General features: G+C 33.1%; 5 protein-coding genes and 2 pseudogenes across 6 annotated transcripts; 3 read left to right on the forward strand and 4 right to left on the reverse strand.

Moving 5' to 3' along the window:
- Positions 1-14,679: 14,679 nt before the first annotated feature.
- On the reverse strand, positions 14,680-25,975 carry LOC117906097 (annotated as a pseudogene).
- Positions 25,976-40,238: 14,263 nt separating this feature from the next.
- LOC117905759 lies at positions 40,239-40,977 on the forward strand (annotated as a pseudogene).
- A 3,710-nt stretch (positions 40,978-44,687) lies between these two features.
- On the forward strand, positions 44,688-46,143 carry LOC117905760 (TMV resistance protein N-like). Its single transcript, XM_034818634.1, has 2 exons — positions 44,688-45,166; positions 45,906-46,143. Exons 1-2 carry the CDS (start codon positions 44,688-44,690, stop codon positions 46,141-46,143), a joined length of 717 nt encoding a protein of 238 aa, XP_034674525.1.
- Positions 46,144-55,086: 8,943 nt separating this feature from the next.
- On the reverse strand, positions 55,087-66,398 carry LOC117906098 (abscisic-aldehyde oxidase-like). Its single transcript, XM_034819046.1, has 10 exons — positions 66,206-66,398; positions 63,473-65,149; positions 61,052-61,305; positions 60,650-60,859; positions 60,327-60,545; positions 59,143-60,108; positions 57,521-57,616; positions 57,272-57,370; positions 56,847-57,036; positions 55,087-55,464 (listed from the first exon to the last, which is right to left on the reverse strand). The coding sequence occupies exons 1-10, from the start codon at positions 66,357-66,359 to the stop codon at positions 55,253-55,255; spliced, it is 4,077 nt and encodes a 1,358-aa protein (XP_034674937.1). The 5' UTR covers positions 66,360-66,398; the 3' UTR covers positions 55,087-55,252.
- An 18,683-nt stretch (positions 66,399-85,081) lies between these two features.
- On the reverse strand, positions 85,082-92,472 carry LOC117907837 (disease resistance protein RPV1-like). The gene is made up of 5 exons (XM_034821496.1): positions 91,910-92,472; positions 89,422-90,490; positions 88,962-89,255; positions 88,003-88,854; positions 85,082-86,138 (listed from the first exon to the last, which is right to left on the reverse strand). Exons 1-5 carry the CDS (start codon positions 92,422-92,424, stop codon positions 85,611-85,613), a joined length of 3,258 nt encoding a protein of 1,085 aa, XP_034677387.1. The 5' UTR covers positions 92,425-92,472; the 3' UTR covers positions 85,082-85,610.
- A 5,214-nt stretch (positions 92,473-97,686) lies between these two features.
- LOC117907599 (probable disease resistance protein At1g52660) lies at positions 97,687-101,489 on the forward strand. Of its 2 annotated transcripts, none has more exons than XM_034821194.1 (3): positions 97,687-99,089; positions 99,247-99,727; positions 101,039-101,489. In XM_034821194.1, the coding sequence occupies exons 1-3, from the start codon at positions 97,970-97,972 to the stop codon at positions 101,355-101,357; spliced, it is 1,920 nt and encodes a 639-aa protein (XP_034677085.1). In that variant the 5' UTR covers positions 97,687-97,969; the 3' UTR covers positions 101,358-101,489. The 2 variants fall into 2 exon arrangements, with proteins under 2 accessions (XP_034677085.1, XP_034677086.1); XM_034821195.1 differs by having other exon boundaries at positions 97,689-99,089; positions 101,072-101,489.
- Positions 101,490-112,242: 10,753 nt separating this feature from the next.
- LOC117905761 lies at positions 112,243-113,586 on the reverse strand. Its single transcript, XM_034818636.1, has one exon. The coding sequence runs from the start codon at positions 113,584-113,586 to the stop codon at positions 112,243-112,245; it is 1,344 nt and encodes a 447-aa protein (XP_034674527.1).
- Between the last annotated feature and the right edge of the window lie 6,452 nt (positions 113,587-120,038).

Raw genomic sequence — 120,038 nt, forward strand, 5'->3', positions numbered from 1 at the left:
TGTTTGACTCCTCCAAAATTAATGTCTCAATAACTTAAAAACCCAACATTATCCCAAACAACCAAGAGCCAAGAAACGTCACTAAATATTGCCAATTATGTGGCTCACCCAAATGCCCAACCTTCACATGACCTATTGTCATTCATGTTGTAACTCTCATGTGCCAACACTTTCAAATAAAGGGCATTCATTATGTCAAATGTATTTTATGTTATATAAAAGGAACATTAATGCACGTTTCTTGTCACTTATCTTAAAGCTTGTTTTACCTTGATTTGTGATGTAGATTGGGCTAAATATTGTTCAATCACTAGAAAAAGCGCAATAGGATTTTGCATTTTTCTTAGGTCACATTGCTTGTCTCGGGCTTTTGTGAAGTAACCTCCAATTTCATGATCTAGCACTAAAGTTGAATATTAGTCTTGGCTACTACTACCACTAAAATCATGTGGCTTCAATGTCTCTCATAATCTCGGCATCAAATTGGAACATTGTAGCCTCATTCTTTGTGGCAAAAAAAGTGTCATTCACTTAGCTCACAATCTAGTTTTTCATGCATGCACAAAGCATATCAAGATGGAAAAATCACTACATTCAGGAAAAAAGTCACAACCAAGTCTTCACATATGCTATCCCTACCAAAAATCCAATTGCTCATATATTAACAAATGATTTACCTAAAGAATCTTTTCAAATTTGGCTTTTCAAAAATTTTTTAAATTGATTTTACAAGCTTAGCCTTATTATCACTACTTGCCGACCTTAAAGCGGTGAAAAGATTCCTCATAATGTATTCACAAATCAAGCCAAACAATTTGGAAAGAATCAACAATATCTCAAGAACTCAAAATTTCATAAAGAATTCAAACACTTCATAGTTGAACTCTATTATTTTTCCTACTATTTAGAATTAATTTTTATCTTCTATAAACCAATTTAATTGTTTCCTAAAATAGTCCTTTGTTACATTGAGCTCTCTTGTTACATAAATTTTTGTATTTCTCTTAAAAAAAAACATAATACATAGCTCCATTATTATTTTTTAAATAGCTCTATTTCTTTTCTATTATTCAAAACTTTATTCTATTCAAAGGAATTTTATTTGGAAAAAAAATGCAATTTTAACGTAGTAAATCAAATATTTTTAGAAACTTGTTCATGTGAGAGGTTTATTTATTTAAATGTTTTATCATGAAATTAAAGTATTTGTACATTAAACTGTACAAAGTAGGATAACTGCTCAGTTCAGATCACTCATCCACTAATTCCTTGTCTATCTCCAAGCGACTCATCAAGGTCCACAGTGAACCTAATACAAAGCTTTTTTGGTAATGCTTCTGCGATTGGTTTTTCACCGCCAACCATGTAAAGTTTGGATTCTCTTACGAAAAAGCACATTCCAAAGGAAACCCCTCCCCCACCAAATTGAACTTTTCGAATACAGGTAGTGGCGGTATCTCAAATGTGGGAGACTCGTAGTGATTGATTTTCAATTTGGTCACGTCGATGGCCAGAAGACGTTGGAGAGTGGCTGCCAACAAGACGCCTGCACCTTCCATCTTCTTCTTTCTACTTTGCACAAAAATTTTAATTTCTAGGTTTGATTTGAGGGCTCGAAAGAATTAAGAAAGAGCATGGGGTTTATATTGGGATCTCTAGCCTCGAGCCTCTGCCTCGGGCCTTTTAACACTAGTGGGCTTTCCAATATCTGAAATGCCTCGTAAAAATTTAGGAGTTTGTATATCCCATGTGTTTTAAAAATAAAAATAAAATATCATTTTTAGAGCTGCAAGGCTTCCAAAATTGAGTGCATTAATGGTAACAGAGATAAAATTTGTTGAACACTATATAAGTGTGAATAATATCTCCATAGTAAAATGAAGTGAGCAATAACTCATACAATAGTGTGAACAGTTCAAATAGAAAATTAAAATATTTCCACGCTTCAAATGGAATATATAAAACATAACATGCAAAACAAAACAACTAATCTATACTAATAAAAATACCATTTGTTTTTCACTTTTTCATTTTTAGAAATACCCTTATCAATACTAATAATCAATTTAAATGATGTAATGAAGGTCATTCCTAAAATTATCATCACAAACTTAAAAGGTAATTTAAAATTTAAAATTTAATATTTTCAATACTAATAATCAACTTAAATATAAATTTAATCTTTTCATTTAGTTAGGGTTTTAATTACTTAGGCGTAATTGAAATTATTCCTTAAATTATTATCACAAACTTAAAAGGTACTTCAAAATTTAATACTTTCTATACTTATAATCAACTTAATTGGGAATTTAATCTTTTTTATTTATATGACTTCTAAATTGTGATAACAAACTAAAAAGTAATGAAAATTTTAATATTTTCTTTTACCTTCAATTTCTATTACATCAATTATTGGAATAGGGATTTAATTTAAGGTTTTAATTACTTGACTTAATGAAAATTTTTATGTTAATAACTTCATTTTGATTTTATATTTAAATTCAATACTTCATTTTAATTTTATATTCAAATTCAATACTGAAAGTGTTCTCAAGAAACTATAAAAGAAAATGTTAATATTTGTGAGAAACCTTTCAAACTAGGCCGTCATCTTCAACACAACGGTCCGACATTGCATATGACATAGTCACTCCATCCTTCATTCTATTTGACAAAATGCCCCATCATCCATCGATATAATATTTATTAGTCTCAACCATTGATTTTGGTTTATTTATAATATGTATGGAGAGAAGACTGATTATGGTAGGAGATCATCACAAGTGTTCTTCCAATTTTAGAATTGAGATGAAGATCAGTTAGGATTTGTTTGGAATTCTCTTAAAAATCAAGTTTTTTTTTTCTCCTTAATAACAAATTTGAAATATTTTAAATCATATTTGAATGTGTTTTGAGAAAATAAATAAAATGTATATAATACTTATATTTATTATTAATTTTTTCTTTCTTATCTTATCCTATCTTTCATTTCTTCAATGAAATAAACTATTTTATTTAAAAAAAATTACATGAAACTTTTTACCTTTCATCAGTGTGTGGACCCCGCATTTCGGCTCAATGCGTTTCCCACTCAAATGGCGAGTTCGATTTTTATTTTGAAAAATTGATTTTATTGTTTGATTAAGAAAATTGACTTGGAGTCGCCACTTATTTTTGTTTTATTTTTTTTAAAGGGTAAACAAAATAAGAAAGAAAAACCCTAAGTGTGACTTCATGTTTTGGAAAAGGTGATCTGTGAAAAACTGGATCGGGCTCGGGGGTCAGGTTACTTATAGGGAAGGTACGGTACGGACTATAGCACCTCTCTAAGTCCCTAAAGTCGGGTCTCTACTAATATAATGAAGCTGACGTGGCAATCGAATAAGCAAATCAATGAATACTCACATCAAGCATGCACATATAAGAATCAAAATTGGAATAATGAATTATCAAAATACGAGTGGATGCGTACTTGGATCTCCAGTCACAAATGCGCTATCGTGAAACAGAATTAGTAAACGATGACTAGATGAAATTAGGCGCATATAAAAGAACAGAATAGATCAAACACGCATGATAAGTAAATCAATCAATCATGAAATAACATATGTGGGGCCCCCACCAAAACCCAATTCATTTTTGCATGAATTAATTCCATAAATTTCCTTACTTGGAATTATGGAATTTTATTCTTACTTATTTTAAAACATTTTAAAATCAGGGAAGTCTTGAAAGTTGCATGCTGAAGAGAGGTGGCAACAAAAATTTATTTGAAAATGAGACTTTGAAATCTGAAGAGTACCTAAAGATGAAGAGGAAAAGAGTTGAAATTTATTTGAAAATTGAAATGTGAAAAGTTATTTATAAAATGGGATTTGAAAAAATTATTTGGAGGAATGAGAGTGCGAGAAATTATGTTTAGAATAGATGAAATGAAGACACATAGGAAAAGCTCGTGGCCAAAGTAGCATGTCCAAAAGGTGGCCATGCAATACCTGCCCTAGAGGTGTGATTGGAAGCTGTATAGGTCACCAAATTAGACCATGATGTTGTGGGCCCTACTAGCCTTTGGGATCCCATATTTTGTAGCCATGCCCTTTTGTCTCCTTGTAGGAACCTCCATAGCGACCCACGTCTTCACCCACCACGCATACTCGAAAATCCCTGTCCATTTACTCGTCCAGGTCCACTTGAAGGACTTCAAATATTAGCTCATGCTCAGGTTTAGATGCAGTTGAGGTCACGGAAGCATATGCCTCTGCTGCAACTGCACTAGTAATCCAGTGTTGAGCGTCGCGGCTCCACAGAGAAGAACCAAGCGACGACCTCTCATCCTTGTGACAATCCAGTGGAGTGCTCCGAACACATCCATTTGACCAACCCACCATGTTCCATTCCTTGAGGAGCTTTGGCACAAATCCTTTCATACATGTACATTTCCGAGGATGGTTAATGTTGCAGCTGCCATATGCACCACACAAAGCATAACTGTTATAGTCGTCCTTCTATGCAGATGAATAAAGGATCCACCCACGTGTTCGATCAATCCATGTGAAACGCTACACATATCCATGTGGATTTAACACCAGCCTCAAAGTAACAGAGCTATTAACAAGCTCGTAAGTATAATACATCTCCTCTTCATTCACAACAAGAGCATATTTATAAACTGGATTTGACCTCTCCACATCGTAGAACTCGTCCTCGGTGTATATTATACGGTAAAGAGGATCTGGGCTGCAATAATGTGAGGTACGGCTACAAGCATTCTCAGGTGCATGCTCTGGCTAGATGTCATAGACGTGGGCCTCGCACTTCGTTGACGAACAAACTACTTAACTCTAAACTGTAATTCTCCATGCAAAAGCGCTTATACAAAATGCCAACATTTCTGAGTTTGACAGAGAACGCATGACCAAGAAACCTCACTAATCCTTTCATTATGCTTAACATGGCCCCTTCAACAACGCCACTTAATGCGCGTTGATGGGTGCAAAATAGAATACACGTACTCCATCAATTCCATGCTTCGTTTGAGGATTTCTCGAACCGTGACCTGTCTCCTTCAACATATGGGTCTCTGCCATGCATTCAAACTTGAGCATAACGAACCAACTCGGCCATTCCATCAACGAGTTTAGATTCATAAGGATAACATTATCAGTGGACACCATGACACCCGCGACAAACAATGCAACTGATCCATATCTCTCACGTAGTCTTTGAAAGCTTCACCAGAGGGTAGCCAGGTGCAGTGGGTATCTTCAATGGGTGTGAACATCCAGGGATGGCGAGCTCGATGTGACGCCCCAAGCATGGAGGGATGCTACTCGGGGCTTGAATATAACGACGAATGAAAAGCTTGGGAGAGGGTTTAGGGCAGCCATGCATACTTAGATCACATGAACTTGGTTGAGAGAAAAAAATGGATGAGAAATAGGTGATGGAGTATTGAATATGGGCATGAAGGGCACGTGAAGGTGAAGGTGAGCATACACATGGGAGAGTATGAGACATATGTATGAAGAATATGAGTGGTTTTGGAGGAGCATGAAAGGTATTGACACGGAGCATGGTGGAAAGGTGATGAAATGAGGGTATAATGGGCATACCTATGGTGTAGTGAGAGAGGATACGATAGATGAGAAATGGGTGTGTGCATGGGGACATGAGACATGAAGATATAGGAATATGAAGGATGATAGTGGGCATGAAAGATATAAACGCAATGGATGAAGTGGGTAATGTGGGGAAGTGAAGGAATGACAACGGATATGAAGAAAGAAGAGTGATTGCAGTGTACACATTATTGAGATATTAGGAATGTTTTCTTTGTATCATTCTTTCCTTATATCATTCCTTTCCTTATATCATTCCTTCATTGTATCATTCTTTCCCATTCTTAGAATGGTGATTACTCTTTATATATACTCTGTACATGAATGAATAAAAGTATGAATGAGAAAAAAAAAATCATTCATCAATTTGAAGATGGTATCAGAGCCATGGAACTGAAATCTTGGATATTTTGTTAGTAAGGCCAGCCACCGCCCAAGATCTAGTTCGACACCTTAGCTATGGTAGTCCGACAACAATCAACCCAGAATTGGCAGGACCAATCCAAGACCAACCATCCTAAGACATGCCCTAATATTGATAAGTCAACCTTCAAATGCACTCACTGCAATAAGACTGGTCATACCAAGAGTCGTTGCTTTGAAATTGTGGGATATCCAAACTGGTGGGATCATAATCGTGATCAACGGAAAAAATATTCCAAGAAAACCTCGACTGCAGCTGTTGCCGAAATAAAAACAGAGACTGATGTTACTGAGAATGTCTTTGCATTGGTAGCTACTATAGATTATCATGGTAAGTTTTTAAATACTTCTACACCTGTTATTAATAGTGCATGGATAATTGATTCTGGTGCTACAGATCATATGACTTTTGATTCTAGACAGGTCTCACCCCTTAGACCTTCCTCACAAAAAATTGTTTCCACAGCCAATGGTAACACAACACCAGTCATTGGGGAAGGATCCTTAACTATTATTGATACTTTGAAATTGGATTCTGTTTTAGTTGTTCCATCTTTAGATTACAATCTTTTGTCAGTTTCTCAAATCACTACAGCCTTATCTTGTATTGTCATTTTTTGGCCTGAATTTTGTGTTTTTAAGGACATCCAAACAAGACAGATGATTGGTTATGGTATTAAGTGGGGAAAACTCTATTACTTGGACTTGCAGTCAAAGGATTCCAATAAGTTGCGACAAGCCTTGATGGCAAATGGATATGAGGGGGAAAAGAAAAAGTCTGAAATTTGGTTGTGGCATCGACGTTTGGGACATGCTTCCTTTGGTTATTTAAAAAAATTGTTTCCTAGTTTGTTTGCAAGGTGTGATATTTCTGGTGTTCGTTGTGATATTTGTGAAATGGCTAAAAGCCATCGTGCTTCGTTTTCGTTAATTTTGAATAAAAGTCCACTTTCTTTTATGGTTATACATTCTGATGTTTGGGGCCCATCCAAAGTCCCAACTTTGAGTGGCTCGCGTTGGTTTGTTACCTTTATTGATAATTGTACCAGAATGACCTGGTTATACTTGATGAAGACCAAAGATGAAGTGAACTTGTTGTTTCAAAAATTTCACAAAATGATTGAAATTTAGTACAATGCAAAGGTTCGGGTTCTGCGTAGCGATAATGGTGGAGAATATCAGAATTCTGATCTTCAAAAGTATTTGGAAGGACATGGAATCATTCATCAGATTACTTGTTCCAATACACCCCAGCAAAATGGAGTCGCTGAATGAAAAAATCGGCACTTGTTAGAGGTTGTTCGTGCTTCCTTGATAGCAGCAAAAATGCTGATATCTTATTGGGGAGAAGCAATCACATCTGCCGTATACTTGATCAATCGGGCACCTTCCAGCTCAATTGACTTCAAAACACCTCTCCAAGCTCTTACTAATGCCGTAGTTGCCCCAATCGTCCCAAATTTACCTCCTCGTGTTTTTGGTTGTATGGCATTTGTGCATCTACACAAACACCAACGCACCAAGTTAACTTGTCGTGCATTGCAATGTGTGTTTATTGGATATTTATTGCACAAAAAGGGATATTGATGTTACCATCCTCCAACTCGACGAATGTTTATTACAATGGATGTGGTGTTTCATGAAGATTCGATGTATTTTTCATTTGAGTCTGAACTTCAGGGGGAGTACGATAAAGAAATTCAGACTTTCGATTATGATTATCATATCTTTGAGGAAGATGAATTTGGATAATCTGAACTAGTGAACCAGGAAGTGGGTGAACCAAGTAGTAATGACCACCTAGAAGTTGAAGAAGTGATAAAAGAGGGGAAAAACAGTACAATTGAACTATCTGAACAATTTGGGTCCGAAGATGCCTTCACTGAAATACCAAACCAATCGTCGTCTGCTGAGGGTGTTCTTAATTTGGAACCTGATCCATTCATGAAACGGTTACCACACCGTCATAATAGAGGTATTCCTAAACCCACATATGAACTTGAATTGTCTACCAAAGTCAAATATCCCATGAGCAACTATATGTCTAACCATCGTTTGTCTGAATCAAATAAGTCATTTGTAAATCAATTATCTACTGTAGCTATTCCTAATAGTGTGCAGGAAGCCTTAGCTGATCCAAGGTGGAAAGCAGCCATGAATGAAGAGATGAAATCATTGCAGAAGGATGAAACATGGGAACTCGTAGAATGTCTACCAGAAAAGAAGCCAATTGGGTGTCGTTGGATCTATACATTGAAGTACAAGGCAGATGGAAGTATTGAACGTTTTAAAGCAAGACTGGTAGCAAAAGGGTACACTCAAACTTATGGAATTGACTACATAGAAACATTTGCGCCTGTAGCTAATATCAACACAGTTCGAGTATTACTGTCTTTAGCTGCAAACCTGGATTGGCCATTACAACAGTTCGATGTAAAAAATGCCTTTTTGCATGGCGAGTTATCTGAAGAAGTATATATGGATCTTCCACCAGGATGCATGGGGTCAGAAAACCAATGTCAAAAGGTGTGCAAATTGAAGAAGTCATTGTATGGGTTGAAGCAATCCCCGAAAGCATGGTTTGGAAGGTTCACAAAGTCAATGAGAGCTTTTGGCTATCGTCAAAGTAATTCAGATCACACTTTGTTCCTGAAAAAGTAACATGGTAAGATTACGACACTCATCGTATATGTGGATGACATGGTAGTTACAGGAAATGTTCCTGAAGAAAGAAAAGCTCTATAGAATTGTCTATCTAGAGAATTCGAAATGAAAGATTTAGGTCCTCTGAAATACTTTCTTGGGATTGAAGTTTCTCGATCGAGTGAAGGAATTTTTTTGTCTCAAAGAAAGTATGCCTTAGATCTTTTACAGGAGACTGGAATGTCGAGATGTCAACCTGTTGATACACCAATAGAAGAAGGTCTAAAATTATGTGTTGAACCTAATCAAGTATCAACTGATAAAGGAAGATACCAGAGACTTGTGGGGAGATTAATGTACTTAGCTCATACAAGACCAGATCTTGCTTATGCATTGAGTGTAGTGAGTCAATACATGCATAATCCTGGAGAACAACATATGAATGCAGTCATGCATATTTTGAGGTATTTGAAGAATGCTCCTGGGAAGGGAATTTTGTTCGCTAAAAATGTTGATCATCAGAGTATAGAAATATATACTGATGCTAATTGGGCTGGTGCAATGGATGATAGGCGGTCTACATCTAGTTACTATACCTTTGTAGGTGGTAATCTTGTGACATGGAAAAGTAAGAAGCAAAATGTTGTCGCTCGTTCAAGTGCAGAAGCGGAATTTAGGGGTATGGATTTAGGACTTTGTGAGGCATTATGGCTAAGACTCCTCTTACAAGATTTAGGTTACCTATCTAGGCAACCAATTCGATTGTTTTGTGACAATAAAGCTGCATGTGACATTGCACATAATCCAGTACAACATGATCGTACAAAGCATGTCGAGGTGGACAGATTCTTCATTAAGGAGAAGTTGGATGATAAAATTGTGGAATTGCCTAAAATTCGATCAGAAGATCAATTGGCTGATATCCTTACCAAAGTTGTCTCAAGACAAGTGTTCTCAAAATTTTTAGACAAGTTGGGCATGTGTGACATCTATGCACCAACTTGAGGGGGAGTGTTGAGATATTAGGAATACTTTCCTTGTATCATTCTTTCCTTGAGGGGGAGTATTGAGATATTAGGAATGTTTTCCTTGTATCATTCTTTCCTTATATCATTCCTTTCCTTGTATCATTATTTCCTTATATCATTCCTTCATTGTATCATTCTTTCCCATTCTTAGAATGGTGATTACTCTTTATATATACTCTGTACATGAATGAATAAAAGTATGAATGAGAAAAAAAAAATCATTCATCAATTTGAAGACACATGATGGGTATGAATGGTTTAATAGGTATGCAACGAATGGGTCGGGTGAAGCTAAGATGGGTGAGGTGGTGAGCATTTATTCAGAAATTCAGTAGCCTTTCTCCTTCAATGCATATTTCCTTCAGAATTCACAGAGAAGCTCGCGGAATTAACTGATTTCCACTTTCTTAATCTGGTTGTACAAACTACCTCCCCAACGAGTAATAAATCTCCCAGTAATTGTCAACATTCTTTGCTCAATTGGTCTTTTTAGATGGCTGAGATGATCTTTACATGAACAATATATATCCTTGTGAGGCTACTAAAGCAGATTAATAGCAAGCCTTGAACCTTACCATTGCTTTCAACATCCAGAATAACCCATGTGAGCTTCACAAACCACAAGGATCATACGCACTACACAGATTGTTGCATGCTTGCCATCTTATTCACAAAAATTTCTCTGAATTTCTGGTGTATGCTTAGGCATTTACCCATGAAGGAGATGTCAGATAGCCTTATGAACTCATCTTTCAAAGGACCTCATGTCCATAAGCACCCAGAAAATATTCATGTCTTGCGTTCACAATGTACAACTCTCCACAGGTAAGCATAAAAAACAAGGGAAAGAAGAAAAAAAAACAAACCAAGAAAACAAAGGATAGGTGAGGAAAAACATAACAGAGCAACTATAGCCTCACGTTTCAAGTAATAGCTATAAACTAATACAGGTGGGGATCATCTGGAAATCTTCAATATAACAAATCAAAACCAAACCAAGTTCAAAGAGGATCCAATCACTTTCAGAAGAAAAGAAAATCAAGCGTAGGAGAGAGACGAAGCAGAGCATCATATGTGAATAAGCATATTCAATCGAAACAACCCCGTGGCTCTTGACGTCCACGACAAACAATCAAAGCTAATGCTCATAAATCAGTAAAGAATGAGACAGCATATTGAGAAACAAGAATGTACCTAGCTTGAGGGCTGTCTGGGAATTCCACGGGCAACCTTCTTCAACCTCTTCTTCAGGCAATGGAGTACCACCCTAACTATCAGAAAGAAAACTCTCCCCCACCTCTCAGAAAATATCTCCCTTCAACCATGGATACCCCCTCCTCTCAATATCCTCTCAAAAAGTCCCTCCTTAACAGAAAGATCCCTCCTTCTCTCCTTGCAGCCCAAGCTCTTTCTCTCACCTCTGAAAACTCTCTCTCTCACCCTCAAAAAATATCTTCCTCACGGCAACTAAACCCCCGCCCCCCCCCCCCCCCCCCCTCCCCCCCCCACACTTACTCTGCCATCCTCCACTCTGCCATCCTCCCTAAAAAAGCATGGGAGAATTCCTGTTAAGGGTGGGCTGGGAAAACATATGACCGAGAAGGGTGGGTATATTTAATAATTCTTATGAAGGGTAGGGTGGAATTATGATAATTCTTTCAAAGGCTTTATTTTGTTTAAATGCCAAGACTACCCTTAACAAGTGAAAAGTCAGCAAACAAAAAAAAAATCTTCTTTTAACCCGGCTGTAGCTTATCGGTGTTGAAGAAGAAAAGAGAAAGAAGAAAAAATTCCAGCACTTCAGGTTATGATTTGAACTGTCTCCACAAAGCTTGTATTTTTGTGTGAATCTAGCAAGAAATCCATTAAAGGTAAGATTTAAAAAAAAAAATGCACAAAAAAAAAAAAAATCTTCTTTTAACCCAACTATAGCTTATCGGTATTGAAGAAGAAAATGGAAAGAGGAAAAAACTCCAGCACTTCAGGTTATGATCTGAACCGTCTCCACAAAGCTTGTATTTTTGTGTGAATCTAGCAAGAAATCCATTAAAGGTAAGATTTTTTTTTAAAAAAAAATGCCAAAAAAACAAAAATACGTTAGTTTATGCAAATAAATAAATAATTTAAAATTTGGATTGAAGGAAATAACTATTAATAATTTTAACAATGTAAATCTGAAATATTGAAGGAGGTTTTGAGAAAGAAATTACATTTTTTTTTGTGTAAAATGTTATTAAATTTTTTTTTTTGAATTTTTTTATATTATTTTGGTCATATTGAAGATGTGTTTTTATTTTTAATTTATTTTCCGGGTGGGTTGTTTGATATGATTATTATTGATTTCCATTGAAAAGGTTTGCACTTTAATTTTGTTGTTGAGACTTATTTGGCATGGCAGAATAAAAAATTTTCTCAGTTGTTTCATGCTTATTTGGGTATTTATTAACATATTTGGATTTTCATTGAAAACTAAAAATTATAATCAATTGAAATATATTTTATATAATAAAGAACAATATTTGTTGTATATTAGACATGTATATTAGACAACTGGCCAGTTTCATAAGAAATTTGAAATTTTCAAAATTTTACCTTATCGTAATGTATCGTAATGTTATTGTATTTATATTATAATGGTAGTGTATTTTTATTGTACATTTATATTTTTATATAAAAAATTAATTTTATAGATTTTTTTTATATATCATTGGATTACCATGAATAACTTTATGTATTAAAATTATAATAGTGTATTTTTATTGTCTTTTTATAATTTTGGTTTGCAATGATGCTTTATGATAGGAATATAACATGATAGCCTAGAAATACTAGTTCAGTAAAAAAAACGAATTCAATAATTTGTCATTTTGGTATATTGTAATGTATTGTAATGTTAATATTTTTTCATTGTAACTATATTGCATTTGTATTGTACTTATACTTTATGATTGTTAAGAAAAAAGGTGTACTTTTCAATAGGTAAATGGACTTGAGAAATCAGAGTAAATTGGTCTAATAAAAATATAAGGCCTTCATAAGAGTTATCAAATCTACCCACCCTTTTCAGTAATTTTTTTCCCCAGCCTACCCTTAAGGGTAATTCTCCCAAAAAGCATTACCTACCTGTCCAAAAAGAATATCCCAAACGGTTTTGCAGCTTTCCTTCATTCCCTCCTGACATGTGTCACCTTTCTATCGGCCTTTCAACCCACTTCTTTGATTCTATAGTGACCATCCAAACGTTGACATGTGTCCAGCCAAGGTGGCAACACCTGTCAAAATTGGGCTGCAGAGAGGTGAAAAAAAAAACTGATATTCACATTTGGGGGTCTACACAGTGATTTTCATTCATATTTAAATCTTTTAAACTTTTATATTTAATTAAATAATAATGGATTAATAATATCACTTATTATATTATAGATAATTATTGAATAAAAAGTTTTATCACTCATTTACATTATTTATTTAAACAAATTTAAATTTTACTAAGAAAATTATAACATTATTTTTAAAATATTAATATTTTAATATAAAATTTACCAAATGATAAAAAAAAAAATTCTATTGAGATTTTCATTCTTTTTAAAACAAAACTTATATTTTCTTTATATTTTTTCTAGTAACATAAAAAATTGTATTGACAGGGTTTGAAATATTGATAAATACAAATATATTAATACTTGAATTTTATAGATATATCGAAAATATCAATAAAATATCGGCTATATTCTGACAAAAATATTGTGGATATTTTGACAAAAATATGGTAACATGAAAATTATTAAAAATTTATGAAAATACTTAAAAAAAAAACTTTAAAAAATGATCAAATAAGCAAGAATAATTATTTTGTAACTGTAATTAACATAGGTGTGATCAAATATAATGTGTATCAAACTTTTTAAGAAAATATTAACTTAAATTCCTTTAATATATTTATATTTATTTATTTTAAAAATTAAAAATTAATTTTATTAAAACATGTTTTATTACATTTTAAATAAAAAATTTAATCAATTTATATAAAAAAATTTATTTGAAATTTTATTTCTAAAATTTTGTTACAAAGTTGTGGTGATAATTTTTTGCTATTAACATTAATTTATTTAAATAATTAAAAGTATCAAAAGTTATACTAATAATTTATTTTATGAAATTAATTTTAATTTCTAAAATATTAGAACTCATTATTTTTTTTTATCAAATTTTGAATAAATTTATATTTTTAATATTTAAAATAAAAACATTTAAAATTAAATAAAATTAGAAGGATAAATATAAAAATTTAAAACTGAAGTGATGGTAATTTTTAAAAATAGGATTAATGAGATAAATATGAAAAATAATTAAATATAAAATGATAATTTAAATAAAAGGTAGTATAAATTTAAAATAAAAGATAAATTGGAAAAAACACAGGTAATTTTTCTTTTTAAATTGGGTTTTGCGAATAACTTGCCAAAAATTCATGATTTTTTTTGAAAAATTTGCTGAAAATTTGGCGCTGATAAATTAGCGATTTTTTTGGAAAAGTGCGTGGGAGACATTTCATAGCGATTTATTTTGGCGAAATTTTGGGATTTTCCTGAAATATTGGCTATATTTGGCCGATTTTTTGGACTCTTTGTGGAATAAAAGACGACAAAATCATAATTTTGGGAACAAAGGACCAGGTGGATCAGTTGCACAATTGATCGATTCAATAGGGATAGTGGAACGTGTTGGTTAGTAAGTAACAGTAGCACTATCAATTGAGGGGAACTTTAACTGGTTTAGGCACTAGTAGATTGGTTGCTCAAGTGGTTGATGTTCTACCTCCGACAGCGACCTTTAATTCTCTAACATGTAGTTAAGTGGTCAATTATGTAGTTGAAAGTTCTTGAACTTCATTTAAAATGTTTACAACTGTCGAAAATCATTCATCTCTTTTGAGAAACGGGCTTTTACTTTGTTCTTTGAGTGCATTTCCTTCAAAGGGTTTAATTTATTTATATGATCATCAGTGCCTGTGAGCTAGGAGCATTCATTAGACCAATGCATATATACAACCACAACTTACCATCATATACATACAATAATAAACTAGAAACATATGGATTCAATCAAAAGCAGGAAATGGTTTCCAGCATTAAGACAGCAAGCTTTGCAAGTAACTCTCCACATTCTCCAGTCCACAGAGCTCCTTCACAACAGGCATTGTTGCCGGGACCTCCAACTGGAATGTTGAATCACACTTGGTTAGCCCAGTCCAGGAAAGAAGCTGTTGCCGGGCTTCTCTAATAGCTGCCCTTGTAGCACAATGAACTGAAACAGCTAGGAGTAACGGTGGTTCACCAGAAGCTGCGCAAAACATATTTACCTTGCTGATTATGATTCATTGATCTACATAAAGTAGTGTGTTGGAAACTTGGAATTATTACAGAGGAGGTTTACTAGTGAATTTTATTCAAAATGAATTGCATAGTGAATTGCACTAGTAGCAAATAAAGCAAGTTTTTGCAGATAGTTAGCCGGTACTAAGCTGTTACTACTACTGGTATGTCTCATGCTATTGTAACGAGTTACTAACCATTCACCTTTTTGGTTTAAAACCATATCAACAACACTTCTTATCTAGTTGGCTGCCGACCTTCCGCAGGGTATAAACCCCTAAATTTACCTAACCTTGACATGGTATCTTATGTTGAAACAGCTTGGAATATTTGCTGTGGGGATCCAATACCGGTCTTAATCCCCTTAATTGTAGAGCTTGCCCTCATAATATCAGGTAAATTGAAGTGGGTTAAAGATCTTGGTTTAATGGTTAAGAGTTAGATAGAGGTTCACCACTATGGGCATTAACATGAATGAAACACTAACCATAATGAAAAGGAAAGGTGTCTAGCCTTGCCTCACATGCTATGAATATCATTCCATTGATCTCAACAAGAGTTACTTCTAATGAATACTGCAAATTACTCCATTTCTATAGAAAACCCAAGAAAAAGAAAAAGCCAACTCTTCTAGATTCTCAAAGATTCAAAGACAATTTGGCATTTCCCAACAGGTGTGCTTTTGATCTGAATTATTCTCTCCAACACCCTCTTACCTCTAACTCCTCACCCACACCTTTGCTCTACCCTTTCTTGTTTTCCAACAAGAGAGCTTCTCAAATTAATAATGAAACATCTATTTTGGTCACAAATTCATAAATTCGTAACATCTCATAGAAACAAGTGTTAATTATGCATTATTGCAAGCAGGTCTATTGCTTTATGTATTCGATACAAATTTTGTAACATTTTCTTAGCAACCATGTAAAATTAGAAAACAAATTATCCAGTTTCTTCTCTATAACTAGGATGCATTTTCAATGAAGAGTTGAAGAGAAATACCTTTAGAAGAAAGAACACGATTTTTATGATGTCCGCTGTTCAGTACCTCAACATTGAACTGCTTGGGTATTGTGTCGATTGTTGGGATCTTGTAAGTCCATGTGCCTTCGGTGACCACCAGTCCATCTGAATTAGTTGTGTACTCCTCGAGCATAAAAAACCCAATTCCTTGAACAAAAGCTCCTTCTATCTGTAAAGCAACTCAGAAAGAATATTACAGGCATATGGATCTAATAAGCACAAGCTTTAAGGATAAGGAAACATTGAACAGTTATAAACATCCTTTAGTATTATCAATGAAAAAGTTCCATTGCATTAATATGTGGATGTGGAGAATAAAATCAGGGAAGAGGTTGAATGCCAAAGCTTAGGGATAGAAAAGTGGAGAAGGAGATGAAATAGTTTAACATTGTAGTTGGGCTAACCTGTCCTAAATCCACAGCAGGGTTGAGACTCTGACCACAGTCATATATAATATCAGATTGCAAAATTGTGGTTTGTCCAGTGAGAAGATTTACCTCCACCTGTGACACCCAATGTTTCATTATTATAGTAAAAATTGAAGCATGGTTAAGCATGAAAGCCTAGTCTCCTCCAAGTTTACCTGAAGAATACTAACTTAATTTCAATAAAAACTCTATGGAGAGGAATTAAAGGGATCTTGAAAAACTTGCCTCACTCACTGCTGCACCATAGTTTAGGTATTGAAAGGAAGAAAAGTCAGGGACATAGTAAGAACTTGCTGATAAGTTCACAGCTTGACTTTGTGCCTGCAGTTTGATGAAGTAAATTGCTAAATGGTAAGAGATATTCAACATCTAACTTTGAGCAAGTCTGAAGAAAGTAAAATGAAAAAAAAAAAAAAATTCTTTGGAAAAGATGGCAAATGTCTTTAATATTTAATTTGGATTTAAACATATGAAGTTCTGTTACATATTGCTTTCCCATAAATCTAGTTTAAGAACTCTTTTAGTGGGAAAAATATCAAAAAGAATACCATAAGGTCTATGCCTTAAGTGCCACTCAGAATTTATATAATCATGGATGGAATCAACTCAACCCCAGTTTAGTATGATCAATGTTGTCATATTCTTCGATCACTACTTTTAACTATAGGAGTCATAGTTTTGAGTAGTTATTGTTTCTGAAGTAATGTTTTTTTTTTTCTTTGGAGATACTAATACTGATGGTTTGATTTTGATTGTTTCTGAATTCCTACATAATGCTCTTTCAATACCCAAAAAATGATGACCAACATGAATACAAGAAGAATTAATTGTAAAAGAATAAATATCATATGAATTGGTGGTTTACATCTAGAAAAAGGTTTCTCCCAATAGTATCATAGGAGGCCTTTTATGGAATTAGACCATTATTATTTTGGTGACTCATCCTTAATCTTCTAATTTGTAGAGAAAACAAAAGAGGGTTAGATCACTTTGATTTTCTATTCCCGTACATGAACCTAAAAGTTTTGAAAGAGCAATTCAAAACAAATTAATGATACAAAGATGTTATGGATGAGGAAATAAAAGTAAGAAGGATGTGAAAGGAGAAATAGAGATATACAAAGCAAGGTTCATGACTAAGGGTTACATGCAACAATAAGGTATACACCATGTGAATACGAAATCAACAATTGCATCATAAAAAAAATCTTGTTTTTCATGATTGAAGCAAGTACATTGATATAAGAAATCATTTTATTACAAAGTGCGTTATGAAGAAGGAAGTGCAATTACAATTTGCAAAATCTCAAGATCAAATTGCTGATATTTTTACCAAGCTCTTAAGTTTGAAGATTTTAGACAGTTAAGGATGCTACTTGGAGTTACAAATCAAATTTATAAGGGGGTATGTTAGAAAGTTAAACTTTATTTAAAAAGTTTCTAAAGATTAGAATTAGATTTAGTCAAGTTAAAGAAAAAAAAAATTATTTTGAGTGCTGCTTTATTTTCTATATTTGAGTAGTTAAGTCCTAGAAAGTTTTTATATTTTATGATTGAAAGTTTTTGATTTTATTATCTATAAATAAGAGACGTGATATTTTAATAAGAGTGATAGGAGATAGTAAATTTTTAATTCTACCCAATTGTATGTTCATTTATTTAATTATTTATACTTCTCTTTCAACCCTATAATTCCAACAAAGGCAGCAAAAGAAAAAAAATGTAAAATATACCAAATGTGCACATAATTACCTGAAGAATCAATGTGCCCCATTCAACAGAACCCATTTGCTCCTGCAATCTCTCCTTGATAGGAGTCAGTCTTTTAACCAACATATTGCAGCAGAGTCTAATAGCTTCACAGCTGCACTCTGATGTAGTGCTTGCAGTAGTCAACCCCCCCTGTATTAAACTTAGGGTATCTGATTGTATGACCCTTACTTTCTCCAAGAAGTCTCCCATTCCATCACATCCAATTGAACTGAGGGCAAATGCAGTCATCTGTTTCACCTTTGTCCACAGTCCCTGTCCCAACTCAATCCCCCCAACTTCCACAGCAACAGATCCATCGCTAAGAATGCTTACTTTCCCTGGAGTTGCTTTTAATGAAATTTCATGCACAATTGGTACTCGAGAAATACCCCTTTTCTGCCATTTATTGCACATATTAAACTGCTTTACCATATCAGTCCTTTCTTTAAAACTTGAAGAAGTAGCCAACTTATCCCAGATTAAAGGTAAAGTGTACTCCACAGGTTCACCAGCACAGCCCTCAAAAAAAAAATTGAGGCTGTTGAAAGTGTGGAGGTTTCCGCTTCTCACAGAGTCCACATCCATGGAAAGAGTAGATGCGACATGTTCAATTACAGCTTCAGATATAAATGTAGCTTGTACCTCCCCAGGAGCACGCATTGCTGATTTAGACAAATGGTTTGTTTTGCAAACCTTTATATCAAAAGAAAAAGCACCCCAATCATATTTTTTAAGGGCACCAACCATGAGCATAGGCATAGCTGGGCTTATATCGACACCCATTCCTGCGTTGATTAATATATCAACGTGTAAGGCAGTAATCTTTCCATTCGATTTGAACCCTACACTGTAGGTTACTTTCATTGGATGTCTTCCTCCTGCTATTTTCATGTCAGTTTTGCGATTCATATATATCCGGACAGGGCGTTGTAATTTGTATGCTGCAAGTGCACATGCTGTAGCTACCTGAGGCACCATAGATTGAGTGATTTCACTTAGAAGCCATTGTTAAGGGAAAGGAACAGTACAAAAGATAGGCCATCAGAGGAAACAGAGTCAGATAAAGGAAGAACTATGTGTGCATTTGTGTGTGTGTGTGTTTTCCTCGTATTCTCCTTCAAATGGCCGTACTCTTTTGGCCATATGGACACAAACACACAATGTAACCATCAATTATATACTCACAGCAATTGCTTTCATGGCCTTTCCACCAAAACCACCTCCAACCCTTCTTGTGATCACACGGACATTGTGTTCAGGAATACCAAGACATCTCGAAATCGTAGTATGTGCATTTTCAGGGCATTGTATTGAACTGTAAACCACAATGCAGTTGTCTTCATCGGGAACTGCAAGGGCAGTTTGTGTCTCCATATAGAAATAATACTGTGACCCAAGTCTGATCTGGATGTGACAATTCAGAAAGCATTTATCATAAAACCAAAACAAGAAAGAAAAACATTAATAGGAATAGAAAAAAATTGTATAACAAGTAAATGAGAAGTACCTCAGCAGAGAGAATCTTGTGATCTGCTTCAGCCATTCCTCTAGAGAAATCACCAACCTGTTTTGGGCTAATGATGGAAGGAACCTCAAAAAAGCTAGATCTCCTAACAGCCTCTTCTACCGATAAAATGGGTGGTTCCAGATTTTCCATGTCATAATCGATCACTGCAAGGTTTGCAGCCATATTTGCATGTTTCTGTGTGTCTGCAACCTATACACATATACGACCAGTGACTGAACTGGGCTTCTCAGTTCATAAACTAATCAAATGTGTTTGTATGCTACGCCCATTAAAAGAAAATTTATAATAAACCCAACAGAAAGCAAAATATGCATATATATATTGGTGGACGAGAAAGACAGAATCATCGAATTACCACAAAAGCAATATACTCTCCAGCACATCGGGTAAAATCATCTGCAAATAAAGGTTCAGTACCAAACATAGTTTTACAGCCTATGTTCTCCCCTGGGATATCTTTAAAAGAAATAAGTGCACTGACTCCAGCTGCCACTGATTTGGGGTTAAGTTTGATACCCTTTACTCGAGCCAAAGGCTTTGTACCATAAATGAAAGCCCCATGTAGGCAATTTGTTGGAGAGGGAATGTCATCCACATAAATAGCCTCCCCTACGAAATCGTTTAACTCATGTCAGTTGTCTAGAAAAAGGAAATATCAGGAGCCTATGGTAATGGATAAGCATGTCTAAAAGGACATGTGGGGAGAAAAACAAACATAAAAAGTAGGAAAAATTAAGGCTCCTTCTGAAACTTGAAAAGTTTGGGAGTAGGTAGGAAGAAAAGAAAATATATATAAGGAAAGAAAAATGAAGAAAAAAAAAAACGGATGGGTTTAAATTGGATAGATTTTTCATTAATGTTTATCCACATTTTTTTTTCTTCTTCTCTTTTATATGAAGAGTGAAGAATTTGAAAATGTAAAAATTTTAATTATACTTGATATTTATTCATACTTTTCCGCAATAAACCAAACAAGAAAATTTAGATATCTTCCTATTTCTTTCCTTTCCCTAGAACTTTATATACTCCAAATGGTGCTAAAGATATATGTGACCAAGGTAGTCATTATCATGGATTATATAGTAACACATGGCCTTATTGAGCTACAAATGCCCTGCCAGAGTGGTAATTGGTGAATAAAATAGAGTAAGTGAGATAAATTGAATCTAGCGTGGTTGTAACATGACAAAAAGCACAAACAAAAAGTCAAAGAAAGATCATTCACAAGGCTGAAAAGAAAGTATTGATTTTTTGAATATAAAGTTTTGATGACAATAAATTCCCTTAAAAAAGAAACATCACACACCATAATATAACCAATATAAACTTCATCATAGAAATGAACAGAAAATTAAATTTAAGAATGTAGCCAAATATTTTACTATTTGAAAAATAAATTGCTCTAAAGTTCTAGGCCATCAATAAAATCAATTATCTTTAACTAGTTTCATGTCTCCTATTGTTAGCCCCTTGACTCAAGTGACACAGTGCCAAGGGTCTCATGGGTAGGCACCTTGCACCCATAAAGACCCTAGGAGAGTGAGGCAAATTGAAACCAAGGTTCAATGCATCATATGTGCGAGCTTGGTGGTACAATACATGAGCTGGCACGATGAGGTGGCAAGTAGCACGTGACACAACAGGTATCGTAAGCTAGATAGTAGGTACTGACACAATAGGTATCACACTTGACATAGCAAGTGCCACACACAACATAACAGGTGCCACAAGCAACATAGCAAGTACCACACGCTACTTAGGCCACTACCACATGCAATGTAGTGGGGTGTTGCATGCGATGTAGCAGTTGTAGCCCATGGCTTAGCACACATGCACTAGGTGGCATGACCTAACTCGGGTAAATTCAAGTGTTGAATTTTGACATGCTTATATTTTTCCTTTGAAGAGGAACCTTCAAAAGGGAGTCTCCAAGTGGAATTGTGGCTTTTTAGATTTTCATGAATTAATGAAAAATCATTATGCCTCCTTAAGACCCTTGGTGTCTTATATTGGCACTTTGGGAATGGCCTAAAATGATTGTTAAGGAGGGTGGATGCATGATTTAAGGAAACGTGGCTTAATCTTGGCCACACAAAGGGGGTATGATGCAAAGCCTCGGACATGGGCAAGACACTTAGGTGGGCCTTGCTAGAACCGACACATGGACTCAATAACATGTGGTGGTGTGCAACCTATGACCACAATTCCTTCTGCTACATATTTTTTTCCAAAATTTCAGGGGGATGTTTGCCCCTCCTAGGCACAAGGTGGCTCCACCCCTGCATTGTTGCATTGAAGTGAGAATTGGGCATGGCAGGGTGCTTGTGCAACAACAAAAGGCTGCCTCAGACATGGTGGTGCATGGTTGATGGGAGGCAAGAGTAAGGGTATGGCATGCTGACTCGTGGCCTGTAAGGCAAGACCTTGCAGGGGGCTGTCCCATGGGCGCCTAAGACATGGGCAACAACTCCAATGTTCCAAGGGCATAAGTAGACAACCTGATGCATGGACATCACATGGTGGGCTAAGGCACACAGATGCACAGATGGGCTGAACATGCATTGACGAGCTAGCATGCATGGGTGGGCAGACTTGCACACATGGACCACATTGATGTGGGCTGACATGCAACTTGGGAAATAACTCCAATGCTCCAAAGGCATAAGGAGACAAACCTGATGCATGGACATCACATGGTGGGCTAAGGCACACAGATGCAATCAGATGGGCTGAACATGCATTGACGAGCTAGCATGCATGGGTGGGCAGACTTGCGCACATGGACCACATTGATGTGGCTAACATGCAACTTAGTGGGCTGGACATGGCATAAGGGCTGATTCCATCAGAGGGTAGGTTTGATTGGTTTCATGGGTGGTTACTTGGCACCTTTTAGGAAGAGAAGGCATCAGAAGGCTTGTGAGTGATTGTGTGGCATAAAGAGGCACCTCAAGGGAAGACGGTCTGGTCAGTTGGGTGGTTTTGTAACTACCCCCTACCAACTTGAATTCAAATGAATTGGAATTCAAATTAAATATGAGAGTGTAGCCTCTGGGTATAAATGGTGGTAGGGGGTTGTGGGCTCTTCTATTGCCTAAACAGAGACACACGGTGAGGTGTATGAGATTGGGGGGTGGGGGTTGGGGGTGGTGCCGCTCATTTCAGAAAACAGGAAAAAAAAGAGCCTTGTTGCAAATTTGTGCATGTGACACCTACCATATCCATGAAACCAACAACAAATGGTACTTGTAAGAGTAAAATAAAAATTAAATAGAAAATCAACTCTTGTTTTTCATAATATAAAACCAAGTTAGTGTAACGAACCAGAAGCTTGGATGGCAGCCCCAGACTTTGGCAATTGGCTCACCAACTGGACGATACTGTCTGTTCAATTCCACTTCCTGCTTTGCAGAAGATAGCAAGGTTGAGATTTTACCATGATCTAACTGCTTTTGCAGGAGACAGCAAAGTACTATATCCATCCACAGAGCCATCAGGTGATTCAGCATTAGACTCAACCAAATGGCTAAAGAACTCAAAAAGAAAACTGACAGCCAAGCTTGACCTATAAGCTGGACTTGAAGTGCCATCATCAGGTACCACAATGCCTCTAAGTAATTTAACAGCCTCACATAGAACACCAACACTTAGCACTTTTCCAGTTAAAAATTCTTCAACTTTTGTCGCTCTTATGGGATGTTTTGTCCCATAAGCACCAAAAGCAAACTGACAGTTACTTACAATAATGCCAATAGAAGTTGTACAGCGAGAAACTTTAGCCATTAAAGCAGCATTTAAATAGGGCAATGCATTTCCTAACGGCCGTGGTGCAGCTCGATAAGTTTCAAACAGTAACTTCATCTCGGTCCCTGAAGAAATGCCCATAATCCGATCCCAATCTGGGATTTTGACGCCTACAAGTATACTTTTCGAATCTAACTCTGGCCTTCTTAAGAACTCCTCCAATGTAAGCTCTTCGCTTTTGAGACTATTCATTATATTTACAGTTGAACCTACTGCAAGAAGTACTGTAGCAATGTCGGAGGGGAAATGATTCCTTTGTGCCATCACCAGATTTCCACCTAAACTAGCTGAGTTCCGGATGAACCCTGAAGCAACTTTTTCCATATGGTCGGCAATTTTTTTATAGACCATGTCTCCTTCTGAGTAAAATCCACTTTGGTTGTATTCCCTTAGAGCTTCAATAGCTTTAGAGATTGTTATAGTTGCTCCAATGCTTATCCCGGTATTATCCCTTCTAATCATTGAGAATTCAGGGATATGTCTTAGATCAATATATTTGTCGTAGCTTTCCACTTCCTTGTAATAACCCATACCAGTGTTACCAACAACTAATTTAACCCGAGTCCCATTTCCATCCTCAACAAAACCCAACAAGCTTTGAAGTTCCTCAATGGTAACAGGATTATACCAGGAATATCTACTAGAGTCTAAAAGCAATGTAGACCTAGTTTCATTTTTCAAGAACTGAGGAAATGTACAGATCTCATCATTATGGTTATACAGGGTAAGCTGCTTAGTTTCACTTCTTTACTATCTCCCTTTCTCCAAAAGGAATTAAACCCCAAATCCTCCATATCAACATCTGCTGCAAAACTTTTACAGGCATCAGCAATGGGCCGGTATCCAGTACAGCGGCAGAGATTTCCTGCAATAGCCCTTTTCCGCTTCAGAAACTTTCAGCTTGGAGAATCCCCGAGGGGGCTCTGGCCGGGGGGTTTTCTCAGCATTGACAAGAGCCGAGAAGAGTGACATGCACATTCCAGGAGTACAAAAGCCACACTGAGAAGCATGGAATCCAGAGAACCTTTCATGAATTGGATGGAACCCATCTTTCGTGTTCCCAAGGCCTTCAGTTGTTGTAATTGAACATCCATTTACACTACAAAGCAGGGTAAGACATGAACTCACCGTACAATCATCCACCTGGTCATGCACAGGGTTATACTTGGACAGTAGAACAACACAAGCACCACAACCACCTGAAACAATGAAGTTAGCAAACATATCAATGTATCAGCTGCCTGATTTTTGAGATTTTGATAGGCTATACAAAATCATAATCTTCAATGGCTAAACTATATTAGGAACTAATTGAATAATGGGACAATTATTTAATAATTGAACGGCATAATCATCAGCATAGGCATTAGTCAAATAGTTAAATTTTCAATCTTATGTTTCTTGCCGTTCATCCTCCCAAAAAACAAAGGGAAAGCCTACACCACTACAAGAGCAATGGACCCCATTACCCCCATCGATTTAAATATAGGTAGGAACCAAAAAATAAAATCCGACAACAAAATACAGAAAAATGGAATCACAGGACAATACAATTGACAACAAGCAATAAAGAGAACCAGGAAACAAAAATTAGACACGCTGAAGAAGAAAATACATCTATCATTGAAGAAAAGGAAACCTGGATTGGGAATCCAAGAACCAGAGTGATATGACAGGATGATATAGAAAATAAAGAAAATTTAAAAGGAGCATTAAAGGGAACATGACGGAGAAAAACCCAACATGAAGGAAAAAGGAATATCCAACTTTATCCGTCAAAGAAAAAAGTAGCTCAGATTGGGCATCCAAGAGTGCAGAGAAACAGAGGTTCGTACGATTACAGGTATGTGTGTACAAATATATACAAAAACATGGACAACAAAATTAAAAGCAGAAGATGATAAAGGAAAGTCAACACACAGAGAAGAAAAACCCGTATACCCATCAAAGAAAAAGAAAACCCAAATTGGGAAACCAACAAGCAGAGAGACAGAGAGAAGCATATGACCAAAGCAAACATATATATGTACACTGAATAAAGTACAAAAAAAGGCGAGTACAGAGGAGAAGAAAGATAGATACCTTCACCGCAGCTGAGCTTGGGACCTTTGAAAGGAGTGTGAGAACGCAAGAACTCAAGCACAGTAGTGGAAGGGTGGATGGTGGAGACCTCAAACCTCTTTCCATTAACAGCAAAAACCAGACAGTTGTTTACAGTTGATTCAGACTGCTCCATTTCTCCACTGCAAGTCTGCAACTCAAATCAGAGTCAAGATTATGTACAGATATTATTCTATCCTGTATTTGGGGACGGGGGAAACTAGGAAACTCACTCACAACTATACGATTTCCGACGTGTCCATTTTTGACTTAACCAGACAAACAGAAGAAAGAAATCAATCTCTTCACGCCATTGACCGACTTTGGTGCGTCTTTGCTAATACGTAAAAACGTTGTCTTTAAATATTTTGTCCTGTAAAATTAAGAATTAATTAGTTAAAAGGGATGTATTCCTTGTAATTGTGAATCTAACACTTTCGATATTTTTATTCGAAGAGTAGTTCACATTACTTGGAATCCGAGCAATATAAGAATCATACAGGGATTTGATGTAAATGTTTTTTTTTAATATTTTAAGTATATACATATATATTTTTAAAAATAAATTATTTTTATAAGAAAGAAATAAAATATTTTTATCAAAATAAAATAAAAAATAATAAAAATTTTAAATTTTAAAATAGAGTTTTTAATGATCCTTTTAATCGGAAAAACCTTAAAATTAATGTACTCTTCGAGTACAAACTATTAAGTTAAAATAAATTTTTAATGCAGGTTTAGATGCATTTTTTATTTTTTTTAAAAATAAAAAAATTTATATATAATCTTTTATGACATTTCCTTTTTTTTTTTTTATACAATATCAAATTTCTTAGATAAAAATGGGTAGATACCTTGTGTATTTAAAATTGATTTTTAAAATTTAAAAAAGTAAAATATTGTAAGTTGCTCAAATTTTGTAATTTTGAAAAGAATTTTTAAGAAGGTTAGGATACTTTTTTTTTAAGAAGAGCTAGTTTTTATTAAGATAATTTTTTTAGCTACTTTTTATACAAAGTGTTTCTATTTTTTGAAATTAAAAAAAAATTAAATGTCCATCCAAAAACACCTTATTTCTTAAATTATGATAGTTATAATAATGTTTTTTTCCTTATTATTTTGAATTCAATGTGCATGACAGCAAAAGAAAAAGTGATTGTGTTTGATTTTTATTCACAGTTAAGTGATGCAGCTGACTTTTAACCTTGGGAAAAAAAATTCCCAAATCAAAAGTAGTTAGAAAATTCGAATCCAATGCTACAACTATTGAAAAAGTAAGGAAAATGACTCTTTAAGTAATGACAAACTTGTAGCATCCTTTCAAACATATTAAATGTCCCACTTGATTCTCAAAAGCCATAGGGACCTGCCTTTAAAGATTCTAAGAAACTTAAATATACCAATTTTATACTAATACAACGAGATAGGGTGTTAGGTAAATCAGCTTAATAACTTAATATGACTTAATAATTTAATTTAAGATATCAAATAGAATAAATATATTTGATGAAATAATTTAATATCACAACTTAGCGGGTATTTGATAAAACTTAATATTTATTACTTAATGATTTAAGTTGACTTTAAATTGAATTATTCTTAAGTCATTGGCTAAAAACTTATTACTTAGTTTTTACTTTAAATATTAAGATTGTTCGGTAAAGTGAATATAAAATTTATTTTAAATAATCAAATTGGTACATTTACCTTCGTTAATTTTAAGAAATATTTTATCCTTATGTATTTTAATTCATATTTATTTTTCTAAAGTGGAAAAGATGAAACTAAAAAATTTTATTTCATCTATGAATCAATAAAAAATGAAATGTAGTTATTCTGAAGAAATTTGAGATCTAGCAACTCTAAATTATTGGAATATAATTATTGAAAATTATCCTTTAACTAAGGTCATCCCACTAAACAAGCAAACCAGAATATAAATGTAAAAGACAAAATTTGAACAATGAAGAAATGAAAATTAAAATATGAAAAATAAAACTTATCATGATTGGTTGAGGTTTATAATCACTTTCCTTGGAGCAGATGTTGTGATGTCCCACATTGGATAAGGAAGAAAGTTTCTAACGCTATATAAGTATGAACTTCTCGTAATCATGTAGAAGTGTTTTAAAGTTGTGAGAGTCCCTTTAGATGTAGAGCAGACAATATTTTTACAATTGGGTGCGGGTCATTACAAATGGTATTAAAGTTGATCCTTGACCTTGGTGTGGACGGACATATTTGACCTCGTAAGATGTCCCACATCGAATAGAGGAGAAAGTTTCTGATGTTATATAAGTATGAAATTCTCTTATGTAAACACATTTTAAAGTCGTGAGAGTCCCCTTTTAGGTGTAGAGTAGACAATATTTTTATAATTGGGTGCTGGTCGTTACAAATGGTATTAAAGTTGATCCTTAACCTTGGTGTGGACGGGTTTATTTGACCTCGTAAGATGTCCCACATCGAATAGAGGAGAAAGTTTCTGGTGTTATATAAGTATGAAATTCTCTTATGTAAACACATTTTAAAGTCATGAGAACTTCTTTAGATCCAAAATAGACAATATTTATACGGTTGGGTGTTGATCATTATAAATGGTATCAGACCCAATTCTCGACATTAGTGTGGGGATTTCTTTAGGCCCATGAGGGATGTTTGTTTATTTGGCCTCATAATCTCATGAGACATACTGTCTTTGTTATGTTTGCATTGGGGGGGGTGTTTGTGATGTAGTAGAAAAAGTTCTTAGCACTATATAAGTATAAGCTCTTTTTAATCATATAGACATGTTTTAAAGTCATGAGGGCTCCTTTGGGTTCAAAACAAACAATATCTACACAACTAGGTGCGAGTTGTTACAAATGTAATCCTTTTTGAGATAATATCTTAGTAAAGTCAACAATGGTGATCCAAGTATCCAACCATGAATAGTAACACAACTACTCAAGAGTGTTCTTTTTAAAGCAATTGATTTTAGACTTGGTATTTTGGACACTATACTCAATATATATGAATTTTTTGTCAGTTTACTTGTTTTATTCATGTTGATTATAACCTATTGTGTTTCTACATGTTTAGAATTTATCATTTTTATGAAGTCTTGTTGGGTTCCCTGGGTTTTAACTCCTAGAGGATAAAACACTCTATCTTATTTGTATTTGAGAAGTAAACCGATGATGCAAACATCCCAAATATATATATATATATATATAATTAAATGAATGTTAAGTTATCTTAGCGTACAACATGATCTAATGAAATAAGTAAATCTATAAATTGAATCATTTAAATTAGATCACAAATATATATATATATATATATATATATATATATATATATATTCTAAACATGTAGAAACACAATAGGTTATAATCAACATGAATAAAACAAGTAAACTGACAAAAAGTGACATAGGTTTCATGATCATATGCCCTTAGGATTACCTAAGGAAACATGTTACCTCAAACCAATGAGATATCACGATGCCTATCTTAAGAATACTTGTTGTCATTTACCATAATCAAAAGTGACATAATCCTAAGGGAATATATGATTGCCTTAGAGTCTCACCCATAGGCTAAAGACATTGAAGACCTTAACACTACCTCAATACTCTCAAGATTGAGATCTCGTATGGCATAGTAGCTTGGTTAATATGACTACTCAATAGCCAATGTCATGATTCACTATAGGTCTTATCTAATGTGTAACCATATATAGTTGTACACTCACCATAAGAAACCTATCATGATGACCAAGATAATCACTAGCGATGTGTCATAACCTACCACAGTTGTAAAGTATTCAACTTTTTTTTACCACTTATAAAATATTTATATTTAAAGTATTATAGATATATAAAATAACAATAAAATATTTATTATAAAAAAAATGAGTCATGGGTGTGGAATTTAATTTTAAAATATACTTTTACTAATATGGGAAAATGAATCAAAAAAGATTTGAGATTAAGAATAAACTAATCATTTTAACTTAATACTTAAAGTTAAAAATAACTTTAAGTTATAATATTAAATTATTTTATCAAACAAGGTTAATCTATTTAATAATTTAAATGAAGTTCTTAAGCCATTAAGTTGATTTATCAGTACTCTCTTAAAATCAAAAATAATTTTAAGTATAAAATCAAAATAGTGAATTTATTTTTAATCTCAAATCTCATTTTCCTTATTTGTTTATGTCCAATGAAAATATATTTTATAATGATTACTCCATATTCAACCGCTACTTTTAATAGTAAATATTTTGTAGTTAATTATCTTATGTATTTATAATACTTTAAATATAGATATGTAACAAATAAGTTTATTCCTTAAGATTAGTGAAAATATAAATATTAATAAAAATTAACAAGGGAAAATATGTTAATTTTGATTATTTAGAATATATTTTGAGTTCACTTTATCAAACAACCTTAATAATTAAAGTAAAAATTAAGTAATTAAGTAATAAATATTAAGTTTTACCTTAAAACTTATTATTTGAATTTTACTTTAAAGTTATTTAATAAAGTTAAGTTATAATTTTTTTAAATCATCAAATTGACATATTTACCCTCATTAATTTTAACTAATATTTATACTTCTTAAACAATGAATTTATTTATTAAACATCCATATTTAAAGGATTATATATGTATAAGTGTTGTAAATACAAGGACGAATGACCACATTGATGGTAATTTATGAACTCCATTTACTCATCTTTAAGATGAGTAATGGGTGTTCATATTGTAAAGCCTATAAAAGGCTTCTTACACCCCATGTCAGAAGCATCCCAAGCAAAAAAAAGATATTCTCTTATTCTCATTCTCTCTCTCTCTCTTTCATTCTCTCAACATTTCTCTTCTTTGATTTCTTTCTCCCCTCTATATATATATTATTAAAGTAATACATAGTCATCTCTACTTTTATTTGAGTCACATTTATTCTCATTTTACAACACGTTACCAGCATGAATTACTCTAAAGGTAATTCTTATATCTTAAACTTAAAGTTATTTATATAGAATAAAATTTTACATATTTATATCATTGTTGATTTGTTTTGTTACAAATTGTTAAAAGTTATAAACAAATTATTTGATTTTGTTTATAATCAAAGTTATACCAATTCTATCAAGTTATTATAACTGATTCTAATAATATTGTTTTGTCACATATATGAAGTTATTTGACAATGTCGAATATCACAAAACTCAAATTTGTGGCACTTGACATTTCAGGAAAAAACGATCTATCTTGGATCCTTGATACTGAAATACATCTTGATGCAATGAACCTTGAAGCTACGATCAAAGAAGGAAATCAAGCATCCTTGTAGGATCGCGCAAAAGCATCGATTTTCCTCCTCCATCACCTCCATGAAGGTTTAAAAAATGAGTATTTTATGGTAAAAGACCCTTTTACTCTATGGAGTAATTTGAAGGAAAGATATGACCATCAGAAAACTATAATTCTCCTAAAAGCTCAATATGATTGGATGTACTTTAGGTTTCACAAGATTTTAAATCTGTTAGTGAATACAACTCCGCACTTTTCAAAATCAACTCTCAATTAAAGTTATGTGGAGAAAAAAATCACAGAAGAAGACATGTTAGAGAAAAATTTTACTACGTTTCATGCCTCAAATGTGCTTCTACAGCAGCAATATCGAGAGCGTAGATTTACAAAATATTCTGAATTAATATCATGTCTTCATGTTGCTAAACAAAATAATGAACTTTTGATGAGAAATCACCAGTCTGGTCCAACTGCATCTGAACCATTCCCTGAAGTGAATGCAATATCGTTCTAAACTCGTGGATGAGGACGAGGACGTGGTCGTGGTCGTGGAAGAAATTTCGATACTATGATTCTTATAGTAATAATTCTAAGAAGATGAAAGCCTCATTGCACCACTAGAAGTAGAACAATACTAAGACAAAACAAGAAAATGGGAAGCGTTTACAAGATAAACCTCCTAAGAACCATGAAAATAATTGTTATAGATGTGGTATGAAGGGGCATTGGTCGCATACCTGTCGTATGCCCAAACATTTGGTCGACTTTTACCAAGCATCAATAAAAACCAATGTTTTAAAAACTGGACCAGACCGGCCGGTCCGATCGGTCACCATTCCGGTCCGGTCCGACCATTTGGCCCGCAAAGAGGTTGAGCTGGAATCGAACTGGCTGAATTGGCGATCGGACCGCCGAATCGGACGAACCGTCCGACTCAATTTTTTTTTTTCTTTTTTTTCCTCCCAGCATCCGTGTGGCTGTTCCCATGTTCGTCGGTCACTGGAGCGTCGTCCCTCTGGCAACAACCCCCACGCGTTGGAAAGCCCTTCCCCGAAACGCTGCAAAGCCCCGTCGCCGGCCACTCAACCCCCTCTCCCCGCGGCTGTTCCCATTGTCGCCGGCAGTGTTTGAAATATCGAAAAATTTTGGCGATATTTCTAAAAAATCGTGGAGTTAGGGTTTGTGAAATTTAAATCCATTGGCATAAAAGCAAAGAGACCCCTAGAACAGATCCGGAAAACACAATGAGCAAAAAAAATAGCAATTTTGTTGGTTTTCCTTGGGGGTTTTAAACGGATTTTCTCGAAAATCAAATGAGGATGAATTTTCCTGGAAATCAAATAGGGGATGGATTTTCTTGGGAATCAAACAGGGGTTGCAAAGAAAAAAATAAAAAACATGATTAGATTAGTAACTACGAGGATTGAGAGTGGCAGAGGAAAGTAGGGCTTTTTACCTTTTACTTTTAGGGATTGTGTCGTCTAGAGGGCACCTTCAGAGAAAACTGAAAAGGGCTTCTTTGCCTCGAGTGAGAGAATTCCTCCGTATAAATAATTATTAATTATTAATAATTCATCTTAATTTTTATTAAATCAAAACCGTGCTTGAGTTTAATGCATGCTACCATTGGACTAGTCTTTGATAATATATATTTAATTTAAATTTGTTAAGGTTCATCATTAAAAAAAAAATTTAATTTTAATTATTTTATTTTAAATTATTTTTAATCTATTAATAAAAATATAAAAAATAATATTATAAATTTTATTTTAAAATTTTTTTAATAATATATAAAAATATATATTTATGACGTCACCGGTTCAACTGCGGTTCGACCACTGGTCCGACCAGTGAACCGTGAACCGGTAACTTTCCGGTTTAATGACCAGTCCGGTTATGAAAACATTGATAAAAACAAAAGGAAAAGAGATAGAAATGAACTTTACCGATGGTGATAGATTGAACCTAACCTACTATGACATTGATTTTTTTGGAGGTCCCAATGAAAAAACAAACCATTTGATAAATGATGAGAAAATTAACATTAATTGATGTTACTTTATATATGAAATAATATATTATTATGTCTTATATTTACATATGATTTTTTTTTGTTATTTACATTATGCCTTGCTTTTTTTTTTTTTTTAGTTATATCTGAAATCCATGTGTTATTTGATCTTAAGATGAATGAGCATGATGTATGTCTCATAGATTATGCGACTACGCACACAATTCTTTGAGATAAAAGATATTTCATCGAATTGACATTAAAAAAGCTAATGTAAGTACCATATCTGGTACTACAAACTTAGTTGAAGGCTTTGGAAGAGCAAACATAATGTTGTCAAATGGAACTAGATTCCATATAAATGACACTTTATATTCTAGCAAATCCAAAAGAAATTTGCTCAACTTAAAAATATTCGCAGAAATGGATATCATATTGAAACTATGAATGAAGATAATATAGAATATATTTACATTACTTCCATTATATTTGGCCAGAAGCTTATAACGGAAAAACTCTCGGCTTTCTCCTCTAGGTTGTATCATGCAACTATAAAGCCTATTGAATCATATGTTGTTGTGAACCAGAAGTTCAACGACCCAAAAGTTTTGTCATTTGGCATGACAAGCTAGGTCACCTAAGGTCTTCAATGATGCATCGAATAATTGAACACTCACATGGGCATCCACTAAAGAACCAGAAGATTCTTTCGCCCAATAAATACTCATGTACTTCCTGCTCACAAGGTAAATTGATAATCAGATCATCTTTTACCAAAGTCATATCTGAGTCACCAGTATTTTTGGAAAGATTACATGGCGACATATGTGGGCCTATCCATCCACCATATGGACTATTTCGTTATTTAATGATCTTAATAGATGTTTTTACTAGGTGGTCACATGTTTGTCTTCTTTCTACACGTAACGTTGCCTTTGCTAGACTCTTTGCACAAATAATCAAATTATGAGCACAATTTCCAGATTATCCAATTAAGACAATACGTCTTGATAATGTTGACAAATTTACTTCTCAAACATTCATTGATTATTTCATGTCAGTAGGGATAAATATTGAGCATTTTATTGCTCATACTCATACCTAAAATGGTTTATCAGAATCCTTCATCAAACGTCTCTAATTAATAGCTCGACCATTACTAATGAAAACCAAATTACATACTTCCGCATGAGGACATGCTATTATGCATGCTGCAACTTTAGTCCTTATTTGACCTACAACTTACCATGAATACTCTCCTTCACAACTTATGCTTGGAAAACAACCAAATATCTCTCACTTACGAATCTTTGGTTGTGCAGTATATGTACCAATTGCACCTACACAACACACTAAAATGGGTCCCTAACGAAGACTTGGGATTTATGTAAGTTTTGATTCTCCATCTATCATAAGATATCTTGAACCTTTGACAAGCGATGTTTTTACAGCCTGTTTTGCGGATTGTCATTTTAATGAGAGTGTTTTCTCGTCATTAGGGGGAGAAAAGTTGATTCCTAAAGAACGACGAGAAATTAGTTGGAAGACATCTACTATGACCCATCTTAATCCTCGTACAAATCAATGTGAACTAGAGTTCAAATGATCATTCATTTGCAAAATCTTGCAAATCAATTACCAGATGCATTCATTGATACAAAGAAAGTGACAAAATCACATATCCCGACTGCAAATACTCCAGCACGGATTGATGTCCCTGTAGGACAGTTAACAAATGAATCTAAGATATGTTTGAAATGTGGTAGACTTGTTGGCTCAAAGAATGTAACTCCCCAGAAAAGGAGAACTCGAGAAAAACTTGGCACTCTAAAAGAGGCCATCAAAATGACTGATCAATTTAAAATTGATAAATCTATAGCCTTAGAAGAGGCACAAATAATGCAGAAAGCCCTTGAAGAGCCACATATTGAACAAAAATCCCCTCAAGAGATACATATTAAACAAGAAGCCCCTGAAGAGCCACATATTGAATGAGAAGTTCCTGATAAGGCACAGGTACCTGAAAATTGTGAGATCTCAATAAGTTATGTACACACGGGAGAAAAATGGGATCAAAATAATATTATTATTAACAATATTTTTCCTTTCCAAGTGGCCTTTGATATCATAAGAAATGATGAAGATCCCAAACCACGAAATGTGGAAGAATGTTGACATAGAAATGATTGGCCAAAATGAAAAGAAGCTATACAACAGAGTTAAACCCATTAATAAAACGAGAAGTTTTTGGACCTGTAGTCTAAACACCTGAAGATGTAAAGTTTGTTGGGTACAAATGGGTATTTGTACGAAAGTGCAATGAGAATAATGAGATCATAAGATATAAAATGCAATTAGTAGCACAAGGTTTCTCGTAGAGACCTGGTATTGATTATGAGGAAACATATTTTCCCATCATGGATGCAATCACATTTTGTTTCTTAATTAGTTTGGCAATCTCAAAAGGATTGGATATGCATTTCATGGATGTTATTACAAAATATTTATACAGATCCATGGAAAATGATATATACATGAAAATCCCTGAAGGATTTAAATTACTTGGAACAAATAGTACAAAGCCTCGTAGCATGTACTTAATCAAGTTACAACGATCCTTGTATGTATTAAAGTAATCTGGACGGATATGGTACAATCTCCTTAGCGAATTCTTGCAAAAAGAAGGGTATGTGAATAACCCTATATGCCCATGCATCTATATTAAGAAATCAAAAACCGAATTTGCAATTATTGCAGTGTATGTTGATGACTTAAATCTTGTTGGAACTCTTGAAGAGCTCATAAGAACAACAAATTACTTGAAAAAGGAATTTAAGATGAAAGGTTTTGGAAAAGCAAAATTTTGTCTCAATCTACATATCGAACATTTTCCAAATGGAGTTTTAATACATCAATCAACATACATTAAGAAAGTTTTGAAGCGTTTTTATATGGATAAAACGCATCCTTTAAGTTCTCCAATGGTTGTTCGATCACTTGATGTGAAAATGACCCATTTCGTCATTATGAAAAAAATGAACAGTTACTTGGTCCTGAAGTACCATATCTTAATGCAATTGGTGCACTTATATATCTTGCCAATTGTACACGTCCAGACATTGCTTTTTATGTCAATTTATTAGCAAGATACAACTTTGCTCCAACTCGAAGACATTGGAATGGTATCAAACATATATTGCGTTATCTTTGCGGAACTACTGATATGAGTTTATTTTACTCAAGGGAATCAAACAATTGCTTGAACATACAGATGCAGGATATCTTTCAGATCCACATAAAGGTAGGTCACAAATACGGTATGTGTTTAATTGCAATGGTATTGCTATTTCATGGAGATCTGTCAAACAAACAATGGTGGTCACATCATCAAATCATTTAGAAATACTGACAATTCATGAAGCAAGTTATGAATGTATATGGCTAAGATCTATGATCCAGCATATTCGGGAATCATGTGGACTTTTCTCTATCAAATGTGACCCGACAATATTATTTGAAGATAATGTTGCATTCATTACACAAATAACAGGGGGTTATATTAAAGGAGATAAAACTAATCGCATTTCACCAAAATTCTTTTATGCACATGAACTCCAGAAGAGTGGTGAAATTGATGTGCAACAAATATGCTCAAGTGATAATCTATGAGATTTATTCACAAAATCATTGTCAATCTCAACATTCAAGAAGTTAATACACATGATTAAAATGCATCAACTCAATGATATCGACATGAGGGGGAGTATGCTTGTAAAAAGGTGTTAGTGTACTGTACTTTTTTTTTCTTTTATCCAGGTTTTGTCCTACTAGGTTTTATTGGCGAGGTTTTTAACGAGGTAGTCCTAACATACCAAGAAAAGAATATTGTACTATTTTCTTTCGCTAGGTTTTTCTAATAGGGTTTTTTACTAGCAAGGTTTTAATGAGACATATTCTTTTAATATGGTGATCATCCAAGGGGGAGTGTTGTAAATACAGTGGTGAATGACTACATTGATGGTTATTTATGAACTCCATTTACTCATCTTTAAGATGAGTAATGGGAGCTTATATTGTTAAGCCTATAAAAGGCTTTTTACACCCCATGTAATAAGCATCCTGAGCAAAAGAAAGATATTCTCTTCTTCTCATTCTCTCTCTCTTTCTTTCATTCTCTCAACATCTCTCTTCTTTGATTTCTTTCTTCTCTATATATATATTATTAAGGTAATACATAGTCATCTCTACTTTTATTTGAGTCACATTTATTCTCATTTTACAACAATAAGATAACTATCAAAGTATTTACTACAAACAATGAATTGTAAATGTAAAGTCAAGGTCATAAAATATGCTCTCATTAAACATGAACAAATGAGGGAAAAAAGATTTAAAATTAATAATAAGTTAATTATTTTGACTTAATATTAGAGGTTATTTTTATTTTAAGATATCGTATTAAATTATTTAGGGGTTCTTTGATTAAAAGAGTAATTGAAAACCTAGATTTTGAAATTTAATTGATACCATTTTTTGTTCATAAAAATATCCTTACTTTTCTTTTTTTTTTTGGTAAAAATAATCATTTTTTAACTACATGTAAATACTTGAAATTGTAAAAAATATTTCTATTAAAAATATGTTACTTTTCAAATAAAAATATAAAAAGGGTTACATTTATAAATATAAGAATTATTTCATATTTTAATCAATTAATTCTTATTTTAGCATGCTTATTAATAAGGGGAGTAAGTTGACCCACCAAATCTCCTCTTAAAAATAATTTAATTAACTTATGTTCGCTCTACCGCATCACTTTTATTTGGTTTTTATTTTCTTTCCTTTTATCCCATCCACTTCAACTTCGGCAATTCTAGAATTCCTATCATTTAAAGTTAAATGTATCATCTTTTCATTTCCTTAATAATTCAAAGAATTAATTTTGGTTTTTTATATTTTATAAATTTTATTTATTATTTTTTTCCATTTTTTTTCATGAATTCTTCCTAATATTCATAATTATGTACCTTCCTTTTTCATCTCTCCATTGCTTCCATCGCTTAAAATTACAGTATTGATCATTGACTCGAAGAAGTTCCAAGCCATATTGGAATCTTGATTTGATAACAATTGATATACAAAATAAAATAATTATAAATTTGAAAAAATTATAAAAATATTATATAAATTATAAAAACATAGATATAATTAAATAAACTTAAAATATTAATAAGACAATTTTTTTTTGGATTTAATTCTCAATATGCCATATAAATACATTTAATTTATCATTAAATCTCGTCCCAAACCGTCCATATCATTTTGGTACTCAACCATTTAATTTAATTTAATTTAATATGCTACCATCAATGTAAATTTTTTCACTTTACCAGTTTGAGCTCCCAATCTCCCACATTCGCACGCCGCAGTTGCCGTCAAGACCCACAACAGACGATACCACCTGCAATTGCAATTTGCAACTATGCAAGACCCAACACTGGAAGGGAGCAATCTGACTGTGAGGGGTTGCCTGGCCAACGTCGACGTTGTAAGATTCAATCTACTGGACGAGTTACCACCGCCGACACTAAAGCTCCACCCTACGGTAATACTCAATTTTTAGGAAAATCAGGTAAGTAAATCCTAAATCATGCCCTTAGTGGTTTCTCATCTTATTTTCGAATAGGTCAGGGGTTTTGGGTTTTTTCTTCTTCGTCTTCTTTGATCTTCTGGGTTAAAAGCTCCAATTTCAGAATCATGGGTGTCTGCTTTTGAATGGGGAATCTCTAATTTTTATTTTATTTTTGAAAATGTTATGATATTTTATTGTGATGGCAAAGAAAAAGAGAATGTCTGAAAATTTTTCTGTAATCTAACCGAGTCGAACCGAGTTAACTCGGAAACTCAGACGAGTCAATCGAGTCTTAACAATTCCGTGCCGAGTTTGTGCATTATATCGTATCTGGTGTTGGTCTCGTCGCGTCAGGTGTCTAGGCGGATACAACTCGACCGATTTGAACCGGACTCTGCTGATACTTTGAACCATGACTGCTTCAAAATGGATGCTTCTTCTTCTTCTCAACATTGGAGGTATGATGCCTTCCTTAGCTTTAGAGGAGAAGACACCCACAAAAGCTTCACTGCCCATCTCTATAAGGAGTTGTGTACCAAAGGAATCAACACTTTTATCGACGATGACAAACTTAGGCGAGGCGAAGTCATATCTCCAGCACTTCTTACTGTTATTGAAAACTCAATGTTTTCTATCATTGTTTTGTCGAAAAATTATGCATCTTCTAGCTGGTGCTTAGAGGAGTTGGTGAAGATACTAGAGTGTACGAAAACCAGGGGATAGAGAGTTGTCCCCATTTTCTATAATGTGGATCCATCTGATATGCGGAAACAAAGGGGAAATTTTGGAAAAGCCTTGACTGAACATGAAGAAAATTTGAAGGAAAATAAGAAAAGGGTACAGATCTGGAAGGATGCTCTTGTTGAAGTTGCAAATTTATTTGGCTGGGATTCGAGAAATAAGTACTTTTCTAAATCATTATTGTTATGTTAACATTAACAATGTTGCCCACTTTAATGCTCTTTTCCAAATTCTCCCATTAATTATTAAGAAAAAAAGGTTATACAGATACCATGTTAATATTGTGTTATGAGAGGAGTAGGTTTGTAGAATACTGCTTTTTCAGTTTCTTATTAAGATGTCATAAACTTGAATATAGGCATCCTTTCTAAGGAATTTAATTTCTGTTTACATACAAGACCTCCATACATGGAATTCCCCATTCTCTTTTTCAATGCATATAGTTGATCATTTGAAAGAAGTTTATGTCATATTGGAACTATATTTATTAGAGAAATTGGATTAATTATACTACGATGATCACTATGTTAATTTATACTTATTTCCTCGTCTACCTATTTTTTTGAAATGCACAAACCTAGGTATCATATCTTATTCACTTTATTTTAGTTTCCTTTTATGTTGCCATGGACTTATTATATGTTTTTCAAATGTGGCAGGTATGAGCCTATGCTCATCCAGGAAATTGTCACAGATATTTTGAATATATTATTTCATATATCCTCAAGTGATGCCAAGAACCTGGTTAGAATAAATTCTAGCTTACCAGCAATGGAATTGCTATTATGTATTGAGTCTAGAGAAGTTCGAATGGTAGGAATTGGGGTATGGCAGGCATAGGTAAAACAACTCTTGCCAAAGCTATTTATCAGCATATCTCTGGTCATTTTGAAGCTTGCTCCTTTCTTGAAAATGTAGGAGATGATTTGGAGAAACGAGGGTTCCTTGGATTAGAGGAAAATTTTCTTTCTCAACTATTGGAGGATAGAAATCTGAACATTAAAGGACTCAGTTCTATAAAAGTGAGGCTACATTTCAAAAAGGTTCTCATTGTCATTGATGATGTGAACAGTTCAAAAATATTGGAAGTATTAGTCGGAAAGCATGATTGGTTTGGTCAAGGAAGCCGAATCATTGTAACAACAAGAAATAAGAACTTGCTAGTTATGCATAGAGTAGATGAGGTATATGAGGTTAGGAAATTAAATAATGATGATGCTCTTGAGCTCTTCAGTCATTATGCCTTTAAATAAGTCCATCCCCAAGAAGATTATGTGGAGCTGTCCAAGCGTGTAATGGTTTATGCTCAAGGGCTTCCATTGGCTCTTAAAGTTTTAGGTTCATTTTTATTTAGCAAGAGCAAGCATGAATGGGAAAGTGAACTGGCTAAACTAAGAAGAATTCCTAATATGGAAATTCAAGATGTGCTACAAGTGAGTTTTTATGGGTTGGATGACAAAGAGAGGGATATATTTCTAAAAATTGCATGTTTTTTTAAAGGAGAGGACAAAGATTTTGTTATGAAAATCCTAAATGGTTGTGGTTTCTTCCTAGATATTGGAATAAGAGTTCTCATTGAGAAGTCCCTCATTACTATTTCAGAAAATTTTTCCTTTTTTTATTTTTTAATTTTAAAGAATTATGTTTGGCTGTCCTATTTTTTAGTTTCAAGAAGAAAAAAATCATTGCTCTTATTGATATTTTTTATCTTGCAAACACCAAATCATACGGGGAGCATAAAGTAGTTTCATTGGTTTGTGAAAAAGAGTTCGACTAAAATAAAATTTTAAAATTATGAATATATAATTACAGACTAAAATAAATTAAAATCCAAAAGTTAGACCTACCTAAGGGTCTCCAAAAAGCCCGCGGCCCACGGCCCAAGCCTTGGCCCGGCTTAGCGAGCTAAAGCCTGGCCCGAGCCCGGTCCGAGCCCATTACTGGATGGGCCGAGCTATGGGCCCCAATTTAGGCCTAGTCTGGCCCGGCGGGCTGGCCTGCCCATAGGCCCATAGGGCCACCACTTAAAAATATATATATATATATATATATATATATATATATATAATATTCAAGAAATAGAAAATACTACATTAATAAAAATATTCATTGCTAACTATTTTATTCATTGAATGTATACATTACATTTGAAAATGTGGGAAAAATTTACATCACTACAAAATAAATACATCCCAACTAGGTTGACACCTACTTATTTGTCAATCATTTGTACTTTTCAACCACAAAAATAAAAATAAAAATATGACATACATTTAGTAAAATATTTTAATCATTATCTCTTGGCAGTGATGGCGAACTATCGCAAATCCATGAAGATCTTGATGATTTTAGTTTTTCCATATCGACAAGCATATTTTCTTCTTGAATAGAATCAAATATCCTTTTATCTGCTATTGCCCAGTCTTTCACACATATATTTGCTTCAATAGAATCCGGCGCTAAGCTGCATCGTTTATCACTAACTACTCTTCCACCTACACTAAAAGTAGCTTCTGATGCAACTGTACTCACAGGAACTGTTAGTACATCACGAGCAATGATAAAAAGTACATGATATTTGTGTTGGTGTGATTTCCACCATATTAAAATATCAAAATCTTCATCATCTTCAAATGAAATTAAATCAATATTGAGATATCTATCTAAATCAGTTGTGTTGTTTAGAGAACTATTTGTTGCCTTCTTTCGACTTTTTAACATTTCTAGAGCTCCTTTATAAAAAGATGAAGAGCTTGTAGGTGTAGGTGGTAATTTAATAGAACTAATATCATCACCATATTTTTATTTATAATAGTTATATAAATTATATAATAATGAATTTATTTCATTTTTAATTTCTTCAATTTTATTTGGTCATTAAAATAAATAATTGTTAACCATTCATCCAAAGCTTCAAATTTCAATCTAGGGTCCACAATTAAATCAAGATAAAAAATTAAAGGTATTTCTCCCCAATATTTTCTAAATTTTTCTATCATTGCAAATCCCACATTAAATATATCCAAATTTAAATATTTTTAAAGTACAATAAAAATATTAGTTATTTGCATGACAACTCGGTTTGAAGATGGATAATATACACCACAAAATTTTTTTGTTGAAGTATCAAATACTTCAAAAAGATCTCTTAAAAGATCTGCAATATGCCAATCATAATCATTTAATACATCAATATCTGCTTCACAGTCATTGCTAATTAATTGTATTTCATATAGTTTTACCACTTTTCTATATTTTATAATAGTTTGTAAAAGTTTATAAGTGGAATTCCATCTAGTGGGCATATCCAAATTTATATTTCTTTTTTTCATATTTAACATTTTGCAACAATAAAAAAATAATTCATGTTTTGCTTGAGAACTATTAAGACCTGCAACAATGCCTTTAATTTTTTATAATGTATCATCAATGTGTTTTAATCCACCTTTTACAATTAAATTTAAAATATGTGCACAACAACGCATATGAAATATTTTATATTGATCTTTTTTTATTTGCCAATATCGTTTTAATCTAGATACTGCTGCATCATTATTAGAAGCATTATCTAATGTTATTGTAAATATTTTATCATGAATGCCAAAATCTATAATTTCATCATTTATTAAAGATGTTATATTTTTACCATTATGTGGAGCATTTATTATTTTAAATGAAATAATTCTTTTATTTAATTCCCATTCATTATCAATATAGTGAGTAGTTATACATAAAAAACCACTGTGAGGTAAAAATGTCCAAATATCATATGTTAAACAAATTCTTCCTTCAAAATTTGTAAAAAAAATTTCTAAATTTTCTTTTTGTGTTTCAAATTTTTTTATAAGAATTCTTTTAACTGTATTTCCAGAGCAACCTTGAAACTGAGGATTAACAGCTCGTTGCATTGTTCCCGTATAATCATGAGTTTCCATGAAATTGAAAGGTTGTTCTGCTCTTATTATATAGCCAATCATTTCTTCACGACAATAAGATTCATCATAAGAAAATGTTTTTAAATTTTCACTTTCATTTTTACCTAATTGCATATAATTTCTAATATCTACATTATTTTTAGTTTTACAATTTTCATGATGCCTTTTTAAATGACTTGTACTTGCATTTGAGCCATCACTAAGAAGTTTGTTACAAATTTTATATTTTGCTTTTATTTCTTTTTTATTATTTTCTAAATTTATTTCTATTCTATCAAAAAAATTCCATATATTTGAAGTAAATTTTTTGCTATCACATGCATTAGATGAAGAACAAGAACCACTTGCCATAATTATAATTATTGATAAAATATTATGCTAAAAATAATAAATGTAAAATTAAAATGTAACAAATAAATAAAAGAAAAGGTGAAGTATGTTACTAAATTGGAGAACCAAAGCAGAAATTCCTTCAAATTTGAACTCTTTGAACTACCAATGCTTGTTTTTCACCACCAATAATATTGAATAATTTGAGACAAAATGCAATAATTGGAAATATTGTGGAATGGGAGAGAGCTTAAGAGTTGCGAGAACAGAAAAAATTGAGGGTATTTAATATTTATAGAGATTTAAATATTAGGATTTAATTTTTTTTTTTTTTTAAATGTCAAGACCATTCAACGGTCATATATTTGATATTAAATTATGAGTGGCATGTTCAACAGTCATGTGACCGTTGAACAGCCAACTCACTTTTATTTTTTTTTTAAAATCATACAATATTTCTAATATATATATATAACTAATGCAAAATAGTTACACAAAAGAGGGTTAGCTCAGTTGGTGGTTAACTCTCCTTATGGATCCATAAGGGAAGGGGTTCGAAACTCAAAATATTTTAACTTTTACCCAAGCCCGCCCAGTCCAACCAAGCCCACCCGCCCAGCCCGCCCAGCTTGAGGGCCCATAGGCTGGGCCACGGGCCTTAGATATACCAAGGGCCCGGCCTGGACAGCCCGTTGACCAGTCAACGGGCTCAGTGGCCCGCCATGGGCCTTTCTCCTTCGAGCCGGGCGGCCCGGCCCGGCCCGTTAGAGACCCTTAGACCTACCACCCATGTCATATGTTTTCTGATTTTATTTATTTATTTATTTATTTCCTGTGCAAATTAGTAAACATATTTAGATTTAGATGTAGTATTCAATTTCATGATTGCTATGTGGTATTGGGAACTATATAAACCAACCCTAGCATTTGTATTTGCAGACATCAATTTAGAGTTGAGATCTCAAACCTAGGACTTCATCTCTCTGCTGTCTCTCTCCCCTCTCTGCTTCCATGGCGGCTCCTTCTTTTGCCTCTTCTCAATGGATTTATGATGTGTTTCTCAGTTTTAGAGGAGAAGACACCCGCTTAGGCTTAGCTGCTCATCTCTATGAGGCCTTGTGCAGGAGAGGAGTCAACACTTTCTTTGATGACTACGAGATTAGGAGAGGTGAATCCATATCTCCTACACTTGTAAAAGCAATTGAAGGATCAAGGTGTTCTATCATAATTCTCTCTCAAAACTATGTGAGTTCAACTTGGTGCTTAGAGGAGCTTGTCAAGATACTAGAATGCAGGAATACCATGGGACAACTGGTTCTGCCCATTTTCTACAATGTGGATCCATCAGTTGTGCGAAAACATGAAAGGACCTTTGGAGAGGCCTTGGTTAAGCATGAAAAGACTTTGAAGCAGGATATGAATAAGGTGAAGAATTGGATCAAGGCCCTTAGTGAAGTTGCCAATTTAGCGGGCTGGAATTCACACAAGAAGTAATCTTTCAAAGTTCCTTTTTTTTCCCCTTTCCTTTTGGTTCTTACTTCTATTGTCATAGTTATTTTTGAGATCGCTAATTTAGGCCTGTCAAGTAACCGTTCTAGAAAAAGTTCTCTTATAACATCTTGTAGTTTTCAAGTGTTTTCACTTGTTTTCTAAAACTATTTTAAAAGCTAATTATATAAACACGAAAAATGGTTAAAAATATAACATTTCAAATATATACTTTTTTTTTTTTTTGTAAAAACATAGAAAACAAATTAAGAACATTTTAAGTTTTTAAACAAAATTTTATTCTATAAAACATTAAAAAATAATTTTCAAATAAATTTTTGTTTCATAAAATATTTAAGATCAATTTTCAAAAACTGTTTATTAAGTCTTATACTCTATTTAAAAAGTGTGTTTTATTTTTATTTTTATTATTGTTAAACAAGTTTTCCTATTTTTTTGTTTGAAAGAACATAAAACTATTTTTGAAAATAGTTATAAAACAAAACCTTATTTTCCGATTTTGTTTAAACATGGTATTTAAAATCTTCCACAAACAATGAAACAAGCTCAAAATAGAAATTTGACCCATTATACCTTGATCACCTTGTTAATTTATACTTAAGTTTCCTATTTACATTTCAACTGCATGGAGAAGAACTACAGAAAATCCTATGTTCTTTATTTTCATTGAATTTGGATTGCTGTACTACTTACTACGTGCATGTGCATATTACATGGTAGGCCTGAGCCTAAGTTTATCAGGGAAATAGTCATTGAAGTTTTGAAAAAGCTCTTCGGATTATCCCCAGGTGATGCTAAGTGCCTGGTAGAGGAAGATTCTCCTATACAAAATACGGAAGTGGTACCAAGTCCACACTCAAGCACTCTTCACATTGCCCCAGGACATTTTGACTACACTGAAGTTGATGACATTATTTCCCAACTTGTTTCGGAGATGTTGGATTCATTTTATATCTGAGTCTGAGTGAGATGATGACTTAGGTGGTGTTTGTTTTTTTGGCTTTTTGCTGAAAACCATTTAGTTTTAAAATTTAGGTTGTTTGTTTTTTTACTTTTTCATGACTTATTATAAACTTTTTATTAAATAAAAAAAATAACACAATGGTTTTTTTTTTTTACTTTTTAATACTTAATAGAAATAAAATACTATAAAAATAAACAACCTAATATTTAATACTATTAAGTATCAAGGTTCTATTTAGAATTAAGTAAAAAAACAAACACCACTTAAAACTTCAAAGGGTGTCAAATCTATGTTAACAAAAGTATGAAAAAATTTGTGATCAGTTCATTTATCAGAACAAGAGAGTGCAGTTTATGTTTTCCCTTCCCATTCCGTTTAGAATTTTATTCTTTGATCATGATTGAAATATATTTAATGGGTCCAACCCACTCTTTAGATTTGATAAAAATATGCCATGCCAATCCTACTAGATTATATTTAAAGTTAAAAAGAAAAAAAAAATTAAACTAATCTAAAAAGAAAATTTAGAAAATAAATATTTAATGAATTCATATTTTCTTTATTTAATTACATCTCTATTTTTCTTTCTTATTTTAATAAATTTTCCATAAAGGAAACCTTTAAAAAAGAATTTATGATGCTGTCTTTGTAAGTTTGTAACATTTTCTAAGATGTATTTGTCCTAATAGAGGTTTTTACAAGATTTGTATTTTGATTTTTCTTCCATAATTTTATTTTATCTTTCATATGATACTATGCATAAAATGAAATGATTAAAAATATTTACTGAAAATTTTTAAGTTAAAATATTATTTCTATATGAAAAAAGAAAAAGAAAAAGAAAAAGAATATGATAAACTTGATTTTAAACATAATCAAGGACATGAGCTCTTAACATTTTTATTTAGTAGATAATTTTATAGTTTTTCCAAATCCAAAAGGGATAATTCAAATAGCATACTAATTTGGTATAATGGATGCTAGTACTCTTAATTTGAATTTATTGATATCACGTTGATAGTAAATTTTTTAGTTAAATAAATTCATATAATATAATAATTTATGTTTATCCATCAATCATTTTACATGCAATTTGAGTCAACTTTAACTATTGTGCATCTGCATTTCATGTGTATCCTATTCAATGTTAAGACTCATTTTTATTTTTAGAAAGAAAAATGAATTAGTCATAATTAATATTTATTTTTGTTTATTTTTAAAAGAGAAAAACAAATTCATAAATAAAACCCTAAAGTAACTCCTTATATATATATATCTACGAAAAATCAAGTGTAAATCGAGGGTGAGATTACTTATTGGGAATGTAGCAATCGATAGGACTCTTTTAAACCCCAAAAGGTCTCTACCAACCATGTGGAGGAAACCATGACATATAACTAATAGATCATAGGTACCAAAAGACGACAAGAGTGGAAATATATTATAAGGTATGGTGATAAAGAATAAGAATAAGATGATGAATATATGAGCTACATACACCAAAAAAATCCTAAGATCAAAGCCAAACAAATAAAGATTACTCAAGAGCACAACATGTCTAGTAAAGGAATCAAACAATCAAAGGGGGAAAGGAACATATCTCAATAATACCCAAAAGAGGGGAATGAGCTTACATAACAAAGAATGAGTTAATTTACAAACAAAAAAAGAGATCTATCAACAAATAAAAGATCACCAAACAGTACAAGATGTCTATGATTTAAATCAAAGGTCAAAAGTTGCTAAGTTAGGATCAAATGGAACTTATTCATACAAACATGTAAACAAGGGCAAATCAGGATAACATACATGAATTTAAAAAATAACTTTCTTTCAAAGAGTTAAAAAGGGTTATGTTATAGAGGAGAGCTTATTTAACATGTATAAGATGTATATTACACGAATCAAGAGCCAAAGAAGGCTAAAAGTGCACCAAATAGGACTAATTCAACAAGTTATACAAAGGGTGCAAAAATAGGACAAAATGTTAATGTGAAAGATGAATTTATTTAATAAGGTTAGAGGTGAGATAAAAATTAGGCCAAATATTATATAACATGTATAAGATGTCTCAAATACATATCAAAAGTTAAAGGAGCCCAACTAAACACCAAATGGTACAAATTTCAAGAACTACTCTATAACTCAAAAATAGGACAACATACAAGCACACAAAAGATTGATTTATTCCATAAGCATAGCAATGGATTTTTTAATTAGACCAAAACTCTCAAGTTTATTTAAGATGTCTAGATCAAACATCAAGCCTAAAAAATAGGTAAAAATGAAATATTGAGACTGATTTACAAAAACATTTTAGTATGTAAAAACAGATTATTCAACAAGTTTGGGAAAGAGTTTTTCAACAAGGAAAAAAAAAATCTTTGATATATTCAAGGTGTATAAAATAAATTTCAAGTTTCAAAAATAATTTAAACATGCTAAACAATCCAAATTTACCAAAAAGAAAAAAACTAAAAAATAAGGCAATAAATAGTTGACATTTAGCAAACATGATATGTAGGTCTAAACACTAGCCTGAATTATTTTGCATGGACAATCCACATTCCAACCCTCTAAGAAGCATGGAAAAAAGCTCATAAGGGCTAAGAATAATGTCATTCATCTTACACTTCAATGATAATCTATATTTCTAGAAAATAAGAAAAATTGAAAATCAAATATTTAAAAAAATGAGTGATGTTGGCTTAGGGTATGAGCCATAGTTCAATTACAAGACTCTTGTACCTTATCGCAACTCTCAATTGAACATGGAATTAAAATCACAAAAGGCATGAAATGCCTAATTACACTCATATTTAGGGAAAAGGGGACTCAAATGCATATAAAAGTATCCATAAGGGAGTATACTTTCATGTAAATTCAAGCTATGTATGCCAAGACATATGACAATTGTTAATAATTATAAATTAGTAATGAATTCAAGCTCATAATAATCATACGATGATATTCACAAGGATTAAAAAATAACTCATAAAAATCAGTTTTGAACCTTTTTGAAAAAAGACAAAAGACTGAAAGCTAGTCATGTTTTAAAGCAAAATGGCAAGGTTAAATCTTATGGCTATGGACATAACCTTTTAGTCATGAAATAAGCTTGAATTTTAGATAGAAATAAGTTGAACACAAGATAAAGTTGGCAATCAATTTTGAAAAAGAACCAAAAAAAAAAAAAAAAACAAACAAACAAACGAACACATGTGGCTCTTGATACTCCTTTCCAAAATTAGTTAAAAACACTTCCAAAAAATTATTGAAACAAGGGAAAATTGAAATCCCTAAATGATGAATAAAAGAAAACCCATGGGTCACAAGTCAAAATAATAGGCTCCTAAAAAAGGAAATCAGTTCAAGAAATGAACTAATCAAAGTTAAGAAGGGCATGAGGAACATTCAAAAATCAATGTAAGCAAATAAACAAACATCTAATAAGCACCCAATATGAAAAGAATGAAGAAAATCTTATTAGACCCAAAGATGAAGAGAAATAGGTCAAAAGTCAATGACATTATTTTTCAATATCCACAACTCATATAAGCATCATATAAAGAATTGATAAATAAATAAAAGCAAACTAAAGAAAAAAGAAAAAAAAAAGTTAGAATTAAGGACTTTCTAAAGAAACTCCCCCCAAGTATGATACTTGGCTTTTAGCATGCACAAATCTTTTTCCTCAAGCCAGGTTCACCTCCAAATCTTCCAATCTTCTCTTTTGCTTTTTTCACTCTCAAAATGAGTAGAATTTTCCCTTAAAAAGTAGAAAGTGATCTTAAAAATGAGCCCTAAGGCTCATATTTATAAGTCATGAGAGGGTAGAGAATAGGACACATGTCATCATCTCCACCCAAGCCCAAACTTCTCTTTAAAACTCTCTCAAATTAAAACCTAACAAAGGAGACCCAAAGCCCTAGGTTTAGGCTCACAAAAACTCCCCCAAAACCAACCCAAGAAACCTCTAAATAAAGAAAAAAAAAACTAGGTGAGAAAAGGGACACTAAAAAGTACCTAGACAAACTTCATCACTTCTTTTGCCTTGAAATCAATGTTTCCTTGGTATGTAGACTTTACCCTCTATTAAACCAAATACATTCATGAACTTTTGGTCAAAGAAAAAAATACATGTTTGACTCCTCCAAAATTAATGTCTCAATAACTTAAAAACCCAACCTTATTCCAAACAACCAAGAGCCAAGAAACGTCACTAAATATTGCCAATTATGTGGCTCACCCAAATACCCGACCTTCACATGACCTATTGTCATTCATATTGTAACTCTCATGTGCCAACACTTTCAAATAAAGAGCATTCATTATGTCAAATGTATTTTATGTTATATAAAAGGAACATTAATGCATGCTTCTTGTCACTTATCTAAAAGCTTTGTTTTACCTTGAACACTTTTTTTTGTGATGTAGATTGGGCTAAATATTGTTCAATCACTAGAAAAATCACAATAGGATTTTGCATTTTTCTTAGGTCACATTGCTTGTCTCGGGCTTTTGTGAAGTAACCTACAATTTCATGATCTAGCATTAAAGTTGAATATTAGTCTTTGGCTAATACTACCACTAAAATCATGTGGCTTCAATGTCTCATAATCTCGGCATCAAATTGGACCATTGTACCCTCATTCTTTGTGGCAAAAAAAGTGTCACTCACTTAGCTCACAATCTAGTTTTTCATGCATGCACAAAGCACATCAAGATTGAAAAATCACTACATTAAGGAAAAAAGTCACAACCAACTCTTCACATATGGTATCTCCCTACCAAAAATCCAATTGCTCATATATTAACAAATGATTTACTTAAAGAATCTTTTCAAATTTGGCTTTTTTAAATTGATTTTACAAGCTTAGCCTTATTATCACTACTTGCCGACCTTAAAGGTGGTGAAAAGATTCCTCATAATGTATTCACAAATCAAGCCAAACAATTTGGAAAGAATCAACAATATCTCAAGAACTCGAAATTTCATAAAGAATTCAAACACTTCATAGTTGAACTCTATCATTTTTCCTACGTACTATTTAGAATTAATTTTTATCCTCCATAAACTAATTTAATTGTTTCCTAAAATAGTCCTTTGTTACATTGAGCTCTCTTGTTACATAAATTTTTGTATTTCTCTTAAAAAAAAACATAATATATAGCTCCATTATTATTTTTTAAATGACTATTTCTTTTCTATTATTGAAAACTTTATTCTATTCAAAGGAAGTAACCATTTTATTTGGAAAAAAAAAAATGCAATTTTAACGTAGTAAATCAAATATTTTTAGAAACTTGTTCATGTGAGAGGTTTATTTATTTAAATGTTTTATCATGAAATTAAAGTATTTGTACATTAAACTGTACAAAGTAGGATAACTGCTCAGTTCAGATCACTCATCCACTAATTCCTTGTCTATCTCCAAGCGACTCATCAAGGTCCACCGTGAACCTAATACATAGCTTTTCTGGTAATGCTTCTGCGATTGGTTTTTCACCGCCAACCATGTAAAGTTTGGATTCTCTTACGAAAAAGCACATTCCAAAGGAAACCCCTCCCCCACCAAATTGAACTTTTCGAATACAGGTAGTGGCGGTATCTCAAATGTGGAAGACTCGTAGTGATTGATTTTCAATTTGGTCACGTCGATGGGCAGAAGACGTTGGGGAGTAGCTGCCAACAAGACGCCTGCACCTTCCATCTTCTTCTTTCTACTCTGCACAAAAATTTCAATTTCTAGGTTTGATTTGAGGGCTCGGAAGAATTAAGAAAGAGCATGGGGGTTTATATTGGGATCTCTGGCCTCGAGCCTCTGCCTCGGGGCCTTTTAACACTAGTGGGCTTTCCAATATCTGAAATGCCTCGTAAAAATTTAGGAGTTTGTATATCCATGTGTTTTAAAAATAGTTTTTAAATTTTAAAAATAAAAATAAAATATCATTTTTAGAGCTGCAAGGCTTCCAAAATTGAGTGCATTAATGGTAACAGAGATCAAATTTGTTGAACACTATATTAAGTGTGAATAATATCTCCATAGTAAAATGATGTGAGCAATAACTCGTACAATAGTGTGAACAGTTCAAATAGAAAATTAAAATATTTCCATGCTTAAATGGAAAATATAAAATATAACATGCAAAGCAAAACAACTAATCTGTACTAATAAAAATACCAGTTGTTTTTCACTTTTTTATTTTTAGAAATACCCTTATCAATACTAATAATCGTTTTAAAGGATGTAATGAAAGTCATTCCTAAAATTATCAATACAAACTTAGAAGGTAGTTTAAAATTTAATATTTTCAATACTAATAATCAACTTAAATATAAATTTAATCTTTTTCATTTAATTAGTGTTTTAATTATTTAGGCGTAATTGAAATTATTCCTTAAATTATCATTATAAACTTAAAAGGTACTTCAAAATTTAATATTTTCTATACTCATAATAAACTTAATTGGGAATTTAATCTTTTTTTTATTTATATGACTTCTAAATTATGATAACAAACTAAAAAGTAATGAAAATTTTAATATTTTCTTTTGCCTTCAATTTCTATTATATCAATTATTAGAATAGGGATTTAATTTAAGGTTTTAATTACTTGACTTAATGAAAATTTTTATGTTAATAACTTTATTTTGATTTTATATTCAAATTCAATCCTGAAAGTGTTCTCAAGAAACTGTAAAAGACAATATTAATGTTTGTGAGAAACCTTTCAAACTAGGCAATTATCTTCAACACAATTGTCGGACATCCCATATGACATAGTCACTCCATCATTCATTCTATTTGACAAAATGCCCTATCATCCACCAATATAATGTTTATTAGTCTCGACCATTAATTTTGGTTTATTTATAATATGAATGGAGAGAAGATTGATTATGGTAGGAGATCATCACAAAGTGTTCTTCCAATTTTAGAATTGAGATGAAAATCAGTTACGATTTGTTTGGAATTCTCCTACAAATCAAGTTTTTTTTTTCTTCTTAATAACAAATTTGAAATATTTTAAATCATATTTGAGTGTGTTTTGAGAAAATAAATAAAGTGTATGTAATATTTATATTTATTATTAATTTTTTCTTTCTTATCTTATCATATCTTTCGTTTCTTCAATGAAATAAACTTTTTTATTTTTAAAAAAATTACATGAAACTTTTTACCTTTTATCACTATAATAATGATTTTCATTCATTTTATTTTTAAAAAAATTACATGAAACTTTTTACCTTTTATCACTCTAATAGTGATTTTCATTCATTTTAAGATATTTAAAAATTGTAAACTTTTATATTTAATTAAATAATAATGAATTAATAATATCACTTATATTATTATAGATAATTATTGAATAAAAAGTTTTATAACTCATTTACATTATTTATTTAAGCAAATTTAAATTTTATTAAGAAAATTATAACATTATTTAAAAAATATTAATATTTTAATATAAAATTTACCAAATGATAAAAAAAAAAATTCTATTGAGATTTTAATTTTTTTTTAATATTTTTAAAACAAAACTTATATTTCCTTTATATTTTTTCCAGTAACATAAAAAATTGTATTGACAAAGTTTGAAATATTGATAAATACAAATATATCAATACTTGAATTTTTTAGATATATCAAAAATATTAATAAAATATCGGCTATATTTTGACAAAAATATTGGTGGATATTTTGACAAAAATATGGTAACATGAAAATTATTAAAAAATTATGAAAGTACTTAAAAAAAATTAAAAAAAAAAGATAGAATAAGAAAGAATAATTATTTTGTAACGGTAATTAACATTGGTGTGATCAAATATAATGTTTATCAATCTTTTTAAGAAAATATTAACTTAAATTCCTTTAATATATTTATATTTATTTATTTTAAAAATTAAAAATTAATTTTATTACATTTTAAATAAAAATTTTAATCAATTTATATAAAATATTTTATTTGAGATTTCATTTCTAAAATTTTGTTGCAAATTTGTGGTGATAATTTTTTGCTATTAATATTAATTTATTTAAATAATTAAAAGTATAAAAAATTATGCTAATAATTTATTTTATGAAATTAATTTTAATTTATAAAATATTAGAACTCATTATTTTTTTTAATCAATTTTTGAGTAAATTTATATTTTTAATATTTTAAAATAAAAACATTTAAAATTAAATAAAATTAGAAGGATAAATATTAAAAAATTAAAACTGAAGAGATAGTAATTTTAAAAAATAGGATTAATGAGATAAATAGGAAAAATAATTAAACATAAAATGATAATATAAAATAAAAGGTAGTATAAATTTAAAATAAAAGATAAATTGGAAAAAATAATTGAAAAAAAAAAAACACAGATAATTTTTTTTTTTAAATTGGGTTTTCCGAATAACTTGCCAAAAATTCATGAAATTTTTTGAAAAAATTGCTGAAAAATTAGCGCTGATAAATTAGCGATTTTTTTGGAAAAGTGCGTGGGAGACATTTCATAGCGATTTTTTTTGGCGAAATTTTGGGATTTTCCTGAAATATTGACTATATTTTGGCCCATTTTTTGACTCTTTGTGGAATAAAAGATGACAAAATCATAATTTTGGGAACAAAGGACCAGGTGGATCAGTTGCACAATTAATTGATCGGTTCAATAGGGGGCCAGGTGGATCAGTTACACAATTGATCGGTTCAATAGGGAACGTGTTGGTTAGTAACAGTAGCACTATCAATTGAGGGGAACTTTAACTGGTTTAGGCACTAGTAGATTGGTTGCCCAAGTGGTTGATGTTCTACCTCCGACAGCGACCTTTAATTCTCTAACATGTAGTTGAGAGTTCTTGAACTTCATTTAAAATGTTTACAACTGTCGAAAATCATTCATCTCTTTTGAGAAACGGGCTTTTACTTTGTTCTTTGAGTGCATTTCCTTCAAAGGGTTTAATTTATTTATATGATCATCCGTGCCTGTGAGCTAGGAGCATTCATTAGACCAATGCATTTATACAACCACAACTTCTACCATCATATACATACAATAATAAACTAGAAACATATGGATTCAATCAAAAGCAGGAAATGGTTTCCAGCATTAAGACAGCAAGCTTTGCAAGTAACTCTCCACATTCTCCAGTCCACAGAGCTCCTTCACAACAGGCATTGTTGCCGGGACCTCCAACTGGAATGTTGAATCACACTTGGTTAGCCCAGTCCAGGAAAGAAGCTGTTGCCGGGCTTCTCTAATAGCAGCCCTTGTAGCACAATGAACTGAAACAGCTAGAAGTAACGGTGGTTCACCAGAAGCTGCACAAAACATATTTACCTTGCTGATTATGATTCATTGATCTACATAAAGCAGTGTGTTGGAATTATTACAAAGGAGGTTTACTAGTGAATTTGATTCAAAATGAATTGCATAGTCGATTCTACTAGTAGCAAATAAAGCAAGTTTTTGCAGATAGTTAGCCGGTACTAAGCTGTTACTACTACTGGTATGTCTCATGCTATTGTAACGAGTTACTAACTATTCACCTTTTTGGTTTAAAACCATATCAACAACACTTCTTATCTAGATGGCTGCTGACCTTCCGCAGGGTATAAACCCCTAAATTTACCTAACCTTGACATGGTATCTTATGTTGAAACAGCTTGGAATAATTGCTGTGGGGATCCAATACCGGTCTTAATCCCCTTAATTGTAGAGCTTGCCCTCATAACATTGGGTAAATTGAAGTGGGTTGAAGATCTTAGTTTAATGGCTAGAGTTAGATATATAGATGTTCACCAATATGGGCATTAACACTAACCATAATGAAAAGGAAAGGTTTCTAGCCTTGCCTCACATGCTATGAATATCATTCCATTGATCTCAACAAGAGTTACTTCTAATGAATATTGCAAATTACTCCATTTCTATAGAAAACCCAAGAAAAAGAAAAAGCTAACTCTTCTAGATTCTCAAAGATTCAAAGATAATTTAGCATTTCCCAACAGGTGTGCTTGATCTGAATTATTCTCTTCAACACCCTCTTACCTCTAACTCCTCACCCACACCTTTGCTCTACTCTTTCTCGTTTTTCAACAAGAGAGCTTCCCATGTAAGCTCTTCCTTGAATATTTCCTTATTCTTCAGGGAAACCTACTTGCATAAAGACATATGGTAACGAGAATTTTGTTTTACAAGATTATCTTTTAGAAGAAATTATTATAAAATTAGAATTGGAGTCAAATTTAGAAATTGACATTTTCCTATAGAACTCCTCAGGCAATCATACCAGTGCATTCCTCAGATTCTTCCATTTTCTTTTTCCTATCATATTGTAATCAACCAAATTCATTTTTGAAAATGAATTAAATTACTTATACTTCATGCAATTTGGATGATAAATTTATTTACTATAAATTATGTTATTAAGAAGATTTTTACTCTTTCTGAAAATTCTTAAAAATAATGAATTAATCTTAATAATAAAACATCTATTTTGGTCACAAATTCATAAATTCGTAAAAACATCTCATAGAAAAAAGTGTTAATTATGTGTTATTGCAAGCAAGTCTATTGTTTCATGTATTCGATAAAAATTTTGTAACATTTTCTTAGCAACCATGTAAAATTAGAAAATAAATTATCCAGTTTCTTCTCCACAACTAGAATGCATTTTCAATGAAGAGTTGAAGAGAAATACCTTTAGAAGAAAGAACACGATTTTTATGATGTCCGCTGTTCAGTACCTCCACATTGAACTGCTTGGGTATGGTGTCGATTGTTGGGATCTTGTATGTCCATGTGCCTTCGGTGACCACCAGTCCATCTGAATTAGTTGTGTACTCCTCGAGCATAAAAAACCCAATTCCTTGAACAAAAGCTCCTTCTATCTGTAAAGCAACTCAGAAAGAATATTAGAGGCATATGGATCTAATAAGCACAAGTTTTAAGGATAAGGAAACATTGAACAGTTATAAACATCCTTTAGTATTATCAATGAAAAAGTTCCATTGCATTAATATGTGGATGTGGAGAATAAAATCAGAGAAGAGGTTGAATGCCAAAGCTTAGGGATAGAAATGCAGAGAAGGAGATGAAATAGTTTAACATTGTAGTTGCGCTAACCTGTCCTAAATCCACAGCAGGGTTGAGACTCTGACCACAGTCATATATAATATCAGATTGCAAAATTGTGGTTTGTCCAGTGAGAAGATTTACCTCCACCTGTGACACCCAAAGTTTCATTATTATAGTAAAAATTGAAGCATGGTTAAGCATGAAAGCCTACTCTCCTCCAAGTTTACCTGAAGAATACTAACTTAATTTCAATAAAAACTCTATGGAGAGGAATTAAGGGGATCTTGAAAAACTTGCCTCACTCACTGCTGCACCATAGTTTAGGTATTGAAAGGAAGAAAAGTCAGGGACATAGTAAGAACTTGCTGATAAGTTCACAGCTTGACTTTGTGCCTGCATTTTGATGAAGTAAATTGCTAAATGGTAAGAGATATTCAACATCCAACTTTGAGCAAGTCTGAAGAAAGAAAAATGAAAAAAAAAAAAAAAATCTTTGGAAAAGATGGCAAATGTCTTTATATTTAATTTGGATTTCAACATATGAAGTTGTGTTACATATTGCTTTCCCATAAATCTAGTTTAAGAACTCTTTTAGTGAGAAAAATATCAAAAAGAATACTTTGCCATAAGGTCCATGCCTTAAGTGCCACTCAGAATTTATATAATCATGGAGTCAACTCAACCCCAATTTAGTATGATCAATGTTGTCATATTCTTCAGTACTTTTAACTATAGGAGTCATAGTTTTGAGTAGAGTCATTGTTTCTAATTAATGTTTTTTTTTTCTTTGGAGATATTAATACTGATGATTTGATTTTGATTGTTTCTAAATCCCTACATAATGCTCTTTCAATACCCAAAAAATGCTGTGACCAACATGAATACAAGAAGAATTAATTCTAAAAAAATAAATATCATATGAATTGGTGGTTTACATCCAAAAAAAGGTTTCTATACCATGTAAGACTCCCAATAGTATTATAGGAGGCCTTTTATGGAATTAGGCCATTATTATTTTGGTGACTCAGCCTTAAGCTTCTAATTTGTAGAGAAAACAAAAGAGGGTTAGTTCACTTCGATTTTCTATTCCCGTACATGAACCCATAAGTTTTGAAAGAGCAATTCAAAACAAATTAATGATACATAGATGTTATGGATGGGGAAATAAAAGTAATAAGGAAGAATGACATATGAGAACTAGAATCTCTTTCAAAAGGAAAAGAGGTAATTAGAGTATGACGAACATACAAGACAAAGAAGGATGTGAAAGGAGAAATAGAGATATACAAAGCAAGGTTGACGACTAAGGGTTACATGCAACAATAAGGTAACCACTATGTGAATACAAAATCAACAATTGCATCATAAAAAAAATCATGTTTTTCATGATTGAAGCAAGTACATTGATATAAGAAATCATTTTATTACAAAGTGCATTATGAAAAAGAAAATGCAATTAAAATTTGCAAAATCTCAAGATCAAATTGCAGATATTTTTATCAAGCTCTTAAGTTTGAAGATTTTAGATGGTTAAGGATGCTACTTGGAGTTGCAAATCAAGTTTATAAGGGAGTATGTTAGAAAGTTAAACTTTATTTAGAAAGATTCTAAAAATTAGAATTAGATTTAGTCATTAAAAGTAAAAGAAAAAAAAAATTTGAGTGGTTGTTTTATTTTCTATATTTGAGTAGTTAAGTCCTAGAAGGTTTTTATATTTTGTGATTGAAAGTTTTCGATTTTATTATCTATAAATAAGAGACGTAACATTTTAATATGAGTGATAGGAGGTAGTAAATTTTTAATTCTACCCAATTGTATGTTCCTTTATTTAATTATTTATACTTCTCTCTCAACCCTATAATTCCAACAAAGACAGCAAAAAAAAAAATGTAAAATATACCAAATGTGCACATAATTACCTGAAGAATCAATGTGCCCCATTCAACAGAACCCATTTGCTCCTGCAATCTCTCCTTGATAGGAGTCAGTCTTTCAACCAACATATTGCAGCAGAGTCTAATAGCTTCACAGCTGCACTCTGATGTAGTGCTTCCAGCAGTCAACCCCCCCTGTATTAAACTTAAGGTATCTGATTGTATGACCCTTACTTTCTCCAAGAAGTCTCCCATTCCATCACATCCAATTGAACTGAGAGCAAATGCAGTCATCTGTTTCACCTTTGTCCACAGCCCCTGCCCCAACTCAATCCCTCCAACTTCGACAGCAACAGATCCATCGCTAAGAATGCTTACTTTCCCTGGAGTTGCTTTTAATGAAACTTCATGCACAATTGGTACTCGAGAAATACCCCTTTTCTGCCATTTATTGCACATATTAAACTGCTTTATCATATCGGTCCTTTCTTTAAAGCTTGAAGACGTAGCCAACTTATCCCAGATTATAGGTAAAGTGTACTCCACATGTTCACCAGCACAGCCCTCAAAGAAAAAATTGAGGCTGTTGAAAGTGTGGAGGTTTCTGCTTCTCACAGAGTCCACATCCATGGAAAGAGTAGATGCAACATGTTCAATTACAGCTTCGGATATAAATGTAGCTTGTACCTCTCCAGGACCACGCATTGCTGATTTAGACAAATGGTTTGTTTTGCATACCTTTATATCAAAAGAAAAAGCACCCCAATCATATTTTTTAAGGGCACCAACCATGAGCATGGGCATAACTGGGCTTATATCTACACCTATTCCTGCGTTGATTAATATATCAACGTGTAAGGCAGTAATCTTCCCATTCGATTTGAACCCTACACTGTAGGTTACTTTCATTGGATGTCTTCCTCCTGCTATTTTCATGTCAGTTTTGCGATTCATATATATCCGGACAGGGCGTTGTAATTTGTATGCTGCAAGTGCACATGCTGTAGCTACCTGAGGCATTATAGATTGAGTGCTTTCACTTAGAAGCCATTGTTAAGGGAAAGGAACAGTACAAAAGATAGGCCATCAGAGGAAACAGAATCAGATAAAGAAGAACTATGTGTGCATTTGTGTGTGTGTGTGTTTTCCTCGTATTTTCCTTTAAATGGCGGTCCTCTTATGGCCATATGGACACAAACACACAAAGTAACCATCAATTTTATACTCACAGCAATTGCTTTCATGGACTTTCCACCAAAACCACCTCCAACCCTTCTTGTGATCACACGGACATTATGTTCAGGAATACCAAGACATCTCGAAATCGTAGTATGTGCATATTCAGGGCATTGTATTGAACTGTAAACCACAATGCAGTTGTCTTCATCCGGAATTGCAAGGGCAGTTTGTGTCTCCATATAGAAATAATACTGTGACCCAAGTCTGATCTGGATGTGACAATTCAGAAAGCATTTATCATAAAACCAAAACAGGAAAGAAAAACATTAATAGGAATAGAAAAAAAATTGTATAACAAGTAAATGAGAAGTACCTCAGCAGAAAGAATCTTGTGATCAGCTTCAGCCATTCCTCTAGAGAAATCACCAACCTGTTTTGGGCTAATGAAGGAAGGAACCTCAAAAAAGCTGGATCTCCTAACAGCCTCTTCTACCGATAAAATGGGTGGTTCCAGATTTTCCATGTCATAATCAACCACTGCAAGGTTTGCGGCCATATTTGCATGTTTCTGTGTGTCTGCAACCTATAAACATATATGACCAGTGACTGAATTGGGCATCTCAGTTCATAAACTAACCAAATGTGTTTGTATGCTATGCCCATTAAAAGAAAATTTATAATAAACCCAACAGAAAGCAATATATATATATATATATATATATATATATATATATATATATATTGGTGGACAAGAAAGCCAGAATCATGGAATTACCACAAAAGCAATATACTCTCCAGCACATCGGGTAAAATCATCTGCAAATAAAGGTTCAGTACCAAATATAGTCTTACAGCCTATGTTCTCCCCTGGTATATCTTTAAATGAAATAAGCGCACTGACTCCATCTGCCACTGATTTGGGGTTAAGTTTGATACCCTTTACTCGAGCCAAAGGCTTTGTACTATAAATGAAAGCCCCATGTAGGCAATTTGTTGGAGAAGGAATGTCATCCACATAAACGGCCTCACCTACGAAATCGTTTAACTCATGTGAGTTGTCTAGAAAAAGAAAGAGGGAGAGAAAGAAAGAAAGAAGGAAAGAAGGAAAAGAAAAAATAAAAAAGAAGGAAAAATCAAGGCTCCTTCTGAAGCTTGAAAAGTTTCGGGAGAAAGTAGGAAGAAAAGAAAATATAAAGAAAGAAAAAATGAAGAGAAAAAAAAGGATGGTTTAAATTGGATAATTTTTTTCCTTCTCTTTTATATAAAGAATGAAGAATTTGAAAATGTATAAATTTTAATTAGACTTGATATTTATTCATACTTTGCACAATAAACCAAACAAGAAAATTTAGATACCTTCCTATTTGTTTCCTTTTCCTAGAACTTTCCATACTCCAAATGGTGCTAAAGATATATGTGACCATTGATAGTCATTATCATGGATTATATAGTAACACATGGCCTTATTGAGCTACAAATGCCCTGCCATAATGGTAATTGGTGAATAAAATAGAGTAAGTGAGATAAATTGAATCCAGCATGGTTGTAACATGACAAAAAGAACAAACAAAAAGTCAAAGAAAGATCATTCAATATGCAGGGAAGAAAGTATCGATTTTTTGAATATGAAGTTTTTGATGGCAATAAATTCCCTCAAAAAAGAAACGTCACACAGCCTAATATAACCAATATAAACTTGATCATAGAAATGAACAGAAAATTAAATTTAAGAACATAGCCAAATATTTACTATTTGAAAATTAAATTGCGCTAAAGTTCTAGGCCATCAATAAAATCAATTATCTTTAACTAGTTTCATGTCTCCTATTATTAGCCCCTTGACTCAAGTGACACAATGCTGAGGGTTTCATGGGTAGGCACCTTGCACTAGTGAGGGCCTTAGGACAATGAGGCAAATTGAAGCCAAGGTTGAATGCATCATATGCATGGGCTTGATGGTACAACACATGAGCTGACACAGCAGGTGTCGCAAGCTAGATGGTAGGTACTGCATGCAACACAACAAGTATCGCACCTGACATAGCAGGTGCCACACGCTTCACAGGCCACTGCCACATGCGATGCAATAGGGTGTCACACGCGATGCAGCAGTTGTAGCCCATGGCTTAGCACACCATGCGGTTGGGGGAACAACCTGACTCGGGTAAAATTCAAATTCCTTTGAAGAGGGACTTTCAAAAGGGAGTCTCAAAGTGGAATTGTGATTTTTTGGATTTTCATGAATTGATGAAAAATCATCATGCCTCCTCAAGACCCTTGATGTCTTGTATAGGCACTTTAGGAATGGCCTAAAGGGTGGGTGCATGATTTAAGGAAGCCAACGTGGCTTAAGCTTGGCCATACAAAGGGGACATGATGCAAAGCCTAGGATATGGACAAAATTTAGGTCAGCCTTGCTAGAACCCACCCTACCTGTGGTGGTGTGCAACCTGTGGCCACAATGGCATAGGGGTGCAATGCTACCACCCTTCTTGACGGCTGCACAAGAATGTAATGCCTTGTGCAATGCTTGGCACAAGGGTACAGTGCCTTGTGAGTGGAGATGACTTGTCATGGCTCATTGTTGCATTGAAGTGGGAATTGGGCATAGCAGGGTGCTTTTGCAACAACAAAAGGCCGATTCGGACATGATGGTGCATGGTTGACGTGAGGTAAGAGTAAGGGACATGACATGGGTGTGGCATGCTGACTCTAGTGGCTTGTAAGATGCGGCAGGGCCTTGCAAGGGCCAGTCCCATGGGCGCCTAAGACATGGGCAACAACCCCAATGTTTTAGGGGCATAAGGAGACAACCTGATGCATGGACATCACATGGTGGGCTAACGCACACAGATGCAATCAGATGGACTGAACATGCATTGACAGGCTAGCATGCATTGGTGGGCAGACTTGCGCACATGGACCACATTGATGTTGGCTGACACGCAACTTGTTGGGCTGGACATGGCTTAAGGGCTGATTCCATCATAGGGTGGGTTTGATTGGTTTCATGGGTGGTTACTTGGCACCTTTTAGGAAGAGAAGGCATCAGAAGCCTTATTGCAAATTTGTGTATGTGACACCTACCATATCCATGAAACCAACAATCGAATGGTACTCGTAAGTGTAAAATAAAAATTACATAGAAAATTAACTCATGAGTATCATAATATAAAACCAAGTTAGTGTAACAAACCAGAAGCTTGGATGGCAGCCCCAGACTTTGCAATTGGCTCACCAACAGGACGATACTGTCTATTCAATTCCACTTCCTGCTTTGCAGAAGATAGCAAGGTTGAGATTTTACCATGATCTAACTGCTTTGCAGGAGACAGCAAAGAACTATATCCATCCACACAACCATCAGGAGATTTAGCATTGGCCTCAACCAAATGGCTAAAGAACTCGAAAAGAAAACTGACAGCCAAGCTTGACCTATAAGCTGGACTTGAAGTGCCATCATTGGGTACCACAATGCCTTTTAGTAATTTAACAGCTTCACAAAGGACACCAACACTTAGCACTTTTCCAGTTAAAAATTCTTCAACTTTTGTAGCTCTTATCGGATGTTTTGTCCCATAAGCACCAAAAGCAAACCCGCAGTTACTTACAATAATTCCATTAGAAGTTGTACAGCGAGAAACTTTAGCCATTAAAGCAGCATTTAAATAGGGCAATGCATTTCCTAACGGTCGCGGTGCAGCTCGATAAGTTTCAAACAGTAACTTCATCTTGGTCCCTGAAGAAATGCCCATAATCCGATCCCGATCTGGGATTTTGACACCTACAAGTATACTTTTCGAATCTAACTCTGGCCTTCTCAAGAACTCCTCCAATGTAAGCTCTTCGCTTTTGAGACTATTCATTATATTCACGGTTGAACCTACTGCAAGAAGTACTGTAGCAATGTCAGAGGGGAAATGATTTCTTTGTGCCATCACCAGATTTCCACCTAAACTAGCTGAGTTCCGGATGAACCCTGAAGCAACTTTTTCCATGTGGTCAGCAATTTTTTTATAGACCATGTCTCCTTCTGAGTAAAATCCACTTTGGTTGTATTCCCTTAGAGCTTCAATAGCTTTAAAGATTGTCACAGTTGCTCCAATGCTTATCCCGGTGTTTTCCCTTCTAATCATTGAGAATTCAGGGATATGTCTTAGATCAATATATTTGTCATAACTTTCTACTTCCTTATAATAACCCATACCAGTGTTACCAACAACTACTTTAACCCGACTCCCATTTCCATCCTCAACAAAACCCAGTAATCTTTGAAGTTCCTCAATGCTAACAGGACTATACCAGGAATATCTTCTAGAATCTAAAAGCAGTGTAGACCTAGTTTCATTTTTCAAGAACTCAGGAAATGTACAAATCTCATCACTATGGTTATACAAGGGTAAGCTGCTTAGTTTCACTTCTTTACTATCCCCCTTTCTCCAAAAGGAATTAAACCCCAAATCCTCCATATCAACATCTTCTGCAAAACTTTTACAGGCATCAGCAATGGGCCGGTACCCAGTACAGCGGCAGAGATTTCCTGCAATAGCCCTTTCCGCTTCAGAAACTTTCAGCTTGGAGAATCCCAGAGGGGGCTCTGGCCGGGGGGTTTTCTCAGCATTGACAAGAGCCGAGAAGAGTGACATGCACATTCCAGGAGTACAAAAGCCACACTGAGAAGCATGGAATCCAGAGAACCTTTCATGAATTGGGTGGAACCCATCTTTCGAGTTCCCAAGACCTTCAGTTGTTGTAATTGAACATCCATTTACACTACAAAGCAGGGTAAGACATGAACTCACCGTACAATCATCCAACTGGTCAAGTATAGGGTTATACTTGGACAGTAGAACAACACAAGCACCACAACCACCTGAAACAATGAAGTTGGCAAACATATCAATGTATCAGCTACCTGATTTTTGAGGTTTTGATAGGCTAGACAAAATCATAATCTTCAATGGCTAAACTATATTAGGAACCAATTGAATAAAGGGACTATTATTTAATAATTGAACCACATAATCATCAGCATAGCCATTAGTCAAATAGTTAAATTTTCAGTCTTATGTTTCATGCTGTTCATCCTCCCAAAAAATAAAGGGAAAGCTCAGACACATTAGCCAAATAGTTAAATTATGATCGATTTCGTGGACATTATTATTTTTTGCTGGGTCCTAAACAGGGGAAAGACAGCTTAAATTTTTTTAATTTGTTCACATTTCCATTATTCTCAGCAACCAAACACAGAAACAATTATTAAATCAAACAAGCCTACTGCACTACAAGAACAACGAACCCCATTACCCCCATCGATTTAAATATAGGTAGGAACCAAAAAATAAAATCCGACAACAAAATACAGAAAAATGGAATCACAGGACAATACAATTAGCAACAAGCAATAAAGAGAACAAGGAAACAAAATTAGACATGCAGAAGAAGAAAATACATTATCATTGAAGAAAAGGAAACCTGGATTGGGAATCCAATAACCAAAGGAAAGACAGAGTGATATGACAGAGTGATATAGAAAATAACGAAAATTTAAAAGGAGCATTAAAGAGAACATGATGGAGAAAAACCCAAGATGAAGGAAAAAGGAATATCCAACTTTATCCGTCAAAGAAAAAAGGAGCTCAGATTGGGCATGCAAGAAGTACAGAGAAACAGAGGTTCATACGATTACAGGCATGTGTGTATAAATATATACAAAAACATGGACAACAAAATTAAAAGCAGAAGATGATAAAGGAAAGTCAACACACACAGAAGAAAAACCCGTATACCCATCAAAGAAAAAGAAAACCCAAATTGGGAAACCAACAAGCAGAGAGAAAGAGAGAAGCATATGACCAAAGCAAACATATATATGTACACTGAATTAAGTACAAAAAAACGTGAGTACAGAGGAGAAGAAGAGAGATACCTTCACCGCAGCTGAGCTTGGGACCTTTGAAAGGAGTGTGAGAACGCAAGAATTCAAGCACAGTAGTGGAAGGGTGGATGGTGGAGACCTCAAACCTCTTGCCATTAACAGCAAAAACCAGACTGTTGTTTACGGTTGATTCAGACTGCTCCATTTCTCCACTGCAAGTCTGCAACTCAACTCAGAGTCAAGATTATGTACAGGTATTATTCTATCCTGTATTTGGGGACGGAGGAAACTAGGAAACTCATTCACAATTATATAATTTCCGACGTGTCCTTTTTTGACGCAACACTCAACCAGACAAACAGAACAAAGAAATCAACCTCTGTACGCCATGCTTTGGTCTCTTACATAAAAATGTATCTTTAAATATTTTGTCCATACCCTATAGGAATTTTGTAAGAATTAATTAGTTAAGAGGTAGATATTCCTCGTGAATCTAATAGTTTTTATATTTTTATTTAAAAAATAATATATTTTTATTATATGAAGCATTTATACATAGATTTTAAAAGAATAAATTGTTTTATATATATAAAAAAAAAGAATAAAGATATTTTTATCAAAATAAAACCAAAAAATGATGAAATGTTACATTTCTAAAATTGAATTTTTAATGATCATCTTAATCCAATAATAAAATTAATATATTTTTCAAGTACAAACTATTAACTTAAAATAATTTTTTAGTGCATGTTTGGATGCATTTTATATTTTTATTTTTAAATAAAAAATTTTGTATATAATTGTTTATAACTTCTTTGGATATATTCCTTTTTTTTTTGTATAGAATATCAAAATTCTTAGATAAAATAGGTACATACCTTGTGTATTTAAAAGAGCTTTTTAAAATTTTTAAAAACAAAATATTGTAAGTTGCTCAAAATTTGTAATTTTGAGAAGAATTTTTTAGAAGGTTAGGATAATTTTTTTAAGAAGAGCTAGTTTTTATTAAGATAATTTTTTTAGTTAGTTTTTATACAAAGTGTTTCTATTTTTTAAAATAAAAAATAAAATGTCTATTCCGCCTTAGTTTTAAAATTATGATCATTATAATAATGTTTTTTTCCTTATTATTTCAAATTCAATGTGCATGAGAGCAAAAGAAAAAGTGATCATGAAAAAGTAAGGACAAGTGCTGATGAACTCATAGAATCCTTTCAAATGTATTAAATTTTCCCGTTTGATACTCAAAAGCGGGAGTTGTCTTTAAAGATTCAAAGCCTAAATATAAATTCATGATTAAAATGATTATCTTGTATTTGTTGCTTCTATTAAATCCGATAAGGATCCTTTGAATGATAGTCATATTGATGACGATGGAAAATGTTAATCAAAAGTTGAAGTATAAAATATGTGTCTTTATATATATATATATATATATATTATTTGTTGCTTCTATTAAATCTGATAAGGATCCTTTGAATGATAGTCATATCGATGACGATGGAAAATGTTAATCTAATTTCTCTTTATGTACTTTTAATTCATATCCTATCTACATTTGTTACTTCTTATTACTTCTTATTTCTTACCTAGCTATTTTTTTATTATTGTTTGATAATGTTGCAAATGCTTAGGGTTGGATCCTTTGGTTTGTTACATTTGTTAAAACATCAAATTCTTAGGCCTTGTGTTCCCCTATGATTTGCTATGGATTCTATGATGTTTATCAAGTGGGTGTTCATGATAATCAACTACTTGCTTTGTGTTTAGTTCTAGTTTAAAAGCCATGCATCTCTTGGTACTATAAGAGGTAACCTTTATTAAATATATCAACAATAAAATCCAAGTGCAAAACAATAATAATGCTAGTTATGAAGAATACATGGTTACTAATGAATGATCTATACTAAGGAGTGGATACCATACAACATCACGAAACCCTCTTAATTACCATAAGTTTAAAATTTTATCAAATACATCACTTATTTTAAATTAATGTGGAGATGAGTGAAAATAATAAATAAAATATTTAAAAAAATTTCAAACTATTAGTGACTAGTTAGTGTTTACTTTTTAGTTAAATAGAAAAAATCAAAATATTTTTTTTTTATTCAGTTAAAAATAACTTATTGATATCAATCAATATAACTAAACTGAACCTATTGATAATAAACTTACTTTAAATATTAATATGCTACTTTTAGTTAAATAGGAAAAACCAATTTTTTTTTTCTATTTAGTTGAAAAACAAATACCACCTAGATGTATTCAACCTAAACCTTAGAAAAAGTAAATGAAGTTAACTTTTAAAATTTCAGCATTGTTTGACCTTGTTTTTAACTTTCCTTCTATTGACATGTTTGTATAGATTTTTTTTTTTTTTTCAAATTACATATTGTTGTAGCATGTCTTAAAATATTTTCTGAAATTTTTTTACTGTATTTTTATGGCTTACTTTATTTAATTTGTGGTTTCATTTTTTAGTTCCTTTTATGATTTATTAATTAAGTAGTTATAATTGTAATAGTATTGGGAACTGCCTTTTCTGTAATTACTTGTTGGAGCATATAGATATTCCCTTACAAAATGTTTCTCAATAATCCTTCTTAGTATATTTAAATAGCAAAATATTTGCAAAACCACATACCTTGGGGCAAAACTAGCTGAAAAATAGAAAACCAACTCACTGTCATCTGACACAAGAAATCATTTCAGTATCAAATGTGGGGCACAGAGAGACCAAACCGAAAAAGAGATACCCAAACCTTGTGGCCATGCAATATCCACAGATTTCACTTCAACCGTTATCTCTTTCCCTCAAGACCCAAAAAAAAAATGTGTAAAAAATAGTAGAACCATTAACTATATTGTTTAAAATAACAATATTATTTTAAATAATGTGTAAAAATATTATTGACAATTTATTTATTTCTTTAATTTTTAGAAATAAATTATTATTTCTATCTTATATTTCTATATGTATCCAAACACAAAAATTAGAATTACTAAATTCATTATTATTGAAAAGAGAATAAAAATAGAAAAAAAAAAAAATTCATTTCATTGCTTATTCCGTGTACCAAACATGCCCTACAAGGAAAAAAGAGGGAGCTGGTAAGAGCACTTGAGCGTCAAAATCAAATGGTTAAACAATCTTCACAACTGAACAATTTACATTCATTGGCTCATTTAAATATTAATATGTCCTCAGAATCATTATATCGTGCACTTATAATAATATTTTTTTTTATAGATTCCATTTATCGGTTTGAATTTATATTTTAAAAAGCATTATGATATTATACAATCAAACATCTTCCGACAACTCTTGAAAGAACTAAAAGGAAAAGGAGTTGGTGAGAGCACGTGGGCGTCAAAATCAAGGAAATTTTTTTTGCTATTACCAATATATTATGTATTGGGACCTATGAGAACGATATCAGGTGGAGAAATGTCGATCAAGTGAAATTTAAGGAAAATTTGTTAAAAATTGTCGATAAAATGGCTTCCGGTGCAACTGGGCCAACCACTAGAGCAACTTCATCCCTTAGTAAATATGTTTCACCAAATATATATATATATATATATATAATTATTTAAAAGTAATTATATAAACAAAATATAAAATAAATATTTTAAAGAACAGATTAATTATAATTATTTTATAATTAAATAAAAATTTTATTTAATTGATTATCAAAAATATAAAAATTATCATAATAGTTTTCTTCACAGTGTTTTTAATATTATTAATATATTAATTAAAAATTAAAAAATTACACATATATCATCATTTATTTTATATCATTTAATAATTAAATTAAATAGATCATAATTTTAATATTAAATATATTTTAAAATTAAACATATTATAATTAAATATCATAATATTATTGTGGGATAATATTTGATGTAATTTAATAATAAATGTATATTTATAAAATTCATTTTTTTTATGCATATAATATAATTATCAAATATGATAAATTATATCATTCATATATCAAAATTTTAAACAAAACAACTTTAAAATGTTTATTATACTTTTAATTATATTTTTATGAAGTTATATATACCATGAGTTTTGATCAATTTTAAATTTATCGATATATCTTCAATATATCTTTAAAATTGAAATATCGATATATTTATGATTACCGATATTTTTATCCTTAGCCAAAAACAAGAAAAGGATTAATGTATTTTTGAATATGTGCTTTAGACAAATAAAAACAGAGAAGAAAGTCATTCTCTTTTACAGAGTTTAGTGGGCAACTCGATCTCACGCCTATCAGAGACCAAACCCAAAAAGACATGCCCAAATTTTGTAGCCATACAATCCCTTAGCAACCGAAAAAGATATGCCCAAATTTTGTAACCATCGTGTCTTACCCGCAAGACCCACGAAAAGGATTAAGGGGGCGGACTTTTATAAAAGAAAATTCCCGTATACAAAACAAGGAAGTGGTACCAGGTCCACACTCAAGCACTGTTCACATTGCAGGACAGTCTGGCATAAGTGCTAGAGGTAGGAGACCGACCACCCATTGAAAATGTTGGGGAAGAATTAATTGACTCAGACTCAGGATATGATGACGTGGAATACATGTTAACAAAACTATGGACAAATTTATGAGAACAAGAGAGTGCAATTTATATTTTTACTTTTGTAAAACAAATCAGTGCGATAGTAAAAGAATTTATATTTTAATTGATCAGTAAAACAATACCTATAAATGTGATAGTAATGATAGACAATCCAACATCTCAAATTAAAACTCTCAACTTAAAACGTGTGATGGAGACAAGGTCCATGTAGATCAAGGATGAAAATAATCGATTTTGACCTATATATCAATAGTTTAGTTTTATAAATATGTCAAGATATATCAAGAAATGATAATTTAACATAAAATATCGATAAAACAAAAATTAATTGAAACTCATGAAAATATTGGAAAACTTTAAAAAAAAAAAAAAGAAGCAATATACATCTATTATAATCGATATATGAAGAAATTAATTTATGAATGATACAATTGATAACATTTTATAATAATAGGTGATATTTAAAAATTCATTTAATGCTAAAATGATAATTTATCTATTTTATAATATATATATATATATAATTATTATATTTGTATTTAATTCATATCCTTGTGCTTTCAATAATAAATTAAATAGAACTTGAAAATAATAATTAAAATCAATATAATTATTAAAACTTTATTTTAATACTTTATCTTTCAGATATATATAAAATTGGGTGTAAATATAATATATATAAAATTAATGCCACCTTAAGGAATGAAGGCATGAGTCCACATGCTGCTCATTTGACAGTGCTTTGACAGATCAAAAAATCAAGAAAATTCCGATAAATGAAAAAATAAAAGTCAGTTGAAACACTAAAAAAATCACAATAAAATATGAAAAATGTTGACATATTAGGAATGTTTAGATATTAGGAAAATTGATATATTAGGAAAGTTGAGATATTAAGATATTAGTTGTTATTTTCTTATATCATTCTTTCCTTGTATCATTTTTTCCCATTCTTAGAATGGTAACTACCCTCTATATATACTTTGTACATGAACGAATGAAAGAATGAATGAAAAAACTACCATTTATCAATTTGAAGATGGTATCAGAGCCATGGAATTGAAATCCTGGATATTTTGTCGCTATGGTAGTCTGACAACGATCAACCATCCTAAGACAAGCCCTAATATTGATAAGTCAACCTTCAAATGCACTCACTATAATAAGACTAATCCCACCAGTCTGGATATCCCATAATTTCAAAGCAACGACTCTTGGTATGACCAGGAAAATAATGAGGAACCGAGGGTTTGAACCATGGACCTTTAGATCATGTTTAAGCTATCACCACTTTGTTATTAATGATAATAATCGTAATCAACGAAAGAAGGATTCCAAGAAAACCTCGATTGCAATTGTTGCCGAAATAAAAACAAAGGCTAATGTTGTTGAGAAAGCCTCTGCATTGGTAGTCGGTACAGATCATGGTGGTAAGTTTTTAAATACTTTTACACCTCTTATTAATAGTGCATGGATAATTGATTCTGGTGCTACAGATCATATGACTTTTGATTCTAGACAGGTTTCACCCTTTAGACCTTTCTTATAAAAAATTGTTTCCACAGCCAATGGTAACACAACCCCAGTCATTGGGGAAGGATCCTTAACTCTTACTGATACTTTGAATTTGGATTCTATTTTAGTTGTTCCATCTCTAGATTACAATCTTTTGTCAGTTTCTCAAATCACTGCAGCCTTATCTTGTATTGTCATTTTTTGGCCTGAATTTTGTGTGATTAAGGACATCCAAACAAGATAGACGATTGGTTGTGGTATTAAGCGGGGAAAACTCTATTACTTGGACTTGCAGTCAAAGGATTCAAATAAATTGCAACAAGCCTTGATGACAGATGGATCTGAGGAGGAGAAGAAAAAGTCTGAAATTTGGTTGTGGCATCGACGTCTGGGACATGCTTCCTTTGGTTATTTAAAAAAATTGTTTGCAAAGAGTGATATTTCTGGTTTCCGTTGTGATAGTTGTGAATTGGCTAAAAGCCATCGTGCTTCGTTTCCGTCAATTTTGAATAAAAGTCCGCTTCCTTTTATGGTTATACATTATGATGTTTGGGGCTCATCCAAAGTCCCAACTTTGAGTGGCTCACGTTGGTTTGTTACTTTTATTGATGATTGTACCAGAATGACATGGTTATGATTGATGAAGACCAAAGATGAAGTGAACTTGTTGTTTCAAAATTTTCATAAAATGATTGAAACTCAGTACAATACAAAGGTTCAAGTTTTGCGTAGTGATAATGGTGGAGAATATCAGAGTTCTGATCTTCAAAAGTATTTGGAAGGACATGACATCATTCATCAGACTACTTGTTCCAATACACCCCAGAAAAATGGAGTCGCTGAACAAAAAAATCGGCACTTATTAGAGGTTGTTCATGCTTCCTTGATAGTAGCAAAAACACCGATATCTTATTGGGGAGAAGCAATCACATCTGCCGCATACTTGATCAATCGGGTACCTTCTAGCTCAATTAACTTCCAAACACCTCTCCAAGCTCTTACTAATGTCGTAGTTGCCCCAACCGTCCCAAATCTACCTTCTCGTGTTTTTGGTTGCGTGGCATTTGTGCATCTACACAAACACCAACGCACCAAGTTAACTTCCCATGCATTGCAATGTGTGTTTGTTGGATATGCATTGCACAAAAAGGGATATCGATGTTACCATCCTCCAACTCGACGAATGTTTATTACAATGGATGTGGTGTTTCATGAAGATTCGATGTATTTTTCATCTGAGTCTGAACTTCAGGGGGAGTACCATAAGGAAATTTAGACTCTCGATTATGATTATCATATCTCTGAGGAGGATGAATTTGGACAATCTGAACTAGTGAACCAGGAAGAGGGTGAGTTAGATATGAGTGGTCAACAATTTGGGTTTGAAGATGTCTTCATTGAAATACCAAACCAATCATCGTCTGCTAAGGGTGTTCTTAATTTGGAACCTGATCCATTCATGAAACGATTACCACACCGTCATAATAGAAGTATTCCTAAACCCACATATGAACCTGAATTGTCTACCAAAGTCAAATATCCTATGAGCAACTATGTGTCTAACCATCGTTTGTCTGAATCAAATAAGTCATTTGTAAATCAATTATCTACTGTAGTTATTCCTAACAGTGCAGGAAGCCTTAGCTGATCCAAGGTGGAAAGCAGCCATGAATGAAGAGATGAAATCATTGCAGAAGAATGAAACATGGGAACTCGTAGAATGTCCACTAGGAAAGAAGCCAGTTGGATGTCGTTGGATCTATACTGTGAAGTACAAGGCAGATGGTAGTATTCAACTATTTAAGGCAAGACTGGTAGCAAAAGGGTACACTCAAACTTATGAAATTGACTACACAGAGACATTTGCACCTGTAACTAAGATCAATACAGTTCGAGTATTACTGTCTTTAGCTGCAAAACTAAATTGGCCATTACAACAGTTCGATGTGAAAAATGCCTTTCTGCATGGCGAGTTATCTGAAGAAGTATATATGAATCTTCCACCAGGATTCATGGTGTTAGAAAAGCAATGTCAAAAGGTGTGCAAATTGAAGAAGTCATTGTATGGGTTAAAGCAATCCTCGAAAGCATGGTTTGGAAGGTTCACAAAATCAATGAGAGCTTTTGGCTATCGTCAAAGTAATTCAGATCACACTTTGTTCCTGAAAAAGCAACATGGTAAGATTATGACACTTATCGTATATGTGGATGACATGATAGTTATAGGAAATGATCTTGAAGAAAGAAAAACTTTGCAAAATTATCTATTTAGAGAATTCGAAATGAAAGATCTAGGTCCTCTAAAATACTTTCTTGGGATTGAAGTTTCTCAATCAAGTGAAGGAATTTTTCTGTCTCAAAGAAAGTATGCCTTAGATCTTTTACAGGAGACTGGAATCTCGAGATGTCAACCTGTTAATACACCAATAGAAGAAGGTTTGAAATTGTGTGTTGAGCCTAATCAAGTATCAACCGATAAGGGAAGATACCAAAGACTTGTGGGGAGATTAATGTACTTAGCTCATACAAGACCAGATCTTGCTTATGCATTGAGTGTAGTAAGTCAATACATGCATTATCCTGGAGAGCAACATATGAATGCAATCATGCGTATTTTGAGGTATTTGAAGAATGCACCTGGGAAGGGAATTTTGTTTGCTAAAAATGTTGATCATCGGAGTATAGAAGTATATACTGATGCTGATTGGGTCGGTGTAGTGGATGATAGGCGATCTACATCTGGTTACTTTACCTTTGTAGGTGGTAATCTTGTGACATGGAAAAGTAAGAAATAGAATGTCGTCGCTCTTTCAAGTGCAGAAGCGGAATTTAGCGGTATGGCTTTAGGACTTTGTGAGGCATTATGGCTAAGACTCCTCTTATAGGATTTAGGTTACCTATCTAGGCAACCAATCCGATTGTTTTGTGACAATAAAGCCGCATGTGACATTGCTCATAATCCAATACAACATGATTGTACAAAGCATGTTGAGGTGGATAGATTCTTCATTAAGGAAAAGTTGGATGATAAGATTGTGGAATTGCCTAAGATTCGATCAGAATATCAATTGGCCGATATCCTCACCAAAGCTGTCTCAAGTCAAGTGTTCTCAAAATTTTTAGACAAGTTGGGCATGTGTGACATCTATGCACCAACTTGAGGGGGAGTGTTGAGATATTAGGAATGTTTTCCTTATATCATTCTTTCCTTGTATCATTTAGTGTTGAAATATAAGGAATGTTTAGATATTAGGAAAATTGAGATATTAGGAATATTGAGATTTAGGAAAGTTGAGATATTAGGATATTAGTTGTTATTTTCTTATATCATTCTTTCCCATTCTTAAAATGGTAATTACCCTCTATATATACTTTGTACATGAACGAATGAAAGAATGAATGAAAAAACTACCATTTATCAATTTGAAGAAAATCATAAAATATTGGGACATGAAAATATCTCTTTGAATTTGTGTTGACATCCACTCAACCTCAAAATATGGGAGATATATTTTTAAACCTTGATGTAGATAAAGATAAAACTATCAATTTTTATGAAAAATATTGATAATTGAATTTTATGGAGATATTATATTAGGAACATCAATAAAAATTTTAACAAAAAATATCAATAGGATAAAAATTGATCAAAACTTATTAAATTATTGAAGAAGATTTTAAAAAATAACAGTAAGTTTTATGTGGAGTGACATTTAGATAATAGCATGTAATACTCCTTAATAACACGTTTAATATTAAAACGATTATTCATGTAATTTGGATATATACAATTATACAAAAAGAAATAACATATATAAATTGAAATGTATAAGCATAGCCAGAATTGGCTGATGGCAACAACACATCTTTGCCACATGTAGGCCCAAGGTTCTCATCTTAGAGATTTTTTTTTCTCCATGCAACATGACATAGCACCCTGGAGATAGCAAAGGTGGAGGGTCTTGGAATTTAAATGCCCCGGAGTAAATAAAAAAAAAAGTTAATTTCATTCACATTCCTTAAAGCTTTAATTAAATATAATTAGTATTCATTAGCTTAAAATTTCATCAAATACATCCTTTATTTTGAATTAGAGGAAAGATGTAAGAAATGAAGAAGAGGTATTTGATAAATTTTAAATTAATGGGAAGTAAGTATATTTAGTCAAAACCTTAGGGGAGGTTAATAAGATTAATCCTAAAAAAATCTCTTAAAATTTTAATATAAATCATGAAATTTTTTTATGATAGATCGTGAAAAATTCTGTAATAATTGGTGATATTGTAAATTCAATCCAATATGATAAAACTGTACTCAAATATTAAAATATTTGTAAAAAATAAACAAGAACCGATGAAGTTTTGAATTTAGTGCAAATTAGAAACTTTCTAAATAGTAACTAAATTGGGATATGAATATGCTGACTTAGGGGATGGATAATCCACTGAAAGTGGCTTCTACTATAATGATATTCATGTGCTTGCAATGCTGAGATGTAGCCCAAGCTTCTCACATTCATCTTTGGAATGTTGTTTTAGGTTTTCTATTCTGGTTATGACTCCAGTCCCAACACATTAGCTTCTTGGTTCTTTTTCATTTATACCATAATGTCACCATATCTCGGTATATGTTCATGTTCTCACTATTGCTCATGTGTTTTCTTGTAGTTCATTTCTTTCCTTTATGCTAAAATCTATGTGAATTGTGGTGCTAGCATACAAAAAAGAAGTTGGATCCTCAAGTGAAGAGACCATGATTGTAGTACTCGGTGAACGTTTAAGTCCTAACCATTTTTCATCGAGTTTAAAGCTTACCAAGCATTTATTTTTAGTATAAGTTAGGGTATAATGTGTAGGAACCATCCCTGAACGACCACGTGGCAGCCTCATAGAGCACTTCTCCATTGGACACGTGGCATGTCCAACCCTCTGTTTGGATTTTCCTCATGAGATACGTGGCACTTTCAACCCTTCATCCGGATAACCATGGGACCGGCATGCTATCCACACCTTCCTTGTCTGGGCGTCCTGTCCGGACTCAATGCTAGCATCTTAGACAAAAGTCTTGACTGTGTTTCATGGACCATCATTATTCGTACTACTAAAAGCATGCTCGACGGGACCCTTCTGGGTCACTTCAGGAAACCTGTCACGACTTGGACCGCGCCGTCTATAGAGTGAAAATACAAGGATGACGGCAAGTCATCCCTCCCATAATCTTTGACAGCCGCCTGTAGGATAATGATGACTCTGCCACCATCTTAGCACCATCACGACAAGCCAAAAAGTCTTCCCACCATTAAAGGGGACAAAACTCCTGGCACTATAAAAGACCCTGACACAGTAAAAGAATGTAAGGATTCTTTCCCAAAAGAGGAGGGCCCAAGTGAGAATTTCAAAATGTTAGAGATAAAAGCTAACAAAACCATCGGAGGGTGTGTCCGGACCCCCTATCTGGACATCTTTTGCAGGTCGAATGAAGGAAGTATCATCTTCAATTGAGAAGGCGCGTCCATCTGGCATCTACAGTGGTCCCGGTAACGTGAGCCCTCAACATAATGCACTAATGATTTGGGAAAGAGTTTCTTTTTGTTGTCTTAATGGTCGAGGTAAACATTCAATAACTAAAGGAAATAAAGAAATAACCAAGATATTAAATATTTAACAATAGAAATTAAATAGGAATATTGAAAGAGAGAATCAAAGAGGTTACATTACTTGGGTGAGTCTTCATGCATGTACTACAAGCCATATCTTGGATAAGTGCCACACTTTCAACCATTCCTCACTTCTCCAATCAACCTAAATCATGCTACTAGAAGGCTCCATGCCCCTTAACTGACTTCACCGCCGTATTCCCATTCAAGACATTTCAAGCGATGGGAAACCATGGTGAGAGTAAAAAGGAATCAATCTTTGTGGATTGCTCCACTGTTGATTCTCACGCAAGACATTTCATGTAATGAGGAACCATAGGGACAAAAAGATGGAGTAGGTCAGCGTTTCAGCAAGCCTAGACTCAACTAAAAAGTGAAAAAAAAAAAAGTTGAAGTCCTAAATTCACATTGACTATGGAGCTCTTAATTCTCACCTTCAAATTTAGATGAGCAATAAGGATTTAAAATGCAAAAGAAATGGATGAGATTTGAAAACAAAGCATCAAACCAAAATTTGCATAAATTTGAAACCATGAATTTTGAATTTGAAATAAATTGAAAACATTAAGTATAAAAAACAACTTAGCGAACCTAAGACAATAACATATGACTTATTCCTATACTAACTACTACCCTCAAGTGAAAGTTTCCTACGACTTTCAAAGATTTCTTACACTTGATGAAGGAGATGACTATTTATAGGCGAAGAGTCTCCTCAAGATTGCTTGTTCTTATCTCTCTACAAAAGACAACCTCTATCCCCATTGGCCCTTTATCCCCATTGATTACTACTTCAATTTCTTTGTAGCTCTAAGTGGCATGCATGACACCTCGGTTTGCAAATATTGGTCCTTTCAAAGGTAGCTTGCTCTTAAGTTGCAAAAATGTCAAGCTTGATAAAGAAAAGGTCCCTTTTGACTTGTCCTCGCTTGCTTAGTCATGGAGGGAAGAACATAAAATGGAAATAGAGGAAAAGAAACATGAGAAATTGGATTTAAAAGAAGGCAACAAATTTTCGCAACTCTTTTTGTAACTATGAGAGTTTCAAAATTGGTAGCTTTTATATTTTTTGTGCTTTTTAATTGAATTCGATTCACCTACAAAACTTATACGAGACATGTTGAGGCACCTTGATATAAATAATTCAATTAAATTAGATATGAAAGTGCTTGATTGATGCAAAAATGATGTGATTATGCAAGGTTAAATGTAAGATTTACATCCTTATCAATTGCTATGTTCCTTATTAATAGGTTTCCTAACATAATCCTGCAACAAAGATAACCTTTGGAAGTATTGTTCCATACTCAACCTAATTATAATTTCTTGAAGGTATTTGGTTGTACTTGTTATTCTCACTTAAGACCTTGCAATAACCATAAATTATGATACTGTTCTTTCGCTTACACATTTCTTGGCTATAGTGATGTTTACAAAGGTTATCGATCCTTATCTCTAGAAGGAAAAATATACATCTCATGACTTGTGTTTAACGAATTCACATTTCTTTTGGCTTCAAAACCACCTAACCACCTAATCAGACTTCTTCCTCATTTACTATGGACAACACAATGCATTTCCTTTCGCCTCTTATACTGTAACCTTTGCTAACATCATCTACTTGGTCACCAACCTAGCCATCATCCTATAAAGTCTCCTACTACAACACCCATTGCTTCACTTTTACCTTTGCCAACTTCTCAACCTAATTCTTCATCAACTTTTGCATGTTTTGTTTGAGTTTATCCTTAATTGTAGTAATGCTCCATTGCAAACTAACTTACATTCTATGGTTACTTGTTCTAAAATAGGTTTTTTCAAGCCTAAAGCTTAAGCTTAAGTCTAAATCACCACCGGTTGGAGCCTTTTTGCTTCACTTTTCTCTACGTAAAAAACCTGGGACCCATGTCAAGCATAAAAAGAACTTGAGAAATGAAAAAGAAATGTTCTGAGCATGCATGACGGTGGCACCATAAAGTGACAGCTGGATATTCCTTCTAGGGATCTGGGTACTTCAAGACTCGGTTATAGAAAATGCAGGAAGCATGGTAGGAAGCTAGGTCTTTTCTAGAGAGATGCAACTCTACCAACAGCGAGCATCACCTCCACAGGAGCGCCATCAGTTGGAGAAGACAAGCCTTCTTTATAGTAGTCCTCTACATGTCTACACCAATTCACCGCATCTCCATAGAAAAGCAACAACTCATCGAAGCCACACATAGACTAGGTCTTGATGCTGATCAATCACCGCCATTATCATTCTCCACACTTCATCGCGACCAATGGCACGTCGGCTGGGGAGGCACATCAAGAACGCATCCACTGGCAGTGCCGCCTCTGTACCCGGACTTCTTCTTTGATAACAACAACGACGCTACCCTGCATGGAACCTTCATATCTGATCCAGGTTTAGACGGCGTCGGTATCGATTTCACCTCCGACGACCACTCCTCATGCACTGCCGACCACCGATGATGCGATCTCCTCTACCTGCGCCGCTACACTGCCGTGAGGACCATCATCTCCACATTGCAACGTTGCTGCACTCCTCACCATTGCCGGCCGAATCTAACATGGACGAAGACGCCTCCAATGGCTTCCGCCACCGCCACCACCATAACCGCCATCATCGCAGTCGATAAAGCTTTGTGACCGCTGATCATCGTTGCGCAAGTTCCAGCCTTGCAAACGAAGGAGATGACTCCGGCGAGAGGTAGATAGGGGTAGCGCTGAGGTCTGGGAAACCTTCAATGACTGACTTCGGCGGATGCAGTTTGTGTTGGATCAGATTGCACTTTGATTCAGCAGATCCGCTAGATTTATCACCTACGTCGGCACCTAAAAGAGGCTCCGCCTTCGCCAACCGCTCCTCCGTCGTCTCCGTATTTTGGATCACCGCTGACCCCACCGAACACGTAGAGGCTGCAAACGAGGTTTCGCACCAACAGCACGAAGAAATGGCATAGTCGACTGTTTCTAATTGGAAGAGAGAAGAGAATATGACCATGGGACCCACCAGACAATGTTCATTGGGTTAACAGGTTCCTTTTATTAAGTCAATTGAAATGGTAAGTGACATCAAAAGTTTAGAAAGTGGGATTTCCTTTAAGGTTGGAAATACATCTCCAAAAGGAAAAAAAAAAGAAAATATTCCATAAAGGGGGGGCTATCAGAGAAATAAGAGAAGAAGAAACGGGCAGCGGTAAAAGGGACTTAGGGCTTTGAGGAGGAGACTTTTTTCTTTTGGAGCGGGATTTCACATACAAGGGTGATCTTTTATAGAGAGGACACATCAAGAGAGTATGTTTTCGAGACAATATAGATTAGTTTTCGGTTTTCGATACAGTATTTTCTTGTTTTTAGTTTGGGTTTTAGTTGATTGGTTTAATTAATTGTTTGTGATAAATTCTTTTAAATCTTGATTTCGAATAATCTTTTATTTCTCTTAGATTAAATGTCTCTCTTTTATGATTGCAATCCATTAGTTCTATGCTAGTTTATTTTAATCTACATGAAAGTTTAAATAAATTTTATATTTTTAATTCCGATTAATTTAAATTTTAGTTTATTTTTAATTTGAATGAGTTATTGATCTTAAATCTATTAGTTTAATTGATCTTGTGAGATAAAATTCATATTTTTAATTTCGATTAGTTTAAATTCTAGTTTATGTTTAATTTGAATGAATTATTAATTTTAAATCTATTAGTTTAATTGATCTTGTGAGGTAAAATTCATATTTTTTAATTTCAATCAGTTTAATCCTAGTTTATTTTTAATTTGAATATGTTATTGATCTTAATTCTTTAGTTATATTAGTCTTATGAGGTAAAATTTATATTTTTAATCCCAATTAGTTTAATCCTAGTTTATTTTTAATTTGAATGAGTTATTGATCTTAAATCTATTAGTTTAATTGATCTTGTGAGGTAAAATTTATATTTTTAATTTCAATTAGTTTAATCCTAGTTTATTTTTAATTTGAATACATTATTGATCTTAATTCTTTAATTTCATTGATCTTGTGAGGTAAAATTCATATTTTTAATTTTAATTAGTTTAATCCTATTTTATTTTTAATTTGAATATGTTATTGATGTTAAATCTATTAGTTTAATTGGTCTTGTAAGGTAAAGTTTTTTTTTTTTTTTTTTATTCCGATTAGTGTAAATTCTAGTTTATTTTAAATTTGAATATGTTAATGATCTTAATTCTTCTATTTAATTGATCTTGTAAGGTAAAATTTATATTTTTAATACCAATTAGTTTAATTTTAGTCTATTTCCAATTTGAATGAGTTATTGATCTTAAATCTATTACTTCAATTAGTCTTGTAAGGCAAAGTTTATATTTTTAATTCCGATTAATTTAAATTCTAGTTTATTTTTAATTTGAACGTGTTATCAATCTTGATTCTTTAGTTTAATTGATCCTGTGAGGTAAAGTCTACATTTTTTAATTCCAATTAGTTTAATTCTAGTCATTAATCATGTGTTTCTTGAAATCTAAATGTTAGTTTTTTGGATGATAATTTTGTTAGTTTGCTTGATTAGGAAGTAATAAATTTGTTACCTTACTGATTGTTGGTCAAATTTTTTTGAGGGCCACTGGAAAACCCATGAAGGTTGGCCTTTACCCTCACCACTCTAATTGACAAGATTTTCTAAATCCTTTATTTCGTGATCTTTGTTTCCTTTTGTTTTGATTGATATTTTGTTTTCTATTTTTGTTATTTTAAAAATTAATTTCCTTTATTTTAAAACAAAACTCTTTTTCTAAAAAAAAAAAAACCATTTTAAGAGATTTAAAAAAAAAAATACATTTAAAGCCTCTAGAATCAAAATCTCTTTTCTATTTAAAAAATAACATGCAACCATATCTTAATCGGTTTGCATCTTTCTCAATTTTCAACAAAAATTTTGGTTTTAAACAAAACGCGAATCAAAGCTTGTGGTCCCAAATAAATGGGACAATTTTAGGCTAAATTCGTGTATATTAATTTGGGGAATTGGTGAAACCCCTACATAAGAAAATCTTTTTCAAAATTTATTTTTGCTACTACCCTGTTATTTATTGTAATTATATTTACATTTTTCTTTTTAGGAATTGTATACAATATGATAATTAATTATTCCGAATTTTGATAATTTTTGCTAATTAATTAGATAAGCATGCTAGGATTTATTATTTATTATTTATTATCTAACCCCCATTTCTTGATGAAGCGCATTAGGAGTTATATATGTTATCCAGGTACGTTCCCAAAATTTCATGAATATGCATGTCATTGCCCTTGTTTGATGTCATACTTGATTGTCTTGATGCTTGTTTGATCGTCCTTGATAAAATGCATGTCGTGTGTCATATTTTTTAATTAACCATTGATGTTTTATGATAGCGCTTAAGAAGTGGTTCAGGTACGTACCCTAACTCTCCTTTATTGTGATTGATCTCCTTATTTAGCATGCTACTTTCCGAAATCACCTAGCTTACTTAGGTATCTACAATTAATCAATTAATTGCCACATAACCCCCAATTTAGTCGGTAGAGACTTCTTTAGGGCTTAGAGGGGTGCTACCTCCTAGAGGCACCTTCCCAATAAGTAACTTGATCCCCGGACTTAGACTCAGGTTTTTTAAAGACACGCTTTTCCAAAAATTATGGAGTCATTTTTTTAGGGTTTTATTTTCCCTTTAAAATAAAAATAAAATAAGTGGCGGCTCCAACTTTTCCAAAACTAAATAATTTTTCACAAATAAAAAGCGAGTCTCACTAATCGAGCGGGGACGCACGTGAAAAATGCGGGTCCACAAATGGCTTATCCAACAAGCACCTAAAGTACTCTACAAGGTACTCCTAAGCTTCAGCTACCAAGTGACAAAGATGGGTCTAGCTAATTAAGAGCGAATCTAGGTCACAGGCTGATATTAGCACAATAAAACCATATTTCAGGGGCATTCAATGGTCAAAAGGGAGGTCTTAAGGATCTATACAACCTTAAATAAAATCATATTCATAGGACATTCCATGGGAAAAAATGGCTCAAGTCTCATAAGCACTTAGAAGAACCCTTCTCCTCAGCCTCAACTATTACAACCTAGATATATATCAAAATAAAACCATACAAAAAGGTGGCCAAAAGCAGAGTTAACTTAGGATTTCCATTAAAATCTCAAATTAAGCCCTTAAAATGTATACAACATGAAAGCAATTGTAACAAAAGGATTACAAATACTGAAATATATTTAAGATATTGTAAACACACTTAAAAACAATAAAACAAGCTAAAAAAATACATGCATTCAGTAGTTCATGACATGAAGAAGAAGACCTCCCCTTGAAACACCTCAATGGTTCTTTCTTTGGCTTCCAAAATGAGTGCTTCTTAGGTTATTAATTAATAGGTCTCGTTAAGGCATCGAAATTGAGGTAGGAAATCCTATGTCAGGTGGGAAACAGCAAATTGATGATAGACATGGTGGGTCCGTGTCATCCTCATATGTACCCTGAATGAAATTGCGACGAAGATGGCACTGTACTTAGAGCCATCATCCACTGAAACTGACTTTGTGGGAAGCATAAATGGCCGCAACATCAAGGTGGCGCATCTTGGCACTATTTTTCCCTATGGTTTGAATCTGTATAGTGTGGAATGGGGCTTGGTTGGCACCATCTTCTAGATCTCCTACAAGCCCCCCGCTCTTAACTTCACATGACTCGAACTAGTTTGTAGTTTCCCCCGTTCCTGAGGTTTCCAAGCATATATGCCCCAAGCTTGCGGATCATGCTCCTTAATATTCGAAGAATTACATAAAGGACATGCTACATAGGAAAAAAATGAGTGGCTGAGTTTAACTCGCTTAAGTTTGCTCAAGTGTTGTCATTGCGGATGGAGCACGGTTGACGCCCAAAGTTCACTTATAATCTGCTTTTAGTCTTACTGAATTCTCAATTTCAATTTCACTCCAGAGTCTTTATCACGAGCCTAAAAACATTGAACTCTTTTGCTCTTCCCTTTCATTGATCTCTTTTGGTTATCAAACTCAAAGAAATTTTTATAGAGTCATCACTTGCTAATTTTACCAGCTCGATAATGAGTCATCACCCTAGCGTAGACACTCCAAAACATATTAAGTTAATTCAAAAATCAAGAGAATATGCGGATTTTAAGATTAGTGAACTGCATACATACATCATCAACTATATACATGGATTAATAACATTTCATTTAATTACTAAATAATAATTTGAGAGCAAAATAAATATCAAGCAGTAATATTATGGGATTTTTTTTTTCTTTTTTCCAATGGTAAAAACAAGAGTGACCACAAACCGAGAAGTGGTGAGATTCAAAATGGACCCAATGGTAAAAGGTAGCAAGAAGCAAGAAGCTTAGAATAGTAATGAACACCCAAACAAGAGCAACTTACTACTGTTGGAACTCAAACCTTTGCTGGAACCAGGAATGCAAGTCATGTGAGAGTTCCTCTGGGTTCCCCCTCACGAAGGCTTCTCCTGATGGTATGTCATAATACTGATTTGATCACATCTGCAAGGCCACTTCCTCTGGGTTGGGCCTCATGAAGGCTTCTGGATATGATTTCTTAACCAAGTCTCTCTCATGAAGATCATCAAGAACAATTTCAGTAGCGTTCCTTTGGTGAATGTGGTAGTCGCTACTGGTATGAGATATGGGAGGGTTTGGCTGCATGCCTTCTTGGCTCATCAAGGGCACTTCCACTGGAATAATCCCCTTCATCACTGATACCTTTAATGTACACTGGACAAAACCCACAACTCTTCACAGCGCAGCCCCCGCTTGAACTAAATGAAAACTTAATGTGACTCCATTTCTCACAACTGAAGCTGAAAAATGATGGAACATACGCCAGCCATACATGATCTGATTTAATTGGTGTACGGTAAAGTTGGAAAGTTGTACTTAAACCAACGAAGGAACATATGCGATGGGAATTGGAATTAAGATCATGGGTATCCAAGTCGCAGTACATAAACCAACACGGGGGGAAGTGCTGCGGTGCCATAACAGCAGAAAGAGCAAAACCCAGGAAGTTGCTATTAATATACCAATCTGGAGGTACCTCTATATTTATTTCATGCCCTTGGCTATGATGCCTGAACCAATCCGGTATTTCACTACCAGGGAAAACAGTGTTGAACGGGATCGGAACGTTAGGATGCCACTGCAAAACAAAAACGAATATTGAGGATGCTGAGAACGAACCCACATCTCCTATTATTTTTGGTAATAAAACTTCCAATTTTTAAAATTCATTTACAAATGATACAACATTTTAATATAAATGTCCCTTTGCTGCATTGTTACTATTTCACATCTTAACCTACTCATTTTCTTCTATTATTATTATTATTATTATTATAAATACTATTATTATTATTAGTATATACAAATATTTATTTCAACATGATTATTCCTAGTAGTATTTTTGTTATTAACAATAATAATACTACAAATATTTATATTAATACTATTTTTTTTAACTATAGTATTAATAGTATAGTAAGCTAATACATGAAGTAAAGTAATATATCATTAATAACTATAATTGTAATAGTATAATGAGTAACAAAATGATTTAAACAAAATCACTAATAATAGAAATATAACATGATAATAATAACGATAATATAATAATGACAACAATCACTGATTATAATAATAATGCTAATAATAATTTTCTATGTTAAAATAATAAAGTAACAATGACATTATTTAATAGTAATATTAATTGTAATTATAATACCAACAATTTCATATTATAAGTAATAACTTTAGTAATTATATTAAGGATTATTTGGATATATGAGTTAAAATAACTATTAAATCATAACAATGACATCAATCTTTAATTTTGTTGAGAGATGACTCTTTTTGGATGCATTTACTATTTTCTATATTTTGTTTTCATAACTTCATTTTAAGTGTGATCTTTAACTTTTCTTTTTTTTTGGCTTTATCTTGAACTTGCTCTCTTTCTTTCTCAATTGATAACACTCTATGAAAAATTTACCTTTATCTCATAATGCCCTACCCTATTCTCTTATCTCTCAAATAGCTCATTCTCATTTTTATTTAAGATATTCATCTAAACTATTTGGAGATTATATTTTATTTATCATAAATTTAACTAAAGTTAAATTTTGATTAAAAATGTTCATCGAAATTGTATTGGATTGAATTTGGTTTACAAAAAATTTAACTACGACTAAGTTTTCATTTCATCTACAAAAAGAACTTAATTATGGTAACTTAAACTACATTATAATTAAATTTCATTTTAAAATAACTTGATTAAGATTAAATTCTTTATTAGAAATTTTATTTGGATCAGATATGCAAGGCTTGGCGAAAACAGGGTTAGATAAAAGATTTATTAAAATGACAACCTTTTATACTATCTGATCTTTAACATTATAAAATTTCAAATGAAACCGTAAAAAAACTCCCACAATAATAATAATAATAATAATAATAATAATAATAATATATAAAGAATTAATTGATTAAAAGGGATAAAAAAATCCTATATTTATAAATATAACTTAATTTTTTGTCTTGGAAAGGAATTTGATTTTAATATAAATGTCTCTCTTATTTTTATGTTAGTTTTAAAAGGAAATGTTATTTTTGTGGGAAAAATTAGGAAATTTTTGTCCTATACGGATGCTTTTTACGGTTAAAAAAAGTAGATGATTAGATTTAAAAAATATCCCTTTTAATTAAATGACTCTAAAAAAAATATTAAAAATATATAATAAAAGTGAAATAGAACATAAAAGACAAAATTATAATACAGACATTTTTTTTAAAATATCCTTTTATTGGAATTCAAAAGTTGAGATGAAATGTGAAAGTTTTGTATCGTTTGGGTCAAGTTAGTACAAATTCTCCCTTTTTAAAAAATAAAAAATTAAAGACATTCAAATGGTACAAAATTAGGAGAAGCAAAAATCATGAAGGCACAGCGAAAGTAGCATTTCTGCAGAAATGTGGAAATTATGTTGTGAAACCAAAAGAGAACTTACGCTTGCATAAGTGGACCTCCATGCACCTGGGACAACATGCGATGCCACACTCTGTACATCATGCTCCATCTTACTATGACAGTTCCTCAGTTTGAAGCAATTACCAAATAGAAAACCTCCAAAACGTTTGAAAACTGACTGAGGGGAGATGAGTTCCAGTGATGTGCAGTTACTTGCATTCATACGTTCTATACTTGATGGAAGCACTGGCAGTGCTTGAAGCCTTCTGCAATTTGTCAACTCAAGCCTCTGCAGCATAAAAAGTCGTTCCAAGTTCCAAGGTAGGCGAATGATGGAGGTTCCACTAAGGTTCAGATACGTCAGTGAGGTTAAGGTGCAATGAGGACGAATGGAATGTGATCTTCTAGGCGCAGACGAAGGAGATGCATTATGATTTCTCAGGACAACACTGGAAGAAGGTAGTTGTCCTATGGTGGAATCATCTGAATTGAGCTCATTTAAAGAGTCTAAATTCCCTGAGTTCTCTTGAAAATTTCCAAGTTCTGACCAGCCAGAAAAGTCTGTTATAGCAGTCCCATCTAGACAGAGCTTTGATAAATATGGCATATGCTGTGGAACTTCTGGTAACTTCTCTAGCTTTGAGCAACCCGAGAGAATAAGGGTTTCAAGGGATACCAACCAACGGATGCTTGGAAGATGCTCAAGGTTTGTGCAGTTTTCCAAATTCAACAAAATGAGTTTGCTCAAGTATCCAAGGGATGGGTGAACCTTACGCAAATTTGTACATCCTTTGAGAACCAAAACTTCAAGATTTGTGGCTCTTGAAAAATCGGGAGTTTTTTTTAGGTATTGGGAGTAACTGACATCCACAAATTCGAGGTTTCCAAAGACCTATAAGCCAAAAAAAAAAAAAAAAAACCAGAGAGAAGCTATAAACATTTAGATTTCATTATGAATATCACACAGTATCCCAAAAAGAGAAAGTAAATCAATCATACCTTTTGTCCTTTCCAGAGCTGAGTAAGATGGCTACGAGGCATGCAGAAGTGAACAAGATTCTCGGACTCAAAATCGGATGGCAGTGATTCACATGGGTATTCATCCCAATGCAGATACCTCAACTCATCGTAATGAAATTTGAAGTCATCAGAAATGTGCAATTTACATTGATAGTTAGATCGGTAGATTTCAAGCAACCTAAGATTAGTCATCTGGGAAAAGGCTTTAGTGGTAAAGCTCATCTCCCTTAAACCAGATAAATCGAAGAATATGCCTTCAACTTCTTGACCTCCCTAACAACCAAGAGCAAAGAATAAGTTAAAAGAATGCAAATTTATTAAGATATATATAGATATAGATATAGATATAGATATAGATATAATTGCTTAAATAAAAATGATATATACTTTCAAAGTTTAAATTTGTCTATGAAAAGCAATTTTCATATTACATTCTCACCGTTTCCCGTTTCAAAATATGAGAGATATCCTTCTGTTCCCACAATCTGCTACGTTTGCCAGGCTCTTTAGGAGAAGTCTTGCGAATGATTTGCCAACCCACTTCTTGAAGTAAATCATGCATCTCTAATCTATCGTCCCAAGTAATGGTTATAAGAGATTTATCAATTAGATTTTCTATTCCGCTAACCACAGAGAAGCCACAACTTTCTAATATTTTCCTTACAAAAGTTTTGCCTCTTCCTCTAAAGAAACATGCAATATCTAGAAATATCTCTTTCTCATTATCCTCTAATCCATCAAAACTTATTTGAAGCACTTCTTGAATTTCCCCATTAGGGATTTTTTTCAATTGATTCAACTTATCCATCCAATAGTCAGCATTTCTATCACACAAAGAACAACCCAAAACTTTGAGAGCCAATGGAAGACCTTGAGCATAAGATGTTATTTGATCCAAGAGCTTCATAACATCTCTTGTAGGAGGTTTGTTTTTAAAGGCATAATGACTAAAGAGCTGAATGGCATTATCATCCTCTAATTTTTGTACTTCATATACTGCATCAACACCTTGCACAGTTAGAAGATGTTTATCCCTTGTTGTTATAATAATTCGACTTTGTGGACCAAACCAATCATGTCCCCCTACTAATGTTTCTAACATGGATTGGTGATTCACATCATCAATAACAACAAGGACTTTTTTAGACCGAAGTCTTGCCTTTATTGAAGTGAGTCCCATATTTATATTTTTATCCCCTAATACCTTTGAAAGAAGTTCTGCTTTTAAATTATCCATACTTGTGCTTTTTAAGCCTTCTAGAAAGCAATAACCTTCAAATTGACATAAAAGACGCTCATAAATAACTCTGGCAAGGGTTGTCTTGCCAATGCCGCCCATACCCCAAATTCCTACCATAAGAACTTTAGTTGATTCAAGACACAATAGTGACTCCAATTCTCTTATGCAACAATTCATTCCCATTAGATTCTTCTTATCACTTGAGGATACACAATTTAAGTCTTTGGAAATATCCATGACAATTTCTTCAATAAACTGAGTCTCAGGCCTGCCAGTTTAAAGAACAAATAAAAGTAGTTTGATAACCCATAAATGTTGAAACAATTGTAAGTATGGCAAGACACATGGTCTTGTTCATTGCAACTTGGGAAAAGGGGAAATTAAGCATAATAAGATTATCAAGATATATATAATTGGTCAAATTTCTCTTACGAGGAGAATTTTTGTGTTGTGTTAAGAACAAATGTCATAAAATAACCATCTTAAATCTATCATATCTAACCTAATTTTCATTTCTATACAAATATGACAAGGTGCATAACCATAACTAAATATATTAATAAACATAAAGATGGATTCATGTACCTACTAACAATCAGATTTATTAGAATAGAAAAGGACAAAGATGAATTTTTGTCAAGAGTATTAATTAGTCACAGTTGCAAAATACTTTTCATCTTGCACAAGATGTATAAAGCACAGGAGTTCAATGAAAAGGGTTGTAGCATCCCAATTGTAAAATGGTTTATGCAATCGTCTACTCCTTTTTAATTCACTTTTATTTTTTCAAATATAAAAGGCATGTAAATTTACTCATTGGTCTTCAACTTTTTATCTCCTAAACACACCTAAAACCCTTATCTCCTTCCCACTCAACTTCTTCACTATAATTTTTTTCGCTACTTCACCTTTTATTCTTATTCTTCTTCTCATTTCCATTGAAGAAATAAATACAAAAGCAAAACAAAAGAAGCAAAAATGAAAGATAGAAATGAAAGGTGAAGAACTGAAGAGAACTAAGGTAAAGAAGATGAAGAGGAAGGAGAGAGGAATCAGGGTTCGAGAGACAAAGAAGATCATAAGCTATGAGTGTGTGTCGATATATATGAATATATTGAGGAAAGGAAAAAAAAAAAAGAAGTATAAAGGGATGGAAGGAGACTACAAATAGAAGTCCTCTTCTAGAAAATCGTCTTAACAATCCTGAATATTTGAAATTGTATAGGTCATAATGTTTAAAAATCATTAAAGAAAAAGTCATCCTAAAATTCTTTTTATATAAGAACTTCTTAAACATTGTATACAGTGGGCCACCCCATTAACCCATCTATTTACAAACAAGTCCAAAATGGTTCTACCTATCTAAGCCAGTTCCAATAACTAGTAATTCAGTTTGTCCGAGTGAATCTCAAACTTTTAATTATTGAATAATTTATGTAGCAAGAACCATATCAGTACTCAAGCCCTAAATATCACATTGAATAAAAGTATTTAAACATCTATATATATATTAATTCAAGATCTAAACTAGTACCTATGCCCTTAGTGTTCCATAGACTGTCCAACGTAAGGGCTTTTCACTTAATTATTTATGATTCATAATAAACCTTTTGAGCAATATAATAATGATGATAATAATAATAGTAACAAAAATAAATAAATAAAGAGATAAGCTTTAGAAAATTACTTATCACGAGATGAAGTGAAGCCAGATATCTTGCCAACTTGGGTGAGAGCCTTCCTCCATCCCTGCAGCCTCTCCATATCATACTTCAACTTCTTCTCATGGTCTGCCTTCAGCTTCTCTTCATGGTCAGCCAAGGCTTTTCCGAAACTTCCCCTCTGGTTTCCAACATCTGACGGATTCACATTGTAGAAAATTGGCACAGCCCTCCGTTCTTTGGTATTTTGGGACTGTAATATCTTCACCAGTTCATCTAGGCACCACTTTGAGGATGCGTAGTTTTCTGACAAAACAATGATGGAATGTCTTGATCCTTCAATTGCTGTAACAAGTGCCGGAGTTATCAACTCACCTCTTCTAAGCTGATAATCCATAAAGGTCTCAATTCCTTTTGCACGCAAGGCCTTATAGAGATGGTCAGTAAAAGTGTAGCGGGTATCTTCTCCTCTAAAACTAAGGAAAACATCATACGTCCAGAAAGAAGTAGAAGAAGAAGAAGAAGAAGAAGAAGATGCCATAATGGAAGAAGGAAAATAGGCTAGGTTTAACAGAGAGATCTAAGATGTACAAACTCGAGTTGATAGATCTTGATGCAAAAGAAGCCAACTACTTATGGGCGGATTCATTGAGGGCAGGCTGTCACATGTGAGAACACTCAAAAGAATATATTATGATTATTTTTTAATGTTTGTTTAAAGATGCCGTGGATGACTCAATTCAATAATATTTTATTATTATTATTATTATTATACAACTCAAGACGCACATGCACCACCACCAAGTTGAAGTCCTTATTCAAAGATGCCTGTGATTATTTAACTTCAAATTATTTCTTATCATGAAAAAGAGACCGTTGAAATGGGATCTATCATAAGCTCGATTCACACAACTTCAAGAAATCAAATCCATCTTAAATTCAATGAATGGAACTATCAAAAGCTCTTGTAGTTGTTAAACATAGCTTCTATATATATATATAATTTCTTCATATGTTATTTTCTTTAATATCCCTCTCCTTAATATTCATTTTGGTGGAATTTCTTTTCTAATGTGTTCTCATAATGGTGGTTACAACAAGCACTAAACCAGAGACCCCTATTCACAAAAGTTCTTGCGCCCAAGTTTGGTTATTGTAATTGGTAAATATTTTCAAATAGTCATATGTGAAACCACTTTTCTTAATTTGTTTAATGTTTTGGATCTTCTCAATGATACAAAGACTTTCCGCGTGAGAGTGAGAGTAGGTTATCAATACTAAATACAAAAATACAAAGACTCTGTGAAGAATATAAAATGGTTATTTTCGTATATTTGTTTGAAGCATTTGTTCAAAGATGCTTAAAACTTTTTAATTATTGCACCTTCTACTACTAATTATTGCACCTTACTCGCCAATCAAGTGACATCCAAAATTGGTGCTCTTCCAAAGTTTTCTGAAACTTTAATTGGAAGAAGATTGAGACCTTGAAGGAATATATCATTGAAACCAAGTGTGGTCACACAGGGATTAAGGTGGGCCACAAATGGGCCAAGACTGGGCCTGGGATTTGTGGAATTGGTTGGGACGAAGTTGTTGAGATTGAACAAGAGTGTTTCGAGAATTATTCCATCATCATCATCATTGCACAGTTGAACAGCAGAAGCTTGAGAATCGTCCAGTCCATCAACTATCAAGCGCACCCACAGCTCCCAAAAATGTTAGAAAAGGCAGCCTTTACCAGAACAAGTAAAAGTAGGCCATCGTTGCAGATTTCTCTCTCACTTAGTGGGCCTGTGGCCTCCAGACCCAATTCCAACCAGCATTGAGTGCTTTTGACGCCGTTGGAATTAAAGTCGTAAATTCCGGGAGAACAAGTAACATTTGAAAAATAAAGAAGGGAGAAAGGAAAGCTATTACATTCCTCGCAAAAACAAAACCTCTACGTATCTTTCATTACTTCCGGCACAGCTGTTTTATCTATCTTGTGCTAGAAGCTTCTAGTAGGGGTGAGTTGCATGGGACCAGTTAGGGCAAGTGGGCGAAATTAGTTACTCAGATACGTTTAACTGCACCAAAAGTATACATCTTTATTCTTCAAAACACTAACTTGGGATTCTAATTCCCTATAATTTTCCCGAAGCTTTATAGAGAATATGAATCTGTTCCCACTTCCAGTGGATTAGTATTGCTGGTGGGCGTAAAGGAATAAATGCCATTGCCTCGGCTATCACAAGTTCACAACTTATTGTGCTTTGACCAATTATTTCTTTAATTTAATCACATAGCATAAAGGATTTGGCGAGTAAGGTGCAATAATTAGTAGTAGAAGGTGCAATTTTCAAATTAGTCATATGTGAAAGCACTTTTCTTAATTTGTTTAATGCTTTGGATATTTTCAATGCTACAAAGACTTTCTGCGTGAGAGTAGGTTAGCAATATTAAATACAAAATACAAAGACGTTGTGAATAATGCAAAATGGTTATTTTCATATAATTTTTTGAAGCCTTTGTTCAAAGATGCTTAGAAGTTTTTAATGGAATAATGATTTTATATATACATAAAACTGTGTTCAAATCTTTTAAGAAACATCAATCTTTTTTAAAAAATATACAAAGCTTCATGAACTCATTTAACTTTTCAATGCAACAATTTGGTTTAAATAATAACTAAATAAAATTAATTTTTTCAGATCTTTTTAGTGGGTATTTGGTAAACCAACTTAATAACTTAAAGTGACTTAATAACTTAATTTAAGTTATTAAATAAATCAAATATGTTTGGTAAAATAACTTAATAATATGATTTAAAATAAAAAAATAACTTTAAGTAATGCATAAAAATAATTAATTTATTTTTAAGTCTGTATCTTCATTTTATCTTTTTATCTTCATTTATCCTAATTACTTTTAAGATCTCTTTAGTTACTCCATGACCTTTATTATTACTCGACTTCTTTTGCTCTAATTATAATTTATGAAGATAGATATGCCAATTTGATAATTTAGAATAAAATTTAAGTTAATTTTATCAAATAACTTTAACACTTAAAGTAAAAATTAAGTAATAAGTTTTAAGTAAAAAACATGAATATTAAATGTTTCGAGTCACCCTTAATACTTAATACTTTCCTACACAGCCAAATCATACAGCCACAGTAAATGGGAAGGTTACTTTCCTTTGCTTTATACGGAGTACTTAACACAGTAGTCTACAAAAGCTTAAATGTTAAGACATCTGTGGAAGGTCCTGTCATTGACGGATCTTTTTCCTATTTTTTAGGTTCCTGCCAACCTGGTGCTCTCTCGAACAAGGGTTTACAAGGGTTTTCAAGTCATTCATCCGGTCCTTGTTGCATCCAAAAACCATCCGGTAAGTCATATCGTCGATAACGTGAGCAACCTTTGTAGTAATATCCACCACCTCTAGAGCTGCTGCCATTTCTTTTTGTGACTGCACCAACATCCCAAGCACCTCCTTCCTCATTGAGGCAAAGGAATTGATTTTTGCAGTACTAAGAAGCTCTACTGTACACAATTTTCCCTTAATCCCGTAGGTCAGGTCTTTGAAGGCTTGGAGTTTAGGCGGACTGGCAATGACAACATGCATCATGGGTTTTGAGGAATAGCTTGTTTATTTGGGGCGATGAGACTATGATTGTTGGAACACACCCAGGTCGCATAAACATGATGGGGCCATATTTCTTGGCTAACCGGCTGAGGTTGCGGTGAGGAAGATTTCCCAGCATGTGAGGCCACCAATAATTGGAAACTCCTGGAGACTGGGTGGTAGTTTCCGGAATTCGATTTTCAATGGGGAGTAACTCACTCATTTAAAAAGTTCCTAAACCAGAATAAATTGGAATAAAATTGTCTACAAACAGAAAATATATATAAAGGTATAGAAAAAATAGTAGAACGAATAACAATATTGTTTAAAAAAACAATATTATTTTAAACCATGTGTATAGTTATTATTGATAATTTATATATTTCTTTAATTTTCATTCTCATTTTTATTTAACATTAATTTATGAAACAAATTATTATTCATTCTATACGTATTCAAACACAAAAATTAAAATTACTAAATTCATTATGATTCAAAAGAGAATAAAATAGAAAGAAAATATCCATTCTCATTGTTTATTCCATGTACCAAACAGGCCCCACAAGGAAAAAGGAGGAAGTTGGACAGAGCACATGAGCGTCAAAATATGGTTGAACAATCTTCACAAGTGAACATTTAAGATTCATTGGCTCATTTAAGTATTAATATGTCCTCAGAATAATTATATCGTGCACTCATAATAGTATTTTTTTTTTTATAGATTCTATGTATCGGTCTCAATTTATTTATTAAAAAGCATTATGATATTATACAATCAAGCATCTTCCAACAAGTGCTTGAAAGAACTAAAAGGAAAAAGGAGTTGGTGAGAGCACATGGGCGTCAAAAGCAAGGACAAAATTTTTGCTATTACCGCTATATCATGTATCGGGACCTATGGGAACGATATCGAGTGGAGAAATGTCAATCAAGCGAAATTTTAGGAAAAATTGCCAAAATTTGTCTATATGGTGATAAATCAACGATATTTCCCAAAATTTTTTACAGTGGTCAACACTCCAAAAATGGCTTATAGTGCACAACTGGGCCAACCACTAGAGCAACTTTGTCCCTTAGTAAATATGTTGCACCAAATATATATATATATATATATATATATATATATATATATATATATATATATATATATATTTAAAAGTCATTATATAAAAAAATCTAAAATGAATATTTTAAAGAACTTATTAATTATAATTATTTTCTAATTAAATAAAAAAATTTATTTAATTGATTACCAAAAATATAAAAATTATCATGATAGTTTTCTTCATAGTGTATTTAATATCATTAATATATTAATTAAAAATTTAAAAATTATACATATATCATCATTTATTTTATATCATTTAATAAGTAAATTAAGTATATTATAATTTTAATATTAAATACATTTTAAAATCAAACATATTATAATTAAATATCACAATATTATTATGGAATAATATTTGATATAATTTAATAATAAATATATATTTGAAATTTTTTTTAAGTATATAATATTATTATCAAATATGATAAATTATATCATTTATATATTAAATTTTTTAACAAAACAACTTTAAAATGTCTATTATACTTTTAATTATATTTTATGAAATTTATATATATATACCATGAGTTTTAATCAATTTTAGGTTTACCGATATATTTCCAATATATCTTTAAAATCGAAGTGTCAATATACTCATGATTATTAATATTTTCATCCTTAGCCAAAAATAAGGCAAAAGGAATAATGTATTTTTGAATAGGTGTTTCAAACAAATAAAAACCGAGAAAAAAGTCAATTCTCTTTTACAGAGTTTAGTGGGCAACTCGATCTCACGCCTATCAGAGACCAAACCAAAAAAGACATGACCAAATTTTGTAGCCATGCAATCCCTTAGCAACCGAAAAAGGTACTACCAAATTTTGTAACCATCGTGTCTTACCCGCAAGACGCACAAAAAAGATTAAGGGGGTGGACTTTCATCAATTTCTCTAATCATCGATGTTCATGACTGTTATTGTAAATACATTTCCGTGTATTGGGTCTGAAGTTGATGTTTTCATTATAAAAATCAAAATATGGTAACAACTATAAATTTAATTATTGTTTTAATGTTAGGGTTACATGATTCTCCTTCATTTCAAACGGAATTGATTTTCATGTGTCTTTCCGCTTTGGCCACTGATCTGAAACTTCCACCTCTTTTCGCAATTTTTTCCGAGTCAAATTCGCGTGGTCTCTTTATCTGTTCCTGAGACTATCCTTTATACATATGTCTATTTCTTAAACCACCCTTCTCCAGGAGTCTACTTTCGCCTACTCAATTGAAATCTTGGTTTCTCCATCACTAGATATTTTGCCTTGTGAACAAATTTCAACCATTCATTAATCTCGCCCCTCTCGGCAACTCATCACTGATTCTCTTCTCTTTTTCTTTCTGAGTTTTGTTTCTGTGATCTCCTACAAGCCATGGATCGTATAAACGAAATCTTTGATGCTGCCATCACTGCCGAACGTGCAGTTCATGATCTGCCAGAAACCCTTGAATATTTGAGAGACGCCATGGTGATCCTGAAGCACAAGGCTAAAGATGTGAAGGCCGCGGTGGATTATGCTGAGGAAAACCGCAAGATGCGACGGACACATGAAGTGAGTAACTGGCTCCTCAGTGTAGAAGTCTTGGAAAAGAAAGTGATGGAGATACTGCAGAAGGGTGATCGGGAAATCCAGCAGAAATGTCTCGGAAACCGCTTTCCCAAGAATTACCGGTCAAGCTACAAGATCGGGAAGATAGCAAGTGAAACGATTGGTGTTGTCACTGAACTGAGGCACAGAGGCGATTTCAGCATTGTGGCTACTAGGCTGCCTAGAGCTGATGTGGATGAGCGGCCAATGGAGAAGACTGTGGGCTTGGATCGGATGTATGCAGAGGTTTGCAGATGCATCCAAGATGAAGAACCGGGAATTATTGGATTGTATGGTATGGGGGGTACCGGGAAAACTACCCTCATGACCAAAGTGAATAATGAGTTCTTATGCATTCATGACTTTGAAGTAGTCATCTGGGTTGTAGTATCCAGGCCAGCAAGTGTGGGAAAAGTACAAGAAGTTATTAGCAACAAGTTAGACATCCCGGATGATAGATGGGGAAACAGAACTGAGGACGAAAAAGCAGTAGAAATTTTCAAAATCTTGAAGGCAAAAAGGTTTGTGATGCTGCTAGATGATGTATGGGAGCGTCTTGATCTCAAAAAAGTGGGGATTCCTTCACCTAATTCCCAAAACAGGTCCAAAGTAATATTAACAACCCGCTCTCGGGATGTTTGTCGGGATATGGAAGCTCAACAAATCCTTGAGATGGAGCGTTTGACACAAGATGAGGCCATTAATTTGTTCATGGAGAAGGTTGGAAAGACTACTCTAAATTCACATCCGGATATACCCCAACTCGCTGAAATTGCTGCTAAAGAATGCCAAGGCTTACCACTTGCACTTGTTACTATTGGGCGAGCTATGGCTGGCAAGAACTCTCCACAAGAATGGGAGCCAGCAATACGAATGTTGAAGACTTATTCATCAAAGTTTTCAGGTATGGGAGATCATGTATTTTCGGTTCTCAAATTCGGTTATGATAACCTGTAAAATGACACCATCAAGGCTTGTTTTTCATATCTTGCTATAATATTGGGAATGAAATTCTTATAAGCTTGTTTCCTGTGATGTTCATCTCTCTACTGCTCTCTCAGCTTCCACGGTGGCTCCTTTTGCTTCTTCTCAATGGAGTTATGATGTGTTCCTTAGTTTTAGAGGAGAAGACGTCCGCTTTACCTTTGCTGCTCATCTCTATGCAGCCTTGCACAGGAGAGGAGTCAACACTTTCTTTGATGACTACGAGATTAGGAGAGGCGAATCCATATCTCCAACACTCGTAAAAGCAATTGAAGGATCAAGGTCTTCTATCATACTTCTCTCTCAAAACTATGCCGGTTCAAGTTGGTGCTTAGAGGAACTAGTCAAGATACTAGAATGCAGGAAAACCATGGGACAACTGGTTCTGCCCATTTTCTACAATGTGGATCCAGCAGATGTGCGAGGACACAAAGGGAGCTTCGGAGAGGCCTTGGTTAAGCTTGAAAATACTTTGAAGCATGATATAGACAAGGTGAAGAATTGGAGGGAGGCCCTTACTGAAGTTGCCAATTTAGCTGGCTGGAATTCACAGAATAAGTAAGTCTCTCTTTTTTTTTTTTTTTTTTAAGTCTTTTCCTTTCCATGTTTACTTCTAATTGTTACTTTTGAAATTTCCAATTTAACACTTGTTTGGTAATTATTATCAACTGTTGAGAGAATAATTTTTTGTTTTTAAAAACAAGAAATACATTGTTTTTTGAAAAATCTTTTAGGATTGTTTGTTTACTAATTTTTTAAAATAATTTTTTATTCTCTAAAACATAAAAAAGGTTTGACAACCAAAAAACAAAAAATATTATGCTATTCTTAAAAATAAAAATTAAGATGTTTTCAAATACAATCATTTAGCTATTCTAAGTTATTTTCACTTTTTTAGAACTATTTTTAAAAAATAATTATACAAATATGAAGAATAATTAAAAATAAAACACTATATATTAAAGTTATTTTGAAACATATTTAAAATATAGAAAATAAGTTTAAAATATTTCAAATTCCAAACAAGTTTTTGTTTTATAAAATATTAAAGAACAATTTTAAAAAATATTCTCAAAAACTTATTTTTAAAATTGTTTTAAAAAACATTTCACAAATAGAGTCTTAGTACATTGTTTTCAACTGATTTTTCCAAGGGTCATTTTAAAATATATTTTTACAAATATGAAAAATGATTGAAAATAAAATATTTCGGATCAAAGTTACTTTTAAACTATATTTAAAAGATATAAAATATGTTTAAAATATTTTAAGTTCTCAACTAGAGTTTTTCTAAACAAAACATCAACAATTTTTAAAAACTATTTCTAAAATCAACATTTCCTAAATAAATTCTTATACCTTGTTTGGTAACTATTTTCAATAACATTTTTTTAAAATAGTTTTTTATGATAGTTTTTAAATTTTTTTTTTTTTGATGTTTTATTCAGAAAAATTATGTTTATTTCTATATTTTAAAAATAAATCTTATAATAATACTTTATTTTAAATCATTCTTGGTATTTGTATCACTATTTTTTAAAATAGCCCACAAAAACAAATTAAAACAACCAAAATATGTTATACGAAGACATCTTATTTTTTATTTTTAAGAATAAAAAAGTAGTATTTTTAATTTTTGGCTGTGAAATATATTTTCCTGTTTTTGGTTCTGAAGTATGGAAAATTGTTTCTGAAAACAATTGCCAAATAAGCTTATTTTCCATTTTGTTTAGACATGATATTTAAAATTCTCAACAAACATTCAATAACGCATGAAATTGGAATGTGACCCATTATATTTTGATTACCTTGTTAATTTATACTTAAGTAGAATTAAGCGCAATCTTTTTTCTTATAATGGATTCCTAGGCTTACTACATGCATCTGCATAATACCTGGCAGGTCTGAGCCTACGTTTATCAAGGAAATCGCCATTGATGTTTTGAAAAGAGTGTTTGGATTATCGGCAGGTGATGCTAAGGCAATAGTAAAAGAAAATTCCCGTATACAAAACAAGGAAGTGGTACCAGGTCCACACTCAACCACTGTTCACATTGCAGGACAGTCTGGCATAAGTGCTAGAGGTAGGAGACCACCCATTGAAAATGTTGGGGAAGAATTAATTGACTCAGACTCAGGATATGATGACGTGGAATCCATATTAACAAAAGTATGGACAAATTTATGAGAACAAGAGAGTGAAATTTATATTTTTCCTTTTGTAAAACAAGTCAATGCTGTTGATCAGGAACGAGTGTGATGATAGTACACATATCTATTTTTGTAAAAAAAAATAATATTAAATTATTTATCTTGACAATGAGTTTTTATATTTTAACATATTTAAAAATGTGTTAAATTATTAATTTTATCAAATTATTACTTTCTAATATCATATTGTAATTATATAAAATAATTTTCATATACTTTTAGCGCAAAAATAAAGAAATAAAGTTAACACTATTTATAAATCAATAAAAACAAATCTATATAAAATAGTATATGTGTTTGTTTTTATATAGAAATATGTTATTAGTCTATATTTAGTATGTTTAAATATATAAATTACACAAATAAATTGTTTTTTTTTTACTATTATTGACATTTATAGAACTAATAAAATTAATTTAATATATTTAATGTAGCTCATTAAATTCAAAAATTTTCTAGCTATTTAAGGACATTACAGTAAGAAAAAGAACAAGAATCAATAAAATATAGAGAGCAAGAGTGATGGGCATGCCATCAATTCATTATTAACAGTATTTTTTATTTCATCTCTATAATGATTCCACCAAGTGATTGCGCTTTTTATTATTTTTATTTATTTATTCTGAGATGGATGCTAGTGACCTATATATATATATACAATACCTCAATGATTGCTTTTCTTTTCTTTTTGCTTTCTCATATGAAATTGTGGATTGATTCTTTTTGCCATTCAGTTTTCATTTGATAATATTAAGGTAAATTCATAATATTTCAACAAACATCATAATTTTTTTTCTACCATTTCTTTATGAAAAATTAAATAGGCAATAACAACTAGCAGTAATAAATAAATAAACTCATGCAATAGAAAAATAAATTAAACATTAGAATTTTTAGATGAAAACCCCCACAATGCAAAGGGAAAAACCATAGGACTTAGTCCAATTCAAACTTCCACTATCAACAATAATGGGTTATACTTGTCTTTTCTAAAATAATCTCTAGAGGCTACCAAATACATCAAGAGTACATATAACCTTGGATTATACAATCTCTCTTAGCAAAAACAAAGAAGATTGGAGAAAGCATACAAGAAAAAAAAAACGTCATTATTGTTCACAGGTAGTAACATCAATTCCCGAACTCAAAATCTGATTTGCACCATTCAGATTGTAGATACTTGAGTTTCAAACCTCTCCTCCAAATTTCAACTCGATTGGACCACAGATGAAGCGGGATCGGCTTGTTGATGGAATATGGACATATGCGTTTTTCCTCTCTCTCTTCTCTTCTCTTTTTTTTTTGTTCCTTTTTTTCCTGATCTCATTTTTTTTTCATTAATGTAACTAACTTGGTCCCCAAGCATATGGGGCCCACTTCCTCACATACAAAGGAGCCCAACAAATCTCCTTCTCTCGACTATGTGAGGGGCTCTACCAAGCCTGCTTGCTTTCAACAAAATTGTAGTTTCTCTATAGGTATTGGTTTTGTCATCATATTTGATCCATTCTCATTAGTATGGATTTTCTCAAGGCAAAACAATTTCTTCTCTAGTGCATCATGAATCCAATGATATCTCACATCAATATGCTTGTGAAGATTCTGGAACCTCTTCAAGGTTTTCTTGGCTATCAACAATATTTCCTACAATAATCTTATTGATTTGTTCTTGGAAGTCTAAAAAACCTAAGCTTGTGAATTGTCTTAAATCCTTAATTTCTTTCTTATACTGCCTTACTTCATCTTGAAGATCCTTAAGGGTTACGTCTTTGGTAGACTACTGGTTAAATCTAGTTAAGATTTCACTTAATTTATAAGGATTTACTATCATCTTATCTTCCTGCTTACTAACAGATTTCTTAAGGACATCATAAAGGTCTTGCTTAGTTTTTTCTTCTTCAACTTTCCTTAAAACATCTAGGACAAGTTCTTGAGCTTGGCTTATGACATTTATAATCTTAGGTTGGCAATCACAATTACCCTTAATGCATTCTTCTTGGTCACTAGAAGTTTGGCTTCAGATATCCTCACCACTACTATCGAGTTGGTTAATATCATCTTCATTATCTGAATTAGTCCTTGATTCAGACTCTATAGAGTTTAACATTACTTTACAAAGCATATCTTTTAAGTCTTTTGCTACATTTAAGTTATTAATTTTCTACTTAACCCTACAATCTTTCTTATAGTGGCCTACTTTACCACACTTAAAACAAGTTGGCTTAACTTCTGAATGGGCTTCTAGCTTTTTCTAGGCTTCTTTGTTCATTCTTCTTTAGATGTGCCTTTGTCTCTTGGTTTCATTCATCCTATAGTTGCCATGAGTTCCTCGCTTACTGTGATAGAACTTTTCCTTACTAGGCTTTCTACTTATTTGTTTCTTACTTTGCTTAGAGGTGGGCTTAGTTTCTTTAGGTTGAATCCAAACTAGCTACAGAATGAACTAAACTCATTCTTGTAGATCTTTTGTTCATTTTTCATCTGTTGCTTAAGCTTAAAGTCATTGCACAGTTTAATACTTTTAGATGTGACAATGCTTATAATTTCACCATAAGTAAGCTTATCATAAGGTATTTGTCCATTAAACTGTTCCCTTATCTTAATCCTAATTTTCTCAGAGAAAAGTCTAGGTAGTTCTGAGATGAATTTTTTTTTCTAAAAAGACTAGTTACAGTCTGATCTTAGCATGAATTTGGTTAAGAAAACTTCTTTATACCATCTGAAGTCATGAAGCTTGGGACACTTAAGGTTGGTTAAAAGATCTGCAGTCTTATCCTTAATCTTTGTAGGATCTCCAATGAAGTGTTTTGAAATAGAATATATTAGAGTAGCCACTGCATCCTCTATATCTTGACCATATTCGTCCTTAACCACTTCATTATCCTCATTAATCCTATAGGCTTTTAGGATACCATTTCTATCCTCAAAAGTGAGATAGTTATCCCACCATCCCTTAAGTTGACCTGTAAACCCAACAACAATTGTCTGAACTACAACATGGTCTGACAATCTATTGTTTAACTTATAGGTTGTACTAACTATGGTCATTTCTTGAAGCTTTGTGAGTATGTTATACTTAGTCATACCATCTATGTTCCTTTCATAGATAGTGCCACTAGTATACAAAGCTTGAGTATACTGGTTTCTTTCCTCATACTGCATGTCAGGAAAGGTTGGTCTAGGGTAGTAATTCCTAGATCTTGGTGGTTCTTGGTTATTGATAATCCTCATAACAGTCTGGTTAGGAGGTTCCTTAAAAATCTTAATTAGTTCATCAACCTCTGCTTCAGAACTAATTTCTCCTTTAACCATATTGATTCTCCTGTGAGAAGGCTGAGGTGTCTTAAGGACAACAAGGTTTTCCTTAACCTTTTGGCTTATCCTATCAATAAGGGCTCGATCAATATGGGGATTCTCTAGGAATTTCTTATAGAATTCAAAAGGCTTAAATAAAGGCTTATTATCTTTCTTAACAAACATAGTCTTAATGTGGTCTTATGTTTCAATGATCTCCTCAAACCTATTGAGTTGATCGCCTATGGTCTTAAGAAACATGTTAGTGTAGTTGTTCTGTTCCATGATTCTTCTAACGTCAATAGCACTAGCAGTTCCTTTATCCTTTGGCTTAGTCTTAAAAGGTGAAGCTTTGACTATGGTGCCATTAATGTTCTTTTCTATCTTAGCTTCTGGATGATGGATGGATTCTATGACAGTATCGTCACTATTTTTCCATATCTTAGTTTTTGTTGATGTTTAATTGACACGCATATAAGGATAATCTGGATGTTGCTCTTGTTTGAAGAGTTAAAACCAGATCCAATAGTTAATGTTCTTCTTTTCTTGTCTTAAGTATGTGTAGAATTCTTCTTGGTAAAGAGTTCTAGTATCTTTAGGGACCTTGCTAAAGAACCAAACTCTCCTTTGCTTATTGACTTCAAAATAGAAGTCTTTCCTTAAGAGATCCTTGTTGATCTCAAAGTCCTCATCACTTAGACTTAAAGTGTTAATCAATTAGGAATAAGTAGGAAACATGTCAGAAGATTCATCCTGATGTGATTCCTAAGTAGACTCATTTTCCTCAGTATAAAAAGGTCTGGCCAAATTGGTGTGACTTCTAACACCTGTTAGCTTAATGTTCTTAAGATTTGCTAAACTGGATCCTTCTTCTATCCTAGTAGTTCTTACTAGGATAGATGGACTTGAAGCTCTAGAGGGCTCATAATCTGGAATTTTAGGGCTACTAGAATGACGGAAAGAGTTGGAGAAAATCATATCTCCTCATCCATCAGAATATTGAACAATCTGTTTAATCATTTCAGATCTCTACTCTATGGCTGGAACAACATTAGCAAAATGCCAATTTTCTGGAAACTCAACCTCATCCACTTGATTTTCATGGGGACTATGAAATTAGACTTGTTTATCATATCAGAGTAGAAGAGAGTGGTCTCACCCTTAGGACTGGTGCACAGTGCTCCATATCCAACGCTTATGGTCATGTTTTTATAGGCAAACCCGGTAATGATGAAAACAGGATTGTTTCCTGGCTTGAACTTAAAGCCATGGGGCTTAACATGAAGGACAATCGAATCTAAGATATCGACATCTCTTAATCTAACTATGAAGTTAGGAAAACAATGGAAATAAACAGTACCATCATTCAATCCTACTTGGACAGCTCCAATAATAGAATCTTAGTAATTAAGATGTCTATTATCCCTTAAACACATGACAATAGAGGTGTTTAGACCTAGTCTTGTCAAAGGCTTAGCTGCAACTTGAATCATACCAAAGTGTATGAAGTTGTAATCTCGCTTATGTTTCTCAATGGACTTACTATCTAAGAGTCTTATGACTTGATCGTCGTGTTCTAAACTTACTGACATTTCAGAGGTCTTGATGGTGTAGTCTGTGAAAAACTTAAAGGTTTCTTTCTCATAAATTTCTTAATTAGGTACCTTGGGTAACTTCCAATCATCCAAATCATTTTGGATCTTAGGATAATTGATCTCTTCACTATTTACTACAACGTCTTGAGAATATGTGGATTTCCTAGACATGGTTCTGAAAATCGAACTCATTTTAAGGTTTTAATTTAGAGCCCAATAGCATATTAACAGACTTGATGAGACGTCTTCCCAAGCCTTTCCAGCCTTAACAAATGCCTATCCACAGTTAACAACGGGCTCAACCCGACAGGAATCGCGCTCATCGGCACACTGCTACCTTTCCTAGGATAGATCAAAACACCTAAAACAAACCCGATTTTCCTTCCCGTGGCTCAAATACCATAGACACCCAGGATGAGGTAATATGCAATGAAAATATGAATTATGCTAAAATTCAAAACAAAGAAGAGAAATCAGAAAATACACAAGATAATTAACCAAATAAATTTACAGAAAATGAACCACAAACTTTATTTACATAATTTGAAAACCATCCATGATAGGAGGTAGAATAAAAACGTAAAACATACTTATAGTAAGGAGAATATCTTACAATGGGAGAAGGGAGGAAAGCTTTGCTTGAGAGCTTACATGGTGAAAGGTAGGAGAGAGATAGAGATATATATATATATTTGGAAGTGCAAATAACCGGTGCTTACAACTGAGGATTGAACCTCTTTAAATAGAAAAAAAAAATGAATATTAAATAGTACAAATTAGGATACAAAGCACTATTTTCTTTTGAAAGCCATGCATGAATAGTAATCCCGTGAGTGAATAGTGAATAGTGAAAAAGTGAACAGTAAAAGTCGCTTTCTACTATAGCACTTGAGACTTTTTCACCGAAAATCTTACTTTCGGCTGAGTGATGGCTGACAGGCTGTTTCTGGACTGTAGAGTCACATGTTTGATGCTTGAGTTGGAGCATATTCTTATCAGTAGAGCATCACGAGGAATTTGCTTAGGGTAAAATGTAATCCTTATGATGCTCATCCAAGAGCTTGACATCTTCAGTAACAGACTTAGTTGGAAAATGATCCATCTTTTACTGCAGAAGATCTGATGAATAGGATCTGGGCAATGAGATATCCCATGTTCTTTGGATAAGCTTCAAAATCTCTGCTAATGATTCTGGCTCTCCAATGCTTGATTTGATTAGTAAGGGGTTCAACACAAATATCTGTAAATTGCAGAGGACAGGATAACAGTGTTGGTTTTCTATTCTAGTAATGCAGTGAAACAATGTACTGAGCTAGAAGAAGATTGCCATTAGAAATCCACTCAGGAGTTTTGCTGATGATGATGGCGTCAATAAATTTTTTGTTCATTTTAAATCCATGAGTTAGGCCAAGAGCTATCTTTCTTCCAAACTTTGATGCTTGACTTGGATCTGAGCATATGATTTGATGAACTAAGCCATAATCCAGAAGTAATTCTGGAGTTAAGATTAATTCCTCATTCTTAAAAGGAAGGTTAATTGGCATGTAATATTGCAAATCAAGGCATACACAGCTGATTATGAAATTTTTGTTGCAGTTGCAAAGAATCTTCTTGATGCCTTGTTGGTACTGAATAGATTCTTTGATAGTTCTACAAAGTTTAGAATCATCAAATTCTCTGTCCATGACCAATTTTAACCCAGGGACTAGAAGACTAATAGTGGTTGAGAGATAGATGTGAAGATCCTGGAGGTATGTTGAGATGAAAGCTTGTTTTTCTTCAGCTGAAGCTTTGGTTTTTTCATAGATTAAAAAACGTAGGTCTTGCTCAAGAGGGTACAACTTTTCTATCTTATGGAAATACATCCTTAGCTTAAAGTAATTCCACTCATCCTCACTCAATTTTTCTTCATCCACCAGTGGGGTGGACTGCTTATTCTCACCATTTTCCAATGGGGAAAATGAGGCTTGAGCTTTTAACATGAGCTGATGAAATTCAACTATTTCTAGTTTCCTGTCTAAAGTCTGGCATCTTTCCTACAAATCACTAATACACTTGATATAATCAGATAAAGGGTTAGTATTATTAAAAGATGGATTTGTGAGAAAGGAATCCTCCATAGAAAGTAAAGAACCCGAACTTGAAGCTTTATCCCTGCTAGGGGATGCTAAAGGAATAAGATGTTTGGAGTAGCTGTGATCGCTCGGATTTTGTCGTTTATTGGATCAAAACAAAATTTATAACCTAATTCACTATTCTATAGCAATTTGTACCCGATCAAAAAGTGGTTTTAGTACAAACTACTGTAGTATAGTGGTTTTTAGGTATCGTCCACAAGGATGGATTATTCTTGGTAATTAAGGGTTGAATGAGATGATAAGAAATGATTGTGATCAAATGAAACTGATAAGAAATGATTGTGATCAAATGAAACTGATTTGAAAATGCATGATAAAATTCCAAAATAACAATGTATTCAAATTGAGAGGAAAATGAAGTGTAAAAGAGAAGAAAATTAATAAGATGTGAGATTCTCGGAGTTAGGATTTTCTAGAGAGCAATTTCCATGGTGAATAGATGTTGAGATCTAATTTTCATCAAGTTAGATTGCAAACCTAAATTTTCATCTAAACCGATTTTTGATTTAGCTTTAGGTCTAGATCTAATTTCTCTTCAAATTAGGTAATCTAATCCAAGAGATCAATTTGAATCATAAATTCAATTCATCTTAAACTATCTTCCAATGATTCACACAATGCAACTATTCAATTTCATCAAATCTAGCATTAAGAATTTGATGAATCTACCTAGCTTGCATTGTAGTAATCATCCAAGACAATTTGAAGAGAAAAATCCCCAAATTTCGATTAATCAATCAATTGGATCTAATTACCTTTACAATTCAGACTCAATTCTCTAATTCACCATAGATCTTGCCTCTAGATCCTCCCTTCTCCGAGAAAAACGAGATTTAGCCACTCATGCTTGGAGATTTGATCTCACAAGACATGTTTGGCTACCGAGAAAATGAGAGAAAATGAAGGAAAGTAGAGAATTATATAAAGAGAAGAAGTATGAAAAGTTCTACAATTAGAAATTATAGCAAAAAGTAAAAAAAAAAAAATTCTTAAATGAGTCCATCTCGTTTCTATTTATAGGCCAAGGTAAAAAGGACACTTGGCAACATTTTAGAGGTCTTTCGGATGCTTCTTCATCAAGGAATATGGAGAAAATGCATTTTCGCACGAGCCCCTAGCAATCTCGCATGATGGTGCGAAGTGGAGAGTCCTTCAGCTTCATTTTCGTTCTTCTGGAGCGTTTCGCATGACTGTGCGAAAATTTCGCATGGTCATGCGAAATTGCTTTTCACAATTCCCTTATGTGCTGCAGCCAATACCCATGCTGTTTCATTTCGCATGACTATGCGAAAATTTTGCATGGTCATGCGAAATCGAGAAATATGCTTTTTCGACTCCTCTTTGCAATTTCTCTCATTTCTTCATGTTTAATCCATCTCCACCATCTTCAATTAAGCTCCAAATCCCAATCCAAACTGATTGCATTGCTTCTTTCATTATGCATTTGGATCATCATCAACTTTATTTGTTTTCTTCAATTTGATTAATCTCTTTTGTCACCAATTTATCAAAATTATACTTTGAAATGACTCCAAAACTTCATAAAACTTGTTAGTAACTCTTGCAAGGGCAACAACATGCTAATTGAGTGTTTTAGGCATAATTATTACTCAAAAGACATAAAACTCATGAGAATTATTATCTAAAATATGCTCTTTTTGAGTAGTAATCATTCCCCCCAACCAACACATTGCTAGTCCCTTAGCAATGGTATAACAAAAGGAAAGAAAAACAATACCAAACAAAAGAAATCATAAGTCACATAAGCAAATCATTTGAAAAAATATATTTGAAATTTCCATAGTATAAATGGTTGATAAACAAGCACACCCTACTATCCATAGGTATCAACAAAATCTCAACTTATTTACTATCTCTAATAGAAAGAATATCATGTAAGTCAAGGTATCAAAAACATATCCATCTTCATTTCCCAAACAATTTTTCCAAACAAGTCTTGAGTGTAATTAAGCTAGCCCCCAAATATAGTACTCAAAACTAATCCTCCCCCCAACCTACCTCAAATTATCTCAAACAACAAAAATCACTCTCTCATAGGTCAAGAACGCACCTATTTTTATTTTATTATTATTATTATTTTTTCAAAGGACTTATTGTAGGAGTGCAATGCTAAAGGTATCTCCAAGTATATGGTCCATGTAGCGGGGATTCATCGATGACTCCCAACCATAAGGCATAGGGCACCAAGTTTATAGGACTATTTAACTAGCCACTAACTCCTCGGACTTCACCCCGGACTCCTCAAATCAGGATCCAATACCTTAGCACCTACAATTGAGTTCATACCCCGCCTATCCACCCATGTAACAAGCATTAAGGTCGGTGGCTCCCAACCAAAATGGCTTAGGGCACCAGGCTTTAAAGACCTTTGGGCCATATACCCCTCGGACCTTGCTCAGGTTTCAAGGCAAGCATAACTCAACCTTTTTATTCATCAACTTTTTTTTTTTTTTTTTTTTCAATTGGGCACATTGGCCTCTTTTTAAGGTGTCTCAACTCAATTTAAGAGTAATCAATGTTAAAAGATAATTAAGTCCAAGTCTTAAGGTTAGAATAGTTTTTCATCTTATATCCGGGGTCTAGAGTGCATAGTATGTGTCAAGACTCAAATAGAAAGGACCCTTTGGAAAATGAAGACTTCAAAGTCAAATCAACTTTAATTCACATAACAAATCTTCTAAGATCAAGCAAATAAGCTAGTATTCTAAATCAACTTTTTTCAAGTTAGGTTTGCTCATTCATCATCACAAATGCTATAGTCATCTCAAAAAAAAAATCTCACCAAATAAGTCACAAATGTGATTTATGAAAAAAATTTATAGAAAAACTAATAAAACTAATAACATATTTCCTTATCTTCATTTTTAACCCTCCCCCCAACCTAACTTGTACATTGTCCTCAATGTGTAATGAAAATATACAAAGAAAGGAAGGGAAGATACCTCAATCTCTCATGAATTTCAGCTTCAATAGCTAAAACAAAAATAAGACCACACATGAGAATTGTTGGATATGAATGATATAAGAGAAGAAAATATGAAAACAAATCTATTAAAAAAAAAAACTATGTTAGAGACACAATGTATGGAGTAAAATCAAGGTATAGATGATGACAATGTCCAAAGAAAACATGATTTCAATGATAAGTCAATGATTCTCATGGAGTTTTTGAAAATTTCACACAAGTGTGCAAACTAGACAAGAAGGTGAAGTGTGTTGCAACCACTTTCTTCTTTTGAAATAATTTGGCACAATCATGCGGAAATTTGCATGTACATGCGAATTGGTCAAGAGAGTTTTATCTTATTATAGCCTTCAGCATAATTTTCACATAGTCATGCGAAAATTCGCATGCTGATGCGAAATGGTCCAGATGCATGAAATTTTTGCAATCATCCACATTAGTTTCGCATAGTCATGCAAAAATTTTCGCATAAGTGTGCGAAGTGGTCCAGATGGCTCATTTTACTGCAGTCTTTAAGATGGATTTCGCATAGTCATGCGAAATGTTCGCATGGTCATGCGAAATGGTCCAGAGGGTTAAAAATTATTGCACTACCCTTATCAGTTTTGCACAGTCATGCGAGAATTTCGCATGATCATGCCAACTGGGACAGAGACTCATTTTGCATATTTCTGAAGTTATGAAAACTCCCCTGTTTTGGCATGACTCCCCTGTTTTGGCATGATTGTGCTATTTTGGCATGACCTCCCTGTTTTGGCATGACTGTGCAAAATGGTGATGGGTCATTAAAACTCCTTTTTCCTTTGCTTCATGCATTCCATCCATCCGGAAAATCCTTTGCATCAATACTCAATTTGGATATGGCTTGCAAACAATGAATGGACCAACTCCTTGGTACTTAAGCTTTCCCGGAAAAATATGTGGCTTGAAATAGCCTTCTTTGAACTTGTTCTTTTGAATAAGTTGGTCATGCCATTCCTTGAGCTTCTTTTTCATGATCTTTGGATTATTGTGCACACCATGCTTCATGGTTTTCACTTTCTTGGAGCTGAAAAACCATTTCATTAACTTCAAAGGTTGAATTTCTTCATTGATCTTCCAAACTTCAATCCGTTCATTGGAAATTACTTCACCGATTTTTGAAAAATTATCTTCAACCTTTTCTTTCACTAGCTCTTCCATAGGCAATTCAATCAAATAAGCCTCCTTAAGTTCCTCATTCTCTTTGGTACCATGCTTCTTACATGAATGAAAAATGTTCAGCTCAATTGTCATGTTACCAAAGGTAAGTTGCATCACCCCACTTCGACAATTAATCAATGCATTTGCTGTGGCGAGGAAAGGTCGGCCAAGTATAATAGGAACATGGTTGAGTCCACTAGTTCTTTGTTCCGTATCAAGCACCACAAAATCAACCGGATAATAGAAGTTATTGATTTGGATCAACACATCTTCAATAATTCCTCTTGGAAACTTAACCGATCTATCCACCAATGAAAGTGTGATGGAAGTAGACTTTAGTTCTCCAAGCCCCAATTGCTTATATACTGAGTAAGGAAGAAGATTCACACTTGCCCCCAAGTCTAAAAGTGCTATTTTTACAAAAGTGTTGCCAATATTCACCGAGATAGTTGGACATCCCGGATCCTTGTACTTGATTGGAGTCTTGCATTGGATGATTGCACTAACTTGTTCAGTCAAGAAAGCTTTCTTTTTCAAATGCATCCCTCTTTTTATGGTACACAAATCCTTAAGAAACTTGGCATAGGTTGGAACTTGTCTTATCATGTCAAGGAGTGGTATATTGACTTTGACTTGCTTGAGAACTTCAAAAATTTCTGGAGCATTATTTACCACTTTATTGGATTGAAGAGCCATGGGAAAAGGTGGAGCTAAGAGCATATCTTTCTTATTAACCTTTTCTTTAACAATCTCATCTTTCTTTGATCTATCATCCTCATTCACCTCTTTCCCTTTTTCTTGTTCTTTCACATTTTCCTTTTGTTCTTCTCCTCTATTCTCTTTTGGTTTTGGCATAGGTTGATCAACTTGCTTACCACCTCTTAAGGTAATGACTGCTTTGACTTCATCATTCTCAATAGAATTTTCACTTGTCTCTCCAATTTCATGGACTCCACTTGGATTTTGTTGGGGTTGTGAAAAGAATTTCCCTTTTTCTTGCACCGTATGCATGCTTGTGAGTTTAGAAATAACAAGCTGCATATTATCAATCTTTTGTGTGAGATTAGTTTGCAAGCTATCAAATTTCTGATTGAAAGATGTCTCCACATGATCTATCCTTTGGTTTACTTGAGTATTGATATTCTTTTGATCACCAATAAAATCTCCCAAAATTTTACTCAAGTTTACAATAGCTTGCTCAACCAAAGAAACTTGTTGTGGAGAGTCTTCCATGAATTGTTGGCTTTGTGAGTATTGTCTTGAAGAAAATTGATCTTGTCCACAATTCCATGACATGTTCGGATGATTCTCAACAAGTCTTTCCCCCTTGGCTGGTATTGTAGGACAATCACTCACTTCATGTTCTATAGATTGATAACTAGAACATTGCTCCATGTAAATTGGATTATCATATATTTCATTCACCTCATGAAATCCCTTAGCTTCAAGTTCCTCTAGCCTTTTTGTCAAAGCTACCATTTTAGCTTGTAGATCAACATCTTCATTCAACGTATACATTCCTCCTTTTGAATTGCTTTGAGACTTGGACTTGTATAAATCCCTTTCATGTGGCTCATCCCATGACCTTGATATTTCAGCCACATAATTCAAAAATTCAAAAGCTTCATCAGGACTTTTGCTCATAAAGTCACCTCCACACATGGTTTCTAGCAATTGCTTCATAGTTGGCGACATGCCCTCATAGAAGTAACTCACCAACATCCATGTGTCAAAACCATGATGAGGACAAACATTGATTACTTCCATATATCTTTCCCAACAAGCATAAAATTTTTCATTGTCCAATGCCACAAAGTTGGTAATTTGCCTCTTCAAGCCACTTGTGCGATGTATGGGGAAAAATTTCTTCAAGAAGGTTGTTTGTAGTTCCAACCATGACCTTATGCTTTGGGGCCTCAATGAGTTGAACCACAACTTAGCCTTATCCTTCAATGTGAATGGAAAAAGCTTCAATCTCATAAGCTCTATGGATGCAGTCCCTTCTTGAAAAGTATGACAAACTTCTTCAAAATCCTTGATGTGAGTATAAGGATTCTCATTCTCCATTCCATGAAATAGAGGTAGAAGGGGTACCAAGTGAGTTTTTATCACAATAGACTCATTAGGAAGAACTATACATGATCCCATGCCTATTCTTTGAGGATGCATATATTCTCTCATTGATCTAGACATGTGAGAATTGCCATTGTTTGGTCCTTGTTGAGTTTGTTGATTTTCCTCTTGATTTTCCATTTCCTCAACAATTGGATCACAAACCAAAAATGATTAGCAATATAAGTCCTTTTCAATCTCTCCCTTGAGTTCTATTCTCAATGTAGTATGCAATGGAGAGCCTACAAAACAAGCTAAGAAAAACCAAAACAAAACAAAAAGAACAAAAGAGAAAAATAAAAGATAAAAAAATGGAATAAAAAAAAATGGAGAATCGGTAAAGAGAACTTCACCAATCTTGTGATGTGGATCACAAGGGTTAATCCTCACCAAAGAAAATGCCTCAATCACCTTGGCACCATCCCCGGCAACGGCGCCATTTTTGATCGCTCGGATTTTGTCGTTTATTGGATCAAAACAAAATTTATAACCTAATTCACTATTCTATAGCAATTTGTACCCGATCAAAAAGTGGTTTTAGTACAAACTACTGTAGTATAGTGGTTTTTAGGTATCGTCCACAAGGATGGATTATTCTTGGTAATTAAGGGTTGAATGAGATGATAAGAAATGATTGTGATCAAATGAAATTGATTTGAAAATGCATGATAAAATTCCAAAATAACAATGTATTCAAATTGAGAGGAAAATGAAGTGTAAAAGAGAAGAAAATTAATAAGATGTGAGATTCTCGGAGTTAGGATTTTCTAGAGAGCAATTTCCATGGTGAATAGATGTTGAGATCTAATTTTCATCAAGTTAGATTGCAAACCTAAATTTTCATCTAAATCGATTTTTGATTTAGCTTTAGGTCTAGATCTAATTTCTCTTCAAATTAGGTAATCTAATCCAAGAGATCAATTTGAATCATAAATTCAATTCATCTTAAACTATCTTCCAATGATTCACACAATGCAACTATTCAATTTCATCAAATCTAGCATTAAGAATTTGATGAATCTACCTAGCTTGCATTGTAGTAATCATCCAAGACAATTTGAAGAGAAAAATCCCCAAATTTCGATTAATCAATCAATTGGATCTAATTACCTTTACAATTCAGACTCAATTCTCTAATTCACCATAGATCTTGCCTCTAGATCCTCCCTTCTCCGAGAAAAACGAGATTTAGCCACTCATGCTTGGAGATTTGATCTCACAAGACATGTTTGGCTACCGAGAAAATGAGAGAAAATGAAGGAAAGTAGAGAATTATATAAAGAGAAGAAGTATGAAAAGTTCTACAATTAGAAATTATAGCAAAAAGTAAAAAAAAAAAAATTCTTAAATGAGTCCATCTCGTTTCTATTTATAGGCCAAGGTAAAAAGGACACTTGGCAACATTTTAGAGGTCTTCCGGATGCTTCTTCATCAAGGAATATGGAGAAAATGCATTTTCGCACGAGCCCCTAGCAATCTCGCATGATGGTGCGAAGTGGAGAGTCCTTCAGCTTCATTTTCGTTCTTCTGGAGCGTTTCGCATGACTGTGCGAAAATTTCGCATGGTCATGCGAAATTGCTTTTCACAATTCCCTTATGTGCTGCAGCCAATACCCATGCTGTTTCATTTCGCATGACTATGCGAAAATTTTGCATGGTCATGCGAAATCGAGAAATATGCTTTTTCGACTCCTCTTTGCAATTTCTCTCATTTCTTCATGTTTAATCCATCTCCACCATCTTCAATTAAGCTCCAAATCCCAATGCAAACTGATTGCATTGCTTCTTTCATTATGCATTTGGATCATCATCAACTTTATTTGTTTTCTTCAATTTGATTAATCTCTTTTGTCACCAATTTATCAAAATTATACTTTGAAATGACTCCAAAACTTCATAAAACTTGTTAGTAACTCTTGCAAGGGCAACAACATGCTAATTGAGTGTTTTAGGCATAATTATTACTCAAAAGACATAAAACTCATGAGAATTATTATCTAAAATATGCTCTTTTTGAGTAGTAATCAAGCTGCAAAAACCTGCTACTTCAAAATGTTCATAATAGAGTGGCATGAATTTCTCAGAAAGAGCTTAATGGGATTTCTTAAAATCTGGAGATTTCTTAAAGGGCTTAAGAGGTTGTTTTTCTTTTTTGGGGGCCATGTTCTTGTGAATCCTGCAAAAATTCACGAGTTAGGAAATCAAGGATTGAGTTATTTTCTCATTTAATATACTCAATTTGAAAATCAAAATTGCTTAAAATAGCTTGCCATCTAGGAAAAATATGCTTAGAAGCTATATTTTTAACATCCTTTAGTAAAACTGATTTTGCATATTTGCAATCAACTCTTAATAAAAATTCTTGATTCAAAAGATCATCTTGAAACTTTGAAATGCATAAAGCAATGCTTAAAATCTCTTTTTTAATGGTACTATAGTTGAGTTGAGCATTATTCCAAGTTCCTGAAGTATATCTAACCAACATCTCTTGGTTATCAATCCTTTGCTTAAGAATACCACCATAACCAATGTTTGAGGCATCAATCTCAACAATCTTAAAGGCTTTTGGATCAGCTAAGGCAAGACATGGTAGGGTCTTAACTCTAGACTTGATAGTTTTGACAATCTTGGTATGATCCTTATTCTAAGGTACTGGGTTTTTCTTAAGTCATTGTCTTAAAGGGGCACAAAGCTGGCTTAAATCCTGAATAAAGTCTGACACATAATTAAGGCTTCCTAAGAAATGTTGCAATTGTTTCTTATCCTTAATCTCATCAAGAAACTTATTAGCAAACTCTATTGATATTTGAATGGGAGTAATTGTTCATTGGTGAATATGATGTCCTAGGAACCTTATCTTAGTCTGGAAAAGGTTAATCTTGGTGGTTGATAAGCTTAAACCATTACTTTTAATTGTCTTAACAAACTTATTGAGATGTTTCCAATGCTGCTCAACAGAGTCAGAGTATACCAAAACATCATCAATGTAGACAATGATGAAATCAAAAAACTGGTTAAAGATATCATTCATTATATTCTGGAATTTTGAAGGAGCATTCTTAAGGCCAAAGGACATTACGTTCCATTCATAATGTCCAAAGGAAACCACAAAGGCTATCTTATACCTATCTTTTTCAGCAATTTGGATTTGCCAAAATCCTGATTTCATGTCAAACTTAGAGAAGACTTTGGACTTAACTAACCTTTGAAGGAGGTATTTCTTGTTTGGAATAGGATACCTAATCCATCTTAATGCATCATTAAGAGGTTTGTAGTTAATGACTAGTTCAGGTGTTCCTTTTTCTAATTCAGCTTGTTTCTGAACATAGAAGGCTAAACAACTCCAAGGGGACTTAGACTTTCTTATCAACTTTTTGTCAAGAAGATCCTGGATCTCTTTTTCACAATAGCTTAACAAATCCTTATTCATCTGGATTGGTCTTGCTTTAATGGGAATATTTTTCTCACTAAAGTCTGGTTCATAAGGTAATTCTACCTCATGATATTTCCTATGCCAAAACGCATTAGGAATGTTCGAGCAAACTTCTCCAACAGTCTTATCCTTAAATCTTTCTATTGCATCTTGAGTTTTCTTAATTTTCAATTGATCTTCTATTATAATCAGATTAATCTCCTATTTTAAGAGATTGACATGATTTTCTTTGGCTCTTATCACTTGATCCCTTAAGGTATTTATACTCCTTTCACTAGGTGGATTGGTAAATTCAAAAAGAATTTCTTTATTTAAAAGCTTTGTCCTTAAACCTTGATCATCTACCCACATGGGAAAGATAGAGCCTAAAAAGGGGTTTCCAAGGAGAGGTTTTTCCTTAAGATACTTAACTAGGATGAAAGTTTGCTTAATACAAAATACCTTGGTTACAAATATGAGCATCTAACAACTTATACTTAATAGCAAGTCTTTTACCATTAGCTCCAAAAAGATTTGTTCTTATTTTTTCATGAAGTTAAGTAGGTACTAGACCTTCTTGTAGGCAATTCAAAGTTGTTCCTGAATCAATCAAAGCAACAATATCAATGACAAATTTATTCTTAATTACTATAGTAAGAGAGACTTCCCACCTCTAGAAAATAACCCTACTAATAGTATTCAGGTATACATCTGCCTCTTCATTATTAGCTTGTGAAGATTCTGGAACGTCTTCAAGGTTCTCCTGGTTATCGACAAGATTTCTTATAATAATCCTATTGATTTGTTCTTGGAGGTCAGAAAAACCTAAGCTTGTGAATTGTCTTAAATCCTTAATTTCTTTCTTATACTACCTTACTTCTTCTTGAAGATCCTTAAGATTTATATCTTTGGTAGACTGCTGGTTAAATCTAGTTAAGATTTCACTTAAGTTATAAGGATTTACTGTTGTCTTAACTTCCTGCTTACTGACAGATTTCTTAAAGACATCATAAAGGTCTTGCTTAGTTTTTTCATCTTCAACTTTCCTTAAAACATCTAGGACAAGTTCTTAATCTTATCTTATGACATTTATAATCTTAGGTTGGCAATCACAATTACTCGTAATGCATTCTTCTTGGTCACTAGAAGTTTGGCTTGAGATTTCTTCACCACTACTATCTAGTAGGTTAATGTCATCTTCATTATCTGAATCAGTCCTTGATTCAGACACTATGGAGTTTAACATATCTTCTAAGTCTTCTGCAACATTTAAGTTATTAATTTTCTGCTTAACCCTACAATCTTTCTTATAGTGGCCTTCTTTACCACACTTAAAACAAACTGACTTAGCCTGTGAAGGGGGTTCTAGCTTTTTCTGGGCTTCTTTGTTCATCATTCTTTGGATATGCCTTTGTCTCTTGGTTTCATTCATCCTATAATTGCCATAAGTTCCTCGTTTACTATGATAAAACTTTTCCTTACTAAGCTTTCTACTTACTTGTTTATTGATAATCCTCATATCAGTCTGGTTAAGAGGTTCCTTAAAAATCTTAATTAGTTCATCAACCTCTGCTTCAGAACTAATTTATCCTTTAACCATATTGATTCTCCTGTGAGAAGGTTGAGGTGTCTTAGGGACAACAAGGTTTTCCTTAACCTTTTGGCTTATCCTATCAATAAGGGCTCGATCAATATGGGGATTCTCTAGGAATTTCTTATAGAATTCAAAAGGCTTAAATAAAGGCTTATTACCTTTCTTAACAAGCGTAGTCTTAATGTGGTCTTGTGTTTCAATGATCTCCTCAAACCTGTTGAGTTGATCGCCTATGGTCTTAAGAAACATGTTAGTGTAGTTGTTCGGTTCCATGATTCTTCTAACGTCAACAGTACTAGCATTTCCTTTATCCCCTGGCTTAGTCTTAAAAGGTGAAGCTTTGAC

This window comes from Vitis riparia, chromosome 18 (genome assembly GCF_004353265.1).
Source record: "Vitis riparia cultivar Riparia Gloire de Montpellier isolate 1030 chromosome 18, EGFV_Vit.rip_1.0, whole genome shotgun sequence".
NCBI classification, from domain to species: Eukaryota; Viridiplantae; Streptophyta; class Magnoliopsida; order Vitales; family Vitaceae; genus Vitis; species Vitis riparia.

Excerpts from the sequence above, each read along its gene's own strand:
- LOC117905760 (XM_034818634.1), top strand. The coding sequence starts at position 44,688 with ATGGCGGCTCCTTCTTTTGCCTCTTCTCAATGGATTTATGATGTGTTT. Across the intron at positions 45,167-45,905 it reads GGCTGGAATTCACACAAGAA|GCCTGAGCCTAAGTTTATCA; the intron begins GTAATCTTTCAA and ends ATTACATGGTAG.
- LOC117906098 (XM_034819046.1), bottom strand. The coding sequence starts at position 66,359 with ATGGAGCAGTCTGAATCAACCGTAAACAACAGTCTGGTTTTTGCTGTT. Across the intron at positions 61,306-63,472 it reads GGCTGCCATCCAAGCTTCTG|GTGAGGCCGTTTATGTGGAT; the intron begins GTTTGTTACACT and ends ACGATTTCGTAG. Across the intron at positions 57,037-57,271 it reads CTGCTGTGGATTTAGGACAG|ATAGAAGGAGCTTTTGTTCA; the intron begins GTTAGCGCAACT and ends GTTGCTTTACAG.
- LOC117907837 (XM_034821496.1), bottom strand. The coding sequence starts at position 92,424 with ATGGCATCTTCTTCTTCTTCTTCTTCTTCTTCTACTTCTTTCTGGACG. Across the intron at positions 89,256-89,421 it reads ATATTTTGAAACGGGAAACG|GGAGGTCAAGAAGTTGAAGG; the intron begins GTGAGAATGTAA and ends CTTGGTTGTTAG. Across the intron at positions 86,139-88,002 it reads GGAGGTCCACTTATGCAAGC|TGGCATCCTAACGTTCCGAT; the intron begins GTAAGTTCTCTT and ends TTTGTTTTGCAG.
- LOC117907599 (XM_034821194.1), top strand. The coding sequence starts at position 97,970 with ATGGATCGTATAAACGAAATCTTTGATGCTGCCATCACTGCCGAACGT. Across the intron at positions 99,090-99,246 it reads TTATTCATCAAAGTTTTCAG|CTTCCACGGTGGCTCCTTTT; the intron begins GTATGGGAGATC and ends CTGCTCTCTCAG. Across the intron at positions 99,728-101,038 it reads GGCTGGAATTCACAGAATAA|GCTTACTACATGCATCTGCA; the intron begins GTAAGTCTCTCT and ends ATGGATTCCTAG.
- LOC117905761 (XM_034818636.1), bottom strand. The coding sequence starts at position 113,586 with ATGCATACGGTGCAAGAAAAAGGGAAATTCTTTTCACAACCCCAACAA.